The following is a 141,845-nucleotide window of genomic DNA, read 5'->3' on the forward strand; positions in this document are numbered from 1 at the left end:
ATCTAGATTCCAAGTTTGAAGCTTGTTCCCAATAACAGCACAGCTCTGTCAGGGATGAAACATCTAGATGTTATTTCAGCAACAGTTCCGAGCAAGGCTCTATGTCTGTGTGATTTGTAATTGTTAGGTATAGGGATATTGAGTATAGATTTAATTAAGAATATATCTTCTATCTATTAAAATATCTAGATTCCAAGTTTGAAGCTTGTTCCCAATAACAGCACAGCTCTGTCAGGGATGAAACATCTAGATGTTATTTCAGCAACAGTTCCGAGCAAGGCTCTATGTCTGTGTGATTTGTAATTGTTAGGTATAGGGATATTGAGTATAGATTTAATTAAGGATGTATCTTCTATCTATTAAAATATCTAGATTCCAAAACTCTGTATCTGTGTAGGATTTGAAGATTGTTCCCAATAACAGCACAGCTCTGTCAGGGATGAAACATCTAGATGTTATTTCAGCAACAGTTCCGAGCAAGGCTCTGTGTCTGTGTGATTTGTAATTGTTAGGGATAGGGATATTAAGTATAGATTTAAGTATGTATCTTTTATCTATTAAAATATCTAGATTCCAAAACTTGTTCTCAATAACAGCACAGCTCTGTCAGGGATGAAGCATCTAGATGTTATTTCAGCAACAGTTCCAAGCAAGGCTCTGTATCTGTGTGATTTGTAATTGTTAGGATAGGGATATTGAGTATAGATTTAATTAAGTATGTATCTTCTATCTATTAAAATATCTAGATTCCAAGGCTCTGTATCTGTGTGGGAGAAGCTTGTTCCCAATAACAGCATCACTGTTATGTATAGAAACTATTGAAACATCCAGATGTTATGTTCCGAAATATCAGCAAGGCTCTGTGTTTGTGTGAGATTTGAAGCTTGTTTGTATCAATATATGGCTTCAACCATCTTGAGTGCCTGAACCTCAAAACTTGTTCCCAATAACAGCATCACTGTTATGTATAGAAATTATGGAAACATCTAGATGTTATTTCACGGCAACAGTTCCGAAATATCAGCAAGGCTCTGTGTTTGTGTGAGATTTGAAGCTTGTTCCCAATAACAGCACAGTTCTGTTATGTTTAGGAAACATCTAGATGTTATTTCACGGCAATAGTTCCGTGCTTGTAGCAATATCGGCAAGGTTCTGGGTAGGATTTGTAATTGTTAGGGATAGGGATATGGATATTGAATATAGATTTAATTAAGTATGTATCTCCTATCTATTAAAATATCTATTATAATAATTCTAAACTCAACAAGGCTCTGTGTATGTGTGGAATTTGGAGCTTGTTCCTAATAACAGCACAGTTCTGTTATTTTCAGTTTCATGCTTGTAGCAATATCGGCAAGATTCTGGGTGGGATTTGTAATTGTTAGGGATAGGGATATTGAATATAGATTTAATTAAGTATGTATCTTCTATCTATTAAAATATCTAGATAATCACGTGTAATTGAATCTTGTACCTAATAACAGCACTCACAGCTAAAGCGGGTGTTAAGAATATATTTATCTTCTGTGTTTGTGTCTGGATAATTCACAGGACATAGCACACTTTTGTACAGGAATATGGAGTATAGATTTCTGGAAAAATATTATTCAAAATCTGTTACCTATTCATAATAGTATCTGTGTTGGGATATGAAACCTGTTCCCAATAACAACACATCTCTGTCATGTATAGAGATATGGCAATTCTTCCCCACTAACAACACAGCTCTGTCAGGTATGATGATATTAAGTATTTAGGGTATCTGTGTGTGATTTAAAGCCTATTCCAATAACAGTAACACAACTCTGCTATAAAAAGATCAGAAAATTATACCCAGGCAGATTTCAAACAAATATCTTGCCTCTTCCTGCATACAGACCCGAGCCTGGCTGTGATGGGCAGGGATTTACACTTGCAGCAAATATTTATTTACCTTGATTGCTGTCTCTGCTGAAATAATCAGGGCTGCCTGCTGCTTGTTGATTCCCAACTGCCAGATTCCTGTGCCTGAAATCACACTGAGAGGCTGGACAAAACTCTCCCACAATTGCATATATCATGCAAATTATTCTGCCCCAGTGCCTCAACAATACAATCATAAGTGCAATCTCTAAATTTTTGCCTTATAAAATACATGACAAGCTCATTCAAATATATATAGTTGGAATTTGATACAAACTCTGGATTGAAATCTTCACCAATGTACAAATTCCCATTATCAGTTGTAACAAATTCAATCTTCTTATATTTAGATATCCTGTTAATAATTTTATTTGAATATTTATAATGTCTCCAATTTAAACTCTGAGATGCAATCATGGGCATCCTATACTCAAAACAATGCTCATAGCAATTGTTGAACCAATAATTGTCAAACAATTTCAACCTTAAATCATAATGGCACCTGTCTGTATAAAAATTAACAAACAATCCAACAATTCTCTTGTACTTGCTGTATACAAGCCTTTCAAACTTGCTGATAAAATTGAGAAATAGGCATTGGAATAGCCTATCACTGGCAAGCACCCACTGCATTTCAGTTTCATTCTGTACAGCAAACAGGTCATACTCGGACAGGCCCAAGAATCTAAGCTTTAAATCATCAACAAGTGACTTAGATTTTATGTATTTTGAAATACATCTTCTCTCAAAAAAATCCTGTGTCAAGATTATCCATGCAATTAGAGAAAATACACACTGGCATCTATAAGTTAATTGCTTGCTGCTGCTGCTGCCTTGTATTCCTCAGAAACTGCTTATGTGCTCAAAACTTGTTGTACCTGTTAAACAAAAATAAATATTAGAATTTTGTTATGTTTATTATATAAAATTTCTTGGGGTTCAAATCAAAATTCTATGCTTAATAAAAAAATATCAGTTGGGTTCAGCAGTGTGTTTTGTATATTTAGTGTGTGTGTGTGTGTGTATGTGTGTGAATATTTTTGGCTTTGGTATTTATATAAAATTTCTTGGGGTTCAAATCAAAACTCTATACTTAATAAAAAATATCAGTTGGGTTCAACAATGTGCTTTGTGTGTGTGTGTGTGTGTGGGTGTGTGTGTGTGTGTGTGTGTGTGTGTGTGTGTGTGTGTGTGTGTGTGGTTGTGTAGGTGTGTATCTTGGCTTAGTTTTAGGTGTGGGCAAAAAAAATATCAAAAGCGACATATTTTTGACAGGTTTATGGACAACAATCTCACAGAAGTGCCTTTTATAAGTGTAGGCAAATCAATCTGAGGGGGGTCATACTTTCTCAGGAACTTCCCGAGGGCATTTTTACAAAAATCTTGGATTAGACAGGGTTCCACACTTGAGCAAAAAGCTCATATGGGCATGTTGAGCAAGTTTTAAGTGTAGGCAAATCTGCCAGAGGGGGTTCATACTTTCTCGTCCTGGTTGTATGGGTTTTTATACTACTCATGTGTGATTATTTGGTAAAAGTATTTGCCTGGTAATATGAATTGCTCGTCGCGGCGAAGTGTTTAAGTCCCGCCTGCTAGAGAGTATATGTTTGCGTCACTCAACGGAGGTTATTTGTTATGTTTGAACCACGTGAGGTCTTGTAAAAGGAAAACGTCCGCCCACGTGAATGTAATTGCCGTTGAGACGCCTTTGTTTATGCTGATCAAATAATGTATTGTCACCGCGCCGACTAGTTTCTTTTTAAAAAAGGTGAACTTAAGTAAGGGCTGGCTAGGATTTGAGTAGCACTGGAGCAGAATCACAAATGACCTGATTAGACAAAAAGTAAGGTAAAATTAATTGAGAATGCAATAATTAGGGCTTATCGTCATAACACCTGTACATGTCATGTATCATTCTTTGTGTCGATGACCCCGTGAGAACTGAATGTGTGAATGAAAGTGAGAGTGAAAGAGGGGGAGCTGTAGTAAATTGATTTTTGTTGATTATAAATAGAATATACTTTTTATTTTCATGTTAATTTTGGGCTATATCATTTCGTACGCATGTCGCTACCCGTGATTAGAGACCTGCACAAGACCCGGAAAAAACCCGTCTGCGAGGAGGCGCGCCTACAATAATATGCAACACGCACGTCAAGCCCAGGTGTTCGACATAGCGCAAGCGAGTTTCACGTCACAGTTGTGTACAGGCATCGATGCCTGCCAGGCTTTTCTATTACCCGGGTCTTAAGAAGACCCGTGAGACTCGATGTAGTTCTTGCAAGTAGACGCGAGCACTGCTGTCAGTGTTGCCAACGGCCATTATATATCACTACGCATGGAAATATTTGAATTTCTGCTAGGCGCAGGTGCCTTGAGATTGTATAACCATTGGCGTAGCAAGGGGTGGGTGAAGTGGGCGACCACCCTGGGCCTCGCGCATGTAGGGGCCTCGCGTCCCATGAGGTTGATACGAAAAACGTAATAAATGGAAGTGAGAAAGATAGAAAAGGCTAATTTTTGTGGGAAATAAAATTAGAACATTTTTTTATCTGGTTTTATATTCTAGTTTAACGTTTTAATTTGAATGAATACGTCAAATCAGAGGCGGGCGGGTGCTCTAAGCCTAAGGGGCCCCAAAAAGTTAAAACAATTCTCATTTCTCATGTCAAACATTAACGCAAAAATTGCTTGGACAATTTTATTCTATTATAATTTTCTTGAATGGAAAGCGCTTTGTCTTGGCTTTTCTTGTCTCGTGACCTTGCATAGCCTACTCGATTTTAATATGTTAACGGTAAAGCACCTCAAACTGCGACGGAGCAAAGTATGGGGCATTTAAATGCTTCCGGTGTTTTAAACTGAAGAAGGGTATGGATAATATTAGCAGTTCTTCCTTCGTTCCTACAACTTCAGATACAGCTATTGCCCTCTGTAACGGGCACGAAGATGATTTATCTTCAGAATATCCTGATAAAGTTTTACGTTTCAGGAATGTGCTTAAATCTGAAATCAAGTGTTTTGGCAAAGTTTCTGCTCCTTGATAGCTCTACACTAGCTTCCAGTGTTCTCTGTATCCTGTACCGCCTTCTGTTTGTTTCATACTCTTCAAGTAACAACCACGAAAAAAGAACTATCTTTCTCAAAATTGAAACTTAGGAAAAACTTCTGGAAGGTAGTGTCGAGTGGTATGATTCAGACCAAATTTACCGGACTCAGTAACCTCACTCTTGAACGAGAAAGGGCAAGATCTAATGTAAAAGTGTCATTCGCTGCCCAGAAGCCAGCTTTCTGTTAAGCAAGGTGATTTGATTTAAATCAACATTTAAATTGGGAAATTCTATTTTAAAAAAACACTTATTGAAATCACTTTAAATAAAATTACAGAATAATGTACACAAGAAATTTGTAGATATCAGAATCACTTTTTGTGAAAGTATATTAATCTCGTATTCATTTAATGGTGTTTATTATGCTCTAAGAAAGGAGATAAAGGAAACAAAATATATATCCTGATGGGGTGAAGCTGATACAAAAATAAATGTAATATGTCATCTGAAAAAAAAAAAACCTAAATTTCCCTTGATTTAAAATTCAATAATTTTTATAAGCAAAAATAGCACATTTGTTAAATACAATAATATACAAAATACTAATCATCTTAAACCGTAAATAGAGTCATTTTCATTGAACTGTAAATAAATATGACAGCTGATATTTGGCTAATTATCATTAAAACCTCTAAAATGCGGCTACAAGGACTGTAAATATTATTTTAAGTTAAAATTATAAAGTACATCCAGAATTTATATTTGCACTGTAAGAAACGTTACTCAAATTATAATAGTTTCATTAACACACTTAATAAACATTTTCGTATTAGGTTCATTATGTTCAGTTCCAGAAACAGAGAAATGCATATTTACATGTCATTTGTTATTTGCTTTAATCAAACTGTTCAAATATTTTACAGAGACGTTTATCAGAAAAAGCCTTTTTATTTAAGAAATATGTCTATGTGTACGATGCCAAAGAAAAGATCGATTTAAATAAAAAAATTTAAAAAAATTTAAAAACATTATTTTTATCCACCCAGCTGTTAAGAGGGGCGGGGGTGGGGATAAGTAAGTATTTCGATTTTCTTCTTTTGAATACATAAATGTCAAAGAAAGATATGTTGTAATATGTGAAAATTCAGAGGTAGAGCATCGATTTGTATAATTATATTAATGTAAGTGTAGCCACAACCAGCCATTCTAAGTAATTACAGACATTTCCTGGAAGAATCTGACTGAACTTGCGGGACCCAAATTTCTTTCTTGCGGACGCGTACTTTACGATTTTGTTACAAGAATATTAAGACGTAACAGCAAAAGGAGATTCCCATTTATTATTATCATCTAAGCCCTAAAATTCAAAGTAAACTAGTACAATTAATGTGCAACAAAGACAAAATTGCTAATTAAAAAAGTCAAATTAGCTGTATCAATTGATTACACCAAAGATTTCACACTTATGGTGCAAATGACTATCGTTTTAAGATTTGTTGATGTTGAAACCGATTGTGTCGAAGACCTTGAAGGTAGATACTTTGGGCCCCGAGACAGGATTGTGTTTTAGCGCAGCCCCTTCCCCCCGCTCTATCAAGCACCGACATTTTATGTGCGTCCTTCGATATTTTCTACTTAAGCCATGGTTTGTGACATTTACATCCTACAAATTTTGAAATGAGTAAACAAAGAACGACTCATTAAATAATATATAGGTTATATTTAAAGGTTCCTATTTAAGGATATTTCAGTTGTCTTACTGTCTAAAGAACATCTTACAAAACGTACTATTACTACTGCCTTGGTTAATGAAAATTCCAGCAGCGTGTTAATGTAGCTCAGCCAAGTGTAAATTTCTCTGTCGCGTACTATTAAATATAATTTTCGTCAGAAATTAATTATTATTACAGGCTATTATATAAATATAATAATTTGCTGACGTTTCCTTGATGACTGTATATCGATTCACATTGATATTTCAAACTTAAAGAACGGATGGAGCCTTGCATTCTAATCTCGCCCAGGGCCTCGCGATATGTTGCTACGCCACTGTACATAAGATTTTTGTAACTTCTCAAATTAGTTTCATTATTTTGTCAAACTAACTACCACACATTTTCAAAATTTGTTTCGAAGGTCTTGAAACAGGTTTGTGTGTCTTGTTCATTTTATGTCACTTTTCTGGTACTGAAATCGTAAATCTTTTCTCGGTTTCATTTTTACGTTGTTCGTTTGTTGGAATGTGTAACAAAACTAGCATTGCGTGCTATTTGCACCCGTATGAAGATACAAGCTAACAATAATTATATTTTGCATCTTATTGCTATCAATGCGGTCTGTAGAACTAGATAACTAGCAACAACATTTTTTTTTTGTACTGGGTACAGAGTCTGAAGAAAACCTTGCTAGAAGGTTGAAACGTTACGTTTAGTTTATGTTTTAAAATAAAATAAATTTCTGCGTTGGTCAGGATATTGAGTTTTTCATATCATGGAAACAAGGCTTACTGGTGTTACAACAACATGAGCGAACGACGATTTGTTGAAAGAGATGACAATAATGTAAATTCTGATTTCATGTTCCATTTTATGGACCATCGTGCCTTAGTGTTCAGAGGGGGGGGGGGGTCTTGAACAACTAATTCGGACATTGAATTGGCAAAATTACACCAGAGAGAAAATCTGTTTGATTGATTGATTGATTCATTTATTTGGTCAATTTATGCACAATAAGGCTAATCGGGACTGGACCTATAGTTTAAAGTGGGATCCGAACCACCATGTGTCTCCACCGGGTATCGAACCCGGTACCCCTTGATTACAAGGCGACGACACTACCACTGCGCCATAGGGGAGCACCCCCCAAAAAGTATAATGTAAAACAACCACCAGTAACACAAAGCTCCAAAATATTTACAACGGCACTTTTTGCGAAACTTGGTTCGCACTTCTTTACAGGTGTCAGCAGTGGCGGCAATTAGGGGCGGGGCCGAGAGAGTGCAGTTGCCTCCCCCCCGACTTTTTGAGGGAAATTAAACTGTCCTTGCCCCCCCCCCTACTTTTGCACCTTGGCCCCTTAGTTTTGGAACCCAATCGCCGCCACTGGGTTTGAGTGATACAAATGTTTTCTACCAAGGAATAAATGTCTGCAATTTCAAATTGATAAAAGTGATGAACATTTTGAGTGCTCCTAGAACAGTTTAGAATCTAAAAGTTGGCAACGGTGACTGCGTGACTCATGTATCTGGAGACTGTGCAAAACCGGAATGAGCGTTCGCTGAAGATAAGCGAGCTTCGTTTTGCAGGTCCTTCCAAGTACCCGTGGGCTTTCGATGCTTGACGGGTCAAAACTTAGGTCTATAGTTTTACTCGCCCCCACGACCAGCCAGGCGGGCCTAGTAAGCGATTCTGACCGATATGCAGCCCTCTGCCCGTGATTTTCAGGTATGCAGCTAGCCGCTTCCCGGCTACAGGTAAAGAGGTAGTTATTTCAAAGTACTTATGTCTTTGTTTATATTCGATATGGCTTATTACTATGCACTGTCGGTCACCGGTTCCTACACACGAACTTAACCTGGACCGTAACGCTATTTCGCTTGTCCGAGGGAGATTTTGCCGCCTCTATCTAGGTAGTGGTAGCATTTGTTTTCCCGGGCAAGGGAGGGCGTATAAGCTCAAATTGGCTAATTGTCACTTTATCTTCATTTTAATCTGTAGTCCTAACGAGTGTGTATTGGGCTTCCGCTGGGGATTGAACCCAGGATCCCTTGATTATAAGACGAGAGCGTTATGCGATCGGAGAGACGATATACAGAAATAACTCCGTCAATCATATCATTTTATCATAACATAAGATGCGTCCATTTAAGAGGTGGATTACACTATTATTATGATTGACCCATGGTCGTCCGCAGCCTTTTTTTTTACAGGGAGGGCCAAGCATGGTAACTTGTTCCAGGGGAGGCAAACGAGACACATTCCCCCTCGAAAATAGTGCTGCCCCCTAAAGAAATGACACTTATTAAAATGGAAACTATCATGTTCCTGCAGCACCCTTCCAATAATAAACAAAATGACTGTGAATGAAATGAAATATATGTGTGCAATGTATGTTTATGATAAGACCCATTTTCCATGCACCCCCTCATTCAGGACACCCATGGATTGGCCTGAGATTTAAACTATTTCTTTCACGTACGGACAAAAATATTTGAGACTTTGATAAAACCACGTTGTTGTTCGCGGAGTTATCTGTTTTGATAAAAAACGAAGCATTGTGGAGTTGAAATTACTGCCTCAACTTTCGAAGTGCTATGAACTGTTGTTACTGTAATTGTGGAAATAATCAAGATTGATTTGACTCATTGTTATATTTCAAGTCGATTTTCTGCTAGTTTTGACCAATGGTGACGGTGAGGGTGAATGGGAATTAGATGAACGTCATGATGGAACGAACACAAACACGCAAGGAGACACAAAGCACCAAGAGGATTATCTTGACTGCGGTTACAGGCGCCAGAGATTCATTTGCCTACAAGAATACAGTTTCCAGGGTATACTATGCAGGTTGACATTTGAGTGTGTTCGAAAAGGTCACACTTACAGCCCAAATGATCTGTAAAAAAGATACGATGATTCTAGGTTTGACGAATTCTTTGTGCCCAAATCGCTTTCTACACAAGTTAAGAGGGAAATTTCGAGTGAGAGATAGAGGGGCGTGGGGAGAAATACGTGTTAGTCAAACTCACCAAAATACCTTACGTTTGTACTGCCCACCCTAATTTATCAATATAGAGCTTCTGCCCACCTGGTGGAAAAATTCTGGCGCCGCCCCTGCATCTTGACGTTTTCCGTTCTGTGGATTTTAAGGTATTTTTACGCGTAAAATAATGAATGAAATTAAATAGCAAGGAAAAGAGTATATTTGGGGATTTTTGCAAATTGAAAAGAGTATAGAATATATGAACCTCCAAACGAGTATAATACTCTTAAAAAGAGTATGTCTGGTCACCCTAAAGAACAGTTTGTAAAAAGATTAAATACAGCCCTTTCGTGCGATATTGTGTGTTCCGTGTGTTCTTTTTATTTTAAATAATGTCACTCTCAAAACTTAGCACCAGTAGTACAGGCACCAAGGGTGCAAAATGTAATAATTAACCTCCAGGAGAGTGACTCGGAAATGAGTGAAATCAGTGACACGGAGACCCATAGACGTCCGGGAGGGGGGAAAGGGGGCCGTGGCCCCCCCTGGAAAATGAAAGTCAACCAAAAATTATATATTTTTCACATATAATTTCATTACAGCCACAATAATATGTGTTAATTATTGCATGAATATGATATTCAAATTTAAGCAATGTTTTTGAGGAAACAACACTATTATGGAGGAAAATGTGCCTTGTTTCCCCCCTGAAAAAAAAACACATTCCTTGACCCTCCCTGGAAAAAAATCCTGCGGACGTCCATGCGGAGACCGAGGAAGACTACGAGAGCGGTGATGAATAAATAAATACCTTCAAGCTTCTTTCAGGTATGGGTTTCTCGTATATGCTACAGTGATATGATATTATAATTCTGTGTAGAAATATTCACTATATTATTTCACTGTACTCATATATACCGTGCATTCATTATCAAAAATAATGGACACATTGCGAATTTTCTGTCCTTTCCTTGCGCTAGCAGTAAGTTTGGCAACAGCGCAGTAGCCCTGGCTGGGTATTGGCCGAACTCATGTTCCTTCTAGAAGCGTGCGCCGTTTAACATAATTCTTCTTTGTAAACGAGAGGAATTGACTCACAGGGAAGGAGCGACCGGATATAATAGGGGGTATCCGAAGAGGTCAGGCCTGCCCTCGTGGTGGAGTGGTTAGCACATCCCTCTACGACGCCAGGGGTCCCGGGTTCGAATTCATCATATCATCATTCATCCCCATCTTCGCAAAGTAGCCAAAAGTGGCATTAAAAGCGAAGCAAATCAATCAACCGAAGTGGTCAATCAGCTATAGTTATGATCGTGAAGTTTTTGTTTTAACGATAACATCGAAAAGTTGAGGAAAGCAAAATAAAGTGTTTCGGAATCGCGAATTATGCCATTTTTCAAAATAACACAGAATTTTCCACTTCAACGCGAATAACGCGAATTAATAACCATTTAATTCTTTGACTTTTAATATATCTTATAATGTCTGCACCGTTAATTAATTTTTCTAGTTCCGCATTATTCCTTATTATCCATATATCATATTCTGTCTGTACCGGGCCAAAAATCTCCCTTAAAATTTTTCTTTCAAATATAGTTACTACTGGTCTTATCATAGTAAGATATATCTTCATTTTTGTATTTAGTTTCAGAAGTTTCGATTTTAACAGTGATATATTTGCGTAATAAGCCTTATTACCTTTTTTAATTATTTCGTCTATTTCAGATTGTATTTTATTATTTTCATTAAGTGTAGATCCAGGGTATGTAAAATTACTAACACACTCAAAGGAGTAATTATGTATTAGTATTGATCTATTATTATCCATCTTTGTTCTATTAATATTCATATATTTAGTTTTATTTTCATTAATTTGGAATCCTACTATTGCAGCTTCATCTACTAGACTTATAATGTTTCTGAAAGACCTTTCTTAGTTCTTGCTATAATAGCTACGTCATCAGACTTGTTTTAGTCTATTACTGATATCTCCTCTTATATCAATTTTTTTAATTACTGAATTCAAAGCCAAATTAAACAATGTTGCTGAAAGACGATCTCCTTGGCGGACCCCTGTCATGATATAAAAAAAGTCACATTTTACATTTTCTATTTTAACTAAGGCTCTAGTGTTTTGAATTGTCATCTGGATTAATCTTAGTAATTTATTTGGTATTTTCATTTCTTGTAACCTTTGTAATATTGTTGATCTGTATACTGAATCGAAGGCTTGCTTGAAATCAATAAACAAAACATGCAAATCTATATCATATTCATAGAATTTCTCGAAAATCAAACGCATCATCAGGATGCTATCTGTAGTACTCCTGTTCTTCCTAAATCCTCTTTGATACTCTCCTATAATATCTTCAGCATAGTCAGATAGTCTGATGTTAATTATTGCTGCAAGTATTGTATATAGATTATTTAATAGTGATATACCTCTATAATTTTCACAGACTGTTCTATCCCCTTTTTTAAGTATAGGGCACACCAGTGCTATATTCCAATCATTTGGTATTTGTTCTGTATTCCATATATTAATTATAAGTTTACGTATTCTGCGATACATTTCTTTTCCGGCTGCTTGTATAAGTTCCAGGTTCATATTGTCATTTCCTGGTGCTTTCATTTTTTTCAGTTTTTAATTACTGCCTTTAATTCTTCATATGTTGGTTATAATAGAAAAATGGTAGGTTCAAATCTTAGTTTGGCATGGATGTTTGTTTACATACAACAGACCTGAAAATAAACACAACACTTGACATGTGTTCAATATCAAATACGTTATGTTATGTTTTGTTAACGGCCAGTAATTCGGCCAGCGGAGAAGGCCATTCAAGTCCTTATTCGCAGCCAAGTTCAGTAATCATTACTATTATTATTAACAAGGAAATCACACATAAAATCCGTACACATAAACAAACACTAATCCTGATGCACTTCTTAATAAACGATAAAGTTTGACTGTAGATCAGAATACCAGAATAATTATGAGAAGACATTTTAATGAATCGTCGAATACTTACACCGTCTCATCTCACAACATATTTACCAAGACAGCTGACTGTCGCAGCGAGTTCACAGGCCCATCCTGCAGTGGGTGAAGACAAGAGACGGTCGCGAGCCGCGCTTGCGAAGTTCCGTACACATAAACAAACACTAATACTGATGCACTTCTTAATAAACAATAAAGTTTGACTGTAGATCAGAGAGCACACACATAATGACTGTTCGCACTGAAGTGAATGTATCTGCCGGAGTGTTATGTTGAAGAGACTTGTCAGTCTTGTAACTTCAAGCGATAAACTGAAACTGTTGGAGCAAAGATTTTCTCTCCCGGAGGGTTGGAGCGATGTATCGGAACTGTTTTTCATGTATCTTGGTTTCACCCTTGATTCTCCGGCTACGCTGCCACCGGGGTGGAATTCCTTCTTCGTTATTGGTCAGTCTGTTATAGCTCCACCCTCACTTGACTTAAAGTTTGCACTTAGGAGTGATAATCGCGTAGCATGGATTTGTTTGCGGGGTTGATTTGGCAAAAAGTATCTCACTAATTAATTTTAGCTGCTAATAACTTTGGTACGAGTAACTCACTTCGGACAATTCGTTAAAGTTATGCGTTCTGTGGCTGTCTAAACTTCACTGAGGCGAAGAGATTTTTTCGGGAAGGGTTGTAGTTCAAATTTTCATATCCGTCACATTGACAGGGAAATGTTCAAACCATAGATTGGCTGGCGCGCTCGCGGTAGTTATATGACGTCTGCTCCAGTCTTCTATGTGCCGAGCTGTTGTTTTGGTTACGTCTGGGGCAACCGTATACCCTCATGAAGACAGAGGGAGTCATTGTTTTTTCCAGTCTGTAAGGAGGGCTCCCAATGCCTGTGAGATGTTCGGCCTGTTGGTGTAATAAAAGAACACGTACAGTTTATTCCGAGAAGTTTTATTGTGCTTCTCACTCGGACGAACACAAGTGATACAAAAAAAATATTCGAGAACCAAAACAGTAGAACATCGATAGTGCAGCTTTGCACAGACTACAACCTATGTAGTATATTAACTCTTGATCTCTCGTTTATACACTTTATATGTTTATTGACAAAAACACCTTACATATAACCCCCCTTTTTTTCAATGAATAATAAAGTGTGTATCATCATAATTACTCACTCATCATATTCATTAAGTTACAATTCCTTCTTAACTTTATACCTGTTTGTGGTTTTGTTAATGTATCTGCAATCATGTCGTCTGAAGCACAGTACTTAAATGTTACTTCACCTTTATAATACAGATCACGAACAAAATTATATTTTACATCAATATGTTTAGTTCTCAAACTAACCCTTTCATTTTTAATTAGTTTGATACAACTTTGATTATCTTCATTTATGATAATTGGATAATCACATTTTTTATCCATATCATTTAACACATATTTTATCCATTTTGCTTCCTTACATGCTTCTGCAATTGCCACATACTCAGCTTCAGTGGAAGATAATGAAACATAAGATTGTTTTCTACAAGCCCAGCTTATCATACCTCCCTTATACATAAATACATAACCACTGTTTGATTTTCTAGTTGACACATCCCCAGCCCAATCAGCATCTGCGTAACCTAACAAATAATCATTTTCAAATTCAAATTTGTTTCCTAATTTTAACTTATATGATTGAGTTCCCTTTAAATAACGAAAAATTCTTTTAACTTCAATCCAATCAGCTTTAGTAGGACAACTGACCTTCTGACTCAAAATTGACACACTTGCCGATATGTCTGGTCTAGTATTTATACTTATGTACAATAATGCTCCAATAGCTTGTCTGTATTGCTCATTACTTGGTAATGGTTCAGAAGTTTCTGCATATTTAATGTATCCAGGATCCATTGGAATTTTTGATGACTTTGCATCTTCCAATCCAAATTGTTTGATTAACTTTCCTATGTAATTACTTTGACGAAGAGCAAAAATTCCATCCTTACTTCTCTCAACTTGAATTCCCAGATAACAAATAATACCACCAAGACAATTAATCTGAAATTTCTTTGACATTAACATTGCTTCATCATTAATTAAATCAACATTTGTACATGCAATAACAAGATCATCTACATACATTAGAATATAGATCATATTCCCATCAACTGATTTTGTATAAAGACACGGATCTGCCTCACCTCTTTTGAAATTATTGTTAACCAAAAATTCATCAATTTTATTATACCATGATCTTGCAGCTTGTTTTAACCCATATATGCTTTTCTTCAATCTGCATACATATTCTTCTTTTCCAGGTTGATGATATCCCTCAGGTTGTTTCATGTATATTTCTTCATCTAAATCACCATACAAAAATGCTGTCTTTACATCAAAATGCTTGACTGCCATATTCATTTGTCCTGCAACTGTTAAAAGAACTCTGAATGTTGCTTGTTTTCCAACTGGTGCAAACACTTGATCGTAATCATCACCATAGATTTGTGAATATCCTTGAGCAACTAGTCTGGCTTTGTAACGAGTAACTTTTCCTTGTGCATCTTCTTTAATGGTATACACCCATTTACTACCAATTACATTTCTTCCATTTACTGGTTGAACTAGTTCCCAAGTTTTATTTTCTTTTAATGAGTTCATTTCTTCATTCATTGCCGTCTCCCATTTATCATTATCAGGTCCTGTAACTGCCTCTTCAAAAGATGTTGGTAACTTTCTTTCCACAATGACCTTTTGTAGATATCTAGCTGGTAATTGTCCTTTTGTTGTACGAGTAGATTTTCTGATAACATCTGGTGTCCTTTTCTTTTCTTTGATATCTGTATGTTCATCAGTTTTTGAATCATAAATTAGTTCTGAATCACTCTTCACTTCCTTTTTACCAAAATGTGAATGCATTTCTGGTTCCTCTCCAAGAATGTCCACTGATAATTCGCAATCAGTATTATGATCAGAATCAGATTTGTGGATAGGTTTCAAAGTTGAAATTACATGACTTGAGTTTTCAATAAATTTACAGTCTCTGCTTATGTAAATCTTATCAGATGTCATATCTAGTAACCTATATCCTTTATATCCTTCATATCCAACTAAGACAAGTTTCTTTCCTTTAACGTCCATCTTGTGTCGATGACTTAGAATCATAGCATATCCAACACTGCCAAACACTTTCACATGACCCATGTATGGTTGCTTTCCGTACCATTTTTCATATGGAGTAGTCTCTAATATCTTTGTGGGTAACCTGTTCTGTAAGTAATTTGCTGTATTTATAGCTTCACCCCAGTACTTCTTGTGCATGCCAGCATCAATTATCATGCAACGAGCCATTTCAACTAAGCTTCTGTTTTTCCTTTCCGCAACGCCGTTCTGTTGTGGGGTATATGGTACTGTAGTTTGATGTTCTATTCCTTCCCTTTTGAAGAAATCTTTCAATTGTAATGACATATACTCTCCTCCATTATCAGTCCTGATTACTTTAGGTTTTCTTTTAAATTTGTTTTTTACATACTGTACAAATTCCTGTAACTTATCTTCAACTTCACTCTTTTTCTTCATTAGATATACCATAGTAAACCTACTAAAATCATCTATAAATGTAAGTATATATTTGTTCCCACTAGGAGTTTCAACGTCCATCGGACCACACACATCTGAATGCACTATATCTAATAATTCCTTTGATTTTTCAGTTTTCAATTTTGGAAATGATTTACGAGAAATTTTACCTTGAATACATTCCTCGCAAACTTTAGTTACATTACATGCATCAATATCAACACCTTTAACTAAATTTCCTTTACCAAGATTTTTAACAATTGTTGCATCTCTGTGTCCTAACCTACGATGCCAAAGATGAATACATTTCCTGTCATTTTCATGACTTACCTTGTGCAATTGATTTACAGATTCTACATTTGAAATAGTATTCAACTTATATAAATTATTTGTCAGATCTGCTGATGCAACAGCTTTTCCATCTTTACTAATGATACATGTGTTATTGTGAAATTCAACATTTAAACCTTTTTCAGTAAGACATTTCACTGATAGTAAACTACCATGCAACTCTGGTACATACAACACAGATTTTACTAATACATTCTGTATACCTTTATCATGTATACATTGTATTACACCTTCACCAATTCCTTGTGATTTGAAACAACTTCCATCTGCAAGGTATATTTCATTTGTTATACTTGGATTAAATGTGGCAAAAAATTCCTTGTCACTGGTCATATGACATGTGGCTGCTGAATCAATGTACCATTTGTCTCTACCTGTACCTTTTTCACTTGCTTCAAAACACAGAAAATGAACATTATCACAATCAGAACCACTTTCATCATCTCTTTTTTCACTTTCTTCAACATTACTCACCTGGTTTGCTTTATACACAATTTTCCTTTTATGTGCCTTGTACTTAAAACAATCACGTTTAAAGTGACCTGGCTTTTTACAAAAAAAACAGACACTTTTCACATTATCGGATTTCACTTTAAGAGCACTTTCTGAATAAACACCACTGTCAGTTTTGGCTTCCTTTCTTCTCTTATATTCATGTATGAGCTTTTCACCATTTCTAAAGTTAGGTCTTCTTCCGGTCTCGTCTCCAGTGCAGTAATTAGCGTCTCGTAACTGTCCGGCAGGCTACACAACAACATTGCTACTTGCAAATGTTCCGCTAAATTTTCACCAAAAGCTGCAAGTTGATCCACAATATCCAACATTGCATTAATGTGCTGCTCCATGTCGCCATTTTCACTAAGCTGTAAGCGGCACAATTTCTTCAATAAATACACTTTAGTTGTGAGACTTGATTTTTCATGATACCGTTTCAAAGAATCCCAATATCCTTTCGCTGTTTCCTGCTTTCTTACATGAACGAGTTGATCATCTTCCAGCAAAAGTCCAATGGTGGCCCTAGCTTTTCCGTCTTTTTTCTTCCATTCCTCGTCCGGTTCTTTTGGCTGCACACCCGTCACTACATCCAACAATTCTTCCTTTAGAAGTAGTAACTCCAATTTGTACTTCCACGTTTGATAGTTCCTGTTATTTAACTTCTGTATAGTCGATTTCACCGACTCCATTTTCACAGTCCGTATTCAAACATGAACAGCCGCACTTCCTCGTTTTTCCTTATTACAACTGCATTAGACGTGTTCTGGGCGTTCTGGGCCCATAACCTATGTTGGTGTAATAAAAGAACACGTACAGTTTATTCCGAGAAGTTTTATTGTGCTTCTCACTCGGACGAACACAAGTGATACAAAAAAAATATTCGAGAACCAAAACAGTAGAACATCGATAGTGCAGCTTTGCACAGACTACAACCTATGTAGTATATTAACTCTTGATCTCTCGTTTATACACTTTATATGTTTATTGACAAAAACACCTTACACGGCCTTCAGGAAACAGAGGATTCGTTGTCTGCACTGTTGCTACGCCAGTGTACCTAAGATTTTTGTAACTTCTCAAATTAGTTTCATTATTTTGTCAAACTAACTACCACACATTTTCAAAATTTGTTTCGAAGGTCTTGAAATAGGTTTGTGTGTCTTGTTCATTTTATGTCACTTTTCTGGTACTGAATCGTAAATCTTTTCTCGGTTTCATTTTTACGTTGTTCGTTTGTTGGAATGTGTAACAAAACTAGCATTGCGTGCTATTTGCACCCGTATGAAGATACAAGCTAACAATAATTATATTTTGCATCGTATTACTATCAATGCGGTCTGTAGAACTAGATAACTAGCAACAACATTTTTTTTTTTGTACTGGGTACAGAGTCTGAAGAAAACCTTGCTAGGAGGTTGAAACGTTACGTTTAGTTTATGTTTTAAAATAAAATAAAATAAATTTCTGCGTTGGTCAGCATTTGTCCTGTGTAGTAGTTCCTCCATTCATATTGGGGGTTAGGCGTAGAGCTGACAACTCTACACTGTAAAAAACAAAAATGTCAAGAAACAGCAATATAAGGACAACGTTGAGATGGACCTAAGGGAAATCGGTAGGGATGGAAAAGAGTATATAGAACTTGCTCAAGATAGGGAAAGATGGAAGGCCTGTGTTGCTGCAGCCATGAACCTTCGGGTTTAAGAAGGCTAGGGAGTTAGTTAGTTTTGGTCAGCATATTGAGTTTTTCATATCATGGAAACAAGGCTTACTGGTGTTACAACAACATGAGCGAACGACGATTTGTTGAAAGAGATGACAATATTCAAAAACCTTTTATAATGCAAATTCTGATTTCATGTTCCATTTTATGGACCATCGTGCCTTAGTGTTCAGAGGGGGGGGGGGTCTTGAACAACTAATTCGGACATTGAATTGGCAAAATTACACCAGAGAGAAAATCTGTTTGATTGATTGATTGATTCATTTATTTGGTCAATTTATGCACAATAAGGCTAATCGGGACTGGACCTATAGTTTAAAGTGGGATCCGAACCACCATGTGTCTCCACCAGGTATCGAACCCGGTACCCCTTGATTACAAGGCGACGACACTACCACTGCGCCATAGGGGAGCACCCCCCAAAAAAGTATAATGTAAAACAACCACCAGTAACACAAAGCTCCAAAATATTTACAACGGCACTTTTTGCGAAACTTGGTTCGCACTTCTTTACAGGTGTCAGCAGTGGCGGCAATTAGGGGCGGGGCCGAGAGAGTGCAGTTGCCTCCCCCCCGACTTTTTGAGGGAAATTAAACTGTCCTTGCCCCCCCCCACTTTTGCACCTTGGTCCCTTAGTTTTGGAACCCAATCGCCGCCACTGGGTTTGAGTGATACAAATGTTTTCTACCAAGGAATAAATGTCTGCAATTTCAAATTGATAAAAGTGATGAACATTTTGAGTGCTCCTAGAACAGTTTAGAATCTAAAAGTTGGCAACGGTGACTGCGTGACTCATGTATCTGGAGACTGTGCAAAACCGGAATGAGCGTTCGCTGAAGATAAGCGAGCTTCGTTTTGCAGGTCCTTCCAGGTACCCGTGGGCTTTCGATTGTTGACGGGTCATAACTTAGGTCTATAGTTTTACTCGCCCGCCCGACCAGCCAGGTGGGCCTAGTAAGCGATACTGACCGATATGCAGCCCTCTGATAACAACATATTCCTATTTTACGCATGTTTCTCAACAAACGTACTTTCATGTCTATAATACACGCCAACCATACTATCTATTTCAAATGCACGCGATATTATGGAATTATACAATATTAGGAGGAACCAAGTGCATGTGTGCAACTCGTATAACGATTGTCTACATTACTATCATGAATATATAATTTTGTTTACTGGAATTTCACATAGCTACCAAGAGCTTCACAACAGAACAAAACAATTGATTCCATCCTTCAGTCATCGTCAGTGGTAAGGCCTTATTTGGAACGACATAATTTGAAGGAGAAGAGTTCTTTTATTTCTAAATCATGTGAGTGTAGAACTTTGCATCTCAGCTTTTAGGTGACATAGACGAGCAGTAAGGTACAATCTATTAAGGTACATTCTTCAGTTTGAAATTGTTGAAGCTTTTTATTTTTCAATTTATCGTAATATATTGTCTTTTGCAGATTTTGTATTTTAAAATATTCATTCGTAAATTTTGCTAGGAGATTGCGTACCCTTTCCTCCTTCCAAATAGTTCGCACGTACATTAAAAATCGGGTGACGTGATGCTTAAACGTTAGACGAATAGAGAAGTTATAGAACGACATGTACACATTCATACATACAATCAAACACACACGCACACATCATGATTGATTTGCTTTACTTCGCTTTGTGTGCTACTTTTGGCTGATTTGCGAAGATGGAGATGAGTGGTATGTTGAAATTCATGAATGGACACTTAATGGAGGTGATGTTAGCAGCACCACGCTCCGATAGACTTCATTTTTTAACAGCTACCCAGAGGCTAGGTGAACCCAAGAGCAGCTTCATTTCAGAACAGTTTTGGAAAATTCCTCACCTGAGCTCAGTTACCCAGGGAATCGAACCAGAATGTCCATCATGGCAGACGCCCTACCAATGTGGTCATGGCGACTCTATATGACAAGAATAAGCAAATTATCAGATGGACTCTATGCTTCGGGCCCTTATACGTTGAAGCAAGTAATCTGAACATTAGGCAAGAGAGTCATAAGAATTAAGCAGTTGTAATTGAGATGGATTTATTTGAACATAGCATCCCAGTTGAAGTTAATGTAACATTTTTTGCTTAATTAAGCTGTCGCTACACGATTCACTTATCATCGAAACTTATCAAGTCAACCGATAACAATTATTTTTGAACCTTAAGGATTCAGATTTTTTGTTTATACATTCTACCTAGCTGCTTTAATGAGCTTCAATTTGAAATGCAACATGACTGTTGTATTTGAATTTTGTATTTCTTTAAAAAAATCTCAAAAAATATATTTTTATTTTTTTAAAAAAGATATATGTTTTGAAGACATCAAATTACTACTTGTGTGCAAAATTTCATAATGGGACGGCAATGGCTTAGTATGGAAATTATTTTTTTGGTTGACTTCCATGTTAAAAGCACAACTACGTATATGCTGAGTGGTTAATTTTGAAGTCTTCATATGTGTCTATTTTATAATGTTTGGAGTACAAATAACATGAAAATACCTAAACTTTATCAGTTTTAACATCAGCTAAGCAAATTCAAACATGTACGAAGGAAAGTCATTAAATATCAGGAATTTTATTCTAAACTTCATGGAGATTTATGCACAACGAATATTGGTGTTTCGGCACTCAAAAAAGTTCACAGCGTGTTTAATGTTTAGCCGTTCCGTTTGCCTGAGCTCATTATTCGAAACGAATATTTGTGCTTATCTTTGCTGAAGAGCACTATTCTGCACATACTATTTTATTGGGTGAAGTTTTTCGTAAGTCAGGTTCTGCTGAGGCGACAATCGCGGGTCATCACATGAAAATCAATCAAGCAGTAAAGAAATCCGGAAAAGAATAATGATAGCCGTGTTCCAGGATGAAAGTAGTGACATCACGAATGGTCTCCAAAGGGGGTTGGTGGGAGTCATAAGCCCACCTTTGTCCCAGTATTTCTATAAAAGAACGTACACCCCCTTTCGAAAATCCTAGGCACGCTACTGTTTGTGATGTCTTCCTTTTTATAATGTCTGAAGGTATTGGACGTTCGAGATTAGAACTAACGTTTGAAGTACGTTTTCTGATGAATCAAGAAATACCTGCGGACAAGGAAACGATTTTGTTAAAGGACGGCTTGCGGCCTCCTATTGCACGTACGTTTAGTACAAGCCTTTGTTACTTAATAAGTGGTAAGGGATATTTTATCGTTTTCTACAATTTCATCTTCATTTAACTGTGACTCAAAAATAGAAAGGAATATTGATTAAAAAAAAGAAACAAAGAAAGGGGAAACAACTGGATGGGGGCCGCGGTCCCAGAGCTTGAAACACCGCTTGCACCTCCGCTTATATAACATAGTATAAAATGTTACAACGTTTGCTGAGCACACCAACCATTCTAAGTTGTTTAACTTCAAGAAAATAAAGACTATAACAGATGTCTCAAAAATCACATAAATTTACTTTTCTCTGCAATACATGTGACTGTTGGGAACATTGAAGGAACTTAACATATGTCTTGTCCCAACAGGCAAGACAAGCACTGTTTTTGTCACCTCTCATGGTTGCTAACTTATAAACCTATTCGTTTATGTCATAAAATGCCACAATATTTGATGTATTTCATTCCAACTTTGCAAATGTATCAATAAATTTAAAAAAAATCTGTAATGAAGGGCGCAGGAGAAGGATGTTCGCCCCCTCCAGCCTTTCATCCTCCCTTGAAGAAAGCTACCAATATTTATAGTTGTAGTTCGCCTAATTTCTTCATCGTCACCCTAGTTGCGCTTGGGGTATATGCATGGGCGTATATAGCTCACGTAAGGGGGATTCAACTTTTGGTTCACTTTGGGTTCCTATATTTCATAAGTGAAAATCCGGGACACTATTGATCGGTAGCTTGTTATGGAGCGCGGGGAGAGAGGGCAGGACCCGATAAAGTTGTATGTATGTGCACATAATTGTCATTTATATCACACATTGAGTGAAAACTGCGGACTGAACAGATAGGCACCCAAGCACTGACTCTTTATAGTAAGGAGGTTACTATACAATGGAAGAGAATCGTAACTGAAATTCAGCACCGCTAGCAGACGGCTAGCAGACGTCTGTATCCCAGTAGCTCTTGTATTATGGAGAGGGAGTGGTTCAATGTAGAGTTATATTGTTTTGTAATATGACCATTTTAAAATTACGTCCAAGCATTTACCTAGGTAAATATAAAAAAAGTTGAGGAAAGTATAGTCTTAATCATTCCTTCTGTCCCACCTGATTCCAGGACATTTGTGCATCCCGAAGAACTAATCGGAACATTGGCACACATTATGCCATTCCAGGATTGTCCCTTAAAATCCTGGATGTATAGCGTTCCTAGGTATGATCTGGCTATCAAAATCCACTCTGCCACCACATGAAAGGTCACGCATTTATTAAATTATGTCTATCTCCGAACTTCTAACTTTTCTACATAAAATGAGCATCTTGTGTCGAACAACTTGAGAATGTTACAGAACTTCCCTAGCTATCTTGCACTGCATTTTTTACAACCAAATTACTCTGAGAAGATTGATGGATTTATTTGCATTATTTTACTTCGCTTTTTGTGCCATTTTTGGCTAATTTACAAAGATCGGGATGAGTGATGACATGATGAAATTGATGAATGGACACCCTGAAACGCCCATGGCCATACCGGGTTTCGAACCCGGGACCCACCATGTGCTAACCACGGGGGACGGCTTTTTTAAGAAGACCCGAGGGAAAAATATTATAACTGATTTGACAGTCTCAATATCGCACAATATTCCACAGAAATGAGCAATAGCCAGGGTTAAAATATTTGCTGAACAATGTACAAAAATTGATTTTGGACACTTCTCTGAAATTATCTATCTATCTCACCCCCTTAATTCTAACAAACAGCCACATGACCTGCCCACCTAAGTCTTCTTGATTTAATTATTCTAATAATATCTGGACATGAATACAAATTATGTAGTTCTAAATTATGTAACCTTCTCCACTCACCTGTCTCCTCATCCCTTTTAGGTCCAAAGATTTTCCTAAGGATCTTATTTTAAAATATACTCTCAATTTATGTTCCTCTTTCAATAATACTACAGGCAAAATTACTGTTTTGTATATTTTAACTTTTAGTTTCTTAGATATTAAACGAGAAGACAAAAGTTTATGAAGAGAGAAGTAACATGCATTTCCTGAATTAAACCTACTTTTTATTTCCTCTTTAATATAATTTTCATTTGTTAATATTACTCCTAAGTATTTGAATTTAGAAACTGGTTCAAACGAGTTGTTAGATTTTGATTATTACCTAACACTTGGTTTCGGCCTGTAAGCATATATTTAGTTTTCTCTTTGTTAACTTCCAAACCTATCTCTTTAGCAGTTTTAAAAAATATTTTAGCATTATTCTTAATTGTATTCACATCATCCCCCAGTAAGTCTACATCATCTGCACATGCTAACAACTGAGTCACACCATTTAATTTTAGTCCTTCTTTAGTTTCTTTTACCTTCCTAACAGCATATTCTAAGGCAAAATTAAAGAGCAATGGAGATAATGCATCTCCTTGTTTTAACCCATCATGAATTGTAAATTTGTCAGACATATAAATACCCACACGAATTTTATTTTCTGTTTCACTAGTGCATATTTTTATCATACTAACAAGCTTCTTAGGTATTCCAAACTCTACTAATATATTATATAATTTATCTCTTTTGACTGAATCATATGCTTTTTTGAAATCAATGAATAGCTGATGGACATTTTGATTATATTCCCACTTTTTTTTCAAGTGTCTATCTAATGTGAAAAATTTGATCTGTAGTTGATCTGTTACGTTTAAATCCACATTGATAATCACCTATAATTTCATTAGCATATAGGGTTAGTCTTGTAAAAAGAATGTTAGATAATATTTTATATGTTGTTGAGAGTAGAGAAATTCCACGCTAATTATTGCAGTTCATTTTATCACCTTTTTTAAACACAGGAACAATTATGGATTCTTTCCACTGCTGAGGGATTTCTTCTTTATTCCATATTAAACAAATTAATTTATGAATTTGACATATTAATGAATTTCCACCATATTTAATTAACTCAGCTGGTATTAAATCAATTCCAGGTGCTTTGTTATTCTTTAGCCTTTTAATAGCATCTTTAACTTCATTCAAGTTAGGTTCTGGAACTAAAGGTTCTGCTGTGTGGATTTCATTTACTTCTGATTTATCTCCTACATTGACATTTAAAAGGTCATTAAAGTAGTTCTTCCATCTATTTAGAATATCGCTTGGGTCAGCTAGAAAATCACCGTCTTTATCTTTTATCAATTTTACTTTAGGTTGCCACCCCTTTCTAAACTCATTTACACCTTTATATAAATCTCTGATATTTTTATTTTTGCTGTTTGTTTCAATTTCGTTAATTTTGCTTTTCAAGTAATCTCTCTTTTTACATCTAAACGTGCGGTTAACTTCTGGCTTTATTCTATTATAATTGTTTTGATTTGTATCATCAGAGTTATTTAACCACCTAAGTCTAGCCTGATTTCTTATTTCTGTTAGATTATGACATTCATTATCAAACCATGGCTTACTTTTTCTCGGTTTATGGTATCCTATACTTTCTTCAGCTGCTGATTCTATTGCATTACGTATGTGCTCCCAATTCTTATTTACGTCTGTTTCATTTATATTTTCATCATCATTTAAATCCTGCAAAACATCAAATCTATTTGACAGTTTAATTTGGTAATCTTTCTTAATTCTTTCATCAGTAAACTTTCCTGTATCAAATTTTAGAACTTTTAGATTTTGTTGCTTATGATTTATCACTGAGAGTCTTTCTCTTAATTTAGCAATTACTAAATAATGGTCACTGGCACAGTCAGCACCTCTATGTGTACGAACGTCAATTATACTAGTATGCCTTCTCTTATCAATGAGAATATGATCTATCTGATTATGAGTTTTACCATCTGGAGAAGACCAGGTATATTTATGGATATCTTTATGTTTAAAAGTGGTACTTTTCACAATTAAATTCTTTGAGGTTGCAAAAGTAATCAATCTTATACCATTATCATTACTTAATTCATGAAGACTTTCTTTACCAATCGTGGGTTTAAATGTCTCTTCTTTGCCAATCTGTGCATTCAGTCACCTAACAGAATTTTCATATCATACTGAGAAAATTTATCAAAGACCTGTTCTAACTCTGTATAAAAATCATCTTTAGTATTATCATCTTTATCTTCCGTTGGTGCATGTATGTTTATTAAAATAATTTTACACCACCTACCCTGTAAAACTGCATATGATATCCTATCATTAATAAATTCTACTGTTTTAAGAGCAGAGGTAATTCTATTATTTATGAAAAAGCCTGTTCCAAAATTATGATTTTCAGTACAACCATAGAAAAAAGTATAATTTTTAGTTTTACAATTCCCTTCTCCTGGCCACCTAACTTCCTGGACAGCTACTACATCTAATTTATACTTAACTATCTCATTAACTGTACACTGAAATGCCCCAGGCCGGTAAAGGCTCAGAACATTCCAGGTGCCTAATTTAATATCCTCATTCCTAATGTAGATCTTATCCTTAGTCCAGGGACCTCCCAAAGTAGTCCCCACCCGGAGATCCGAACGGGGGACTATTTTACCTCCGGAATATTTTACCTTGGGAACATCCATGGCCTTATATTGCTGTTTCTTGACATGTCTTTTTACAGTGCAGAGTTGTCAGCTCTACGCCTAACCTCCAATATGAATGGAGGAACTACTACACAAGACAAACACAAACACATTAGACAGCACAATTACTACACAAGACGAACACAAACACATTAGACAGCATAACTACTACACAAGACCCACCCAAACACATCACAACTATAACACAATATAAACACAAACACACCTCAACTACTACACAATATAAACATAAACAAACTACACACCACAACTACTATACAAGACAAACACAAACAAATTAGACAGCACAACTACTACTTCTTCTCTTGATCGACCCCTGTCCCCCGTTGCCCTATAATATTTCGTCAACTCCTCTTTTTCATACTATCCGTACTTATCTTTGTTCGCCTCCTGCCTCTCGTCGCCTGCTAACTTTCGTCGCCGTCTAATCTTTAGTCGCCCCCATCCTTCGTCATTCTTATCTTTGTTCGCTCCAGTCTCACGTTGTCTTCTATCTTTCTTCGCCCCACCCCTTCGTCATCCTCATCTTTGTTCGCCCCCTATCTTTCGACGCTTCCTATCATTTGTCCGTATCTCAACTCCTTATCATTTGTCACCCTTATCTTTCATTATCCCATATGATTCATCGCTCTCTATCTTTCATCGGCATTCATTATATGTCGCCCTTATGTTTTGTCGCTTCCTAACTTTTGTCGCCCCCTTATATTTCGTCACCCTATTGTAGTCACTCGTTGCACTCGTCTTTAAGCTTCCTGCTCCCTCATAACTGCAGTTCTTCGTAAAATGACACAATATTTGCTTTATTTCATTTCGAACGTGCATACTATTGAAGACATGAAGTAAGGCTCTTGAGTATTTGTCGTTCCCCCCCCCCCTTCCTCTTCAAAATTGCGTTCTCCTCTTCGCCCCCTTTATTCCTCTCTTGTATGTTTCTTAATTGGCACTATGTGTGTTACATTTTATTCCAACGGTGTAAATTATTTATCAATATACGAAAAAATGAAACTGGTTCTGGGTGGAAGTCGCCCACGACGCCCCCTCAAGGGTTTCGGAGGGGGGAGCCCCCCTTTTAATCCGCTCTTGAGTCTGTTTGACGTTTTGGTTGAATTCTTGAAGCTCTCATTGCGTAAAACAAAAAAAATATAGTGATGGACAATTTGCTCGAAAGGGAAAAACTAAAATATTCAAAACGTAATTCCTCGGTGTTAAACTACCAACTACATCAAACAGAATGTGTAATGACTTAAATTGGAACCTCATTATAATGATAACACATTCACGTTTTACGTATATTTCTAAACAAACAAATCCTCCTGTTCATAATGTGCGCCAAACATTTTAAAGCGTTTAAAGCATTTGAAATGCAACCGATATCATGAAACTATAATTAGTTTCCTCGTAATATTAGGACAATTGAAAAGCCTTATATTAGCATAGAAATATATAATGATTAGTTATGTTATGATGAACATAAATTTAATTTATTGGCAGTTTACACCTAGGTTGTGACAACAGAACCAAACAATTGGTTTAATCCTCAACAAAGGGAAGTCCTTATGTGAAAAGGGATAGTTTGAAGGACAATAATTCCTTTACTTCAGAATCATGTGAGTGTACAAGCTTCTATCTCAGCATTGAGGTGACATAGACGATCAGTGTAGTACAATTTTAGTGTTCATTTTATTTTTGCAATGTTTGAAATATAGAAGTTGAAAAGGTCATGTTAGAGCGAAATATTGATTAAGAGAATAAATAACATATGCGAAGATGAAGAACCAAGATGGTCTTAGCAGGAGCTACGTCAAAGAATGGATGTGTTATATTTCACTCGGAAATCTATATCATTCTTCAGTTCGAAATGGTTGAAGTTGTTATTTTTCTTTGTTTTGTTTCTTGTTCAGTTTAAAGTAGAATATTGTGTTTTGCATATTTTGTATTTTAAGAATGAGTCAAATCAATAAGGTCCTCAACCTCACATTTCTTGACTCATTTGAAATTTGGCATGCTGGAAGGACCACCTGGGGTAGGAAAATATGCAAAGTTGTAGATCCATATATTTTGTATTTCCAAAATTGCAGTGGTGTAAATTGTGCGATTTTGTCAGTTTTATCAACATTTTGTTAATTTTAATTTGCAATATTTCGGCAATCAGGACGCCTATAGAAGTCATACGGACGGTGTTAGAAAGGTCTAGAAGTTCTCTTTCACACGAGATATAGCATGTCTATGTTAGGGTAAAAGAAGAATTGAAGGTGTGTCAAGAAATCATTGATAGCCGTTTTCTCAAAAATAGTTTCTTTTCTTCAAAAAATTATGTCATGAATTCGCTATTACTCAATAACTGTACAAGATTTTAAAATGGGACGCCAATGGTATAAGGGGTTATGTTAGATTTAGGTCAGAATTATTGATTGTTGTTTTAAGTCCACTTTATGGACAGAAACTGGACCTACAGTTTATCGAACCAGAGACCCATTGATTACAAGTCGACGACGCAACCACTGCGCCATCGGGGAGGCCTAGATTTAGGTTAGAGTAGGGTAGGGTAGGTTAGGTAATGTATGATAAAATATTTTGATAGACAAATTCATACAATTCAATAGTAAAAGTGTAAGAGAAGTGAAATACATTATTGTCTGAATTAACATACATGAAGCTGATGCTTACATTACAAGTTATTAGAAATACAGGGTGATTCAAATGTCCGGTCCCATAGGCAGCTCCGTTATTAGTGCACTTAGCGAATAATGAAAAGAGGAAAATGTTGGACATAGTAGGGTTGCAGTCTGAAGTGACAGTTGAGGCTGTACACTGGCACGAACCTCATTTTTAAACCAAAAATGCTACATGATTGTTCCGGAATAATGAGCCAGTGCAATAGTACAGAGTAATGGCTAATTTAAAATTTGGGGCGATAAGTAAAAATAACACGTGAATGTCTGATACGTGCAGTGTCACAGTGTGAAATACGTATTTTAGTTTGATTCTCAATTGCGCCTGTTAGCCTTTTCTAGTTGTGTATGGATGGAAGAGAGTATGCGCGTCACATGTTAGACAATTGAGTTGCGTTTTGCAAATTAAAAACGTATTAAGAAATAAAAATGTGTGTGTCAGAAATTTTTTGTTCTGTAATCAAACATCGTGGTGTCAAGTCCTCCTATTTTGCATTCCTGATGTCACAACCAAGTGTTTACATTTTCTGCAACGTTTTCTCTTCACTACAGAATTGAAATGAATAGCATTCTGTGCCTCGATGCTTTTGTTATCACAGACTTCAACAGCAAGTGTTCTGATGTCAACAGTCTGTTTTCAAATAAATTATTTAGAACCTCTAAAATAATTCTTGATCTTTCACCATGAATTCAAGGAGAAACGTGACGTGTTCTCTGACGTCACTTTCTTTTAAGGGAGGAAACCAATGTTTTCTTCGAGGCTCATTTTATCGTTTACTCTATGTAGAAAGTGACTATTTTCAAAATTGTAATTAATAAAATGTACATTTTTTTCTTTTAGATTTTGAATCAGAACTTCAACAGGAGTGAACATCTTTGAAATTAATTCATAACTGAAACAACTATGAAGCCTAAGTTGACGTTTTTCTGTGTGACAGTCCTTGCCATATCCTCCACATACTCTATGCTGTCTCACACACTGATACCTGGAGTCAAATATTCTGCAGAATACATAAACATTATGCGTAGTGTGAAACGGTGCGTCAGACATATGAACAATCACAATCATATTTCAGTCATAACATATTCTCGAAATGTAGACTGCATCTTTGAAAATGATAAAGTTATGCAGGAAAGGGCTCTTTTGCCCTTCAGAATAAGAGATATGCGACGTGATTCAGAATACGCTACCAACTTCTCAAGTTCCGTTAACGTTGGGAAAAGTTCATGCTTTTTCGTTTTGGCAGATGATCACTTGACAGTTCCCAAAATTATATCAGATGCTCAAACATTGCAATACTGGAACTCGAGAGGAAAGTTTATAATCTTAATTAGATATGTTACGAGTATGTCACAGCTGACAGAAATGTTTGAAGATTTTTGGAAAGAAAAGATTCTAGATGTGGAGGTTTTTGTTTCCAGCTACAATTGCACTATAACATCCTCTATAAAATGTTCCATCTCTATGAGTAGGTACATGTACACTCCATTTTCCAAACAAAATGCATTGAGTGAAGAACTACTGACCGTTAGCCTGATTTCTTCAACCACTACAGAAACTTCACCTTCGCTAGAAGAAAGAACACGAAACGTCAACGGATATCCTCTTCGCATAACAAATTCATCACGTCTATGGAAGGAGGATGGAACTTTAGACCTGTCAGGAGATTTTAATATATTAGCAACATTAATAAACTGCATGAATTTTACTCCTGTCACAGTGAAAAGGAATAAGGATGTTCGCATTATAAGATATCCTAACGGGACTTTGGGTGGTACTTTCAGAGATGTGGTGGAGTCGTATGCAGATATTCATCCTCATATCTTTGTTATCAGACCAGACAGTTATTCAGTTGTAAATTTCCTTCCTATATTTGGCTACAGTAATTACGTTTTTCTGGTTCCTAAAGCAGACCGCATACCTCAATGGATATGTGTTTTACTTCCATTCAATGTTTACCTCTGGATATTGATTTCATTTTCGTTTCTATTCTTCTTCACTGCTGAATGTTGCATGCAATATTTTACTTCCAAAGCCGACGAAATTCCCAGACTCAGTAGTACATGTTTATATATCTTTTCCATTTCCTTACAAGTGTCTGTACCCGAACAACCAAGAGGAAGACCTTTAAGAACCATATTTCTGCTTTCTGTCGCCTTTTTCTTGATTATAAGCACTTTGTACCAGAGCTTCTTGAAGCGCTATATGATTTTCCCAGCATATTATACCGACTTGCACACTATAGAAGACGTAGGGAAATCAGGATTGACTATAGCTGCGAACCTCGTTTATATAAATGTTCTCCAATTAAGAAATGATTCAAGATTACATGACATGGTGAGTAATGCAGAAGTGATGCATTCAAGGAATAATATATCAAGGCGAATTGCACATGAAAGAGATGCTGTGTCACTTACTCATTTTTATCATGCAATGAAAGTGGTTTCCGAGAGTGTATCAGAAACTGGATACCCTCTTCTGCATATCGTGGACGAGAAGCTGGAGGTTGTCATGGGCTCTCACGTTATTCCAAAGGGGTCTCCTTATTTTGATAATTTCCACACGATAACTCGAAGACTGATAGAGTCAGGTTTAACAAATATGTGGATACACTCATTTTTCGCTCCTAAATTGAGATATTTTGATTTAAGAAAAGATACAAAGCTTTCTTTGTATCATACTCGAATAGGGTTTTACATTTTAGCAACAGGTGTGAGTTTAGCGTTCTTTGTGTTTCTGACGGAGAGAATGTATCGGACTTGCAAGAAGAAGAATTAAGCTACTAATAATTGATATGTTGATCTTCACTATGTTTATAAGCTAATGTGTTTCAACAATTAATTTGCTATTTAAATGTGAACTGGGTCAGTTTTAACTCTATACTGCGCTACCAACAAGAGAAATCCCTCTCTCAGGCGCTAAAAAAAGGTAAAGTGTTCCCTTGTGCTTAGCACCACGCCATGAAGGCGTATAGGGGGTGTGGGGGTAACGCTCCACACTTTCTTGATCCGGTCATGAGTGAGGGTGATGTGATCAGCATCACGCCCCTGACCGCCTTTACCCCCCAGGGTTTCCCCCAGGTACCCATGTTATTCGACGCTGGGTGGGCGCCGGGGCCACTTCCATCGTTAGAAAAGTTCCCGGATTTGAACCGGCCGGGGATCGAATTTTCAAACTCTATGAAAATGAAGAGAACCAGGGGGTGTTATCAGCTGCCTGCCTCTTAATTCAGACCCTGCATTGGCAAAGTGTGTGACATTTTTCAACACATCTTGGTCTCCTTTATCCAGCGTGAGGTATTTACGTCATCATGAGGAAAAAACCGTCCACAGCGAAAGCAGAGATGTTATATTGAACGCTATTGGATTCCTTTGATGGCATCACGGGGACACTCGAGCACAAGCGAAGGGGATTTTTTCATCTACGATAACAATGAAGTGGCACAATGGTCGAACACCTTCTAGAGCAGGGGTTTCCAACTGGCGGCCCGCGATGCCTTTTTTTGCGGCCCGTGAAGCCAGTTTGCAAAATACATTAATTTTATGTATTTTTATTAAAATACGTTCAATTTTTACTAAAGGAACAGTTTCAGAGTATAGACTTCCTTAAACAACTGGCGTTTATAACAGATATCACAGGTCCTCTGAACGAACTGAACTTGAAACTGCAGGGAAGAAACCAGCTGGTGTCAGTTTTAATGGGAAACATAAATGGGTTTCTTCATAAACTGAAGATTTTCAACGTTACTTTGGAGAGGAATAATCTGGTCCATTTTCCAAGCTGTCTGCGGCTAGCAGATGATGAAGAAACATTTGACAATTTTTAATTCAGTGCAAATATTAAAGAAATAATGGATGCGTTTGACTCCAGATTAAATATTTTGAAGAACTTAAAGCAGCATCCAGCTATTTAGCAATCCTCTTGGCTTTAACATCGAAGAACAAGAAGCTTCTCTCCAACTTGATTTGTGTGATTTGCAAGGTGATGTGTTCCTTCAAACTAGCCAAGAAAAGGGGTCAGAGTTTTTCAAATACCTTTCAAAGGAACGCTTTCCAAACCTTCGTAGTTTTGGACAAAGAATGACATGGATGTTCGGCAGCACATACACGTGTGAAAGTGTTTTTTCTTCAATGAAGTTCATCAAGAACCGCTACAGAAGTCGATTGGTAGATTCTTCACTGCTTCACCTTCTGAGACTTTCAAATACAGAAATTGAAGTGGACATTCCAACTTTAATAAAAGAAGCAGATCGGTCTCAATTTTCACATTGAACACTTAGTATGAAGGATTCTTATTTGTATGGTGTGTTTTTCATTTCTTTCAATTCATCCATAAGTATTGGGTTTTTGTGAAATAAATTGTAATTATACAATTTTGATTTGTGATTCCATTGTTTTTAATGCCTCATTTTAGAAATTTAGTTCATGCGAAAGTAAGTACTACATTCTCAGTTCAGTACTTACAATTTTTGTAATTTTTAATCCCCCCCCCCACAAAAAAAAATGCGGCCCGCCAATCAACTGCTGGATATAATTTTGGCCCTCGGACCTTTTGAAGTTGGAAACCACTGTACTAGAGCAACTTTTTAAGGTAAGGATAAATGCTTTCGTTGTTAGAAAAAGCATGTTAGGACATTCACCATAAATAATACATTTTTGGTCAAACCCCGAAAAATTGCAAAGGTATTTATTCTAAGAGACTTATCCTAACAACGAAAACGTTCCCCTCTAACGTCAGAAAACGAAGGGCGGGGCTTGCCAAAAGGGTGTTTGAGATGTGTGCGATAAATAAGGCCCCAATAAGATAGTAGTAACAACAAATGACTGCGCTGTCGTTCGTGAGTTCCAGTTACAGTATTAACAACGTTCCTCTTCCTGCAATGATGCGCAGAGATCCGTTTAGATATCTCCAATTCGGAAGAATTCACATTTTCTTAACAATTACATGACGTCAACATGAAAGTGAACTAAACAACACAAGATTCACGACGAAAATGGTGTAATTGCAGTACATAAGAGGAGAGCCCATAACATTTGCGATCATTATTTAAAATATTAGGTTGTCATTTCCTCAATCCTCAGTTGTAGAAACAGTGCAACGTTTAAGGACGTATGTCGTGCGAAATGAGCGAAAAACCTTTGTGTATTTCGGAAAGTTGTGATAGGGAATATAGATTTCTAAGACACAAAACCAAATCTATGAAATACGTTTATATGAATGTTACTTTCCCGACAACAGCGGTGTGGTATGCAAAATATTTACAAGTTTTTTGATCCTGGTAAGTTGTAATTTTTAGTATAGATACTAGTTTCAAGTTTTCCGCACAACACTAATGGAGATAAGTTTTCTTCGAACCAGAATTATTATATTTCTGTAATTATGAAGAACTTATTGTGTATATGCTTAAAGAATATATATGGAAAAACAGTGGCGGTGATTGTATTCTAAAACTGGGGAGCAAGAACAGTTTAATTGCTCTTGATACATAAGGTTTAACATAGTTTGGGAGCAATAAGTGGGCACAATTTGGGGGGGAACTGCCCCCCTCGCCCCTTAATCGCCGCCACTGTCAAAATATTATTATTGTTAATAAAGTATTGAATGGAAACTTATATAATTATATTATTATATATAGGTACAAGGTGCCTCATAAGTCCCATAAGTCCTAAACCATAAAAATACCTATGGTTCCAGACTTCAGGGACACACATTATATTCACTTCATTTGTATTAAGTTATTTTGATATACAATTTCGTAATATTAATGAGAATCACTGAAATAGTGATCCTTGTAATTGAGGTGAGAATTTTTCCTCTTGCCTAATAGAAACTATTAATACGTCTCCCCCCCACACACACACATCTACCCAAATATTTTCCCCGCCTTTGCCTAGAATCTCCATATCAAATTAACTATATAATGAGGTTCCAACATTGTCATTATATTTATTTATTTCAGAGCAGAAACTAAGGACTCTAGAATACCATGGAGACGATTCGGACAGCACTAATGTAAGAATAGTTTGTACAAAATTCACACGAGAAAATTTGAACATTATAAACAAACTCATCGATAAATGTTGTAACGACCCTGTTTGGTCGCCATTTAATTATTATTAGACCTTGCGTGGTCACTATATTCTTTTTAATCTGATGAAAGAGTTAAGCGGAATGTCCCTGCGAGGCGTACGCTTTTAGTTTAAATGTATTCAGTAAACGTTAACGGTTCCACCTCTACGTTTACGAGCTTCACTCATTATTAGACCCTGCGTGGTCGCTATATTCTTTTTAATGTTATCAATTATTGTCATTTACATTGTTCAACGTGTTGTTTAGAATAGCAGAGTCCTGCGAGGCTCATTATTAATTGTATTATGTGAATGCACACAGTTTTAGTTTATATTGTCACGTGCATTTAGTGATTTTCCCACTAGTGATTTCTCAATGTCAAAACCTTGATATTCCTCAGTACGAAGTTTGCAATATGTAAAAAAATGAGTTAGCAACGCGTACTTGTAGTTAAAATTTTCACCACCCATGCGCCACCGCGAGTATAAAACCCAGCGCAGCGAGACCGGAGCTCAGTTGGCTCCCGGATGTCAACTGGCAAACATCTTGGGAAAAACCGTTGATTTCATGTGGCCGCGGTGGCTCAGTCGGTAACGCGTCTGACTACCATGCTCAAGGTCCCGGGTTCGATCCCCGGCCGGTTCAAATCCGGGAACTTTTCTAACGGTTGGAAGCGGCCCCGGCGCCCACCCAGCGTCGAATAACATGGGTACCTGGGGGAAACCCTGGGGGGTAAAGGCGGTCAGGGGCGTGGTGCTGATCACATCACCCCTACTCACGACCGGATCAAGAAAGTGTGGGGCGTTACCCCCACACCCCCTATACGCCTTCATGGCGTGGTGCTATGCACAGGGGAACACTTTACCTTTTTTCTTTTTTTACCTGGATAACCATAGTGGTATATTTCTCGCAAAACTTTGCGAACACATTCAATACAATTTGTGTCTCGCCGCTCTTCAACGGTTTCCCGCTGCAGTGTTTAACGTAGCCAACATCCATCTCGCACAAACTGAAATTCCCTCCCGCCTGCCCAGCCTTTACGCATGCGTGTTGTACCCAGAGTAAAAATTGTCACGTCTTGTGTATTTATGACAACCTGGAGTTCATTTACATACTAAATATTGGTTATGATAATTCTAGAGTACGATAATTACAATTGTGTTGAAGGAATGTTCTATTTTTACAAGTTAGAAAGTGGACTATATTTTGTTGCGCATGACAGGGTCTGTTGTTCAAGCAGACTCAACGAGAAGTGTTGCCAATCCCCCTATTCCTTTGCAAAAATTAGCTGTTTTGAACTTTTTGGCCCTGCATTGGTGACAATAATGGCTTTCCGATATTCTTTAACAGCAGTGTTAATCCTTGTGGTATTGTTGCAGATGTTCCTATTCGAACGTTCTCTACGTCGCTGTTTGCAAATATGATGCTAGATTTTCAAAATTTTGAAAAATGGAAGAAATATAGTGGCTGAGCATCCATTTCGTTGGTAATTTTCGATTCGTCATACCTCTTACGATTTTTTAGTAAATTAGTCGAAATTCTGCACACCTATTCTCTACGTCCATTGCAAGACAGGGTCTACTTCATTTTTTGATAGCATAAAAAAAGAATATCGCAGATCCACGATATTGGATTTTTTTTCAAATTCTCTTACAATTTTTGTCCAATTTGCGTGAAATTTGGAAAACTCTAAAAATGTATGCAAAACTACTCTAGTTATGTGAATATGTTTATACTACATACATATATATATATATATTTCATAAACCTACGGATATACAAAGATAACACTCGGAAGGAACTGGCCATTCAAAAAATGGCTTTTATTGTGAGGGAAGTGAGGAGGAAAATTTGTATTCTTTATTCTATGAAAACTAGCAACAAATAGGGTATGACATGTCCACATTGTAATTATGGAGATTATCCATAAAAAGCATTTCTACAATATAATGTAGAACCCTACACACTGTGAGAATTCGCTTTTCACTATATTCTGCAGTTATTGGTTGGCAACACTGTATTCATACACGTGCATTTGTTTACGGTACAGTTCCTTCTAAGCGCGGATCCAGTATAGCAGCAACCTAACTACCCGGTCTAGGTGCCAGGTCCTACCTGCCTGGCTTGTCTAGGAGCACCTAGACCTCCTTCCTAACCTGCCGCCCTTGTACAGGAGACACCGGTCGGCTTGCCGATTCCTAGCTAACGCCGGGGGTGTCGCGGCATCCTTAAATCCTTTACCCAGCGCCCGCTTGTCGGAGGTGCCGGCTGGCTACGGCCAGTTCCTAGCTGTGGTTGGGGGCACCGCGCACATACTACTTTCTCTTACAGGGGAGTCCGTGACGTCAGCAGCGAACAGCGCCCTAATAAAATTAGGTCCCTATACTCCCCCTGGCGCCTCACTGCGAGGAATAAATTGAATGGTCCCTCCCCCCCTTTTGAATCCAGAAGTGGTGAATGCACGTGTACGGTAAATGTAAATGCACTTAAGTGATAAAGGTTAAAGACTAGTGTGCTAACAGACTTTCTTACGATAAGTTTATAATAAACATATATATATATAAAACTGTTGTTCACGTTTTACCCAGCAAGCCCTGAGATATCTAGAATCTGTGTTCAACGACTGGTAAGAAGTTAGCATTTATGGGTAGACTTTTGCCGTCCTCCTAATTGAAGTGTTTAGAGTGTGGCGATTAATTGTGTGTAGGAGGGACGTTGCAATGTACACCCAAAAACCTACTTAGTAGAGTATTGAAGGAAATGGAAAAATAAACTTTTCAATACGTAATCTCCTTGGAAGATTCAAGACGTTGAAGTGCTAATTACGTAGTGTAAAGATTTTAATTAGAACATCATTATGATAATAATTGGTTGGTTGGTTGATTAATTTGGTGTTTTAAGTCCACCTTATGCACAGTAAGGGTAATCGGGATTGGATCTCCAGTTTAAAGTGGGATCTGAACTACAATGTGCCTCCACCGGGTATCGAACCCGGGACCGCTTGATTACAAGGCGATGACGCTACCACTGCGCCATCTGGAAGGCCACATTATGATGATAACATATCATACAGTGTACCTATATTTCTCAACAAACATATTCTACTGTCCATAATGTACGCCAAGCATTTTAAAAAGTGTAATTCGTTTCCAATGTAGGCTACGCGTTATAATGAAACTATCACTATGGCTCGACCACAAGGAGACAAACCTTCCATCAAAAGCGTTCGCGCATCTTCCCTGCCGGTATCCATGCTCGGGGCAGTGTTGCCAGGTCAGACTTGAAAAAATCTGGAGATTGTTCCTTGGGAAACCAAAAGATCTGCTACAAAATCCGATTATCTAATAGTAGCGGATGAACGACGTTCTCGGGGGCGGCTTAGGCGTGCGCACTAGAGGGGGGGGGGCAAGGGGACGTCTGCAGATTTTTTCTAGACATCACTTTGATCTCGATGCATTACCGATGCGTTAAACAAATTTTAAGGCATTTTTCTAACACCTCGAAAAGGAGCAAATTGGTACAAGAATTCAGTCATAACTTTTTACTGGTTAAAGATGCGTCGAAGACACCTTCACCATTACATTTCTCGTTAAATTCTAGCCTGATTTGATATATCATATCACCCCCTTCCCATTTAAAATTCTGAAGTTATATTCAAGATGACGGACATCAAAATGGCCGCCGACCACGCGGGTGGCGTCAATGTGGTTCCCCCTTGGCCTGGCAAAGATTGGTCAATACCATTTCCACGTTGCACGCTGCAGTGGCCTTGTACCGAGGGTGTTAAGTGACTTTTTGAGCCACCCTGTAGAATAATTGCACACGCTACGAAGTCAGTGTTTCTACCTAGAAAGGCAAGGACGTTGCACTGTGTCTGTGTCACTTCATTCATTTCATCAGTTTTTCATTCATCCATATTGTCATACTTACCCGTAGAGGCACAAAAGCGACGTAAAATAACTAAAATAGAAATACATTTTCAGGTGGGATAAAATACAACCATCTAAAAATAGTAATGTAGTAATAGTAATAAAATAATAATAATGTCCTAGCACAATTGAGTATCGTTTGGCATAATTTCACAGTTCAAACAGCACTTTTCATGGCTTGGTGGATTTCCACTCCACCTCTCCCCTCCATGTTCAAGTAAGATGAGCAGGAAACTTGTTTTTGAGCAGGCCGTTGGAGGTGTCATAGCAAATAGTTTATTAAGGAATTCTCCTGAGAAATCAATAGGTCTGGCAACACTGACATTGGCCGCGCCGAAGGCTCCTTCCCCCTGTCCTTTTCCCCACCCGCCAGCGCGATGAGGTTCTGCGCAGGTTTATTTCCTTGTGGTTCCACTAATGTGTCTTAGTTGTGTTAGGAGCAGTGACGGGGGGGGGGGGGGAGGGGGGCAAAGACAATATATTTCCCTTTGTAGGTTACAAAAATAGGTTTAGCATAGTGCAAAGGCAAAAGTGGCGATAAGTGCTCCCCTCGCCCTCGCAAATCGCCGCACAGTGGTTAGGAGGAATGAAAAGCCTAGAATTATATTAACGTACAAGTAATGATTGGTATGTTACTATATTGAACGTAAGTATAATTTAGTATGTTGTTGTTTTTGAATACGGAGGCCTTACAACAGAACCAGTGCGTAACTACCACGCTCTGCGCTCCCCTGCAACTTTCAGTTGTGTGCCCCTACCGCTTAAAAAAGAAGCTTTCTTTTCTAAAATATTAATTCAGTCCTACATTTGTATTGAATATATACAGAAATGTGAAAATACGAGGTGTGTTCAAGCCGAATTTAGAAAAACACACAAAGTAGCACGTGGTCAAAAAAGATTTGGTTTATTGTTCAATGTAGTCTCCATTTGGATGGCAAGATCATGATTTCAGTGTTGCAGAGAGATTCACGCAGAACTCAAAGAGGAGTTCACAGCACACACGATCTTCTTGTCGTCGTCAAATCGCTGCCTCTTTAATTGTAACTTCAAATGCCGAAACAGATAAGAATTCCGTGGGGGCCAGGTCTGGTGAATCTATAAGGTGGCTGGTTATTCTGAACTTCCGCTCATAGCAGCAGTCCTGGCAGAGTGAGACGTGTCTGGTGGTGCATTATCGTGCAACACATTCACCATGTACCTGTCGTTAGTCGCCCTTTTCTGGTAAATTGCTTGACGCAGTTCGCTCAAGGTTTTTGGATATAATCGTTGGATTTTTGGGATGGAACTTGGTAAGCAGTGAGTCTTTGCAGTCCCAGAAAAACCGTCAAGAGCAGCTTGTACGCTGTTTTTGTTTTTTTTAACTTTCGCCTTCCACACGCATGAATATCACCACCACCAGTCCAACCAGTACTGTTATCTTCAGTTGTATCATTACTGCTGCCAGGTTTTAAAAAGGAATGGATCTTAGGATATTTCATTGCCTTTTCTTACTCTTCCTAATCCCTTTTTCGAAATTCAGCACCACTTAAACATTTCTCACTTCATTAACAATAACGGGGTGTAAGGGGTGACCTTCCACGTAGTACACCCTTGTCAATCTCACTTCCACGTAGTACACCATGGACTGCATTTTGCAGTATAAGGAAACTCTGGCGTCTGGCCAGTATAATTCTGTGTGTTGTCCTGTTTCTCTTGTCCTTACGTGTGGTGAGTGCCCCTTTACAGCCTCAGCTTTTAACGAAAATCAGAATATTTTAATATTTGAGTAACACGACATTTCAATTATGCTAATAGGCTAAAACCAAAAAACGCACCCAAAATTTTAAATACAAATTCAAATTCACAATATCAACTCCAAATTATACTGAATAACATGCAGGAGCAACACAGTTTCAACAAACTTTGCGGAAACGCGGGGGGAGGGGTGAAAGTCAGCGATGCCAGCGCATTTTCTTGCCTGTCGTCTACCCTTCGCGGACGTAACCAATGACTTGAACAATTCAGCTAATGAAGGTTTTCTTCTAATACGCTAATTGGCTTTCTACGTTTCTAGTGATTTACATTTTCTGTTTGCAGTTGTAGCGGTATAAAAATATCATATGTTTGGTTGAAAACACAGGGTCGGCACAAAGTCGCTTCTTCATTTATTGGGGAAAGCGACTTTGTGTCCATCCTGGATATTTTAACGCCCAAGGGAAAAGTGCTTGCGGGGGTGTTATTTACGCCACTGAATAGAACCAAACATTTGATTCCAATCTCATCATTGATGAAGCCTTATTTGGAACGACTTAAGTAGTGTAAATTAGTATGTTCTACGCAATACTTGTAGGTATCCCCTATTTTCTATGGATTTAACCTCAGTTGTATCATATTATGAGGATTTTTTTGTGGATTTTATGGCGTTTGACGACGTTCCAGTACAATTTTCACCGCAACTCGGTTTTTTCCACCTCATACTTTGTAGGTATGCCACGATCTTACGTGATATAACTTAACCTATTCACTTTTCTACGACCTTTTACAGGCTAAGGGTTAACCTACAAGGGTTGTATTTTTTTTCTGGTTACATCCTTTTTTCTTACGACCTTTTACGATCTTACGTGATATAACTTAACCTATTCACTTTTTTTACGGTCTTTCACGAGTATATATATATATATATATATATATATATATATATATATTACAATATTTTACGGACTTATCTAACCTACATGGGAAACACCTCGAATATACGTATGCATGTCTTCTCTAATTCGCAGAAAACTCCATGTCTCTACGATCATGCCTTCGAAAGTTACGATCGATCGAAAAAATTCGGCAGTTTTCTCCATCCTTTGACCTCAGGACCACCAAATTGTGTACGCGTAAACTATGTTACCGAAATCGACAGGAGGTTCAACGGGGGGATTTTTCGAGTTATTTTCGCGATATCTCTTACAGTTTCCGAAGTATGTCCACTTCAGGTCGCCATTTTTGAATTTCGAATTTTTTTTCGGAAGGGTTGAGGAATTTTGATAGGCGAAGACTGAGCCATCTATGAGCAAAACGATGGAACTCTCTGATGTTGGAATATTGATAGGCGACGACAGAGACATCTATGAGCAAAACTCGGATGTTTGAATTTTCTACCTAGTTTTTTCAGTACGTCTACATTTTTTTCTTAAATAATTTAGTATTTTGAATTTTTGACAATTTTGTGCAAATTTCTATGATTTCTAAAATGTTGATACGTCATCTTAATTTTGAACTTTTTTCTTATTCTTGGCGTTAGAACTGTTTCGTGACCCTCTCATTTTTGACATATTTATAGCAAACGGGTATGTATTAGTGTACAAAAGATTTTTTTAAGTATAAGTCTGGTATAAGTGAAGGTTGTGGCTGTCGACTTGTTAACCACTCGTCTATATACTTAAAAAATACGATTATTCTAATTGTAATAGTCCAGTGGCAAAGTTGAAAGCAAAAGGGGGGACACAGAGAGTTGGATGTTATATATATCTTCCAATCCTCATTTTCACGTTCAGTCAATGACAGAAAAGTAACTTAAAAAAAGAAAACACTTTACATAAGGGAGTGACTCTTTCCAAAAGTCGCATTACAGAATTGTCCATAGATGTTAAAACTTTCAGTTCTCTGAATAAACGCACATATCAATGTTGCAATATTTTTGCTTCTGTACATACATCTCCACTCTCCAGATAGGACCGAGCTTTTTGGACAATGTTTTTTTGAAGAGGTGCAAAAAATACCTGCTCTTAAATTAACTGGCGTCCAGAATGAATGCATGGACTATAAATTTTTGTTCTGATTGAAATAAGAATTTAAAAAAACGGTTTTACACCACTGCTCTCTTCATCAATTTTTTTGCATTTCCTTTACCATTGTAAACAGCGTTGATGTAAACGAGGCGTCGTGTCTCACTGTATAGTCTTCTGACAACTGAACTAACTGTGCCCCGTGACGTAAATTTACTACATCTGTATGTATGCAAATTTTGGAACAGGCTTCTTCATGAATAATAGAATTATCTCGCCTCTTAAAACAATAGAATTTATTAATGACAGGATATCATATGCAGTTTTACAGGGTAGGTGGTGTAAAATTATTTGATAATAATACTAAATAATACTAAAGATGATTTTTATGCAGAGTTTGAACAGATCTTTGATCAATTTTCCCAGTATGATATGAAAATTCTGTTAGGTGAGTATAATCCACAGATTGGTAAAGATGAGACATTTAAACCCACGATTGGTAAAGAAAGTCTTCATGAATTAAGTAATGATAAAGGTATAAGATTAATTACTTTTGCAACCTCTAATAATTTAATTGTGGAAAGTACAATTTTCTTCTGGTCTTCTCCAAATGGTAAAACTCATAATCAGATAGATCATATCCTCCTCATTGATAAGAGAAGGCATACTAGTATAATTTACGTTAGTTCACATAGACTGTGCCAGTGATCATTATTTAGTAATTGCTAAATTAAGAGAAAGACTCATAAGCAACAAAATCTAAAAGTTCTAAAATATAATACAGGAAAATTTGTTGATGAAAGAATTAAGACGATTACCAAATTAAACTGTCAAATAGATTTGCAGGATTTAAATGATGATGAAAATATAAATGAAACAGACGTAAATAAGAATTGGGAGCACATACGTAATGCAATAGAATCAGCAGCTGAAGAAAGTATAGGATACCATAAACCAAGAGAAAGTAAGCCATGGTTTCATAACGAATGTCATAATCTAATAGAAATAAGAAATCAAGCTAGACTTGAGTGGTTAAATAACTCTACTGATACAAATCTAAGCAATTATAATAGAATAAAGCGAGAAGTTAACCACACGTTTAGATGTAAAAAAAGAGCAAGATTAACGAAATTGAAACAAACAGCAAAAAACAAAAATATCAGAGATTTATATAAAGGTGTAAATGAATTTAGAAACGAGTGGAAACCTAAAGTAAACTTGATAAAAGATAAAGACGTTGATTTTCTAGCTGACCCAAGCGATATTCTAAATAGATGGAAGAACTACTTTAATGACCTTTTAAATGTCCATGTAGGAGATAAATCAGAAGTGAATGAAGTACACACAGCAGAACCTTTAGTTCCAGAACCTAACTTGACTGAAGTTAAAGATGCTATTAAAAGGCTAAAGAATAACAAAGCACCTGGCATTGATTTAATACCAGCTGAGTTAATTAAATATGGTGGGAATTCGTTGATATGTCTAATTCATAAATTAATTTGTTTAATATTGAATAAAGAAGAAATCCCTCAACAGTGGAATCCATAATTTTTCGTGTGTTTAAGAAAGGTGATAAAATGAACTGCAATAATTAGCGTGGAATTTCTCTACTCTCAACAACATATAAAACATCATCTAGCATTCTATTAACAAGACTAAACCCATATGCAAATAAAATTATAGGTGATTATCAATGTGGATTTAAAAGTAACAGATCAGCTACAGATCAAATTTTTCTCATCAGACAAGACACTTGAGAAGAAGTGGAAATATAATCAAAATGTCCATCAGCTATTCATTGATTCGAAAAAAAAGCATATGATTCGGTCAAAGGAGATAAATCATATAATATATTAGTCGAGTTTGGAATACCTAAGAAGATTGTTAATATGATAAAAGTATGCACCAATGAAACAGAAAGTAAAATTCTTGTGGGTGTTAATATGTCTGACAAAATGTACAATTCATGATGGATTAAAAAAATATAAAAATATGCATTATCTCCATTGCTCTTTAATTTGGCCTTAGAATATGCTGTTACGAAGGTAAAAGAAACTAACGAAGTACTAAGATTAAACGATGTGACTCAGCTGTTAGCATATGCAGATGATGTGCGTAGACTTACTGGGGAATGATGTAAATATAATTAAGAATAATGCTAAAATATTTTCAAAGCAGCTAAAGAGATAGGTTTAAAAATTAGTAAACTAAAAATATATGCTTACAGGCCGAGACCAAGTGATAACAACTCGTTTGAACCAGTTTCCAAATTCAAATACTTAGGAGTAATACTAACAAATGAAAATGATATTAAAGAGGAAATGAAAAGAAGGCTTAATTCGGGAAATTCATGTTACTTCTCTCTTCATAAACTTTTGTCTTCTCGTTTAATATCTAAGAAACTAAAAATTGAAATATATATATATATATATATATATATATATATATATAACAAAAAATTTACCTATATTATTATATGGATGCGAAAACTTGATTCCTTAAATTGAAAGAGGAACATAAATTTAGAGTATTTGAAAATAAGATCCTTAGGAAAATATTTCGGCCTAAACAGGATGAGGGAACAGGTGAATGGAAAAGGTTACATAATTTAGAAATGCATAATTCATATTCATATCCAAATATTATTGGATTGATTAAATCACGAAAATGTAGGTGGGCAGGTCATATGGCACGAATAGGAGTGGAAAGAAAAATTTACAAGATTCTTATTGGGAAACCTGATGATAAGAAACCAATAGGAAAACCAAGACGAAGATGGAGAGATAATATTGAGATGGACCTAAAGGAAATCGATAGGGATAGAAAAGAATATATATAGTTCTTGCTCAGGATAGGGACAGATAGAAAGCCTATGTTACTGCAACCATGAACCTTCAGATTAAAAAAAACAAACTAAAGAATTGTAATAAATAGAGGAAGTAAAGTCATTAAAGTCGTTTCTACCTATAATCTGGCCCTGGAATCTCTAGTGACTGGAGAGGGTTCGACCAATGATCGTGTGAGATGGAAAGGGATAACATGGAGGAGGCAACGCGACCGTAGCTACAAGCAGTTTGCAGCAGGGTGCACTATTTTGCTCTACGTGGCGTTGCTACGCAGATTTCTGTGTAAAGTTTCCAGACCCCGATTGCTGGAAAAGAACCACAGATAGCTGCATATTTGGTCTTCTCCCGGATTTGGTCTCGTTTTCATCACAATTTCCGTAATTAAAGGCTCCAGCGTATACTGTTTTCTGCAAACGATAGACACGAGGACATTAATTAATAAGGTATCTCAGATAACATTGCAGCTTTGTCTTTCAGCTGATTTGGAGCTTAAAAAAGTCCTTGCTTTTCCGCACGAATTTGAAACCCCGAACAGGATGAGTACGTTCTACCATCATTATCCGGTTTTGACAGTGCCTCTTACACATAACGCCTGTAAAATTAAATTAATTAGCTCTATTTGATCCTTTATATCGGATGGCTGTAATTTGATACATTCAAAGACTAGGATTAAGACCCCAAGATGAAATTAATGTCTCAAGTGTTCTGCCTGTGGCATCAGACGAGCTGTCATCTCAGTTTTCGTATGTATCGATCTCGTCCGGATAAATCTCGAATGGTGTTCTCGGCTCGAATTTTGAGGCAGATCGAGATTCGTCTCGTCTAGTACCACGGGCAGCAAAGAAAAATGCGTCTTTTTCGTTAATTTTCCCCCTGTATTTAAATGGTGCGTAAATCTTGAGATGCTCATCTGTTATTTTTCAATGTCTTCGTTTGTTCCTGCTTTCTCTTAATAGACACACAGGCAGATTTGCAAGTTTTCACTAGGCTCCTTTCTAAAGTTTAATGTTAGTGAAAAATTAAAGTTTACGACTTTTCGTGTGAATAAATTAGAAATGCATAGGCACATGCTGGCCTATGCAGTAGACTATAAGTTTACTTCTACATGCGTTGTCTACACGTAATCTACGCGTAGGTTACATTGGGTTGTAGTTTACATAGACTACGTAGACAATCTAAAGTGCATTAAAATTAATTTTCAAGGATTTCATGAAAGGAAAGTGACATTTTCAACTATACTGGTTCCTAACGAAAGGAAAAGAATCCTATTTACAACAAAATTTCTCTTCTCTTCTATTATCAACTATGGAAGAAGGTAAAGAGTATGCAAGAAACAACAACAGATGGCAGTCGTGAGGTAAGAGTGGTCTTTTCCCCATAAAACACTAGAATATTTCTTATATCAGGTTTTTTCTAGGTGAGAAATTGTTCGAATTTGGAAGAAAGAGTATGAAAAGTTCTCACACATCAGCAACTGATACGCAGTATAATTTTCTTTTAATTCCACGGCGCCCTTTGCTAAGTTATCACCTTTCGCCATGTTGTTTACATAGATTACATAATCTACGTGTATAAAATAGTCTACGTGTAGAATGTAGACTATCGTTGTTTACGCGTAGACACACATCACTGATATCATCTATACTACCAGTGTTTCCAACCTATATTATAGCTAGTATCTACAAATGTAACTTTCCCCTCACTTTACAAGCTCAAAATTAACATTCCCAGTCCATTAAGTGTCCTTTATACGCTCAAAGTTTAGCTTGTATTCAACCATTTAATCTAAAGAATAAATAATTCCATGGTTTTTAAATTCCAAAAATAGAGTTTATGTGAGAGTTTACAAAACATAAATTTATAGTTAAAATTTCGCCCTAACTTTTAAAATCTTTTCTTGAACGATGTGTGTAAAAGTTAATAACGATTAGAATAGCAACATTTCAGTACTAACTGCATCAAATGTTAAAATATAATAAAATTGGTTAATTTTATTGCTTTATAATAATTTTTGGTAGTAATAATCATAATTATTGTTATTATTCCTAAGATTCAAATTTTATCACTGACCTGACTATCCTCTAAAAATTTCTTGCGACACCCATGACACTGCGATATTTCATGTTCTGAAGATATGTATCACCAGATTAATATACAAATGCCTCCCCGATGGCGTAGTGGTAACGTATTCGCCTTATAATCAAGAGTTCCCGGGTTCGATATCCGGTGGAGGCACATAGTGGTTCGGATCCAACTTTAAACTGTAGGTCAAGTCCCGAATATCCTTTCTGTGGACTTTAAACCCAAAAAACTCATTAATATACAAATATTGTTATTCATCAAATGTAATGTACATGAACTAGTGGACACATGACAAAATAATAACATATTATTTTAAAGTGACATTTAGATCACTGCGATGAGTATTAAAATGTGATATTCCCAGTCCCAGATAGTAATTGACTGCTCCTTCCACAGTGTGAATAGGACTTACGCCGGATGTGAACACACTTCCAAGATTCGAAGCTAGAGACGCCAGCGGCACTGTGAGCTACGACGTAAGGGGTTCCGGGTTCGAATCCCGGCCTGGGCATGGGTTTTTATTTGTGAGTGTCCATTCACCAAGTTCATCAGCAGTCATCCTCATCGTCGCGATTAAGACAAAAGTCGCAGAAATGTGACATTAATGACAAAAATCAAAGATACGCTAAGCACTCCATTTGTTGCAAGGAGCATGAATCTTAATCTTAAACCTCAGCTAGCTTATCTACAGGGTAGGGTTCTTTGTAGACAACGAAACCAGACAGGACGCCTTCCAATGGAGACGTTTAAACGAATATATTATTTAAACACAGGTTACATGGAGTAAGAATATTTACATGATAAGCTACTTTCTTCTATATTTCTCGTTTACAGTCAATTTTCATCTCAATATGCTTTTTATTATTTCTTTTCTCTATTTGAATATTATTCTATCTGGACTTCCTTCGCAATGGACAGATCTGGATCTGGACTTCCTTCTCAATGGACGGTCTGGATCTGGACTTCCTTCTCAATATGGATGATCTGGACTTCCTTCTCAATATGGATGATCTGGACTTCCTTCTCAATATGGAGGATCTGGATCTGGACTGCCTTCTTAATGGACGTTCTGGATCTGGACTTTCTTCTTGTTTTCTTTGTGAACTTCCCTCTGGATTTCAATTTATTTGTTTTGACGATTTAATGAATTCCTTTATCCTTTTCCAGCTTTTTCCTTTAAGCTTTGGGAATAATACTAACATCCTCCCTTGCGGCTGCGATTGGAACGCGCCAACACTAACAGGGTACAGCAGAGTGTATACTTGGTGCAAACGACTGACAAGCGTATCCAAGTAGGTGCTACGTTTGAAAAGCACAACCAAAAGTGGTGTGGCGCGTCGATTGGAACGCGCCACTACTGATGTAAATAACATTTTCATATTAACTTACATATGATCACTGATTTGATTTATCGAATATATACATTAATTTATTTCTTTTATATTTATTCTTTATCTTTTTATAGTAGATTTTATTGTTTTTCATCTTTCCTATCTGTTTTGTTCTTATTTATAAAGTTATTCACATATATTATGTTAATTCTCAATCTTTCCCGCCTGGTGCTGCCATCTCTATTCCTCTTTGGTAAACTATTTACATTACTTGGTCCTATTGGGTACGTAACAGAAGGCAGTTGTTCACCTCATATCCCTCATATTTAACACTGTAAGTTTTGGATAATAAACCTTTTCGAGCAAGGCCTCATCTTCAGGAAGCTATCAACTCGCGGCAAGCCACGGCACCTAGCGACCTGTTGAGTGAGATGAGTCAAGGCAAAATGGATAATAAACCTTTTCCTGCTCCCACAAAAATAGGCAATAATTAGGCTGGAGAGTTCAATGAACTAACCGATCTCTAACTACGCACTGGTAATGATCGCACTAACACTGCAAGTTTTCACTAGATACTTTCAATATTTCTTTCAACAATACATGATTATGTAACAACAATATGTAATATATAGTCGTGGAGCCTCGACTTGAAAGTGAAACTATACAAGCTTATGAATACCATTAATATCTTCAAACGACAGCTGTGTACAAAACAACTTGTGTAAAATGACATGTTTCAACCTCATTTTTACATTGTAGCACCACGAGAGTCATCTATCGGTTCAAGGTCAAAGCTCTGTTACGGTGAAGGGAGTGTTCTCGAACAATCCACGTGATTCTTAACCTCTTTTTTTCCCTTTCTTTTCCCCCTCGGGACTGGGAAGGGGATAAGCCATGAGCAACTGTGCTGAAGGCCGATGACGTAATGGAGATATCAGACTGCAAGTTACGTGGATTAGCTCGCAGGCAAGGTGAAAAACTTCAGTCGGAATGGAAAGGTCAGTGTGATACGCGCCGATGATCTGGAAGTTTGTGCATGTGTAGTGGTAACTGTTTGGGATTTTGCATTTGTAAATAAAGGTATGTATTTGCATTTGTTTTTACAGTTAGGTTATTTTGAGATGCTTTTTCTGCTTGTCCTAGGCGGGAGGGAACCGGTATGGACTTGTAAATTTCAGACCCTTCCTTCCTTTTTTAAGTTCATTTTTATGAAGAAATATAGCAATATTATCGTTTCATTTAATTTTCCCATTCGTAATTGCCCGTCCCCCTTTTAATTCATGGGTGCGCCTATATTTGAAAGTAAACGTCATTTAATGTAAGAATAAATGCCAATGGGTCCGTTCAATGAAACGCATATTTTCAATTGCACTGGTCTGGCCAAGCTAAAAGGGGACGAAATAATTTTACTGCTTCGGTCCTCATGCATGTTTTTATTCTATCTATTTTTCCATTACTTGCTTCTGTAACTTCGCTCTCATGTACCTCTTTCCTCTCTCTTCTCTTCTATTTCTCTCCTTCTTATTTCTCTATCTGTGGATCTTTCTTTTTTGTTTATCTCTATCACTTTTCCCTTCTTTCTTTTGTCTTTCTCATTCTTAATACTTCTCTCTTTTTCTTCCTCTTCCTCCATTCTCTCTCTCTCTCTCCGTCTTCTTTCTTCCATTCTCTTTCTCTCCGTTATTTATCTCTCTCTTCTCTCGTCTGTTTCTCCTTATCGCTTCTTTCCTCTATTTTTCTCGCGTCTTCTCTCCTGTCTTTTTTCTCTCCTCTCTTTCCATCTCTGTGGGGTTTGCTTCTCCTCTCTGTCTCTCTTCCTCTTTCTTTTCCTTCTCTTTCTCGTTCTCTTCCTCTCATGTCTTCACCCCTTCTTTCTGTCTTTTCTTTCCTTTCCCTCTCACTTTGTCTATCATCTCACCCCCTCTCTGCCTCTAATCTCTATCTACAGGGAGGTTATTGCAGCATGACACCGCAAGAGCGTCGGCCGCTTGCCGGCCCAGTCATGCAACAGGTGCCGGCAAATTGCGTAACAGATAGTCCGTAACAGAAACCGCTTGTTTTGTAATGTTTCCACTTTTCACAATTATAGTTACAATTACAACTTAAATAAGCACGTACCTTGTCGTAAGGATGCTGGAAAAGGTGTCCTCTAAAATACAAATATTTCTGGCACTTTATTTTTGACATGTAATCTTTCTTAGACACCGCGAGAGCGTCGGCCGCTTACCGGCCTTGTCATGCATCAGGTGCCGCCAAATTGCGTAACAGATAGTCCGTAATAGAAACCGCTTGTTTTGTAATGTTTCCACTTTTCACAATTACAGTTACAATTACAACCTTATTTCAGACATCTAATCTTTCTTAGACATCTCTACTTTATCCTCGGTTGACAGAAAGGGAAGACAGCATCGCGGCGCTGGCATTCAATGTCCGTTAATTGTTCAAAAAAAGGTTGTAGTATGTCTCTTCGATACCTTTCACCATTGATAGTACCTTCATAAAAAATAGGCCCTATTATTCTGTGCGCATTCAAACCACACCACACACCAATTTTTGCAGGATGGAGCGGAACTTCATGCACAAGGTCAGGTTTTTCTGCGCTCCAATAGCGATTGTTTTGTGAAATAACTCGGCCATTCAATTCGAACCAAGCTTCGTCTGAAAATATGATTAATTCTGGATTTACTCTGCCAGCAACAATATTATCCAGCATCCAGTTACAGAATCGAACTCTAGTCGCGTGATCGCGCGGTTGCAATTCATGAACCACTGTAATTTTGTAGGGTTTTAATCTAAGTAATTTAGTGGCATTTCGTGCTGAGGATTTTGAAATGCCTGTTTCCTGAGCAAGCCGACGGAGGGATTTTTTTGGAGTATGTTCAAGTCGTTCACCAATTTCGTCTAGCTTTTCTTCCGTAAGAACACGTCGTCTGGAAACACGTTTCTTAGGTTCAAGAGATCCTGTCTCTCGTAATCTTTTAACGAGGTTGTAAACAGTATGTCTGTCCGGAACAGGATTGCCAGGAAATTTTCTTGCGAATCGCCTGACTACTTATCTGCAAGAGTTCGTTTTCACGTAAGTATCGTACATAAAAACTCTTTGTTCAAGACTATATTTGTTTGGCGGCATAACTAATGAATGAATAACAATTAACACACGATAAAGCACTAGCACTGAATAGCACACAAACTCAATAACACAGTATAAACAACACGAGTACTGATAAACGCAAACCGAAGTGAACACGTCTAAACAACTGGTAGCCGACAGCTGTCGCATTCGCGTAGTATCGAGAGGCTTCTCGCGGCTTACCACTACTCCGATAAGCCGCTGACGCTCTTGCGACATCTGAGGAATTTCGCTTCTAGCGTCGGCTCTATAGACACTGGATGGACCAAATTTTGAGGGAAGCACAACAAAAGACTACTCTATGAGGATATGTAATGCTCCTGCCGCAACTTTGAAAAAAAAAATATGGAAATTACGACGTTCAGAAATTTTGCGTAATTACGGGGAAAATAGAACTTTGGGATTTGGCCCCCGTTTCCCCCTGGACTCACAATTGTCGGAATTTACATAAAATGTTGCTTTTTGTTCATTCTTACATTTAGAATTTAAATTTCTTAAAAAGATGCAGTTGTTGAGCAGTTATAGCCTTTTATATTCAGTTTATCCCATAGTAGCAAAAGGGGAAAAGTGCTTATTTCAAATGGCGCTCTCAGAAAGAAAAACGCACACAGTGTATGATCGCTACTTTACTTCAAAAATATTCACACGTTAAAATTAAGTGACACTGTTAAATAATTCGTTTATCTGCGCTTTCGTTTTGCATAATAATGTATACGTAACCTCCCCCCTCGAAAATCTTGGGCACGCCACTGACTCTAGTGTTCAAAAGGATTAATCTTGTGTTATCTGCAAAATAAGAGTCACGGTTTTGTTTATTCGAAGGCAAGACAAGAATGAAAAATTGAATCCTTTATGTTGGATGAGTCATTGCTGTCAGAAGCGATATGGGCAGAAATAAAGTGCCAGAAATATTTGTATTTTAGAGGACACCTTTTCCAGCATCCTTGCGGCAAGGTACGTGCTTATTTAAGTTGTAATTGTAACTATAATTGTGAAAAGTGGAAACATTACAAAACAAGCGGTTTGTGTAACGGGCTATCTGTTACGCAATTTACCGGCACCTGTTGCATGACTGGGCCGGCAAGCGGCCGACGCTCTTGCGGTGTCATGCTGCAATAACCTCCCTGTATTTCTCTGCCTCTTCTCCCTTACACATTAATCTCTTATTCAATTATTTGGTACTAATCTGATATTCTCCGGACAGATTTTTTCATTTTTACAGAAGAAACTACTTACGGTAATAAGTTCCTGTAGCATTGTCTAACATCTGGAAGGTATTTTGTGTGATGCGGAAATGTTTCATAGCTGAAAATCATGTTTGTTGAAAATTAATTCTCCGACCCACGAACCATTGACGTGTAGTTAGGTTAGTTTCGGTTAGGTTAGGCAAACCTTAGATTAGGCAGAGAGAGGGTGAAATGATAGACAAAGTGACAGGGAAGGGAAAGAAAAGACAGAAAGAAGGGGAGAAGACAGATGAGAGGAAGAAAACGAGAAAGAGAAGGAAAAGAAAGAGGAACAGAGACAGAGAGGAGAAGCAAAACACACAGAGATGGAAAGGTTGGGAGAAAGAGAGGAGAGAAAAAAGACACACAGAGGGAGAGAAGACGCGAGAAAAATAGAGGAAAGAAGAGATAAGAAGAAACGGACGAGAGAAGAGAGAGATAAATAACTCAGAAAGAGAATGGAATTAAACGGTGTGACTCAGTTGTTAGCATATGCAGATAATGTAGACTTATTGGGGGATGATACAAATACAATCAAGAATAATGCTAAAATGTTTTTCAAAACTGCTAAAGAGATAGGTTTGGAAGTTAACAAAGAGAAAACTAAATATATGCTTACAGGCCGAAACCAAGTGTTAGGTAATAATCAAAATATAATTATTGATAACAACTCGTTTGAACCAGTTTCCAAATTCAAATACTTAGGAGTAATATTAACAAACGAAAATTATATTAAAGAGGAAATAAAAAGTAGGCTTAATTCAGGAAATGCATGTTACTTCTCTCTTCATAAACTTTTGTCTTCTTGTTTAATATCTAAGAAACTAAAAGTTAAAATATACAAAACAGTATTTTTGCCTGTAGCATTATATGGATGTGAAACTTGGTCCCTTACATTGAAAGAGGAACATAAATTGAGAGTATTTGAAAATAAGATCCTTAGGAAAATATTTGGACCTAAAAGGGATGAGGAGACAGGTGAGTGGAGAAGGTTACATAATTTAGAACTACATAATTTGTATTCATGTCCAGATATTATTAGAATGATTAAATCAAGAAGACTTAGGTGGGCAGGTCATGTGGCACGAATGGGAGAGGAAAGAGGAGTTTACAGGATTCTTGTTGGGAAACCTGATGGTAAGAGACCTGTAGGAAGACCAATAGGAAGGCCAAGACGAAGATGGAGGGACAACGTTGAGATGGACCTAAAGGAAATTGGTAGGGATGGAAAAGAGTATAAAGATCTTGCTTAAGATAGAGACAGATGGAAGGTTTGTGCAGCCATGAAACGTCGGGTTTAAGAAGGCTAGAGAGAGAGTTAGGTTAGGCAAACATAGTTAAACTTATGTGAAAAAATGCAATTACTTTGATCAAAGAAACGTGAATACACCTTAAAGAATGTTCCGCGAAGCAGATAGGTAGGTACAAATGTCAAAAATTGACTAAATGAAAAAGTTACAGATGTCCGGGGAATATCAGATTTTTCCCAATTATTTTGCCTTAATTTGTCTTGGTTTCATTTCTAAATCCAAATACATAAAACTATTAAAAAGGAACCTTGTTATAGTCATTTATGGTTGCATGACTTCGCGCTTACTGGAAAAGAACGAATAAAAAGAAAGTAAAGAAATGTTTGGACCCACACAGAATTAAACGATACATAAATTCAATCGTTCACTAATTCATCTCTTGCAAGAATTTTGTTACACTATTAAGTCTCATATCACCACCGTCAAACAAATAATACGAATGTTCAAACTTGTTAGAGTTGACGAGCTGTATCTCTGCGGGTGACCTTGACTAATTCGCGCAGATACATGTCTGTAGAGGCTACCTACTCGCCGTTGAGTGGTCGACAGCTCTTGCAAAGTTAGAGGAGAATGACACCCATTGGCTAAGGCAGCCGGTAGCTCCTCCCTTTGCTACTGCGCAGTGGTCAATGTTCACCCGCAAAGATACAACTCTTCCACTAGTGGCGTGTCGGTGGGGATTCAGTCCACAATTTATAAAACAAAAACAGATTTCTAATCTGTCCGTCCGTCTGCCTTTGACAGGCCTGCATCAAGAAGAATTATGGATTTTTGGAAGTGAAGCTCAAAATAAAATCTCCCCATGCTTGATTGGTTTGAATCAGGTTATTTGACGTCGCCTTTCTGCGAATTTTTGGCTAATAGCGACGATGAGGATGATATGGTGAAATTGATGAGGACACTCTCGAAGAATACCAATACACAGTCCAGGATTCGAACCTGGGACCCCTTGCGTCGTAGCACTGTTATAACACTCCACGAAATTATTGTCAGGATTTATATACAGCTTCGTTCTCGTCTCCAGATATATAGATATATATGTATAAGGCAACGAATACATCACGTCGCACTTTCACATCGTGAGGCAAACAACTTTTTGTAGAAACGTTTTCTTGTTTGAGCTACGAACTCTTGCAAAACGGAATTTTATTCTGAATATATGCAATCACGAAACCTAAACTTGCAATTATTACTAATGGAATAGTTTTGTTAATTACTACAAACAAAACCTATGACTAGAGCCCGGATCTTTAGGTGCAAAAAATTGTTCAGGAAAGAAACAAGATAGGTGCATTTTTGGTGCAAAAAAAATTAAAAACCTTACGTACATTCATGTGTATCGTGTATTTTTTTTCATTTTAAACATTACAAAGAAAGTATTTTGAGAAATGAAGATATACTTTGATTACATATACACTCAGCAGTATTCTTGAGTCTTTACCTTGACTCATTCCTGCCACTTGTTTCTGAATTCAAAAGTAATGAGTTGTACCAGTAGCGGCTCGTGCCTAAAATAACAGGTGAAGAAGTATATTTATAGGCAATGAAAACAAATAGTAAGTGCCAGTAACCCCCCCCCCAATTTAAAACGTCTTTTTTGTCTTCATCCGTCCATCTGGAAAATGGTGTCTGCAACAAATTACACACTAAGTCATTTACTGGGTTCATTGTAGAAACCACAGCTCAACACATGAACACAACACACGATAGGAAACGCGAAACACACACGCGGAACAAGATCTCGCGAGAACGCGAAGATTTTGCCACAAGCACTGGATGCGATGTTTTCTCCGACGAGAGAACTGATTCACGTAGAGGGCGACACCATGTTCAAGGCCAACGCTAGGTGACGTCACCGTTGCCATGACAACCGGCTAAGTCTTCCGCAACCTGGCGAGGTTTGCTCTTCGACGAACTCACGTGCGTAGCGCAGAGCGGCGTAATTTGAGTATTATCGCGTACGTTCTGCTGAGAAATAGTTTAATTTAACAAGCAAATGAAAAATGTCAATATTAATTTGAAAATTAGGTGAAAACATCTGCACTTGTTGCACTTGGCCAGCCGCCACTGAGTTGTACTGAATTATACTGTACCTTTTTATGTTGGCGAACTCAAAGCTGATTCGTTTATCGGTCAGGAAGAATTTCCCTCCAAGAAGGCAAAAATTTCCCATTTCATCCAAAAAAGTCCCTCTATTTACAGAACGTCACGTATAAATCGTATAATTTTACTTTAATTCGCTCACTGCAACCATGTTTTAAGGGCAGAATAGGTACAAAATTCATGTTTAGGTGCAAATTAGGGAAAACAATGTACCACGGGATGGGTCTATATGGCGATATACAGGGTGTACCAAAAGTCCCATTACCCCCCCCCTTTTTGAATTGTAGACAAACCTGCACGATGTTATTTTAACAGCATGCGTATGATGAGAGGATGGTATACCATTAAATCAGACCAATGACCACTATTTTCTCCAGAGGATCTGTGTGCACACCGCCATTTTCATGGCACAGTATTATTTGCCTCCAGTTGCGATGTGAAATCCTCCGTAAAATAAGATGTCAGATCTGGATTTCGGGGTGGCCATTTTAAGAGAATTCCTCAATGATGTGTTCAGAGTGAGACAAACGAATTGGACGAGGATCGCCAAATTTACCAGAACGTTTAAAATGGCCACACCGAAGTCCAAATCTGACATCTTGTGATGATGCGCTATGGGGAGACATCAAACAGAAAGTCGCCCATAATCGTTATCAGACAACTGAGGAACTTCAAGAAGCTGTTCGCAGTGCGTTTGCTTCCTTCACGTCAGCCAAGTTACGGAGGATTTCACATCGCATCGCACCTGGAGGCGAATAATACTGTGGCATGAAAATGGCGGTGCGCACACACAGTAAATGGTGGCCATTGGTCTGATTTAATGGTATACCATCCTCTCATCATACGCATGCTGTTAAAATAACATCGTGCAGGTTTGTCTACAATTCAAAGAGGAGGTAATGGGACTTTTGGTACACCCTGTACATAAGATGTGAGACTCCATGTATGGAAGCGCCCAATATTATTATTATTTTTTTGTTGGTGCATATACTGAGGAAGTTGCACAGTAGAGTAAATTTGGATTAGGTAATATTTTTCAAAATTTCATTTTTTTTAACAGTCTCTTACGAGATCGAGGGTCAACAACACCAACTCTTGTTCTCGTCTCGACTTTACAGGTGTCTCGATGTCGTCTGGAACTTCACCCCTATCGCCCTCCTCGTGGATCCGCGCCTGCTGGACATAAACTTGTGTCTTGTAGATATGTCAATTCATGCATAGAGATGTGAACCTTCGCGGAGAAATGGTTAGTACAGCGCGCTACGACGCCAGGGACCCCGGCTTGGTAATGGATGTTCTTTGTGAGTGTCCCCATGTCAATTTCATCAAATCATCCTCATCGTCGCAAAAAGGCAGAAAAGCGATGTAAAACAACAAAAATCAGATCAAATTAATTGAAATTTCGATCCTCCTTGCAGTGACTTATCCACACACCTCCAACGCCCCAAACGTTTGAGGAAGATTTTCAGTAGATTCACCTTAACTCAATTTTTCGCCTTTCACTTTCTACCACCATTCATTTTGAGAGCATTTTGGGTTCCAAAAGCGGGAGGCAAAGACAGTATATTTCCCTTTGCAGATAAAATTTAGCATAGCGAGGGGACAAACTTGGCGAAAATTGGGGCAGCCTCCTCGCTCCTCCTAATCGCCGCCACTGGTTCACTTACTATCTTTACATCAAACTTTCTATTAATAGTACTATAGATAAAATTTAATTTCATTCATATATTTCTATTAAAGATATATTAGGAGTTATAATTACAATCTTAATATTAATACAACTTTCATTAATATTTCCCACAATATTAGGAGACCCAGAAAATTGTACCCCTGCCCAGTAGAAATTCATAATAAAACAAATACTACCAAATTCAAAAAAAGATATATAAAAACATGAATATTTTGACCAAAAAGGCAAAAATTATGCTAATATATCAAATTAAATAATTAGTATTAATATTAGTATAAATAAATATAAAATAAATAAAACAAAATATATTCTTATAAAAGTAAGGAACATAGGCCATTTTGGCTCTAAATTTACCCCTACATTCCTCCTAAATTCGAATGTACACCCCTTCACCAGATGGAAAATATTGGATACCCCTCCCCCCAATACTTGTAGAGACCCAAGATGCTGGGCTCTGGTAGAAAGCCATACATAAGAAGGCAACGAGATTCAGTGCACGCTGGCTATTGGTCACCCACACGAAACCTACTTGACAGGCCTTGACCTTCAAAAGAAATTTGATTTCGTTGAGTTTAAAATTTCAAAGTGAGGATAATTTAACTTCTTTAACAAGGTAGATTAATTTAATCAGGTTGATTTAAATCGCGATTTAAATCACTTTAAATAAATAAGTTATAGAATAATGTACATAAGGATTTTGTAAATATCAGAATCACTTTTGATGAAAGTACATTAATCTTGTAATCATTCTAAGATAGGAAAAATAAAGGAAATAAAATATATGTAGTGATCGTGTGAAGCTCATACGAAAGGAAATGTAAAAAACATTTCTCTTGATTTAAAATCCAGTAATTTTTATACGCAGAAATAGCAAACATTTTGTGCCGAATAAGTAAATAGTGCCATTATCATTAAACTGTAAACAAACGTGGCAGCTGATATTTTGCAAACTATCATTAAAAATTACCAAAATTCAGCTACAAAGACTGTAAAAATATTAAGTTGCACGTAGTAGCTACATCCACAATGTTTTATTTTCACTGGAAAATTTACTAAAATTATTATAGTTTCATTAACAAAGTCAAGAAACATTTCCGTAGTATGTTTATACATACAGTATCAAAAATAGAAAAGAATGTCTATTTACATTTTTTTTAATTTGCTTTAATCAAGCTGTTTAAATATTTTACACGGCCGTTTACCAGAAAAAGCATTTCTATAAAGAAACATATATCTACATGTATGGTGCCAAAAAGAGTACAAGCAATTTTAAGCGTGATTTTTTTTTATTTAAATAAAAAAATGATTTTAATCCACCCTGGTCTTTAATAAGATTGATTTATTGGATCGTATGCATCTTCCTTTTTCATATTTAGTATTATCAGCACAATAGTTTACTAGATTTCACCTACAGACTTTAAATACTACAGTTAAAAAGAAATGAACCTCACCGTGGCAGATGAGTTGAAGCGTTGGGAAGATTTTCATTGAGAAAAGTGGCCTTCACATCCAAACATGCCGAATTAATGTCATTGAACGGGAAAGCAGTAGAACACAGACAGGGAGCCGCCCAGGTGTCTTTCTTCCTTGGGCGGAGGCCCTGCGCTTGTAATTACACGTGGTTATGTAATGGCCACACGTGCTGTCGAAGAGCACGCAACTCAATAATAATCCACGCCTTGCGGTGCATTTCCAGTCTCGGATTCGAAGTTTTGAATTCACACTCTCCACTTACTATGCAAGAAGAAACTCTGAGGCAAAGTTTTGAATTCACACACTGCACTTTCTATGCGAGAAGAAACTCGGAGCCGGAGTTTTTAATTAACACTCTGCGCTTACTTTGCAAGAAGAAACTCGGAGCTACAGATTTTCATTTGTCCTCTGCACTTGCTAAGCAAGAAGAAACTCTGAACCAAAGTTTTGAATTCGTACTCTGCACTTCCTGTGCAAGAAGAAACTCTGAGCCAAAGTTTTCACACACTGCTCTTAACTGTGCAAGAAGAAACTAGGAGCCAGAATTTTCTAATTGGTACTCTGCACTTATTATTCAATAAGAAACTTGGTACCAAAGTTTTGGATTCGTACTGTGTACTTATTAAGCAAGAAGAAATTCTGAGCGAAAGTTTTCAATTCACACTCTGCACTTGATAACCAAGAAGAAACTCTGAGCTAAAGTTCTGAATTCACAATCTGCACTTACTATGCAAGAAGAAACTCCGAACCAACCTTTTGAATTCATACGCTGCATCAGTTATGGAAGAAGAAACTCTGAGCCATGACTACGCCATTGGAGTGTAATTGATTTAATTTTAGTAATTTAACGTCGCTTTTCTGCCACTTTTAGCTAATTACGACAATGAGGAAGTGTGATGACATGATGAAATTGATGGAAGGACACACTCAAATACCATCCACGCCCAGGTCAGGATTCTAACCCAGGAACTTTTGTGGCGAGTCCGAAAGTCAACAACTAACGCGCTCGTCCACCTAGTCGGCTGGATACAATGGTGTAGAAATGAAACAATTATCTTTAACAAGCAAGTATTGTGTTATACTCCCTTACATAATATTTATATTCATTGCGAACATGGGACCTTGGAGTACTCTAATAACTGTTTCGTGCTTGATGCGTGTATTGTTAAACGCCCGGCAGCTAGTGGCTTCAATTTAACCTTTTGACACTCACTTTGGCCTCGTCCTTATTTTCCTTTGACCTTTCCGTCCCCGACAAGACGCCAAGGGCTACAAGATTTAACTTCCACTTTCATCCGAGCAAGTCGTATAAGGTACTTCGTAACTCTCGAGACGTACAAAGCAGAAATGAATCAGTTCATGAGGATTAATTCAGATATTTCATTACCAGAATGCTTTTTTTCATTTTATTTTAGCAACTGTACTGTATATCTCTTTTCTACTTCTTGTATTAATCGTGGCAATGAAGATGAACGATGATCTCCTGTGCTTTGCACCACTCCATGAAGGCGTATAGGGTGTATGGAGTTAGGGCCCCATACTTTCTTGATCACGGCCGAAGGTGGGAGTGATGTGATCAGCACCACGCCCTTCACCGCTTTACCCCCCAGAGTTTCCTCCAGGTACCCACCTTATACGACGCTGGGTGGGTGCCGGAGCCGCTTGAACAGGTGGAAAAAAATCCCGGTTCTCTCCCGCCTGGGATCGAACCCGGGCCCTCGCATGGTAGTCAGACGCCTTAACGACTCTTTTTTTTTCAATAAAAGGAAAGCCCCCTACGCAGCAGCTTTCCCCATCAAACGTCATTCATTCATATCACATTTGACTCAATTCTCTGTTTCATTTATTTCAAGACAGACAACACAAACATCCATGTCCGAACTAGGATTCGAACCCGGGACCCATGGCGTCGCAGCGCGTTGTGCTAACCACTCTGCCACGGAGACCGACTAACGACTGAGCTACCGCGGTTCATGATGGTGTCATTGCATTCAACCATCCTCCCAATTACTCGTGATCATGTATTTTGAATAACACTTAATAAAACTATCATTCTTGAACGGTGAAGAGCCGGTCTTCGTGGCTGAGTGGTTACAACAACGCGCTACGACGGGTTCGAATCCCGTCCTGAATGTCTCTTCATCAATTTCATCATATCATGACTCATCTTCGCAATTAGCCAGAAGTAGCAGAAAAGCGATGTAAAATAAACCAAATCAATCACTCGAACGGTGAAGATTCTTTTTTTACATCATGATACGTTTTAGATAAGAGATGGAATTTTTTAAGTGAATTGGCTTATTATTTGTTAATGAAATTAACTAAGGCCACTGAAAGAACTATAGTTTGTCTAAGTATTTCATTACCTTACAAAGTTAATTACACATCTAAACCTCAATGGAAATGACTCAAAGAAATCCTAAAAATAAAACTTTTTCTGAAATTCTTCAATCGACAGAAGATAGCAGAGTAAAATCCGAAATTAAAATCCTTACAAATTCGGGGGCACCTTTTTTCTTATTCACTTCATATATCCAATATAAATTGCTCTTTCAAACTTTCTGATAAATTAAAAGCAGCTTATGAAAAAAAAATGACTCTCAATATACTTTTATACCATATTTATACGTGGGTTGGAAATTTAACACTGCTGTATATACGCCATGAAACGGAACCGGTGCTTCTCACTTATACCACATGTTAGTTGGATACCTAAGGTACCTCCCAGTAAATGGACTCTTCCATGCAACACTATGCGCATGCGCAGTGACGAGAGGAATAGAGTATCGTTGGAGTTGGCGGTCTAAAGTTGTGTATAGTCAGAGCCCCACTAATCTCAAAGTTCTGGTGATTCTCGCCGTACCTCCAGGAAAGGCCGTCAATACGCAATATTTCTGTTCATGTTTGAAACACAAGCTGCGACTTGCGTTGCGAAAGAAGAGGGGATGCTTTCTGCTGAATCCTCATCATTTTGCAGGACAATGTTCGGGCGCATGTAGCGCAACCTGTGGCTGATTTGTTAGCTCGACTCCGTTCAAACCATCAAGAGAACAGGCACTGCTACAGAAACACTACGACGTCCACATCGCTGGTAACGGTTGTACACGATGCTGGTGACTATATCGAAGGGCTGTAAATGTTTCTCAGAGGTATATCTTTTGTATCATTTGAGAATAAATAGTTGCCACTATTAAATTTCGAACCCACGTCTTCCTGAGCACTTTTTCATCTCATTTGGTACACATTTTGCGTAAATGTATACCAGAAGTGTTTGAAAATACAAGAAAACTGTACAAGAACAAAAGAATTGTGGGTGAAGAAGGGGAAAGAAAATGGCAACAAAAAAAGGGAGACACGCTGCTGTGAATGTAGCACGTTTTCAAGCTTCGGTAGTTGTCTTGTGTTTTTGTGTCTGATCGTGACGTTGGCAGCATTTCGATGCTAGCAAAACTGCGATTAAAAAGTCATAAAACCTTCCACATGCGCCGGACAAGATTTATAGCTTTCTGAAATGGCTAATAAAATGCACTAGAGTTCCTCGTATCTTCCGCAATGTGTTATTCAATTGTTCTCATTCTTATATGTTATCTTCCTCCATTATTATTGTGCTGGGTTTATCGCATTGATATGTGTGGGGGGAGGGGGGCTGCTGGCCATTTCTGGGTTGAGGAGAAAACACATGCAGAGAGAGGGAGGGGTAACTCTGTTCCACGCTGCAGGGGGCACGTCCCAGACAAAGAAAATATTTTTTACGAGTTAATAGGACGCTGGTGCTTACAATTAAGCAACTATAAATTATTTATAATCTGGTTTTTCCTGACTTAATGATTTGACATGCTTAAATATACTGAAATTATATTGTAAATAAATAAAGTGAAACGTTGCTGCTGATTGGCTAGTTCCCAAGCGGCATGTGTCGCTTCGGTCTGAAATCTCCCTAAGAAAACGGCCCAGTCCGAGCGACATATGTGGCTTGTGTCGCTTCGGTTCGAGAAACTGCATTTGTTTCTGAGACAATGTATGCATGTCGCTTCGGTCTGGAAGTTCCCTAACGCTCCCCGTTCCGGCATTTAGCCGATCAGAAAGATTACCTCAATAGATAGCGCTGGGGTATAATTCTTTACAAGATCTCGCTTGGCGTTCAGCAATGAGACACTTTTTTTTAAAAAAAATAACATTAAAATAAAAACTTAAGTTAGTGCATATTAAATAATACATGTAAACTTTCTATAAACCAGATGGCCCCTAATTTGGCATGTATGGCTAAGTTGCATAGTAAAGATATGCTGATTCACATATGTTTAGGCAAAATTTTATTAAATTAATTCGCTTGCTGGTTCCCTTCAACCGTCAATCTTAGTCTCGTTTTTACTCTCAATACCCATGTCAACTAATATTTATATCAAAACATTTAGCAAAATTCGTAGCTTTGGATTACCTGTAATGCAGGGTGAGAAATCATTGAAGACTGGTGGGGGGAGAAAGACCTTAATTTACAAACCCCTCCCCACAAATATGCATATAAATTATACGATATAAATATTTATAATATTAAAAGTAAAAATAAATTACTAAATTAAAATATATTTTTATTATTAATTACCCAAATATAAAATAAATTTGTTATTTTTAAATCAGATATTATAAAGTGGAAAACTACGTTCTTTACTAACTGTTAATAAATTATGAAAAAGTTGGTGGTTTTATTATAAGTTTTTATGAAGTTTTTGCTTTATGCTAATAATAAATCAATTAGATTTCATAGTTATTATTGTTTTGCATTCTAGTTTTACTTTTATTGTGCGTATTGATGTAGATTTGTTAATGATCTCTTGAGAGAGAAAAAGCATTGAACCCTCACAACTACACTAATTTGTGTATGTATTCGATATTATTCTTAGTACAGTATATTTGAAATTAAAAGTAATTGTTTATTTTTTGTTTGTTGTAACAAAAACTCCCCCCCCGAAATTTTTTGTTGGGGGGTAATTTTGAGGCCAAGATTGTTGGTGGGAGGAAATCTTCCCGTCCCCCTTCTGTAATGTCATTAATAATTGAATAATTATACGAGTGACCGAGTTGGGGGTAGGCATATACACTAGAGACAAGATCGTGAAAAGGCACGCTTCTTCATTCACAAAGGTTATATTCGGTGACATTTTGAGAGGCATTCTTTTCAACAAGTTACACTATAAAAACTGCGTTTTCAGGCTAACAAAGGTCTGGTACCTGGACCCACAGTCAAGATAAACCTACGTGCCATCTTGTGCAGAGTGCCTCTCTATAGCATCTTTTCTTACCAATTATTTTATTCCTTAGGTGTGTTTCACTATGTTCTTGACAAAGGAGATTTCGCTTTACTTTGTTCTTGACAGGAGAAAATCCTTTCACCTTAGCATCAAGAGAAGACACATGGTTGGAAACAGAGTTGTCAAATTTATATCTTCCCCACGTTGACAATTTAAGTGTTGTAAAGTAACAGTTACTTGTAACCAAAATGCTTCCGCCCAAAGAATGGACTTGGAAATTCTATTTTTGTCTTTTCTGTCGAAAGTCAGGGAGGGTCACGTGAACCGCTGAACCAATCGGCTTTGACCAGTTGCCTTGGCGAGGGGAAATTCTCGTGGTATTCTGCGTTGCCAAGTGTATGCCTGACATCAAAGTTCGGGGTTAGTGTACGGTTTGTTTGTGTTTGTGTTGGTTTTTTTTTTTTTTGTATCTGTGATTTTTATACTGAATTACAATGGATGAGCCTATCGCAAATACACCGGCGAAATCTGAAGAGAAAAAAGTTGTCGGGCGTGATATTTCTCTGCGTGGCCAGACCCGTGAATTAGTATGTGCATTAGTATTTAAGGATATTACTAAGCATGATGTATAGTTAGTCTTGTGAGGATATCAGTAAAACACATAATGTTCGTTCACGTCCAATCAATTTACAATTCACTATTTGATATCGCTGTGTAGACAACAATGAAATTAATATAAACTATAAAGAATGGATAATATTGAGTAACCGGAACTCGACATGCAATTTTAACTGGCGAGCAAACGAAATATGCCACGACAAGTAACTGGACCCTAAACCTTGATTGCAGTCAGATGTAATTCATACGTACAGTCTCCACAATACCCTAGAAAGAATTCTGACCTTCCACAATAACTTCGAGTTTTCAGCTCATCGTCCACCTCCCCCCCCCCTCCCACGAGAGAGTCCACCCCCAAAAAGGCCAAGCAAGGCGAAGCCGGTTGCCGCCGTGTAGCAAGCTAATGCGCGGGTCTCCGCCTCCCTGCCTCTGCCTGAAATGCGAGCGAGCGAAGGGTGCATGTTGACAGGAAAAGATGTCCTGTACGACTGGACAAAAAAAATCAGACTCTCAGACGTTTGGCAACACCGCTTTTCCCCCCTTCACACTAGCACAACTGGAGACGAAAAGTCTGGGTTTCCTCAAGTCCAAACTCTAGCCGGAGCGACTTTAGTTACTTCCAACAGCTGTGTGTGTGTGTGCACATATATGTATGTATGTATGTGTGTGTGTGTTTTGATTGATTGATTGATTGAGTTGGTGTTTTAAGTCCACTTTATGCACTGTAAGGCTAATCGGGACTGGACCTACAGTTTTAAGTGGGATCCGAACCACTATGTACCTCCACCGGGTATCGAACCCGAGATACCTTGATTACAAGGCGACAACGCTATCTCTGCGAGGTGTGTGTGTGTGTGTGTGTGTGTGTGTGTGTGTGTGTGTGTGTGTGTGTGTGTTGTATCGAGCAAGCGAACGAAAACAAGTCTCTGAGCAAGTAATGGCGCGAGACGGCTCCACGTGAGAAGGAACGGAACTAAGTAATGTTATATGGTGCCGAAACCCGGGAATTGCATGGAGGTGGAAAGCGACTGCAGTTACCAGCCTTCCCAGGAGAGAGTACTGCTTCGCTCAGCCCACTCGATCTCCCCTCCCCTCTTATCTGCCGTTATGCGCGTCCTTCCTCCAGAGATAAATAGTCCAATCAGCGAAAGAGAGAGAGTGTGCGTGTGTGTGTGTACAGTAACGGACAGTTCTGCGATGTAACGATCGAATTGAGAGTCAATCGCATTGTTACAATCCAGAACTGTACGTGACTGTACACATAAAATTTCGGAATCACGAGGTTCTTTGCGGCATGTCGAACATTAACGGTGACCCCGAATATAATTCTAACTTGTAAACCGGTAAGATGGCCTCAGTGGTTCAGTAATCAGATTGATTGAGTTGGTGTTTTAAGTCCACTTTATGCACAGTAAGGTTAATCGGGACTGGACCTACAGTTTAAAGTGGGATCCGAACCACTATGTGTCTCCACCGGGTATCGAACCCGGGACACCTTGATTACAAGGCGACGACTGCGCCATAGGACGGCCCTATCAGTAATCAGTCTTGGGATTTATACGTCACCATGATGTTTCATACGTAACACAAAGAATAGTTCCAAAACGGACAATTTCGAAGAAAACCCAACAAAATACTTAGGATTTGTACTCGCAACTGTCCCGAAAAAACAGACTAATCCTTATTTAACGTCGGAAAGAATACTCATTTCGGATTATTTCAAAGGATTCCGGGGCATTTTAAAGTCCGCTGCGCAACTCCGCCTGCTGGAATTCCATTAGTCAACATTTTTCAACCCTTCTTCTCGGAGGGTTTTGTATTTACTGCTGTTCTTGCGTTTGTATTTGAAGTCTTTCCCCCTTGCTGGTTCGCAATGTCGGATTAAAGAATTTGCGGTCATGGACTCATTCCAAGTGGAACTTTAAAACTAATCACACTCGCGGTTGCCATGCCAACGACTAAGTCTGTGGTAATCGGATATTGCAGGCGCTTATTTTTCTGAAGCCAAGCCGTACCAGTAGCACGGCGAGAGAATTTCCTTTTTCTAGTAGGCTCAAGAGGTTCGGGCGAAATATTGTCAGTTGGGATCTGCTTGGTGGTCATCAGAATCTCTCTCTCTCTCTCTCTCTCTCTCTCTCTCTCTCTCTCTCTCTCTCTCTCTCTCTCTCTCTCTCTCTGTCTCTTACTATTCATCTTTCTCTTTACTTCCTTTTGTCTGTCTTCCTTTCTTATATTGTTTATGTCCTTTCTGTAAATTTCTGTTTCTCTATTATTGTTCATCCTTCTTACTCTTTTATATTTCTGTTTCCCCCTTTTTGTTTATTCTTTCCTAATTATCTTTATTCCTGTCCCTCCCTTTTGTTTATCCTTCTTTCTCTTTCTTCCTCTATTTTATGTTCCTCTTTTCTTCAACCTTCTTCTCTTTCTTTTTCCTATTTCGGTTTCTCCTCTTGTTTATTCTTCTTTCCCTTTTTTATTTCTGTTTCTTACTTTTGTTAAACCTTCTCTTTTTTCCTTATTTCTGTTTCTCCTCTTTGTTTATCCTTCTTTTTCGCTTTCTCTTTCTATTTTACCCTTTTTCTTTATTTGCTTCTCTTTTTAGTTCATCCTTCTTTCCCTCTTTCTTTATCTATTTTCCTCTTTTTTTCCTTATTTCTATTTCTCCTTTTGTTTATTTATCCTTCTTTCCCTCTTTCTCTTTCTATCTTCCTGTTTCTTTATTTCTTTCTCTCACTTTTGTTTAACCGTCTTTTTCATTCTTCCTCTTTTTCCTTATTTCTGTTTATCCTTCTTTTCCGCTTTCTCTTTCTATTCTACCCTTTCTTCTTTGTTTCTCCTTTTAGTTTATACTTCCTTCCCTATTTCTTTTTTATTTTCCTCTTTTTTCTTTATTTCTGTTTCTCCTTTTCTTTATCCTTCTTTCCCTCTTTCTCTATATTTGTCTCTCCCTTTTGTTTAACCTTCTTTCTCTTTCTTCCTATTTTTTTACATCTGTTCCTCCCTTTTGTTCAAACTTTTTCTCTCTTTTTCTCCTTTTCGTTAATCCTTCTTTCCCTCTTTCTATTTTCCTCTTTATCTTTATTTCTGTTTCTCCCCTTTTTCTTTCTTTCTGTTTCTAACTTATCACCCTCACCTTTGTTTTACTTTTCTGCATTTCTTTCCCTTCATATTTTTCTGTCTTTCTTGCCTTTTTCTTCCTCTTTTTCTCTGTTCGCCTATTTTCTTTCTCTTCTTCTATCTTCTGTTTAAGTGCTCTGCAGTTCCTTCTTTCTCCCATTTTATTACTGTTTCTGTCATTTATTCTTTCTCATGCCTGTAAGGCGGCTTTAGATAAGTTAATATCCAGCACAAATGTTATTTCATTTTCTTTTCATGCAGTTAGTATACTGTATTTCGCAGTCATTGTACTTCGTTATTAGGTTTTTCATACCTCATTCAAGAAAAAGCTGTAAAAGTTAGCTGGAAATTTTACTCACAAGATTCATGTTGTGAGACCTAACTATATTTATTGGAATTTTGGATTAAATGTTAGAATATGGAAATACAACTTGGTTCCTGTATTTTTTTTTATTCAATATTTTCGAGCTAATGCAGTTTTTTACTTTTATTATTCTGCTCGAATAGTAACTGGTTTAATTTTCTTATTAACAATAAAAATAATGACATGAGCGATGACGATTTTCAGGAGGGTCGACGGACCTGTTCGACCCCCCTCTTCATGCCCACACATACGCGCAAACTACTTCACCAATAAATAATACATACATTTTTTTTGGAGTTATGCAACACTTTGCCTTGAGAATCAAATGCATTATGGGCGTATACGGACACAAACCGTGGGTGTAACAATTGGTATGTAATTGGGTACTGTACTGCTTACGCAACACTGTTTTCCATTCCTCCGTTTTAAATTAAAGTCTGAGCAGCCTGACCAGATGTGTAGCTGCGTTGGCGAATTGAGGATTTGCAAGTCATTTAAACAAGAGAAGGAAAGCGGTGGACTGAGGGCGTGTTCCTTTGTTTAAAAGCTCGTCTGTCAACCTATTTTTCTCATTGTACACCTATTCTCCGTCTTCTGTAAGAAGAAAATCAATGTAAGCAAATGCACATGGCTTCTGAGAAATCCTATTGGCTGTTCGAATGGCAGCTGCGCAGGAATCCTGCGCGTGAGAATATAGTGTGTGTGGATAAAGCCATAACACTCAACGTAGCTGCTAGATTGAAGCTGAGGGACTTTACATTATGAGCTGTACAGTTAAGCCAATATATTCATGGGCAAAATGACACCAGAATGAACACACAGGAAAGGGACTATTTGTCAAAAGTCACGTGGTTTTTGTTTGCATTAACTTCGTTCTTGCAGTGGATGGAGGATAGTCGTTCCAGAGAAAATACCCCTTCTCTCTCTGTCTCATAGTGTGCCGACCACCATGGTCGAGTGGTTAGCACAGCGCCTTCGACGCCAGCAGGGGAACCGGGTTCGAATCCTGGCATGGGTATTCTTTTTGAGTATCTGTCACGAGCCATTTGCTCCTGTTCACGCTCAAAATTTTATTTTATGACAAACTAAACACTGATAGTAATCATCATTTGCTGTGTCATCACTAATGTACCTTCTCATAGATATAAGGTGAAGTCTTTTCTCCAGAGTACATCCAGAAGTCATCCATAAGTGGCAAGCAGATTTCGCATCGAATTAATATTGTTCCTGAACTTTTCTTGCGAACATATTTTGTGTACAATCAACTTATTTGTGTATTCTTTTCAACATTTGAGACCTACTAACTTATCTTCGGTTCAGTGTTACCAGTGATATATTTATTCAAGTGTTTTCACAGTGTCACGTACATGTACGTCGTGCGATGAGATGCCGCTGAGACTACCTTAATTGCCCATTTTGGTTCCATCCGCTTCGGAATACATGACAGAAAAGTGTTACACTTCAATTAGTGTATTATTATTTGTTACGTTCTACAGTGCACTACATAGGCTACTTGCCTACTGCCCTACGACGAATCATGTTATATACGGGGTGTAATCATTTATTCAGGGACTGGTCTTTGTACATATTTAATTATATCTTAATATTTTTTGTCAATAAAGAAATGTGATTGTCCCCTGGCCAATCCCATTTCTTTTCAGGGGGAGGTGGCATGTCACGAGCCGGAAATAAAATGCTGTGTAATCAAAAACGCCAGCAGTCCCCGGGTGACGAGAGGTCGCCGAGGGAGTCTTGGTCGAGGGAGCGAAGCGCGAAGTGTGTTGCGAGTGACAGTGTTAAGTCGGTCCATTTAAAAGGTTTGGGCGAACCCACTGAGGACAACTTCAATGGACCGATAGAGCGCCACGTCGTGACTCAACCGAGGAACCTCGAAGGAAATCAGGTACAGTGGTGACACTTTGGGTTTATTATTGTCAGTGTTTAGATATCTTGCTGGCTCGTGCGTGATCTCCCCCCCCCTCTCACTTGTGCGATTCTATTAAATATTGGTAAAGAGCAATGAGAGTAATTTATTCCATTCTTCATACACACATCCTCTTGCAGCCAAGCAGTTTACGCCGGCGAACGGCCTAAACGTAACATATCCCTTCATCAGTTTCATATCATCATCACTCATCCTCATCCTCATCTTCGCGATTAACTAAAAGTGGGAGAAAAGCGAAATTAACCAATCAAGCAAGAAAAAAAATGCTATTACAATCTTATCCTTACCTCTATGCAAATTCAATGGAAATAAATGAACTCCATATTACTGGGTATACAACAGTAAACAAGTATTTTTCTTATTTAATTTTTGGCTTGGTAAGTCTTTCGGAGGGGGGTCACGACACCCCCATTCTGAAGAGAACGTTTGAGTTTAAAGAATGCATTTCTCTTGGTATCGCAACCCTTGCCGTTAGTGCCAGTATGTTGTGCAACGTTACGTAATGATAATGCAATGAGATTGTTTCGAAGAACACGATAAGATAAAATCTTGTGCCGCAAGTATTAACCTTTAACAAGTTATCTAATCCTATCTAATCTGCAAACTTGGAGGTTACACGAATGGTACAAAGTTTATCTTCGTGGCTCTCTTCGTCTATTTGACTTCGAGACTTGCTGCTTTCAGGGTAAGTACATAAACGTGGTGCTGTGTACGTAGGTCTTGATTTGATCACGTTTTCTCGTTATAAGATAGGTGAACCAAAGGTGACCCTAGTTAAGCTTCTAGGACAATTTACAAATCTCTAATGAGAGATAAATTTCTGAAATTAAATAGCTTCTGTAAGTAATTAACAACGTGTACCAAATTGATATTTTGTAACATTCATTGTAACTTAAAACAATACAAACAAAAAAAATACAGAACCGTTAAATATGGGCCACCTTGGAAACAGGGGCCCCAAAGATGCTTAGAAGTTGCTTAGAAAATTGTTGGTCTCAAACTTTTGATTGTTGACGCATTTTGTATAGTGACAACGAACAGCCGACCACCGTGGTGGAGTGGTTAGTACAGCCATTACGACGCCAGGGGGTCCCGGGTTCAAATCCCGGCCTGGGCATGGCTGTTCTTTGCGAATGTTTATTCATCAATTTCAGCATATCATCACTCATTCTCATCTTCGCTCATTAGCCAAAAGTGCCAGAAAAGCGAAGTTAAATAAACTTGCTTCTGGACCACGTTTTTAAACGAAAATTGGTATCGTTGCTTTGACACAAGAAACATTTTTACAATGTAACTACATGATCAAATAGATAATTAAATGAGCTTTCAAAATATGTATAATATGAACATTCGTCAATTTCAAGGATGTAGAGTGGGATCCATGAGTATTACCGTGCAAATTGTCCATGACTATTTTCATTAATTTTTCTCTTACATCCTGTGTGTTTTTAAGCGATGGATTTTTCTGTATGCTGGTGCAGAAGCTTGTCAACAGCTTGTTTTGAGTTTTCTTTTAATTATTGAAGCTCTTATTGGGTCAAATAAAGTACACGAACATGGTGATGGACAATTTGCATGGTAATACTAAAATACTGTACAAACACAAATTTCTTACTTACCTGAAAATAATAACGACATCTAATCTGCTCGCTCCCCAACACAATAGCTCCATCTAGTTCGCTGCACTTTTCGACTCCGTCCAGTTCATTACACAGTGCATCACCGACTTGTCTACTTGTTCGTTTGGTGTCTGCAACGTTCGCACTTCCTTCTGGGGTGGTGTGGCGTATGGTCAAGTGGTGAGTGCTAATTTATCAAATGACCGTTTAAAGCAGCAGACAGGCATTTGTTGAATCTTCTGAACTTGAACACCGCTAACCGTCTGCTTGGTTGAACGTCATTTCCTTGCAGCAGCCTCACACTGGGGTACACCTGCACTACACAGAGTGTCAAAATGTGCAGCGAACTAGATGGGGCTAATAACTTGCATAAAATTGGTGCTGCCAGCCCGAGACAGCTGTGTCAAAGGATGACTGGGTACATTAATGTAATGGCATTTGTTAGCTGAGTTACATGCTAATATGATTTTCGTAAAGTGGGACCTTCTTAACATGACGCTGGTGTGGTCTACCTTTCTCTGCTATCATTTTTTGCATGATGGGATCGGATTAATATCTACCAGCCGGCTAGTAGATATTTTTGGTTGCTATAAAAATAACATTTTTTTCCAATTCAGAAATACGGCCATTTTAAATTCGCAGAAATTTTATAGCAGCCAGGTACTTTCGACAACTAGAATTACGTTTGAGCGAAATAGAGCAGGGTTTCAAGAAGGAGTTTGCAAATCCTGCTTATATTTTCTGATTTGATTTTTGTTATTTAGCGTCGTTCTTCTTCCACGTTTGGCTAATCGCGACGATGAGGATATAAGTGATATGTAGAAATTGATGGAGAAACACTCGCAAAGAACCGGCACCCTTGGTGTCGTAGCGCATGTGTAACCACTCCGCCATGGGGGTCGGTGCTGATATTTTCTAATCTCTGCCTATACTACATTTTTGGAGATTAATAAACAAAACTAGCAGGAATTTATAAATGTGCTAATCTCATGAAAACGTGCAACAAAGTGTGTTCATTTTACTTGAATCCATGTTTAAAATACATGTTAAACGATCGGTGTGAAAGCAGCTATATTTTTGAAAGGTGCTGCACCTTAAAATCCCTTCCCTACACATCATAATCATCATTATCTAGTAGTGTACTCATAGAGTTTATTTTTACCATGAGATTTTACCAGCTTTGCAGGTAAGTGGATCAGTGAAATTATGGGTGAGTCATGACCCACCTCCCCCTCCGGCACTGCATCTGATTAAAATTAAAACCCGTCCAGCATAAAGTGGGGAAAACAATTATGCAGTTAATTTAGTTGAACCCATTAGTGTTTGTACGTAAATATACTCTCTGGATTTGAGAAAACCAAGTAACTTAAATTGATTCGAAATCTCGCGAGACATTGCCACTTTTCTCTGATTAAGGAATATTTTACATTGAGCCAAGTCAATCAAAGCAAATGGTCTCCACTATGAATTATTTCCTTTTAGTTTAGTTTACTTGGTCGCGAATTCAACCCCTTGTAACCTAACCTCTCAAATAATAACAGACGCAAGACCCTGCCTTTCCTCCACTCCACCGATATTAATGAACAAGGAGGATAATAACATTGGCGTACACCAAAGAAGCCGATCCCACTACCACATGGAGGAAATCAATTGTAATCTATCTAGCTGTTGTTTATTTCTAATGACAGACTGATCGAACGAAAGCAAATCAAGCGAAATCAAGAGAATAACCAATCTTAAATAAAATTACAGTACTCACTCAGTTCACACTGCCCTGCTTCGTACTTCAGAATTTTTCCTTCCCTTCCGCCGTATCTATATATTGCTGCAGTTGCTACAGACTTTGTAGCTAACTTCCCTCCAAATATTCAACAACGTTAAATATTAAATCTCTGCTTTCACTATGTACAGTTTCCCTATTCATCATGAAATCAAACAGTTTGCACTGAAACAGGTACGAGCTTTCGACAGCGCTAAACAATTTTGCAACTCGTTAACAGCCACACACAATGCAAAACAGCTGGCTGATTGATGTACGCTCGTCCAAGATGCACTAAGCAAAGGCAATATAAGGCATGTTTAAAACATCCGTCTCGCTATCAGTTGCCCTCCTCACCTTCCCCCTTTTCTTCCCCTATCATGCACGGGACACAATCGGAGGGACACTATACAATCGAAATTTCCCTTTAAAATAAAAAAATCCCTCAATTTGCAATGATGTATGGGTTGGCTCGACTCTGTCATACGATCTCTAATGAAATGGGTTTGCAACACTACATCTGCTCGCACACCGATCGCTGCGTTCACAGCTTTCGTAAAGATGCAACCTCCCCTCGCACGGCGCTCAAGCCAAAAGACCCAATCAGCGTCCGCTGCGTGACTGCTTCAACAGCGTCATAGGGAGCGAAACTTACATTGCGTTCAAACCCAAGCGCGGCTCGCGTCCGAATGGATAATAAACCTTTTTCGAGCAAGGCCTCATCTCCAGGAAGCTATCAACTCGCGGCAAGCCACGGCACCTGGCGACCTGTTGGGTGAGATGAGTTAAGGCAAAATGGATAATAAACCTTTTCCTGCTCCCACAAAAATAGGCAATATTTAGGCTCGAGAGTTCAACGAACTAACCCATCTCTAACTATGCACTGGTGATGATCAGGCTGGAAAGTTCATACGAACTAACCGATCACTATGTTCTTTCTTGGCCGCGTCCGAATCGGCAGCAGATGTCGCCTATAGAGCACCGTTCCATCCGGGGATTCGGCCAACCTCCGTTGTCCGAATTGGCGCGGCTTCAACTCGCTGTGACCCTGCGCTTGGCAGCCATATTACAACTTCCGTTTTGCGGAGACAACTTTTACTGAATAGACAATGTAAAACGCAGTGATTCTTGGATATTTTATCGATAACACTGAATGCAGAAAAATTGTATAAGAAGAAATCATATGCCACATTTTTTATATGAGCAGTAAATAGGTGGAAATCATTGTAATGTGTGGTTGGCGTCTGCTTCTGCACTGTGCGCCTGCGCCCCAGAGCGCGGTGAGTGACGTTCGGGCTGACACCTGGTGAGAAAAGTGACAACCGTACTGCAAGGGGACATGTAGACTCGGACGACTTCGACTGCACACGATAGCAACGGGAGATGACGGGACGGAGCGCTTGCCATCAGGACACGGCCTTGGTGAAGCGGATGGGATGAGTGATGATATGATTAAATTGATGAATAAACACTCACAAACATCCATGTCCAGGTCAGGATTCGAACCCGCGACCCCTAGCGGCATAGCGCGATGTGCTAACCACTCCGCCACAGGGGCCGGCAATCAATAATTTGCCTGTGTGTTCGCGATATAGTCCAACTCGTATGTACCAGTGGAGGCGGTGACCTTAAATGTAGCTCATCTGTGAAGCAGATGCCAAACTACTTGTACCCGAGGAGGGGTATGCTTCATGTCATCTTCTGAGCCAGGTGACAGATCGCCTCTGCTTTTAGATCCAGGTGAGTGGACGTCAGTTTTAAACAGTTCCGGATTTGATTCAATCATTCATAAGGACCCTATTTGCATCATAAATCATGATTACCCAATTAATGGTGATAATTTACACTTTTCGCCTGGACATTATAAGCTTGTTATGCAAAATGGGGAAACGGTCGACAGAAGGTGGTTGGTGTACTCGAAGAGGAAAGATAAGATTTTCTGTTTTCTTTTGGTAAGCTGTTTGGGAAGAAGGGTGCTGGCAAATTAAGGCTGCGATGATTGAAGGCATTTAAGCTATCGACTACAAAACCATGAAATATAAGAAAGTCAAATTCAATGCCTTAAAAAATGGACCGATTGTGAATTTAGACTGCAGAAAAACATAACTATTGATTTCACAGGAAAAGCAGGACTAGCGTGAGATCTTCAAACGAATACTGTATGTATGGGGCATAAAATATTTGCGGGAATTATATATATATATTTTTTTTCAATATTTGTTCCTTAGTCTGAAGTATAGGTGTCCTACAAATTCATAATTTAAAAACACTATTACATGTTCATTTAGTTTTCATTCTGATGTACGCCGTTGCCTTATAATCAAGGAGTCCCGGGTTTGATACCAGGTAGAGGCAAATGGCACAGTGATTATGATCCCACCACTTTAAACTGTAGGTCCAGTTCCGATTAGCCTATTTGGGCATAAAGTGAACTTAAAACAACAAATCGATAACTCAATCAATCTCATGTACCCCTAGTACATATTTAAATGCAAAATAGGAAGTTCAATATCATATTGTTACTTTAACTAAAAAAAAGTAGCAATATTTATTCATATCCAATAACATAATTGTTTTCTTTACTCTTCATTGAATTTTGACACTAGTGAATTTACATTGTTTCCATAAAATAATATTTTCATATCATATTTAATTCTATAAGTAAACAAACAATATATGTTAAGTATTTCTGATACAAACATTTGGAACACTATCTTTATGTAGTAGCTATTTTGTTTATGATTTCAGTAATTTTGGATATATTTGAGTATGTCAAAATAACATACGAATGCAGGCTCTATCAGATTAGTTACTTAATTGGAAACACCAGCATCCTATAAACTCATAAAAAAAAACTCACACAAGCTATTATTCTTATCAAGCGCGGTGTCCCTTGGAGCGCGGGGCCTCGGGTGAGCGCCCGAGTTGCCACACCCCTGGGGCCGGCTCTTGCTGTCATGATCCCCTTTCCGTACTTAGTGCGTTTTCTGGCAGAAAAAATACATATCAACAAAAAGGGTAAATTTACAATACGTGGCTGCGAACACACAGTATAACATTTTTTTTTCTAGGGCTTCTATCGCTAAAACAAGGTCTCAAACATCAGTCATTAAGAAAAGCTGGTTGCCAAATCTTAAATTTTATTAGTGCTAAACGGCGATACTGCGAACGCGCGCTCGTGCTTAACAATAGGTAATAATTACACCATTCTGATAACCAGGTTGTCCTCCTCCGTAGCCGAGCGGGTTAAGGCGTTCACTCGTCTTGAGATCGTTCGCTGCGGGACGGCGTAGGTTCGAATCTGGCTCTGGTCGGAATTTATTCGGCCTACGTATAGGGCCGGTGGCAACCCACCATCGTGAGGAAATTGGGGAGCTCCGAATGAGTGAGCGGTAACCCGGTCGAGAAGACCTACAACGGCTGGGGGTTCGACGGGCTGAATCCACGACTTTTGCGACACCGTCGTATGCGACACTAGCATTTCTGCTGTCATATGCGACACTGTATGGAAAATATATTCCATGACAGTTGCGACACCGTCATCTGCGACACAAAGTGTAAATAACTTCCCGTCACACTTTATCCAGGCTTAGGACTGGCAGCATCATGGAAACTTGCGTGGTTTTTAAAAACCTTTATTAGTTTTCCTTCATACTGGCATCATGGAAGCTGGGTGTTTAAAAGCTGGATGTATTTATCCTTTGTCAATGACGGATTGTTTAGATCCCTTGTCAGTATAGGAGCAGAATGCAATCCCTTGTCAATGTAGAAATGTAGAATGCGTCGTTTCTCTTGTAGTTGAACCAACATCTTACTATTTTCATTCTAACTTCTGAACGTTCCCCGTTCTCCTCAAATAGCGCTTAAGATCTGTATGCATTTCATAGTCGGCAAACGTTCTTTGTATTCTCTCATCTAATGTAATGTACTGACGTCGCCTACGTTTCCCTTTAAGGTTCAAAGCCCTCCTCTTACATAAGTAGTCGTTGTACACAGCTTCTAATCTTAAAGTCTTCACTAATTGGTACACGTTAGGACTTGACTTTTCCGTCAATACATTAACTGTATGGTTCCATCCCTCGACTGCATTGTTAGTCCTGTGCCGCTGTTGGCAGCAGTTCCACATGGAAATGTCGAAAACAGAGTTGCTCATCCACTGTTCAACGAGAGAATCCAAAAGTTTTCTCTATGTCGTGATTTGGCGCATCTTCCATCACACACAGCCATCCATCATCGACGTCAGCCACAGAAAGGTAAGCCAGAGCTGAACACATTCTTATACATAGCCGCACGTCTGGATCTGTTTTGTAATCGTTTGTCAGTCCCAACTCCTGCATCTTTCGCCACAAACATTGGTTAAAGTGATAATTACAACCACTGATCTGAGCCTCGGGAAATAATTTCTTCAGAGACGCTATTGCTGCTGCACGTACGCAAATGTCGCTAATTCTGGTAAACAAATTAGAAATCGTAGGGGAAAATCCAAGCAGTGTCGCTTATGACGGGGAAAAAACAGTTTTTGCCTTAGTGTCGCAAATGACGGTGTCGGAAATGTCGGAACTCCCGACGGGCTGACCACCCGTCACCCCAATACTGGTCTAAGATCTCCACGCTATAACAGGTGACGGAGGAACAGTGTGGGAGGGAGACCAGCAGTCGGTAGGTAAGCCAAGGCTCTCAAGGGCTGTCGCGCTATGGGTTATTATTATTATAATAACCAGGTTGGCGCTAGAGAAAAATTTTACGAGAAACGGTTGTTATCGATATTTTAACATTACATAACACAAAGGCCTCGCGGATATAGTTCCCACAGGGCCTCGCGTTCCCTAACGGCGGCCCTTGTTACGTGCCAGAACGGCAGTAGTTCGCGGGAGCGACAATAGATGTCAGCGCGCTGCAGGACGAAGGCAGAAACAGATTGTAGAGATAAGAAGAGAAGAAAGATGATTGTATATATAATAATAATTAGGAAACAAATGAATGAATAATACAAAATTATGTATCTTAAAGAATAGACAGATTGTAAATGATAAACTATTAAGATAAAGTAAATATTAACATGAATGAAATTGAGGAAAGTTGATAACCGAGGAAACGATTATGAAAATTTATGCTTTTCTGATTTGAGAATCAGAATCGTTTTACTTACCTCTGGCAAGGAGAAAGTTGTCTGTCCCCGAAGCACTTTCCGGCTGCGCTTTCTGTTAGTAGCACTGGGCCAGTGTGAGCGCTTCATGTTAGCGATCCGTGGTATATTCCCTTTGGTTTGTCCTAGGAGGCGGCGCTAGTTCTAAGGATTAGACGCCTCTAAAATTTTCCTTTTCGAGTATAGTTCTTTGACTAGGTCGTTATGCCAAAGAAAGGAGGGAAGAGAGCTGGCAAAAGAGTACGTGAATTCATCTTGGAACGTCGACGACAAGAAGGCGGAGAGACGATTCAACCTCCCGTTATTAGCAGAGATCCGCTAGGTCTCCAATATGACATATCAAGGAGAGAGAAGGAGTTTAAGCTTGTAGCTATAGAAGAATCGACGTCAGCACAGAGCATTTATGACAATAGTAAAGGAAGCGATGATTAAGACCCAAAAAGAAAAGAAAGGGAAGAGACTCATCTTTAGGAGATAGTATAAAGATGACATGATTGCAAGTTATATGCCCATAACAGAAATTTTCCAATGATTGATTGTAAATAGAAAGAAGATTTCAATGATTGATTGTAAATAGAAATTAAGAAGAAGTTTCCAATGATTGATTGAAAGAAGAAGAAGCCTTTCAACACAATAGAAGAAGTTTCCAAATATTGATTGAAAGAAGAAGAAGCCTTTCACAATGGAAGAATATGTTTCCAATGATTGATTGAAAGAAGAAGCCTTTCAGAATCGTAAAAATCCTAAAGTAGAAGCCTGTGGAATGTGAGAAGCAGTCGCATAATACATAGAATCATTACAACATAGAAGGAAGGATAAACTTATTAATAAAAAGAATACTTTTCAGCATATAAATTGTATAGATGTTTTTCCAGAATATATTTTCGGTTTAGACCTTCCGTAGTGGGCAAACCTTGTGTTTTCTTTCAAGTACAAACGTTATTACTCAATCCTAATAGCCCTAAGTATCTTTTGTCTCTACCCTGAGCTAAGCTGGCTCGTGTCAAATAAAACGTGGCACCCTGCATGATTTAATGTGGCTGTCGGAATTATTCCATGTATAACAAGCATTATAGTTTACTCTTGAATAAAATGTTGGAAAACTCGCACGTTCTATGTACACAAACATGGCCTAGAAAATACAAGAATGTTGGATTTCATGGAATTTTTCCTTGTTTTAGGAGATTTTTTTTTTTAAAAAAAAATCGCCAACAATTCTCATTTTATGCCAAATTCGCATTAGTTCGATATTTCGAAAGGGTGAAAAATGTGTCCAGACATCACTGCACATTCATAAACACAACTTGGCAGCAATTGCCATTTTTCACGGATTTTGCGTTTGCGAAAAATTAATGTCCCTACTAATTGGAAATTATTTTCTGGCCACCCCTCGTATATATCAGGAGATGGAACGTAAACATTTAGCAGGGCTGGCAGAGAAAAGTCAATTCTTGAAGAAAGTTATTTGCTTTTATGATTGAATGACTCGAGTAAATACATTAAAATATTTACGTATTTATTATTAGTATTTTATTTCATAACATTGGACATTAACTTCACTCAGTGAGAGATTAATGACTAGGGCTAGAATTTTGATGACCTTAAAATTGCCAAAAAATGCATTTATGACCTAATTAATACATGTAAGAAAATGCCCTATAAACTTAGAAAAATGGTCTAAAAATTCTGAAAGATTTGTAAAACAAATTTATAAACTACTAAGAGAAATTCAAATTACAAATCAACGTTACAGTATCTATCACATGCTCATTGCGTATGGTGGTAGTACAAGTAAGAAAGTTTACTTTTTGTCATCTTTTACACTTTAAGTACCGACTTGCAGTGCACAACGAAAATCATATGCATATTTTCAAAAGTGAATGGTTGTCGGTTTTCGGACAAGAGAGCCTTGTACACGGAAAAAATTCCACTTGAAATGAACAATAGCATTTACTGTTAAGTCACTTTCAATTCCATAGAGTGCAAATTGCTTCCCTGACAACATGTCCGATACATAGCACGAAACTTTGTATCCCTTGATTTTTAACAATAATCCGTCTGGCGACAATATATTTACTGATAGAGGGGGAAATCACATTGAGCTGAATTGTTGCACAACAGCTTGTGCTAACAATACTGCACAGAATTTCTATGTTTCTTCAGAACTGCGCTCAAGGCAATGAGACGAGAGTCGGGAACATCTCTCCGTCAAAGGGTTACATTTGCATGTACCAAAATGTAGAAAAATGCATAAAATGACTTTTAAAAGGCCGAAAAAATGACAAACTATTTAAAAAATGGCCTTTACTCTAAAAAGGATCAAAAACATGCCATAACAAAGGCATTTACGTGTAAAACACATTTCTATCTACTTATGTAATGTTTCTGCCTTACCAAAAGAAAGATGCATTTGCATCAACATCCTAGCCCTATTAATGACCACCTCTCACGAGTTTAAACAGACAGGACAGAGAGAGGCGTTAATTTCATTGCAATACTAGTGTTGCAGTAAATTTGATGTTGGGAGCATGCACTTGCCAATTTTTATAACGTTCACCAATGCAGGTTTATGTCTCACTTTTTCGTGATAGTATTATATATAAACCCGATTTGTTGGATTCTTCTTGATATCTAAGAATAATGCAATGTCATTGTAAACGTATGTTAACTTGTGCGAAACCAGTAATGCGTCAGGATGATGAAGGAAAACCTTCGTAAGCACTGCTACAATCAATAAGGTGAAGTGAGCCAGAAGAGTAATAAAATTCCAGCAGCATATTGCGGTCTAAAGGTCTTCTTGTTTATTCATGCGATGTTTGTTGGATGTTGCAGTCCGAAGACATCCAACAAAAATCAATTCCATACGAGTGCCATGCATGCAATTTCTGTCGCATGTTTTAGTGAGATACTTTGTCGGGTGGCGATATTCGACAAAAATCGTATGTATCAATGGAGCCTATTTGTTTCCATGTTCCCTCGGTTTGTTCAACAAAATGCCTTACTACGACGTCCGACAACTATTGGACGGCGCCACCCGCCCCCCCCCCCCCAATCTGTCGACAGTTCTCTCCCCTTTCTGCTCCCATACGGACAAGAAAAAATGATAATACAATGCACTTTCCACGTAATGTTTAGAGGCTTAACACATTTTCTGCCCCTCCGGAAATTTCTCTCTCTGACATTTCCCTAACTTTTTTTGACACCTCAAATTCCCTGACTTTTCCCGGTTTTCCAGATCTGTCGCCACCCTGTTTATTTCATTTCTGGTAACACTGCTTAACCCAAGCTAATTCTAGTTGTTGCAAAATTCTAAGCGGTGCTCTTTCAATGTAATCTCTGTTCCTCGAAAGTTCGGTTTGGGATCTGAAACTAAGTCCTCCTGATGATTTGGGGATTACTTGAATAAATCGCTCCATAAATCATCTTCTGAGAGAGGTCGTGTTTTGTTACTACCGCGCGTTGCCTATCTTCAGAGTATTGCCATGCAAGTTGTCCATCACTAGTTTCATTAATTTTTCTCTTACATTCTATGCATTTTTAAGCGATGAATTTTTATGTATGCTGGTGCAGAAGTTGTCAACAGCTTGCTTTGAGTTTTCTTTAATAAAGTGCACGAACATGGTGATGGACAATTTGCAAGGTAATACTCATGGATCCCACTGTACACACTATGACACTTCGTACCGACAAAACGGGGTGGCAGATAAACAATTCTCTTAGTTCCAGTAGGGGATGTCTCGAAATGTACCTGCTCTCCGTCCCATTAAGCATATGTGTTATACCACCGCACCCAGTAAGTCACAAAAGTAATAGTACTTCACATATAAGTTTTAGTGGTAAAAAATATTTTTAAAAAAACGTTTTTATTGAAATGACATCATACCGCTGTATGGTAATTGCCATAAAAATAAAAGTAAAAATTTTCAATTTTGTAGGAATTACGTGTTTGGGTGTGGGGAGGGGTTCATTAAAGCTACATTTATGTGGGAGTAGGAGAAACATATCGAATATTATAGCGCTGACTACGTATATTGTTATACTCCAGTATTCTATCAGTATGAAGATTTTGGACATACTGATGTAAACGTCTTTGAGATTACTGGATAAGGGAAATCTTCATGTTTGAAAAACGTCTTACGTTGCAATAGAAATATACAGCTCGCCACATATGATGACTGTGCAGGTGGAGAAACACTGTTGGAGACAGGCCAATGGCGTTGCTACAATTCCTTGCGACTACGCCTTCGCTAGAAGGAGCTTCAGTACAGTGGTCGCGCATTGGCTGTCGGGGTCACGTGACTCTCCGCTGTTCACCGCGCATAGGGTTCATCGGCCATCGTATATGACAAGGTGTATAGGCTATGGGGTCGGTACGTCGCTCGGGTTACTGCCAGTCGGTTCCAGTTTGATAGAAACCTTTCCTGCTTTTAGCCCCAGGGAAAAATATATTTTTATTGATGCACAGCTGAGGAATCGTATCTTGTTACCATCTCATTTCGTGTCATGTTACAGCATGAAATGAACTAGTTCTTGCTACATATGGCATATATTTTTCTTGTTAGCATCGTCGAACGAAATACAATCCACAAAGTATCAATGACACGAGATCGAAAAAGAAAAAGTTGAATGCAGAAAGTGTCAGGTGTCTACACGAATTTGAAGAAATCTTTTAAAGAATCGAAAAATGCTTTAGAAATATATTACACACCGCGTTGTTGATGTCATTTTCCTAAAAACGATTAGCGAAATGGCAGAATGGTGCACTCGACCAGTAGCGGTACTGGAGCGCTATAAGAGGGGTGGAAAGGAGACTTGTGAGCTAGGCAGGGAGCTTCGTCGGTCGCGTTCGCGCAGTGATAAATCTCTCGTCCTCTGATTTCTAAATAACAGTGCAGTGGGGTATTGTAGTAATGTCGGAAGAAACAGGAGGTGGTTACTTGAAAAGTCTGACAATTAAGTAATGAGACTGGTTTTATGTTGACCCACATATGCATTCTCTCTGTGAAGTAACGTGTTCATGGCGCAGTGTGGTCAATAATGGACAATCGTGGCAACATCTCACGAACTTGCGATGGGAATGCATCCACGTCGTGAGGATGTCGTCACGTATACCGCGTTTGGTAGATCCTGTCCCGTTTCCCGCGCTTGCCGGTCGTTGACATTTCTAGCAGACATCACGCGGCGTTGCCGCTGTAGACCGAGTGAATCCCGCGTTGGGTAAAGCTGAAGCCAGGCTGCGCATAAGATACGCGGGATTGCACAAATGAAACATCACACTAATCAGCACCACGCTTACAAACCAAGCTTCTTGCACACACAAACAAAACAAGACCTCAACGTGACAACAACGATTGCGTAAGCCCCTCTATTCTTCCTTCCATTCGCTCCTCGCTGCTCAGCAGACGACTTTTTCCTCGTTTCTCATTGGCACAGAAACTGTTGAGCGATCGCTAGCGCGGGAAAGCTGACAGGTTGTAACAAACGCGGTATAGCTATTCGCCATGGAGAAGCGATTGAACATCAAGTTTCATGAAAGATATTCCGAAAGCTGTTTCCAGGAATAAACATTTCTTGAATTTCATTTATGTGGAGGACGATCCTCATGCAATTGATCGATTGATTGATTTAAATTTTTGGGTGCGTTGGCACGCATGACCATTATGCACGCTTCAGTGTATCCGGGGAAAATCCCTTATCTGAAACCCTTGACTCAAAATTAAAAAGGGGGTGGGAAAAAACTCTTGGAAAGATTAAAAATGCAAAATTAAAAACACAACACATTTAAAAAAAGATAAGAATAATTTAAAAACTACCTCAGAAACAGTGGAAAAGGCTTGCTCTTCTCAAAAAGCTAAAAACGTGTATTTGATATAGCTCTAAGAGGAAGCTAATCTGACGAGTATCTGGTTTCGAGCCAGCATCTGTTTTTCTAAGAAGCACTGTTGTAACCTTTACCTGCAGTGTTTTGAAATCCAACCCGAACTGCGATGACATTACACTCCCAAGGTCTCCACTTTGTATAAAAAGTAGCACAACACAATAACACAACCTAGCAAATATAACCGCAACCTCACGCTATGAAACCTCGGGAGATGCGGCGATGACCAAGCAAAATAATAAAAATATTATATTTTATATATTTTGGAGAAGAAGTAAAAGAAATAAGTCAGAATACTCGCATATTCGTGCGAAATAAGCCAAGCGAAAGCATGAAACAGCTCGGCCTCTGCCGGTACCGAAAACAACCGAACGCTTCCGAACAGGCAGACACCTACAAGGTCCAACCAACGACCTGTACTTTCCCCCACTCTTGAAGGTCTGGGTCTTAACAGGCCCTTTTTTCAGCCCCATCCCCATGTTTACAGCCACGGCAGGGTTTGTCTGGAGTTATCAAGATTCTTCCGAGTGTCCAGTGGCGTGCTCAAGGAGGGGTTGGTGAGGGTCATAATCCCTGCTTAGGCTCAATATTCTCTTTTTAAAAAAAAGAGGAAGAAAGAAAAGGCAGGAAAGATGGCAAAATGAGGAATTCAGGAATGACTACTAAAAACTGCACGTAACCCCTTCCCCTTCGAAAATCCTGGGCACACCACTCGAAGTCTCGAATGTCTGCTATGTTCACTTGTTAAGAGGAAGAGCACACATTGAACGATATGAAATCTGCTTTCCATTATCAAAACAATTGGCGGCGAACCATGGTTCGCGTGGACCTCAGCTTCGAGGTGAGGTAAACGTCACCGCGCTCCAGTCGCGTCGGGTGTGAAAAAACGGGACACTCACCACTACGCTTGCCATCACCTGCCGGGGAGCTTAAACAAGTCCCAGACGCATGGCACGTTGACAGTAAATGAAGCAGAGCTCGGTGACGCTTACCTCACCTCGACGCTGAGGTCCAAGCGATTCGCGTGGCCCATAGCTTCAAGGTGAAGTAAGCGTCGTCGCGCTCCAGTCGCGTTCGGTATGAAAGAAAACGAAAAATGGCCTAAAAAGCTGATTCTCCTTACCTTGAAACGCGACAATTTAGGTGTTTGCATTTTAGTTTCCATCATATTTAATAATTCTCGTCGTGTGGGATGGAATTATGTGTCTTTTGTAGTCGTAAGGTCTGTGGTCAAGGACGTATTTAGGGGGGGTACAGAGGGTCCGGACCCCCCCGAAAGATTTATCAAGTACTAAAATTAAATAATGAAAAATATATTCGTTTAGCCGTTGTTGTATAATTTCCTCTGAACCTATTGGAAGACAAGGATTATATTGGAATCATAGGGCTCTGAAGGTCACGAAGGACGTATTTACGGGGTCCGGACCCCCTCCCTACCCAAAAGACTTAATAAGTACGAAAATTAAATAATGAAATATACTCGCTTAGCATTTGTTGTGTAATTTCCTCTGAACTTATTGTAAGACAAGGATTATATTGGGATCATACTGTTTGAAGGACACGAAGGACGTATTTAGGTGGTCCGGACCCCACCCCCCAACACACACCCGAAAGACTTATTAAGTACGAAAATTTAATAATGAAAATATACCATACTCGTTTAGCATTTGTTATAATTTCCTCAACTTATTGGAAGACAATATTAGGATCATACGGCTTTCAAGGACAGGAAGGACGTATTTAAGGGGGGTCAGTGGGGGCGATTGGGTTTCAAAACCCGGGGGGGGGCAAAGACAGTATATTTCCCTTTGCGAAAGTGGCGAAAAATAAGGGGGTAATTGCCGCCCCCCCCCCGCTGCCACTGGGGGGTCCATGGGTCCGGACCACCCGTAAGACTCACCAAGTACTAAAATTAAGTAATGAAAATATTAGCATTTGTTGCATAATCGATGGTTATTAATTTCCTCTGAACTTTTTACAAGGCAAGGATTATATTGGGATCATACGGCTTTCAATGACATTACAGAGATGATTTATGTACACTATTACTCAAAATAATTTGCATAAAATTTTAATCAGAAACTTACTTTTCTCCAACTGCATGTAACATCATTTTTATTCGATAAATATTCAATTATTCATCTATTTGATATTAATTTCATTGCCAGAGCACTTGTTTTTATTTAAATTATTCCGATCTTAACTACAGGTAAGCTACGTAATGAATATGCGCTGTTATATCTCTATTCATATACAGTCTTTTTACCTAATTGTGTAATAATAATATATTAATTTATATATTGTAATTAGTATTAATTTGATTTATAATTATTATTATATAAACATTATTATTATTATTCCTGAGACACTTGTTTCAGACCCCCCCTCCCCCGAAACATATTTCTAACGTGCCTGTCTTGGGTATGAATTGACAATGACCTTGGCGTTTATCACATAGAAATATTGTGACCCCTCCCCCTCCGTTGAAAGATCGACCCTGACGTTTGGCAAATCTTCCGATGACTACGTAAAAATGTCACGCTTCGCCACTGCTCTAGAGACTGAATTGGCAACATCGCATTTACTCCACGTGGACTTGACAAGTACTGTCAGTTCCTAAAACGGACGCTATTGGTGGGAAAGGTTTGAGGGGAGGATACACTGGGCTCAACGATGACTTGACATGTGGTTGTCAGAGGGGAAACGATCTTTCGGAACTTCCTTTGAAGTAAAGTGGCATTCGAATCAGGACTTCAACTTTACCAGCCTTTGCAACAGCGTGTACTGCTTCGCTCCGCCCACACGCTCCCTTCCCTTCATGTGCGGCCTTGCTCCACAGAATCCTGGGATAGAGTATAGCAACTTTCTTTAAGTACAGTCTAGTTTCTTGACTGAAGCTTCGTTTTGACGCTACGAATCCTCAAAAAACATCATTTTCTATCCTGTACCCCTCTCTCCCACTCACAAACACGCACGCGATATTTAATGAGAGTAGATGGGTGGATGGATGTTTTTCGTAGCTTCCGACTCCCCTTTCTAAGGTGGGTCCGCCACTGACCTCACCTTCCCTAAAAAATTTCTCTAGATGTGTGAAACGATATTGAGAGAAAATATTGTTTGCATTGTCATCGGTCAAAATAATTACATTGAGGCAAACGGTAAACAACTTTCCGATATAACTAAGAAAAATAAAATACTATGTTTTCTTCTCAACTCCCCAACGGGAACATTTGAAACAAGGTTTCAATTCCGATAATTTCATGAAATGCTTTTCCCGTGGGCATGGCTGTCGTGCCTTTCCTTTCACAATAATTGAAAAAAAAGTCAGGTGGGCGCTTCAAGCATGTCTGTAACGTTCACACCAAGACCTTGATGTACGAAGGCCTCCTCAATCTTTTCAGCCGTATGAGCTACGTCACAAGCCGTAGGTTGTAGCCTTTACTGTTTCATGGAACATTAGTTGGACGAAGTTTTTCTGTCCTATATCGCGAGAGAGGTGTTTTGGAACATTGGCGTATGCAGAGTGGCGAAATTTTGATAAAATGAACATTTTCGAACAGAAACATTGATGAACTCGGGCAAAAACAGAGTTAAATGCAAACTTGCGTTAAAATGAGCCCCATTCCCATTGACCTTGTCTACCTGGAAAAAGTCAACTGCCCTTGCTCTCCCCAAATTTTGGCACCTACTCTCTCTTAGAATATATTTCCACTTATCAAACCTACTACTAGAATACTGTAAAAATTGAATAAATTCGATATATTCTTTTAAAGGTAGAATATATTCAAATCCAATTCCAGATAGCACGTAAGTTAACTGCAAGTTAAATCGACATTCGATTTAGCTTGCAGTTAACTTACGTGGTGTTGGCCTACCCGATGGCGTAGTGGAAACGTCGTCGCCTTGTAATCAAGAGCTCCCGGGTTCGATACCTGGTGGAGACAATGTGGTTCGATCTCACTTTAAACTATAGGTCCAGTCCCGATTAGCCTTTCTGTGCATAAAGTGGACTTAAGACAACAATTCAATCAAATCGAATGTGATAATCAAGTACCAGGTTTTATAACATCAATTTTAATGGTTAAAAAGAGTAAAACTGGACAGGACCGAAGCTATATAAATAGAAAAATCCCTGCTAATAATTTCTTAGGCGATATTGTTTTTACGTTTACTTCTTGTCAAACATTAATAAATTTAAATAGTTTCCACGTCAGTTCTTTCCTTACATTAGTGTTCAGTATTTAAACTAGTCTTCATCCATGTGCATACATTTTCCCTGCATTATGCAAGGTCTTCCCTAGTGTGTTATACCTTATTTTTGAAAACTGTTGTTGTGACAATATTCAACAGAGATAAATATAATCAATTTTGCAATTTAAGTATTAATTTACAACACATTGCCTATGTAATATCAGATGTTTCTCTTTTGTTTTTTTCAGGTGATACAAAATGAGTACAGAACTTGTAAGGCATACAGGTAGCTGCCATTGTGGGGTGGTGAAATTCCAAGTCATTGCTCCTGCTACACTTCAAGTCATTGACTGCAGGTGAGAGACTTGTGCAATATTTTAAATTTGTATTGCTTAAAAATTTTTATGCCTAATTGGTACAGGTGCACTGAATTTGGCCTGGGCGTAGATGTTCTTTGTGAGTATTTCTTCATAAATTTCAGCATACTCACCCTCATCTTTGTGGTGTGTGGAAGAAAAGCGAAGTAATAAACCAAATCCATAATTCAATCAATTCAACACACCGGACTCATCATTAAGCAGCACTTTACATGGAAAATAGTAGATGGGAGCAGGGGGGGAAGATGTTTGGTCGAGTCTTGGGTCTAGTTTGGGGGATGCTCCATGGTGACAATGAGATGCTTTGCGGAAATTTCGCTAACTGAACAACGCCATCTCCTGCATACACTCCATGCTTCGAGCCCAGATTATAATAGGTTCCATTTTCCTATCCATAACTATTTTTTTCTCTTACTTCATATTTCCACTTTTTTGAGTGTATGCCTATATGTATGCACATTTCTACTTTATGTACATCTTCAGTTAACCCATAAGGATGCACATATGGGTAAAAATTATGCAGCCGATTTTGAAATATATTTTTTGATCACTTCCGATGAGAGATTGATGCCACCCTTCTTGGTACCTTTCCAGTGAACCCTTCCAACCCTTCGGCTATTAGTTAGTTCATTGGTTTTGCTTGCAGGGCCATAGAAAAACTGCCTGGGTAAATTTCACCCAATTTCAGTTTGGTATTTCAACGTGTTCTTTTCACTTTTATCAATTGTATGATTCAATGCAAATGTTCAAAATTAATAAAGTTTGAAAAATCAATGAAGGTATTACTATTTACATGTTTTAAAACAATTAAAATTCTGACTTCACGCAATCTTGTTTGTGGGTATTTTTTTTACCCAGGATGCATCCTGATGTCCTAGCAGAGAGTGCACATCCTGCAACGTTAACCATAGGGTGACCAATTTTCAGTCATGAATTTAAGGGAGATTTCCAGCTTTGGGTATTGAATTTAAGGGAGATTTAGTCGAGCTACTGCAGACTGAACCACTTTTTTTTAGCTTCTTGTACAAATTTCAAAAACTCTTTCCAACTATACTCACAACTAATTGTTACCATTATTTCTGGCTTAATCGTTCTAAGCTGCTTTGATCAGTGTGCATTTATTGCTCATTGAGTGTGGACATTTGAGCCTGGGATGCTCAAAACTAAGCCTAAGATCTTACTAAAGTTTGTCACATCAGTTACTTTTTTTTCCTTAAATAATTGAAAATATTGACCCACCTTTGTTCTACACATCCTGATTTTACCATATTCACAATCACATCATATTTGCACTAGAAAATTCTTTGCTAAACTTATATTATATCGAAGTAGTAGACTTAGTGGCCCGGTTCAACGCCCGAAAATGGCGCTCGGTGGCGCTCGCAGTGTTACCAACTTCTTATTCGAAAAAATCACCAAGGTTTTTGGTCTAACCTAACCTAAAAAAGCAAGGAGTTGGCAACTTTGCTTGAGAGTTCAGAAACCGGAAGTGGGGCTCGGTGGCGCTCGCAGTGTTGCCAACATCTTACTCGAAAAAAAATCACCAAGGTTTTTGGTCTAACCTAACCTAAAAAAGCAAGGAGTTGGCAACTTTGCTTGAGAGTTCTGCAACCGAAAGTGGGACTCGCAGTGTTGCCAACATCTTACTCGAAAAAATCACCAAGGTTCTTGGTCTAACCTAACCTAAAGCAAGGAGCTGGCAATTTTGCTTGAGGCTTGTCTTACAGTGCATAAAGCAAGGAGCTGGCAACCTTGCTTGAGGCTTGCCTTACAGGTTGCCAACCTACTGGTACTTTTACCATAGCTTTTTACAAAAGAGAGAGAGAGAGGGAAGAGTTAAACAACCGACGGCCTACCTACAGCTTTTTTGGTCTAACCCAGCCTAAAGCAAGGAGCTGGCAACCTTGCTTTATGCACTGTAAGGCAAGCCTCAAGCGAGGTTGCCAACCTACTGGTACTTTTACCATAGTTTTTTACAAAAGAGAGAGAAGAGAGAGGGAAGAGTTAAACAACCGACAACCCACCTACCTACAGCTTTTTCTGGTCTAACCTGGCCTAAAACAAGGAGCCGGCAACACTGTTTTATGCACTGTAAGGCAAGCCTCAAGCGAGGTTGCTAACTTACTGGCACTTTTACCATGGCTTTTTACAAAAGAGAGAGGAGAGAGAGGGAAGAGTTAAACAACCGACAACCTACCTACCTACAGCTTTTTCTGCTCTAACCTAGCCTAAAGCAAGGAGCTGGCAACTTTGCTTGAGGCTTAGCCAATTTATATACTGGCGTAACATACACACACTAAACAAGGAGAGCCGGCAACAAATATATACTGTCGTAAAAGAGAGAGAGATTTATGGCTGGCAACAGTAATGAGCGAATGCGCCCTATCGTAATTTTCCAACTCCGTATATCGTGATCTTTGTAAACCTCTCTCGGGGGAACGATGTGCCACACGCACACACACACACACACACGCACACGCGCGCGCATGTATTGTGACGCAAACAAACAAACAAAATAATAATTGTTGTTTTTTAGGATACCTGGCCCCTATAACCTCGCCAGGGTGCGTGGTGCCCAACCAAAAAAAGTAAAAGTTTTCCCGTACGGCCTTCGAACGTAAAATTGATTGACGTGGGGGGCGAATCTCTTCGGGGATGTTTTTTAATTTGTATATTTGCCTGTACATGCTATTTATTATTAATTTAGCTGTGTTCTATTTGGCGTCTATTTCGAGCAATTTGCCCGGCGGTAAAGTTTTATTGTTCTTAAATTTTTTGATTTTTTTACGCAAGGCCATAATTTTACGTATGCACGTGACATTAAACGTGTCCTATGAGAAATACACGTGAAGATCAGCTTCTGTGCAGCAGGTGTGGGATTCGTGACGCTGCGATAAACATCAACTTCCGTGCCAGGTGGGAAACACGAACATCGCTTGTTCTGCAATGCTTTGCTGAAATAATAATACGAGAAATACAAATTGAATTTGTGCCCTCGAACCTGGTCCGCGCGCAACACGCTCTGGCAGTATGTTGAGACGATTGTTTGCACGAGTCTGTTTTTCAGAAACACACGTCTCTCACAAGCATCGAATCTTGGACGCTGTACTGCAACAGATCGTCTATCTTGTTTTTCTCGTAGAGCGTCTGTACGGTTTTGCTCTCGGGCATTATCTTCTCTCCTAGGTTGAAGTAGACCCAAATAGAGAGTTCACAAACCGAAAGTAAAGCTCGGTGGGACTTGCCTTAATGGTTTGTTTTTGTAAGGCATAAGCCCTATTTTCTTGCAGTGTTGCCAACATTTTACTCGAAAAAATCACCAAGGTTTTTCTTGTCTAACCTAGCCTAAAGCAAGGAGCTGGCAACCTTGCTTGAGGCTTGCTTTACAGTGCATAAAGCAAGGTTGCCAACCTACTGGTACTTTTGCCATAGTTTTTTACAAAAGAGAGAGAGGAGAGAGAGAGAGAGGGGGAAGAGTTAAACAACCGACAGCCTACCTACAGCTTTTTTTTGGTCTAAGGCCGCGTCCGAATCGGCAGCAGATGTTACCTAGAGCACCGTTCCATCGGGGGATCCAGCCAACCTTTGTTGTCCGAATTTGCGGCAGACGTGGAGTCTGAGGGAAGAGCAGAGAGGTGCGACAGATGCATGCTTGAACTCGCTGTGACGCTGCGCTTGGCAGCTATATTCTAATTTTTATTTTGTCCAGACAATATTTACTGATTAGACGATGTAAAACTCAGTTATATTTTAATATTTTATCAATAATACTGAATGTAGAAAAATTGTAAATGATAAAATAGCGTGTTATATTTTTAACTAGGTGGAAATTATTGTTATGTTTGTTTGGCGTCTGCCTTCTGCTTCCGTGAGATGTGCCTGCGCCCCAGAGCGCGGTTGGTGAAGTTTGGGCTGATACCTGGCGGGAAAAGTGACAACCGTACTACAAGGGGACATGTAGATTCGGACGATTTGGACGCGACTTCTACGGCACTCAAGAGCAACAGTAGAGAACAGAACGAAGTGCTTGCCAATCTGGACACGGCCTAACCTAACCTAAAGCAAGGAGCTGGCAACTTTGCTTGAGGCTTGCCTTACAGTGCAAAAAACAATTTTTGCCAACCTATACACACTAAACAAGGATAGCCGGCAACAAATATGTACTGCCGTAAAAGAGAGATGGGTGGATGGCAACACAGTATGCTCCGTATGGAACGATGTGCCACACACACACATGTGCGTGCTTCTTATTATTTCTGTATTGTAACGCAAACAAACAAATAATAATTGTTATTTTTTAGGATACCTGGCTTCTATAACCTTACCAGGAGTGCGTGGTACCCAACCAAAAAAAAGTAAAGGTTCTAACGGCCGCGGTTAGATAACCACATACCTCTGTAGAGTTTCACGTGTTTTTTTTTCTCAAAAAATCCTATGGGACACCTCTGTTTATCAAAAATTTCGAGATATATTTGCAATTTAATGCTGTGGACTTGGAAAATTTTCGATTGACGAAAAAAATTGGTTCTATGACGACCTATGTTTATTTTGGTATGGGAGGACAGAGGACACCGAGATTCGACCGACGCACTAAACCCGACCTCTCTACGCGTACTCTACGTCACCAAAAAAAATATCTCTTCTTGTCGATAAGTCGTCACATTTTAATCAAAGGGTTTTGGGTTCGATACCTACTGGATTCCGATTCTACTTTAAACTGTACGCCCAGCCCTCCGATTAACTTATCTGTGCATAGAGTAAACTTAAAAAGTCGGTCAATTATTGTTGCGATTAAGGATTAAAAAAAAAGAGGGGTGGGTGAAGTCAGATTCAAAGAGAATGCCACGTGATTATTTTGATTCAATAGCTCCGTCTAGTTCGCTGCATTTTTTGACTGCACTCATGCGTCTAGTTGGTTACACGGTGCAACCTACTTTGTTGATTTGCTGTCATGTAGTGTATTTGGTGTCTGCACCACGTCTTGGAGAGGTGTAATATGTGGTGTGGTGTATGACCACGTGGTGAGTGGTTAACTAATCAAATGAACGTTTAAAGCAGCAGACAGACATTTGTTGAATCTTCTGAACTTGAACACCGCTATTCGTCTACTTGGTTGAACGTTATTTTCTTTTACCAGCCTGACACAGGGATACACCTGCACTGCATCTAATGTCAAAGAAGTGCAGCGTACTAGACGAGGATATTAAATTGCTCTGTTGTAAATGAGATGCATGATGTTCTCTCGTAAGTTGTTAATATGAATTGATGTTACTGTGAAGAAACTGAAGGCGGAATAATGCCAACGCTATCTGGACTCGCTTAGTTAATTCAAGATAGTCGCGACAAACGTAAACGGGCTGTGCAGGACTTGCTAGCGCATGTCTCTACGATGATCCTATCGAAAAGAAATTGACAATTGGCCCACCCTTGACCTCCAAATTTCGTACACGTACTCTACATCACCAAAATCGACAAGGGGGTCGACCCTATCTTCTGCACAACTCTGACGTGTACGTCCTGTTTCGCGAAGAGTCGACAACCTTCCACAGCTGTTTGTATTATATTACATCAGATATTATATTGCATGAGTGAGTTGGCTGTGTGTATAAAGACTAGTTAGAGACATGGACGCGAATATAATTATAGTTGATAATTAGCTGCTGTCCAAAGTTATTGCATAACTTAAAATATTTATATATATAAAAAAGAATATTTATTGTATTGTGCTTTCTAGCAAAGGTATTATTGTAAATGATATTGTTTGTAAATGTGGAAAGTTCCCGGTCTATCAATGATAAAAAATTTCATCACGGACAACAACAAAAAAAAAGGGTGTGCACGTCACAAAAGCATTGTCATATGGGCTGACGATTATTATTTTTTTAAAAAAACAGACCTAGTTACGATGGGTTATAACCTGTGCTGTCTTGCAATTGTTTTTGCTTATTTCAATGTCAGCGAGCGTGATATGAAACATGCATGCGAAGAAGGGAGGGAGATCATAACAAAATAATTCACACTTCGATTTCATTACTTTCGCTAGTCATGTTTCACCTCCTATCTAGAAGGATACTGGACGCTACTTTATTTGAAGATGGCTAAAAGCGAGGGAAGGAGAGAAATGTTACTTTTTACTTTTTTGCCTGTGTGTGACGAAAATAGTTTTACATGCATACGGCTGTATCGTGATCTACTTGAATCATCATCACGTCTGTGAGTTTTCAGTATTACTGAATATATTTACATATCAACCAACGGTTATGAATTGCGTAGAAATTGACTTTTGTTAACGGTCCAGTGACAAAGTTGGAAACAGAGAGCGGTCACATCAGACAGGTGCTCCTGGTATCTAAATAATGCCCCCTCTTACAGAAAAAAAATGGAGTGTTAGAAAGAAAAGATGTTATACCCGAATGAACGGGGAGTCTCGAGCATCTTCCAATTTTTATTTTCGCGTTCAGCTAACGAGGAAAAAAAGAAACTTTACATATGGGGGACTCAACAGCTGCTGTACGGTATTGTCCATGGATGTTAAAACTTTTGTTTTTTTTGAATAGACGGACATATCAGTGTTGCAATCTCCAGATGAGACCGGAGCTTATTATTATTATTATTATTATTATTATTATTATTTTGGACAAGGGGGATCATATCAATGTGTGGACTAAAACTTTTCTTTACATCAAAATAAAACAGAGGATTTTTTACTCTACTGCTTACTTATTATTGTAAAGAATGAGGTGCCGTGTCTTATTGTATAGTCTTCCAACAGCACACCTCGGGGCGTAAATTTCTGCTTCTTCATGTATGCAAAATGCACTTAACTTCTGTTGTGAAGCGAATGGAGAGTTTGTTTTGCTGCTGTGATTAAATACTAAACCAAAATCTTATTACATAACTTTGAAGTATATTTGTTAATACGATCTATATTATATCATCGCTATAGGTGGTTCATATTATACACAGGAGAATTTTTAAAAAATGTCTTGTTTCTCGAACTTAAGACCTACAGATTTGCTTTTACTCGCAACAGAAACAGAAAATGGCACTATGTTATTCTATACGGATTCAGGTGTACTGTAATCATAACAATTTTCTAGTAACAAAACAACAATTATGTCGGAAAGAAATGGTGGGAGGCTTGTCTGTGTGGGGTCTTATTAACTACTTCACATCTGTACCCGCACAACTCATCGACTACAAAGCAACAATGTTAGGAAGTGTGTGCATGATCCCAAAAATACAAATTTAAAATTACTAATGAGACATGAACTCCCTTCACTGGTGTGTATTTGAATATGCGAAAATGAGGTACTTTGAATAACCACAAAAAAGCTTGCAACGGTATAGAGAAGGGTTACAACTTCAAACTTTAGACGATTTTTTGTTAATCTGCAAAGGGCCAGGGCGTACGGTAAATTGATTTTATTGAAAAGTATGCAGAAGCAGTGTTGGAAGCAGTTTGAAGACTGAAACGGCTATGGAAGGACACTTATTATAATGTTAATATTTCAGTATAATGTTTTCAGAATTGCTTTTTGATAATGTTCGGTACTTAATTTAATCAATTGTTAGACAAAACACACATTCGAATTCAAGGACGGAAAATATGAACAGCGAATGAATGCTTTAGAGTAGATGTGATATTTAAAGGAGGTGATTATTTTTTTATTTTCTCAATTCAAAACAAAAATTCATGAATATTATTATCATTGAATGGTTGGTTAGGTGCTCGGTTTACCTTGTCCCTCCGAACGAAAGATGGAATGTATACAAGCCTGTGCCTCCTAAGTTTATCGCGGCTATGAGGATGAATCGCGAAATGAAACGAACTGGAAACTTTCAATATATATATATTTTTTATAACATGCTTCACTAAGGAGGTCAAATGACAAGTTGGATTGCTATCTTTTTTATAATTTGTTAAATTTTATTACGAACGAGGAAAGAATGCATGGCACTTAATGCTGTAATGTTATTGATTAGATCATTGTTTATCTTGTCCGCATCGATTAATCTCCTTATGTTTTTTTTTGTTTTTCGTTGCGTCCATCTCTTCTGTTATCACAATCGAGACTTCTAGATTATCATTTCTTCTCCCTGCAATTTTAGAAATGTAATTTTTCATGATCATCCAGCGAGCGCCTGAGACATTTCAGCAAAATGTCGATTATTCAATGGATGTTGTAAGGTTCCATGTTTTTTTTTTCACTATCTCTTGTTTGGTCGATTTGAATTTGGGAGTTATTTTTTTTATTTTGCCTTTCGCGACATGTTCGACTAATCGTGACAATACGTTTCAACCTTTCTGCATAAACGTTTCAACGTTTCAACGAACGTTGTTATATAAATAAACGTTGTTTCTCACAACGTTGCAACGTTTAGAAAGTCGTTGATTTTGTATTTTCCGTCGTTGGGTTTCCTCGTCATGTCGATCGTCGCGAATCCGAAATCGTCACCGTTCCAGCAAGTAGAGCAGCGTTCCGAAAATTGATTGTAGTTCATGTCTCCGCCTACGTAGTCATCGTACGCGTGCTTGAGGTTGGTGTGATCTTGACGAAACAAACATATGAAATTAGCGTTGTCGCGTACTAACTGTTTTGGAATTTTGGAAAACGTTTGGAAAATCACGACATCGCTTACAACACCACGCAGACGGATCTGGATGCACGTCACTAAGCAGACAGAAAGTTAGAGCACGCAGCTTTCGAAAGGTTCGTGAGCAGAGACGCATCGCTGGGTGAACGGGTCGCCGCACTGGGTACCACCATCGCCATGAACACGAAACAAAAATTGGGGTGGGGTATATAAATAACATACAGTGAAAAATAATAATACTAACAACATGTCTCGTATAACTGATTTGCCGCCCGAGCTACTATGTAAAATATTTAAACACGCAGTAAACAGAGATTGTGAGGATGTAGGGAAACTTGTAATCATAGCAAGAACGACGCCGGAATTTCGCATCCCTTGTGAAATGGTTCTCAAGGACCATCTTCGGGAGATCGGCGGCCTGAGGTGCGGTGATCTCAACATTCTGCTTTCGGCTGCAGGGGAAAAATTGAACGAGAGGTTGGAAGAACTGCACGAGGCGAGGCAGGGAAGAAGACAGTACACAGTAGATTGGCGCAAGTCTATGCAGGAGACGGAAGATATCATTACGCACATCATCGCGTTTTCCGAAGCACGGACTTTCTTCCTCTGTTAAAAAAAATAATAATATATATACGTGTCAAAAAAAAAACTTGAAGTTGGCAATAGTAATATTTTTTTCCACACTTAGAGCACAGTTTGGTTGCACATATTCGCTTTCCCGGCACACAAGTACGACAGTGCCTTTGAAAAGTTTTACTTGACACAGCAATTTGGCACGTAGGGCAATTTTTTACAGAACGCATAATGCAGAGATTTTTTGGGGTATGTTATTTAATACCTAATGCTGTGCAATGCAAAATATAATTGTTCACTTTTTTAACTATTTTCTATGACCTTATTTGGTTGTTTTTTTTCGCCAAATTATATGCTTCTAGTCTCCTATATATATAATGTCAACAGTATCATATTTGAGCAAGTCGTTTGTCACTTAAACACTACAGCTCACAGGTTGGTAAAATCTGACATGAAAGCAGATAATACGCTTAAGTCTTATTTATATATAATTTTCACGGACGTACAATATTGTCAACAGTATCATATTTGAGCAGGTCGCTTGTCACCTAAACACTACAGCTTACAGGTTGGCAAAATCTGACATGAAAGCAGATAATACGCTTAAGTCTTAAGTTCGAGAAACAAGACATTTTTTAAAAATTCTCCTGTGCATAATATGGACCACCTATAGCGATGATATAATATAGACCGTATATAGTAAAAAATCCTCTGTTTTATTTTGATGTAAAGAAAAGTTTTAGTCCACACATTGATCTGATCCCCCTTGTCCAAAATAATAATAATAATAATAATAATAATAAGCTCCGGTCTCATCTGGAGATTGCAACACTGATATGTCCGTCTATTCAAAAAAAACAAAAGTTTTAACATCCATGGACAATACCGTACAGCAGCTGTTGAGCCCCCCATATGTAAAGTTTCTTTTTTTCCTCGTTAGCTGAACGCGAAAATAAAAATTGGAAGATGCTCGAGACTCCCCGTTCATTCGGGTATAACATCTTTCCTTTCTAACACTCCATTTTTTTCTGTAAGAGGGGGGCATTATTTAGATACCAGGAGTACCTGTCTGATGTGACCGCTCTCTGTTTCCAACTTCGCCACTGGACCGTTAACAAAAGCCAATTTCTACGCAATTCATAACCGTTGGTTGATATGTAAATATATTCAGCAATACTGAAAACTCACAGACGTGATGATGATTCAAGCAGATCACGATACAGCCGTATGCATGTAAAACTATTTTCGTCACACACAGGCAAAAAAGTAAAAAGTAACATTTCTCTCCTTCCCTCGCTTTTAGCCATCTTCAAATAAAGTAGCGTCCAGTATCCTTCTAGATAGGAGGTGAAACATGACTAGCGAAAGTAATGAAATCGAAGTGTGAATTATTTTGTTATGATCTCCCTCCCTTCTTCGCATGCATGTTTCATATCACGCTCGCTGACATTGAAATAAGCAAAAACAATTGCAAGACAGCACAGGTTATAACCCATCGTAACTAGGTCTGTTTTTTTAAAAAAATAATAATCGTCAGCCCATATGACAATGCTTTTGTGACGTGCACACCCTTTTTTTTTTGTTGTTGTCCGTGATGAAATTTTTTATCATTGATAGACCGGGAACTTTCCACATTTACAAACAATATCATTTACAATAATACCTTTGCTAGAAAGCACAATACAATAAATATTCTTTTTTATATATATAAATATTTTAAGTTATGCAATAACTTTGGACAGCAGCTAATTATCAACTATAATTATATTCGCGTCCATGTCTCTAACTAGTCTTTATACACACAGCCAACTCACTCATGCAATATAATATCTGATGTAATATAATACAAACAGCTGTGGAAGGTTGTCGACTCTTCGCGAAACAGGACGTACACGTCAGAGTTGTGCAGAAGATAGGGTCGACCCCCTTGTCGATTTTGGTGATGTAGAGTACGTGTACGAAATTTGGAGGTCAAGGGTGGGCCAATTGTCAATTTCTTTTCGATAGGATCATCGTAGAGACATGCGCTAGCAAGTCCTGCACAGCCCGTTTACGTTTGTCGCGACTATCTTGAATTAACTAAGCGAGTCCAGATAGCGTTGGCATTATTCCGCCTTCAGTTTCTTCACAGTAACATCAATTCATATTAACAACTTACGAGAGAACATCATGCATCTCATTTACAACAGAGCAATTTAATATCCTCGTCTAGTACGCTGCACTTCTTTGACATTAGATGCAGTGCAGGTGTATCCCTGTGTCAGGCTGGTAAAAGAAAATAACGTTCAACCAAGTAGACGAATAGCGGTGTTCAAGTTCAGAAGATTCAACAAATGTCTGTCTGCTGCTTTAAACGTTCATTTGATTAGTTAACCACTCACCACGTGGTCATACACCACACCACATATTACACCTCTCCAAGACGTGGTGCAGACACCAAATACACTACATGACACCAAATCAACAAAGTAGGTTGCACCGTGTAACCAACTAGACGCGTGAGTGCAGTCAAAAAATGCAGCGAACTAGACGGAGCTATTGAATCAAAATAATCACGTGGCATTCTCTTTGAATCTGACTTCACCCACCCCTCTTTTTTTTTAATCCTTAATCGCAACAATAATTGACCGACTTTTTAAGTTTACTCTATGCACAGATAAGTTAATCGGAGGGCTGGGCGTACAGTTTAAAGTAGAATCGGAATCCAGTAGGTATCGAACCCAAAACCCTTTGATTAAAATGTGACGACTTATCGACAAGAAGAGATATTTTTTTTGGTGACGTAGAGTACGCGTAGAGAGGTCGGGTTTAGTGTGTCGGTCGAATCTCGGTGTCCTCTGTCCTCCCATACCAAAATAAACATAGGTCGTCATAGAACCAATTTTTTTCGTCAATCGAAAATTTTCCAAGTCCACAGCATTAAATTGCAAATATATCTCGAAATTTTTGATAAACAGAGGTGTCCCATAGGATTTTTTGAGAAAAAAAAACACGTGAAACTCTACAGAGGTATGTGGTTATCTAACCGCGGCCGTTAGAACCTTTACTTTTTTTTGGTTGGGTACCACGCACTCCTGGCAAGGTTATAGAAGCCAGGTATCCTAAAAAATAACAATTATTATTTGTTTGTTTGCGTTACAATACAGAAATAATAAGAAGCACGCACATGTGTGTGTGTGGCACATCGTTCCATACGGAGCATACTGTGTTGCCATCCACCCATCTCTCTTTTACGGCAGTACATATTTGTTGCCGGCTATCCTTGTTTAGTGTGTATAGGTTGGCAAAAATTGTTTTTTGCACTGTAAGGCAAGCCTCAAGCAAAGTTGCCAGCTCCTTGCTTTAGGTTAGGTTAGGCCGTGTCCAGATTGGCAAGCACTTCGTTCTGTTCTCTACTGTTGCTCTTGAGTGCCGTAGAAGTCGCGTCCAAATCGTCCGAATCTACATGTCCCCTTGTAGTACGGTTGTCACTTTTCCCGCCAGGTATCAGCCCAAACTTCACCAACCGCGCTCTGGGGCGCAGGCACATCTCACGGAAGCAGAAGGCAGACGCCAAACAAACATAACAATAATTTCCACCTAGTTAAAAATATAACACGCTATTTTATCATTTACAATTTTTCTACATTCAGTATTATTGATAAAATATTAAAATATAACTGAGTTTTACATCGTCTAATCAGTAAATATTGTCTGGACAAAATAAAAATTAGAATATAGCTGCCAAGCGCAGCGTCACAGCGAGTTCAAGCATGCATCTGTCGCACCTCTCTGCTCTTCCCTCAGACTCCACGTCTGCCGCAAATTCGGACAACAAAGGTTGGCTGGATCCCCCGATGGAACGGTGCTCTAGGTAACATCTGCTGCCGATTCGGACGCGGCCTTAGACCAAAAAAAAGCTGTAGGTAGGCTGTCGGTTGTTTAACTCTTCCCCCTCTCTCTCTCTCTCCTCTCTCTCTTTTGTAAAAAACTATGGCAAAAGTACCAGTAGGTTGGCAACCTTGCTTTATGCACTGTAAAGCAAGCCTCAAGCAAGGTTGCCAGCTCCTTGCTTTAGGCTAGGTTAGACAAGAAAAACCTTGGTGATTTTTTCGAGTAAAATGTTGGCAACACTGCAAGAAAATAGGGCTTATGCCTTACAAAAACAAACCATTAAGGCAAGTCCCACCGAGCTTTACTTTCGGTTTGTGAACTCTCTATTTGGGTCTACTTCAACCTAGGAGAGAAGATAATGCCCGAGAGCAAAACCGTACAGACGCTCTACGAGAAAAACAAGATAGACGATCTGTTGCAGTACAGCGTCCAAGATTCGATGCTTGTGAGAGACGTGTGTTTCTGAAAAACAGACTCGTGCAAACAATCGTCTCAACATACTGCCAGAGCGTGTTGCGCGCGGACCAGGTTCGAGGGCACAAATTCAATTTGTATTTCTCGTATTATTATTTCAGCAAAGCATTGCAGAACAAGCGATGTTCGTGTTTCCCACCTGGCACGGAAGTTGATGTTTATCGCAGCGTCACGAATCCCACACCTGCTGCACAGAAGCTGATCTTCACGTGTATTTCTCATAGGACACGTTTAATGTCACGTGCATACGTAAAATTATGGCCTTGCGTAAAAAAATCAAAAAATTTAAGAACAATAAAACTTTACCGCCGGGCAAATTGCTCGAAATAGACGCCAAATAGAACACAGCTAAATTAATAATAAATAGCATGTACAGGCAAATATACAAATTAAAAAACATCCCCGAAGAGATTCGCCCCCCACGTCAATCAATTTTACGTTCGAAGGCCGTACGGGAAAACTTTTACTTTTTTTGGTTGGGCACCACGCACCCTGGCGAGGTTATAGGGGCCAGGTATCCTAAAAAACAACAATTATTATTTTGTTTGTTTGTTTGCGTCACAATACATGCGCGCGCGTGTGCGTGTGTGTGTGTGTGTGTGTGTGTGGTATATTGTTTCCCCGAGAGAGGTTTACAAAGGTCACGATATACGGAGTTGGAAAATTACGATATGGCGCATTCGCTCATTACTGTTGCCAGCCATAAATCTCTCTCTCTTTTACGGCAGTATATATTTGTTGCCGGCTCTCCTTGTTTAGTGTGTGTATGTTACGCCAGTATATAAATTGGCTAAGCCTCAAGCAAAGTTGCCAGCTCCTTGCTTTAGGCTAGGTTAGAGCAGAAAAAGCTGTAGGTAGGTAGGTTGTCGGTTGTTTAACTCTTCCCTCTCTCTCCTCTCTCTTTTGTAAAAAGCCATGGTAAAAGTGCCAGTAAGTTAGCAACCTCGCTTGAGGCTTGCCTTACAGTGCATAAAACAGTGTTGCCGGCTCCTTGTTTTAGGCCAGGTTAGACCAGAAAAAGCTGTAGGTAGGTGGGTTGTCGGTTGTTTAACTCTTCCCTCTCTCTTCTCTCTCTTTTGTAAAAAACTATGGTAAAAGTACCAGTAGGTTGGCAACCTCGCTTGAGGCTTGCCTTACAGTGCATAAAGCAAGGTTGCCAGCTCCTTGCTTTAGGCTGGGTTAGACCAAAAAAGCTGTAGGTAGGCCGTCGGTTGTTTAACTCTTCCCTCTCTCTCTCTCTTTTGTAAAAAGCTATGGTAAAAGTACCAGTAGGTTGGCAACCTGTAAGGCAAGCCTCAAGCAAGGTTGCCAGCTCCTTGCTTTATGCACTGTAAGACAAGCCTCAAGCAAAATTGCCAGCTCCTTGCTTTAGGTTAGGTTAGACCAAGAACCTTGGTGATTTTTTCGAGTAAGATGTTGGCAACACTGCGAGTCCCACTTTCGGTTGCAGAACTCTCAAGCAAAATTGCCAACTCCTTGCTTTTTTAGGTTAGGTTAGACCAAAAACCTTGGTGATTTTTTTTTCGAGTAAGATGTTGGCAACACTGCGAGCGCCACCGAGCCCCACTTCCGGTTTCTGAACTCTCAAGCAAAGTTGCCAACTCCTTGCTTTTTTAGGTTAGGTTAGACCAAAAACCTTGGTGATTTTTCGAATAAGAAGTTGGCAACACTGCGAGCGCCACCGAGCGCCATTTTCGGGCGTTGAACCGGGCTGATTATACTACTCGAAAAGCATTTAAATTTTGTGATCTTGATTGTTAATTAAAATTTACGGAAGAAATAGAATGTCAATACAGGAGCCAGGAGGACAAAAAAAGAAATTAACTTTAATGCAGGAGTTCTCAGGAGAGTCGGTCACCCTAGTTAATAGTTATAAGGATGAAAATGTTTGGACTGAATAGAACAAACACAATTGTTCAATGTCTGACCAGGATTCAAACTTGGGACATCTTGCCCAGTAGCAATAATGCTGGCTAATGTGATTCATTTGTTCAACATTTTTTTTATGTACACGAACACAGTGGCATGCCTAAGATGTATACTTTTTTTTGGCAGTCAGTCCTTATTTAGCCATCTTTTCCTGCTTTTGACATTATTATTATTATTATTTTAGGAATACTGGGCCAAAGGGGGGGGGCATGCCACTGTATGAACATGAGCCAGTGAAACTACTTATATTTATTATTATTTTATGATTTATTTACGTGAAGGGAAACATTAGTCAAAAAGGAAAATTATGTCATCAGATTGTGACAACGTTGTTGCCAGACAGATGTGGAAGTATTAATATCTTGACAGGGCTACTCCTTCTTTGTTTTAACTTGGCTAATTTTACCTATTTTAACCTTTCACTCTATGTTTGTTAGTTCTTAAATCTTGCCTATCCTCCTCATGAAGCCACTTGATGTGGTGAAAGCTAGAGGGAAAATATAAGCATATACGGTATTGCATTTAATTTATTTTTATGTATCACTTTTCAGCCACTTTTGGCTAATTGCAATAATGAGGATTATTATATGTAGAGCCCGGATTTATAAGCACAATCAAACAGTAAAATAAGCAAGTTAATAAGCCCAAAAAATGAAAAAAAATAAGCACCAAAATAAGCATAAACAAATACAGGAAAATCTGAAAAAAATATTTGTTTATTAGATCTATTACCTTACTGAAAGCTGTTACAGTATGTAAGGAAGGTCATCCTGAGATTTTATTGTGTGAAGCTCCTTCGTCTGTCAGTGAAGAATGATTTGTACAATGAAAATGTTCTTTCCACATCGCATGACATCACAGGTGCATGTGAAAAACACCACAGTTCTTCTTCGGTGAATTCCTCTTCAATGTCTGTTTCTTCACCAGAAATCTTTTTAAAAATTTGGCACAGTTTTTTGTTCAGACACAATTTTAGCAACACTGAGTATCTGAAGACAACGTTACTGAAATTTCATCAATCAGAGAAAGTGTATGTTGCAATGCATTATTTTCAGCTTTCAACTGTGTTATAACAACAGGTAATTTGGAAAAATGATTATGGATGTACTGTATCTTTTCTTGGATGCCGTTTCTCTCATGTGGCTATTTAGAAGCATTGATCTCGTCATCCCGATGCCATCGTGTGATTGAAATAGGATTGAAATATGGCAGATTTGGGTAAAATATGCTATTTTAAACCAAAATCATAAAATAAGCAAGCATAACCGTTTCCTGCAGAAATAAGCATTAATAAGCACTTTGAACCTTAGTTAAATAGCTCATCAAGGGATGTAGTACGAAGTATAACCTTTCTTCTTACCATTAGAAGTCTGGAAAAGAATATGTATTTCGCTTACAAATCCGGGCTCTAATTATATGATAATGGTGAGTGAACATGTGGAAAAGAGACAGTATACGTGCAGAGCCCCTGGGTCCAGGCACCAGAGCCTCGTTAGCCTTCGTGCATGTGGGTTTTCAGAGTATATTATATGGGAGAGATGTTGGCATGTTAATATCTTCCATAAAATCACTCCTTAACCCATAAAGAAGGTATTATCTTGGCAAATGGATGGTATTTAAGAAACGTAACTTATAAAATGTCTAAATGAAATATCATGAGTTCTAACATGCTTGAACAGATATAATAAAGTTTCCAACTTAAATTCAAATATATGGAAATATATTAATATATTGCTCTTAGTATTTTGTATGTTAGTTATATATAATTCTATATTTTCCATTTGATCAGTGCTGTATTAGATCCATGCTGTACTTGGTACTTAAAAATAAATATTATTAATATTAACATCGTTAAATTTCAGCTGCAGCGTTTGTGCAAAGAAGCAACTACAGCATTTTATTGTCCCAGCAGAAAGGTTCAAGCTCTTAAACGGGCATGATTCGCTGACAACATACACATTCAACACACATCAAGCCAAGCACACATTCTGTCGAGTGTGTGGTGCAGAGAGTTTCTTCATTCCCCGCTCCAATCCAGATGGTGTTGGTGAGTTACTCTCTACAGTCATTTGTTTCTTAAAGTGCCACAGAGATTATCAGCAGGGAACGGATTTATATGTAAATACATATTAATGTATGAAGCTGAAATCAGTTATATTTTATATTATCTTTCCATATCTTTGGCATGTAGACCTGAAAAATTAAGTTTTTATTTTCCATATTTGTACACATAATAGGTTTTGGCTCATATCTTACATATTTTAGGTATTTTTACATACAGTAAAAACTGCATATCCCGGAACCTCTATAAGAAGGAAACCCGTAAATACGGGGAAAAAAAGTCCCCAGAACGGACCGATTTTATACCTGAAAATGACCTGCTTAAGGCGGAAACCTCCGTAACGTGGAAACGGAACACCATTTAAAGACCAACGAGATGTTTTTATTCTCAGTAAGGCGGAAATTTCTTCCTTTATTTTTTTCGCTCGCAAGAAAACATTGCAATAATGTAAGTGGAACATGCCTCTGTTGCCACTCGCTTATCGGTAACATTGTCGATATGAAAGAATGGCCTACAATACTCAATAGCTGTTACGATTCCATTTCTTTCATCTCTTGCCCTCTTTCTCCACCTTTCTTTGTCTATTTCTCCTCTATTCTTTCGTCATCTTTCTATTTTTCTTGTTATCTCTCTTTGTTTCTTTCTTTTTTCTTCACTTTTATCTCAATCTTTCTTCACCTCTCTTATTCCATCTTTCATCACGCTACGACGCCAGGGGTCCCGGGTTCGAAATGATACATAAGTACGTACTGTACGTTCTTACAATACTGTAAAAAAGTGTACCAATATGTTGTGTAGTTACATAATTGTAATCTCTGCTATGCTTATTGTGACTGTATCACATTTTTATTTATGTACGTACATGCATTAATACTCTACATTATAAGTAAAATGTAAAATTTAAATCTGTCTTTCCATTATTTGCTGCAGCGCTCTATACTGTATTTAAAGTCAACCCTGTATAAGAAGGAAAACTGTTAAGACGGAAAATTTTGCTCGGAACCATCATCTTCCAGGATAGACAGGATTTACTGTATTTCCATATTTCTGAAAGTTCCTCAACATATACTCCGAATTTGCACAATCCCCATGTGACTGAAAGAGTTGGGTCAATTCCTTGCGTTTCTGACAAAGTCCGCTTTTCTATACCCTCCAATTGCATTAATTACAAGTTTTATGTCATCCGAACAATAATGTTTTTTTTTGTTTTGTTTTCTTTTACACCTCTCAACTGTTTACTTTTACAATTGAAAAACACTTGAAATTCCTGTTTATTTACAATTGTTGTCAACAATAGAGAATGAGGGCTCAAGCATCGGCTCCGGATTGTTAAAAACATTATTTTGGCAATGTTGGAAAACAGTCCCAAGTCGAGCAACCCTCTAACAGCACTAACCCCACTCTCACTTGTAGTTGCGTTGCCGGCAGCAGTGCCAGAAGCAAGAATTTTGTGGCACACATACGGGATTCGTTTCTGGTTTCTCTTCAAGACAGTCACGGCAATAGTTACAATGCAGAGACAGTATTTTGTTTAGCTCGTGTAGCATCTTATATTATTAAAAAGTTATTTTTTTACAATTTTGAGTCCATATTTAACTCCACATTTTGGTGAAAATAACTAATTATGTATTTTGTAACGCTATACTTAGTACAAGGAGTTGGTACTAGGGGCAGCACAAACAGAGCTATGTAAGTATGTAAGGTTAGTGAATACATAATATTCGCAAACATTACAATTTACATATTTAGTATATTTTTACTAAATGTAAATCCGTTTCCTGGTGAGTGATTACTGATTTGATTAGGTACACCTATGCCACTTAAAACAGCCTGTGATTAGCCAAAAGTGGCAGAAAAGCAAACAAAATAAACCAAATCAACCAATTAATGAATCAAGCAAAATGGACAGTCTGAAAGCAAGTTTCCTGTGAAGGTACTTTGTTAGTTAGTAAAATTATGGAACAGCCTTGCCAGAATGTCTTACGTTGTACTGCACGACCAATAGCAGTAGGGTTACCAGACATCTGTTTTTTCCTGGACATGTCCTACATTTTAGCCTTACGTCCGGCATCCGGGAAAAAATTGAATAAAATATCATAAATGTCCTAAATTTTCAGCACCACATAATATTAATTAGGGAAATATGTGTTTCAGTTGAACAAAGAGAAATCATGCAAGTTACAAGTCTATGGACTACATTCCCAAACTCAATTATGAAATTTATTTTGATTCAGTCATTGCCCAAAAAGAAAATACAAGTGTGTCCTGCTAGAAAAAAAGGAAGCAATTTATGAACAAAGTTTTGGGACCACTTTCTGATGATGTCACTGTTCAGTGCCTGAGTGGAATTTCTCCGTGGGGTTTATGCTGATGGAACAAGGTGTTTCCCATTCTTATTCAATATTTTGATTGTAAAGCAGAGGGTATAGAAAGCAAAGTTATTGAACTAGAAACCTTCAAATTACGGGAATTGCTGAATATTTGTTTGCCAATAAAGGTCATAATGCAAATGTTGAGACAGTACTTTCATTATCATCAGCACAACGGACTCATTAGAGAAATAGTTTTTTCATAAAGTCGGTAAAAATTTGGTACCGGTCTTTATAATTTCAAAGAGTTTGACTCTCCAGTCTTTCATAAATATACATACTTGTGACTAAACCTGAAATTTTGATAAAAAATGGCTCCTCTGAGAAGTACCAGTTAGAACATGTAATAAGAGGTGCATTGTTTAGTATGATTACAAGTTTGAGAATTTTGCATTTAAGAATTCATTAAGATATCTTTTCTTTTAACTGAAAAGTATCAATTTTAAATTACTTTCTAACATGTTCTAGAAATATCTATTATTTATTACAAATGTCTTGTGTCCTACATTTTAACTTAAAGTGTTGTTCAAATTTATATTTTACAGAAAAAAATAGTACAAAATTTATATTTGTCTTCACAATAAATTAATATTATTGTGTGACAACCAGAACGTAACTCCCATTAATGCAATTTACAAGAGAGGGGAAATAATGTATTCTTAGGAATACTTGCGACACTTAAAAAGAGTCTATAAATAGAAAAAATGTGACTGCACCTTACTGCTAAGGGTTAGAAGTTGGGTTACGTTCCTCTGGTTCTCATAAAACAATATCACAATACAAACATATCTCTATTTAAGTTTTCTGTACGTTGGCCTAGCATAAAAAGCCACCTATTAGCCCTGCTTTGACAAAATGGCCAAAACCACCAGTCAAACTGTATATTCTTACATTTGGCCAACTACTTTTAGTGTGGTTGGCTAACATTCGGCCAACTTGGTTACTTGGATAGGTTTCTACTACTTGGCATAATGACAGATTTGATGCTACACCTTTCATTATATTTCAGCTATTGTTGCCAGCTACATAGACTCCTCAACAATCAAGAAAGTCCAGATGATGAAATTTGATGGCAAAAACTGGGAGGAAGCCATGAAGAAAAATCCAAAAATTTCCGACATGTCTAAAATCAAATAATCATCAAGGATATTCATGTATAAGCTAAAAGCACAATATTGGTACCAATGAAAATAATAAATTTGTGATAAACATATATCAAGAATAATAATGTTATATAAGATGTAAGCAAGTTACTAAACATATATCCGCGAAACTTACTTCTAAATGTTCTATTAATTTCGGTGGCCTCTGAAATTAACAGAACATTTACAAGTAACTTTCGTGGATAGATCTTTAGTAACTCGCTTACGTCTTACCTTATCAACCGCATTGTTTATTCCCCTCAACATGAATAATGTTCTAGTTTTGAAAAAGTAGCAATGTGTAATATTTTTATATTTCTTGATACAAACTGCACTGACTATTTTTAGCTACTTCAAAGAAATTATCCTATGATTTGTCTTTATTATATTTATACCTTAAAAGGTCAAGAAAATGTGTAAAAATATATTTTATTCTTGTATAAAATTCTTGTTTTTTTTGTCATACTTGTGTTTGTATATATTTATGTTACACTGTTTTTCAGCTTCTTTTAACTAATTGAGACGATAAATACAAAATGATGATTTGATAACATTGATGAAGGGACTTGCACAAAAGCTGTCCTGGCCAGAGCTCAAACCTAGAACCTTCCGTGTCAAGATTGTAGGTTGATCACTCATTGCACTTATCCATCAAAGCAGCATGTGCTAGATAGGCAAAAAGACTCCCCGATGGCGTAGTGGTAGCATCGTCGTCTTGTAATCAAGGGGTCCCAGGTTCGATTCCTGGTGGAGAGACACAGTGGTTCGGATCCCACTTTAAACTGTTGGTCCAGTCCCAATTAGCCTTACTGAATCAATCAATCAATAGATAGGCAAAAACCATTGCAGTCACCTGGTTGAAGAGGTGAATTAAACTTTTAGGTTCTTCAAGAAACATAAGCAATGTTATCAATATTGGTAAATTCTATGTTGGTACTTTCTTGGTGCCACCAGAAATTTCTTATTCCTCACACAGTGGAACCTTAACTTTACATGGGAATGTAAAATGATGGTTCCAAAATTGTGAATGTATGTGCGCATGCATGCATGCACAAATATGAATGAAATATTTGAAAATTTATTTCAAACAAGTTGCGAACAGATAAACACACATTTGAGCAATACATAAATTTTATTTTATTGAATAATTATTGTTTTGAGTAACAATATTTCTCAGTAATGACTAATTAATACTTTTTGCTAAAGAATGACATATGCATCTTGAAGAATTAAAGAAAAACTTGGACTTTCTTATTCCTACTTAGTACAATTTCCCAGGCTAGATGGAAATTTGTCGAAGCCAAATGCGTAGTGCTGGTATGTTAATGTCAGAGTAATTGTTACTAATGTGCATATAACCATGGGAAAGAATCCAGCCTTTATCTGAAATATACAAAGACAAAAGGTAGCATATCTCAATGTACTACTCTTTATAACTAAGGACCTTTATTTTTTGGTGTTTTTTTTTTTCAAAATTTACATTTTTATTTTAGCACACTTTTTTGCCAAATATACCTAAAAATTATATCTTAAATGTACTTTCAAACTAGTATTTTAATTTGTAAGTCACATGGCCTACACATGTTCTTCATTCGTGCATTGAAAACTATTTTTGAGAAATTTATTTTCCATTTCTCGCACACCAAATACCATTGTCGCAGCTCCCATGGGAAGGTAGGTGTTCACTTATCTTCAGCAAAAACCCCGATGAATTACTCAGTGAAGCAAAATTTTCCAATAGCAGATAAAAATTTATGGAGAACACTCCAGTTTTATGAAGCTTTCGGAATTATTCCATGAATAGCACACACCATAGGTTTTTTTTTATATGTAAAATTTTGGAACATATGAATGTCATTTGGACATATTTAAAGTCTAATACACAAGAAATTAGATTTTTCACGGTATTCTTCATTTTTAAGCATAAAATGTATTGAAATTCATTAAAAGACCACAATTCACATTTTATGCCAAATTTGCGTTTAAAGGAGATTTAAAGTGCATGAGAAATGTGTTTAATACATGTCCTTCACATACATAAATACATTTTTGCAACAATTAACATTTTTCGGTGTTATAGCATTTGTGAAAAATCAAATTTCCTATTTAGAACATGTTGCATTTAATAACCAGGCTTTGATAGTAGAGTGTTAGTTTGGTTGTTCCTTTTGAATTTAATTTATTATAAATGTGTAAATACATATAAATGGTATTTATTTTTTGTCTTACTGCAAAGTTCTGTATGTACTATGAAAGTACTACTGTCCTGCAAGTTCTAAATTTTGTACGTGATTATATGAAAACACCAAGGTGAGTGGAATTCACCCTACCCTTGTCCAGAAGTGCCTTGAAATTTTAAATAGGATGATATGAACCTCACGGCTCATATCCATGTGCCGTTAATTATTCTGGGTTATTTTATATTAGTTAGTTCTTATTATTTGATATTTAATATTTCATAATTCATAATTTTTGATAAATAGAAAGATTATTACTAGACTTATATAATCCACTAATATTTTCTTTATTGTAACAATAAGTGTAAACGCAGCCTAATGTAATAATCTATATGTTAATTTTCTGACCGAATCTTTAATATTGGATATGTAAATCTGTGTTCTTTCACGGCAGAAAAATGTTTATGATTTAGATTGACATAGATTTCGTTTAGCAACAATGGGAAGATCGAATCTGTTCTTTTAAGTTTAATGTATTCAATAAGGTTCAAGTTGCAACGGGGAATGATTAGAGTTTAGTCCTTATTAACAGAGATGAATCGTTCCCCTTATACAATTTTATTTGGTTTTGCTGCAACGTGGAAATTAGTTCAACTTTGATATTGAGATTGTGAATATAGACATTGATGAGTATTTAGTTTTTGGAAATGTCGCAAGTCGCGCTGTGCAAATTACGTAATGCTTAACAAGTGAGCATCGATTGGAAAGGTATATAAGTAAATGAGGAGCTTAGTTTGCACGCATTCCATCAGCGTCGGCTCTACGATATAAACATCTAATGACACTTGGGAATAAATATACCTGTATTTCGCCAAGCACAATTTATATTTCGAAATTTATAATGTTATGGGACGACAGGTTAGGATAGGCCGAAATCCTTTGAGGTTAATGACGCCTGCCTATTGGACATGTATTTGTCACTGTTGACCCATATACTCTCATTCTTACGGATAAATGATAGAATTTCAGATCTCCGAACTTTATTTTGGCCTTCTTCAAAATTTATTCAACGTAGACTTATTTGGGCAAGGAAGCAAAACTAGACATGTAATGCAATATGTCTCGTTTTTCAATGGAAATGTCATCATTGGCGTGTATCTTGTTGCAAGCTCTGCCTATTAACGTTTCTCGATCCCAAGTACTCAGTGGAGCCCGTAGATTCTATCTGCTTAAAATCCTGCCCGTATTAACATCGACACTCGTGACACATTTTGGTCGCAATACTGTAGGAAGGGGCATGTACGAAAGTTTTTGTCTGCTACTGAATGGTAGGCCGTAAGCTTCGTCTACGGTTGCAAAAACGACAGGGTTCTCTTCCCTGGTACGGCTTCCTCCTAGCGACGCACATACACAAGTAACTATTCCCTACACATATACATATTTGGATTTTCCCCGTGGAGACATGCAACAAATTAGAATTCTGGATTCATCGAATCGAATATTAACGAACAGGGGATTCTGTATTTCTTTTAAGTTTAAGGATATTCATGGACTGTAAATTGTAACTTGAGTGTAATATAAGCTTTCGTATGTATTGGAAATAAACCATCTCCTGGATAAAAATGAATGAAAGGAAAGGTCAAAGTAACCTCCCAGAAGATGCAGTTGCCAATCTTAAAATTTGAGAATAGTCGTTCATTTATTTCATGATTGAGAAAAAGATTGGTGAAGGCTCGATTGAGAAAAAGATTGGTGAAGGCTCGATTGAGAAAAAGATTGGTGAAAGCTAGATTGAGACGGATGGAAGATAAACATTTTAATTGAATCCAGAGATGCAGTCCTTTAAGATAAAACACTCAACGTCCTTTGGATGTTCATCAGTTGTGTCAGAGGCGCAATTATATAACAAGGATCCACTAAAGCTAATGTCTTACGTCCGACCGGAAGTAAATCCAGAAGAAGGGAAGAAAAGGATGGAGTATCAGCGTAAGCTACATGAAATAAATTCAAGAAAATACGTCGAGTGGCAGAGAGAATTCGAAAAGACAGAACAAGATATGTACAGAGAAATACAAACAGAGAAACTAATTTCAGAAGTTGTGTCCGAGCAGATCCAACCTTTGGAGGATTCGCTGCGTGAACACGTGACAAAAGAAATTGCCGACTTGAAGAAATATCTGAAAGAAGAGATGTCTTTGCAGTTTTCCCTGTTGGGGAAGTCGTTAACCGCAGAACTCTCTGGGACAAACGTAAAAGAAGTTGAGGAAATTGCTGGCACTAAAGACTTCAAGAATTCTATAGGAATTCAAGATGGTGGTCGAGATCCGTTGCTCTCTACGATGATGCAAGACGCCGTGCATGTGCAGAGAAATGTAATGGATGTGGCGGTACAAACTGAAGAAGAAATCGAGAAGTGTAACCTTTGCGGTTGTCGCAAAGAATCCCGAATGGACTTAATTATAAAGACTATGAAAATGCAAGTGCCTGTAGAAGAAAAACCGGAATGTTCCCGAAGAATAAGTGAAGATGATGGTTTAAGTGAGATTAGTCTGGACGATGAAATGTTGGTGGATCTAACCATATCGCCAAGACTTTATGACGAACTTAGTGCCCTTGGTGAAGAGTCAGTTTGGAGTGAAATGGAAGAAATCAGTGAGGTAGACTCGAAAGGAAATTTTCCTTTAGTGTGTGAAATCGATCAAGGTTCTAATCAGAATCTTAAGGAGAAGATTTCCGAGCAAATCGCTGGAAAGCAACTGAAGTTTGAAGAACTTGTTAGCCGTTTGGTTGCAGAACTTAAGTATGTGGGCAGCCGTAGCAAATTAAAGAAAAGGCTGATGAAACATGTTTGTGTCAATAAGGGCATTGTTTGCATGAAAGTTCCTTGAAATTTAAAGGAAATATTATGACTAACACTCCAGGTGTTTGGTGTATATAATATGTTTGTAATACCCCTAGATATTTAATGGTTTTAGTGAATGACTGTACCTGTAAATATTAATTTGTATTATTATTACGTATTATTTAGTGTCTTTGTGAAAAAAGGGTAATTCGTATAGTGCATATTCTCTGTAAATCGTTCTTCTCCTTCATTTATATATGTATATATGTACTTCGTCCAAGAAACGATTTTCAAAGTGGGGGCCATATGATATGAACCTCACGGCTCATATCCATGTGCCGTTAATTATTCTGGGTTATTTTATATTAGTTAGTTCTTATTATTTGATATTTAATATTTCATAATTCATAATTTTTGATAAATAGAAAGATTATTACTAGACTTATATAATCCACTAATATTTTCTTTATTGTAACAATAAGTGTAAACGCAGCCTAATGTAATAATCTATATGTTAATTTTCTGACCGAATCTTTAATATTGGATATGTAAATCTGTGTTCTTTCACGGCAGAAAAATGTTTATGATTTAGATTGACATAGATTTCGTTTAGCAACAATGGGAAGATCGAATCTGTTCTTTTAAGTTTAATGTATTCAATAAGGTTCAAGTTGCAACGGGGAATGATTAGAGTTTAGTCCTTATTAACAGAGATGAATCGTTCCCCTTATACAATTTTATTTGGTTTTGCTGCAACGTGGAAATTAGTTCAACTTTGATATTGAGATTGTGAATATAGACATTGATGAGTATTTAGTTTTTGGAAATGTCGCAAGTCGCGCTGTGCAAATTACGTAATGCTTAACAAGTGAGCATCGATTGGAAAGGTATATAAGTAAATGAGGAGCTTAGTTTGCACGCATTCCATCAGCGTCGGCTCTACGATATAAACATCTAATGACACTTGGGAATAAATATACCTGTATTTCGCCAAGCACAATTTATATTTCGAAATTTATAATGTTATGGGACGACAGGTTAGGATAGGCCGAAATCCTTTGAGGTTAATGACGCCTGCCTATTGGACATGTATTTGTCACTGTTGACCCATATACTCTCATTCTTACGGATAAATGATAGAATTTCAGATCTCCGAACTTTATTTTGGCCTTCTTCAAAATTTATTCAACGTAGACTTATTTGGGCAAGGAAGCAAAACTAGACATGTAATGCAATATGTCTCGTTTTTCAATGGAAATGTCATCATTGGCGTGTATCTTGTTGCAAGCTCTGCCTATTAACGTTTCTCGATCCCAAGTACTCAGTGGAGCCCGTAGATTCTATCTGCTTAAAATCCTGCCCGTATTAACATCGACACTCGTGACACATTTTGGTCGCAATACTGTAGGAAGGGGCATGTACGAAAGTTTTTGTCTGCTACTGAATGGTAGGCCGTAAGCTTCGTCTACGGTTGCAAAAACGACAGGGTTCTCTTCCCTGGTACGGCTTCCTCCTAGCGACGCACATACACAAGTAACTATTCCCTACACATATACATATTTGGATTTTCCCCGTGGAGACATGCAACAAATTAGAATTCTGGATTCATCGAATCGAATATTAACGAACAGGGGATTCTGTATTTCTTTTAAGTTTAAGGATATTCATGGACTGTAAATTGTAACTTGAGTGTAATGTAAGCTTTCGTATGTATTGGAAATAAACCATCTCCTGGATAAAAATGAATGAAAAGAAAGGTCAAAGTAACCTCCCAGAAGATGCAGTTGCCAATCTTAAAATTTGAGAATAGTCGTTCATTTATTTCATGATTCACCAACAACACCCTTAAGTTCTCAATGCTTTATTCACCAAGCCCGTACCTGAGAGGGGTCAGAGTATCCCATTTAGCCGTCTGAGTTTTAGCCGAGGTGAAATTAGAACATAAGGTATTTGGAAGATTGAGGCAGGCTAGGATTACCATAACTTGCAGCTCTGTGTGTGTGTGTTACTGAAAGGTTATCTATAGTGGAGAGTGAAATAACACACAGTTATAGTTATATGAACATACATATATATATGTTACGCAGATGAATTGCGTCTTACATTAAGCTAAGGTCAACCCTCATGCGTGAATAAGCGCGCGTAACGGCCATAGTAAGTCTCGCAGGTAGGTAAGACGAGCAGAGCCGCGCTCGCTGTGAAAGAGGTTGAGTTGACAGTAGCGTCGAGACGTTCGTCGCGTCCAGTTTAGCAGCTGCCGTGCGACCGATCAGTGGTTGTACGTTTTTCTTCGCCTGTGCCTCATTTTGTCTACAGTATATTTGGATATACAACTTTACGTCCGACTAGGGAAGTCACGTCGTCCTTTGGCAAGTAGTGGCACAGCTGCCATTGCGTGCGTCCGTGACAAGGAATGGGGGTTGAATGACACCTTGTTGGATAAGGGTCTTAAGGCCAAGCTAATTTTATAGGAAACATTCTTTGATATAGAATGCAGTGTTTATGAATATGTTCTCCTAAACAGATTTATTTGCATTATAGAAACTTGCCCATTAAAAGTCACTTTTGTATGTTGCTTCCATTTATCATGCAGAAGAATAAGGAAATTTTTCCCTCCTGTTGCATACAGCTGATCCAGTATTTTTAACATCTTAACTACCAAGCTGAATTTTGCATTTTCTTGTGAGAGGCCAGAGCTATTTTGATGGTGTGTATAATCATTAATGCACAACGCCTGTACTAATACACTTCTTTAAAATTTCATCTTACTTATGCCATTTGTATAAGATAAGGTAAGATAAGATTTATTTCCATTCACTTGATCATATGAGTACAAATAGCACTATGATATGAGATAGGTCAATTACATGTATAATTTTGTACAAAGAAATTAACACATACTTAAGCATATTAAAAAGTATAAAGAGTATAAAATAAAATTACATGTATGATTTTGAGTACAAAGGAATTAACACATACTTATGCATATTAAAAAGTATAAGAGAGTATGGAATAACAGAAAATAGAAGAAAAATCAAAGGTTATGACTATTAGTGAACATAAAAATACAAGAAAAGTCAAAGGTTATGTCTATTAATGAAAAATATGATCTAAGTACTCCTCTGTGCTATAAAACAAATACTTCATAAGCAAGCTTTTTACTGTTATTTTAAATTTGGTTGGATTATGATTCTTGAATTCCTCTGGCAGCTTGTTATAGAGTTTTACACCTTGAAATCCTAGACCACTATGTGTTTTGGATGTGCGGACAGTAGAAAGGTGGAGGGAGTTATGCATACGAGTGCTGTACTTGTGTATGTCCAGATTTTTTGAGAAGATTTTAGAATTTGTATGAATAAAGTACAACGTTTCTAATATGTACAAACATGGAAGAGGTAATATTTGAAATTCATTGAAAATTTGTTTTGTTGGGTTTAAGAGGGATACATTCTTCATAATTTTTAATATGCGTTTTTGCCAAATAAAAATTTTCTGCATTTTGGGTGAACTGCCCCAGAAAGAGATACCATATGTGAGTACAGGTTGAATCTGTCCAAAATATACTGTCCTTAAATCATTCAAAGTTAAAACATTTCTCAGAATTCTCATCATGTAGCAGAGCCTGCTTAACTTTTGAGTTAAATTAGTAATATGCATGTCCCAAGACAGGTTTGTGTCTATCCATACTCCTAAGAATTTTATTGCATTGCATTCTTTGACAACTTCATTGTTAATAATCACATTTAAGTTTTTTATTTCTTTTGCTGGATTAAAATTTATTAGAAATGTTTTATTAACATTTTATTAACATTATACACACCTTGTTGTAACAAAATAGTTTCATACGTACATTTGTTTTCAAAGAAGTTGTGTATGAGAAAAAACTATACTTGCTGAGTGCAAGTTGTGTATCAATCTGATACATATGGCCTGCGACAAGAGACATTCTGTGTATATATTTTATACACACGGCAGTTAATGTATTAAGACACTTTTGTGAGTTTTTAATTACCATAAATTCGTGTATGGTAAATTTTATATCAGTAAGTTGTCAGTATCGATAACAAATTCAGATCAGCCTTAATAAAGCTGTTGACAACTTTATTATTTTTACAACAAGTTGGTGCAGCTATAGAGGTTACATTCTAGCTTGATACTGAAATTATTGCTAGATCTAAGATTCCACGTATGCTATGTAAATATTATTCCTACTGCTGATTGTGATTGAAACACCTATTATTGTAGTTCCTTCAATCTTGCATAGATCATTTTGAAGTTGTGAGGTGGCAACATTTTTTTTCTTTTGCACATGACCATGTTTCTGAACTATCAGAAGCTTGTTGATGAAGAATAGAGGAAATAATTTTCCTTAATTCAATGCCAACAATTAGCTATCAGAGTGCCTATTTGTCTATGTTAGGTATGAAACTTACCATCTCCTGGGTGGGTATATTTCCTGCATCAGCTACCAGAGCATTTGGCGGCGTTCCCACAGGCAGAATAAATGCATAGGAGCATGATAGGATGGCAGGACACATCAGCTCCATTGGATGAATACATACCATGGAAGCCTACAGGACACAGATTAACAGTTATCACTGCATGTGTAAAACATATACGAGAGATACCCATCAACATAGGGTGACCAGACGTCCTCTTTTATCCGGACATGTCCTCCTTTTTTTGGAAAGAGTATACAGCATCGGCCGTAGCGAATGTGCCATAGCGAATGTGCTGCACAGAGAATGTATTCATGCATAAGGATCATCATTTGTTATTTTACATCTAAAACATATCGCTTGGAGCACATTAAATATTTGAGCAATGCTCGCTGAACATCTGGGAGCTCATCTACCATCACTTTATCCAAACATGTCATCAGTATTATAAGAGAGTATAATATCATACAGTCTCTGCTTTCCCGTTACGGGTCATATGTACGCGATATAGAAATGCGTAGTGAGAATTTTAATTATTGAGTTATATTTACCCCCTCCAGGGAACACCACCTTAAAGTAGCACTGACCGTGCGGGCGGAGGGGTTTGTGTGCTTTGATGAGGCTGAGAGCTATGCCAGCGGTAGAATCTACCGGCAGGGTCACCCATGCTGGACAGGTCTCAGAAGAGAAGCCAGACTAAGGTGTTCTACAATGTCCCATCTTTACCATATCCTATCCTAATATTCCTTCCTAGTCCCAAATACTGCTGCCTTGTAGTCATAGAGGGATCTATAAAGGCTAAGGGAAGAAAACCCTAACAAAAAATTACCTGGTCCTCCAGGTTGGGGGTTGGCGTGAGGCTGACAACCTTATCCGGAAAAATCAATCATTCAGAAACCACAACTTGTGCCTCGGAAAGTGGATAAACATGATGACGGACCAGCTAAAAGGATAACGGACATGAATATGGCCACGTGGAATATAAAGACAATGCTAGCCCCAGGAAAGATGCAGGAGGTAGCGCAAGAAATAGAAAAAAATGGTATACAGATAGCAGCAGTACAGGAAATTAGATGGGTTGGAACGGGTAGAGTAGACAAAAAAGACTTCACAATGTTTTATAATGGAACAGAACAAAGGACAGAGCAGAGAGGTACAGGCTTCATAATAACTAAGGAAGCAAGAAAAAGTATACTGCAGTTTGTGTCAGTATGGGATAGAATAAGCAAGCTCAGAGTTAAAGGATCATTCAGAAACATAACAATTATAACAGTATTTGCACCTACAGAAGACAAAGGTGATCAAGAGAGAGAAGAATTTTATGATAAGATGGAGGAAACATTAGAAGAAACACCTAGATATGATTCAATTATTATCATGGGAGATTTTAATGCACAAATTGGCAAGGAGGATAGGAGAAAAGGAATAAGTGGAGTCTATACATTACATAGAGAAAGCAATAATAATGGCAATCTACTCTATCAGTTTGCAATTACAAACAAAATTATAATAAAAAGCACGTGTTTCCCACATAAAGATATACATTTGGGGACCTGGAGATCCCCAGATGGAACAACAACAAACCAAATCGACCATGTTTTGGTAGGTCACAGATATTCCTCCTCAATCACAGATATTAGAAGTTGCAGAGGACCTAACTGTGACTCTGACCACTTTCTTTTGAAAGTAAAAGTTCGAGAGAGAATAAGAACAACACAACAGACAGAATAACTAAAAAGAATAAAATGGAATATGCAGAAATGGAAAAAAGAAGAAATCAGACAAAGATAAAGGTAAAGTGCTCCCCTGTGCATAGCACCACGCCATGAAGGCATATAGGGGGTGTGGGGGTAATCAGACAAAGATACCAAGATGAAATAGCTCAAAAAACACAAAGTTGGACAGCAGAAGAGAGGAGCTCAACCGAAAAACACTGGGAGAAAATACAAGGAACTCTAAAAGAAGTAGCAGAAGAAATAATAGGAGAAGATAAACAAGTAGGGGAAAAAATGTGGTTCGATGAGGATTGTGAGAAAGTAATAAAGGAAAAGAACGAAGCTAGACAAAAAATGATACAAAGAAGAACGAGAGGAAATGTTGAAAGGTATCGAGAAAAAAGGAATATAGCTAATAAAACATGCAAACAGAAAAAGAAGGAGATAATGAAGAAACATCTGATGGAGATAGATGACTTGAGTAGACAAAATGAAACAAGAAAAATATATACCCCAATCAAAAAAGTAAATAAAGGATACCAACCAAAGGAAATTGGCTATAAGGATAAAAACAGAGTAGTGATAGGAGATCAGCATAGAAAATTAGAGAGATGGGCAGAATATTATCAAGAACAACTAGGAAAAGAAGAGGAACTAGTGGGAACAACAGGAATAGATTAATACAATGAGGGAAGCATTGAAGACCCACCAACAATGGAGGAGATAGATATAGCAATTAGAAAAGCGAAAAATAACAAAGCACCAGGAGAAGACGGTATAATAATAGGAATGCTAAAGATGGCAGGATTGACAATGAAAATTGAAATCCATAAACTCCTGGAACGGTCTGGAAAGAAGAACAAATGCCGGAAGGATGGAAAGTTGGAATAATATGCCCAATACACAAAAAAGGGGATCGAACGGAATGTAGTAACTATAGACCAATAATGCTGCTAAATGTGGTGTACAAAGTCCTTACCAGGATTATTAATGAAAGACTGAAGAAATATACTGAAGCTATAGTAGGAGAATATCAATGTGGATTTAGACCAGGTAGGGGTACAACAGATCAATTATTCATTATACAACAGATAATTGAAAAACACTATGAATATGCAATAGACCTCCTAATTCTATTCATTGACTACAAAAGAGCATTTGATAGTATAAAGAGACTCGAACTGAGTAGAGCTATGCAAGAATTAAAAATCCCCATCAAGTTAATAAATTTAATAGAAATGACAATGAAACAGACCGAGCAAAAGTGAAAATAGGGAGTGAAACAAGTAGAGAATTTCCATATTACAGAGGAGTCAAACAAGGAGATGGACTGTCAACCACACTCTTCATACTAGCATTACACGTGGCCGTTCAAAAGGTAGATAAGAGAGGATCAATTTTTACAAAGAGCACTCAAATATGCGCATATGCAGATGACATTGCAATAATAGCACGAACAAGAAACGATTTAAAGAAAACATACCAGAGATTAGAAGAAACTGCAAATAGGTTAGGACTAGAAACAAATGTCAATAAAACAAAGTACATGATTGTTACCCAAAAACCTGACAAATATAGAGAGGAAAGAATAGAAATAAATGGGAAGGAATTTGAAAGAGTCAGGTCATTCCAATACTTAGGGCTGATCATAAATGAACAAAATAAAAAACATAGCATGATAAAGGAAAGGATATACATGGGGAATAGAGCACATTATGCAAAAATGCAATTATTAAAGTGCAAACTAATAAACAGGAATCTCAAAATTACCATATATAAAACGTTAATAAGACCTATAATAACATATGGTTCAGAGACATGGGTAATGAATAAGACAGAAGAGGAAGCATTGCGCAGATTTGAGAGGAGGGTGATACGCAAAATATATGGACTGGTTAATGAAAATAATTTCTGGAGAATAAGAACTAATGAAGAAATTAACCATATACTAGGGAAAGAGGATATTGTGAGATTTATTAAATCACAAAGAATGCGGTGACTGGGTCACGTACAGAGAATGGGAAAGGATAGAATGCAAAGGAAAGTGATGCAAGAAAAAATCTATTCAACAAGAAGAAGAGGAAGACCAATGACAAGATGGCTAGATGGTGTCCTGGAAGATTTGCGTCACATGAAGGTGAAAAGATGGTGGGAGATTGCAGAGGACAGGAATAGATGGAGGCACATAGTTGAGGAGGCCAAAGCCCATGAGGAGCTGTAGCGCCATGTGGTAAGGTAAGGAGTTATATTTACTTTTATGAACTACCGAAGCAAAAGTGTAAATTCAACAATGAAAGCAAGAAAATGTTAAGGTTTTAAGGATAGGAGAAACTAATATGAGGCAGGGTGTAAGGTAGTCAGTCTCTTTCACCTGTTGATGAAAGAATGCCAGAAATGTTCACGGCAATAAAATTATATTTCTTGTCTCAACCTAAACTACATAAAATACGTATTAATTCAGTTTTGGAAATAGGTTAAACAGAAAAAAAAATTTTGTACCAAAGAATTCCAAATGGACATTTTAAAAAGTGATAATTCTTGATGTTTTCTGGATTGTAAGTGTTGGAATTTATTATTTTTATTTCAGAAGTACACGAAGTTTCATGTGAATACTCTAGAAGAAATTCTAAGAATTTCAGAATTTGAAATAACACAGTGTTTTTAAAAAAGTGAGGAAAATGCGAAAACAGCTGCCCTGGCATCTGCCAAAGGTCCAGCCGAACCTTAAGTTAGGCAACCTGAATGTCACATAGGCAATGGCCTATTTCATACCACACAAGACTCACTGTTCTGATTGGTAAAGGCAATGGACAGATTAAGGGCGAGGGCAGTGCGGAGATAGCCCCCGATGACATAGGTTTTTTAGGGCTGGTATTTTAATCAAAAACTATGGGTATTTAAACATAGATATTGGCTAATATTGTTCCGGACTCCGGGTATCTTATGGGGTCCATAAAAATGACACAAAGCACTTTCCATGAGTCTGAATATCCTAGAAATTATACAAAAACTATGTGGAGAAAAATTGATTTTATGACTGAATAGTTTTCTAATGTGGAGTTATGAATATTTTTACAATACTCTTGTAGATTGATGCAGCAAAATTAAAATGGATAAAATAATATCTCAAAATTTGTAAATATTCTGCACTACTTTGAATTTTTATACTTCTCAAGTATCGGTACCGGTGGGTATCGGTAAAAGCATTAGCATTGGTATTGATATCAGTTCAAAGTGGTAAGAAGGAAGGAGACGCAAGATCACATCAACATCATGAAAATATCAAAAGGAAGCAAAAATTAAATTTAAGAAATAAAAAATGTAAACAACAAATATTGTTTCTGTTATATTTAATTAACCTTGCTTTTCTGCATCTGTAGGCAGTAGTGTCAACTTCAAATGAATTTGGAAGAGGGCACATAAAATAAATTATATCTGCTCGTGTTGAGGAAGTTTGGGACATAAAGTGCCGTGCCACCCTAAAGTTGGTTAATCATGATGAGTAGAGTGCGGATTTTGCATATTTGCATATTTTATTCCAGTCCTCTAATTAATATGCAACCGGGTTCTAAAGTTGTTTCAGAGCATTCCGAACCGAAGTGGGGGGGTTTTAAAGTGCATATAAATGCATATTTAAGGTGTTCATGCATATTTACTGTGTAAGTGCATATAAATGCATATTACGTGAAAAAATCATTAAATTGATAGTTTTTTTTAAAATATATTTGTTTACTTGGTTAATGTTTCGTCTGTGGAGTGTTTCTGAGAGTAAAAGTTTCAAGCACAGGTGTTCGAAAACCTTTGTTTATGCGCTGCAGGGCAGACGGTCCCCCCTCCCTCGCGCATACCTGGCAGACACAGAGAACACGTGCATTCCCTCCCCCGGCCATCTTCCTTGGCCTATATAAGGCAAGGGAGATGTTTGCTCGTAAACAGTCTGTACTCCGTTGAATTAATGTAGTTTGCATTGTGTGAAGATGCCGAAGGAAAAATCATCGAATATTGTTTTACTGAAACAGTGGATTATAGGAGAGCCTACTTTACAAATGGACGGGAGAGCGATTTTCTGCACTATGCTGTAAGGAAGTAAGTATATTTTTTTCTTTTTTTACACTCAACTTGGTCTCTTTGTTTTTAGTGAACCGCAACAGTGTGAATCCAGAAGTTATTAAAATATTTTGTATTGTTTCAGATACCATGTGACAAAAAATATCAAGTAGTTCAGCACACGAAGACTGCCATCCACCTAAGAAATTCTAGCAAGACCTGCAAACAGCAAACAACAGAAACGCCAGAGGACATAGCTGCATTGAAATATTGTCAAGTGATAAGTTGTAGTGTGGATCGCACCTTTTCTTCATACAAGGATATACTAACTGATAAACGGAAAAATTTCACTCTAACCAATTTAGAGAGATATGTTGTAGTGCACTCCAATTTACATAAATTCAAAACTACTTAACGATTTTCGTTATATTGTGTTTAACAACTGGAAATAGTAAATTCAATTTAATACAAGATTTTGCAACCTTACTTGACATGGAAGCTGTTGTTACTTCGTCTTTACCTTCAATGGTCACTATGTGTGTGTAGTTCTTTAAAAAATAAATGTATTTCGAGGAATTTTTTTGTGCCTATATTTTTCCTTTAGTGCATAATTTGCATATTTGAGTGAATATTTTACTTGTTTTTAGTGCATAGATGCATGCATATTTTCCACTTTTTTTAGTGCATATTGATCCGCACTTTAATGATGAGGATAAATGATGATTACATGAAACTACAAAATAAAGTGAAACAATGTTGTCGAATGAGGATTCAAATCCATTGCAATCGGCATCAAGATCGTGAACTGAATACTAAAATAAAAATACAGATACAAAATCACTGATCACCATGCTGAAGCAGACAAGAAATATCTCACCCATCCTCAAGGCTTAACCAAGGGCACACCTAGAAATGTACACTTTGAACCCTGCACTGCCTGACAAATGTTTGTAACTAAGGCTGTGACAAATGGTGATACTTAATCGACCAGTGTACGTACAAGGTACTGCTATTAAGAGTATGGGAAGTAAGCTCTGGAGAATGACATCTTTGAATTCCAGAAAGTTGCTCAAGGCAGCTTTCGGCTTGCTCTCAGACTTCTTCCTCTCTTCCTGTTGTTCTGTTCCTACTTCATCCTCCATGCTTTACTCTACTCTCTCGCTTTTCAACTACTAACATGCCATAATGCAAATGCCCAAAATTGAAAAAAGAATAGAAAAATTATTTCAATAAAATTGTGGATTCAATTTTGCTACAATTTCAGTAAAGTTGGAAAATTTCCTAAAAAAAGAAACATTACAATTTCACTAGGACATATCTTCTTATGCGTCATGCTGGATAGAGCATGCTCCTTCCCATAGCTGCATATAAGGGGAGGGTCTCTGCCACCTCTATTTGTGCAAGGTACTAACTAACTAACTCTCTAGCCTTCTTAAACCCGAAGGTTCATGGCTGCAGCAACACAGGCCTTCCATCTGTCCCTATCTTGAGCAAGATCTATATACTCTTTTCCATCCCTACCGATTTCCTTTAGGTCCATCTCAACGTTGTCCCTCCATCTTCGTCTTGGCCTTCCTACAGGTCTCTTACCATCTGGTTTCCCAACAAGAATCCTGTAAACTCCTCTTTCCTCTCCCATTCGTGCCACATGGCCTGCCCACCTAAGTCTTCTTGATTTAATTATTCTAATAATATCTGGACATGAATACAAATTATGTAGTTCTATATTATGTAACCTTCTCCACTCACCTGTCTCCTCATCCCTTTTAGGTCCAAAGATTTTCCTAAGGATCTTATTTTCAAATACTCTCAATTTATGTTCCTCTTTCAATGTAAGGGACCAAGTTTCACATCCATATAATACTACAGGCAAAATTACTGTTTGGTATATTTTAACTTTTAGTTTCTTAGATATTAAACGAGAAGACAAAAGTTTATGAAGAGAGAAGTAACATGCATTTCCTGAATTAAGCCTACTTTTTATTTCCTCTTTAATATCATTTTCATTTGTTAATATTACTCCTAAGTATTTGAATTTGGAAACTGGTTCAAACGAGTTGTTATCAATAATTAGATTTTGATTATTACCTAACACTTGGTTTCGGCCTGTAAGCATATATTTAGTTTTCTCTTTGTTAACTTCCAGACCTATCTCTTTAGCAGTTTTGAAAAATATTTTAGCATTATTCTTAATCGTATTTATATCATCCCCCAGTATGTCTACATCATCTGCATATGCTAACAACTGAGTCACACCATTTAATTTTAGTCCTTCTTTAGTTTCTTTTACCTTCCTTACAGCATATTCTAAGGCAAAATTAAAGAGCAATGGAGATAATGCATCTCCTTGTTTTAACCCATCGTGAATTATAAATTTGTCAGACATATTTTTACCCACACGAATTTTACTTTCTGTTTCCCTGGTGCATATTTTTATCATACTAACAAGCTTCTTAGGTATTCCAAACTCTACTAATATATTATATAATTTATCTCTTTTGACCGAATCATATGCTTTTTTGAAATCAATGAATAGCTGATGGACATTTTGATTATATTCCCACTTTTTTTCAAGTGTCTGTCTGATGTGAAAAATTTGATCTGTAGTTGATCTGTTACGTTTAAATCCACATTGATAATCACCTATAATTTCATTAGCATATGGGGTTAGTCTTGTTAAAAGAATGTTAGACAATATTTTGTATGTTGTTGAGAGTAGAGAAATTCCACGGTAATTATTGCAGTTCATTTTATCACCTTTTTTAAACACAGGAACAATTATGGATTCTTTCCACTGTTGAGGGATTTCTTCTTTATTCCATATTAAACAAATTAATTTATGAATTTGACATATTAATGAATTTCCACCATATTTAATTAACTCAGCTGGTATTAAATCAATGCCAGGTGCTTTGTTATTCTTAAGCCTTTTAATAGCATCTTTAACTTCAGTCAAGTTAGGTTCTGGAACTAAAGGTTCTGCTGTGTGTACTTCATTTACTTCTGATTTATCTCCTACATGGACATTTAAAAGGTCATTAAAGTAGTTCTTCCATCTATTTAGAATATCGCTTGGGTCAGCTAGAAAATCACCGTCTTTATCTTTTATCAAGTTTACTTTAGGTTGCCACCCCTTTCTAAATTCATTTACACCTTTATATAAATCTCTGATATTTTTATTTTTGCTGTTTGTTTCAATTTCGTTAATTTTGCTTTTCAAGTAATCTCTTTTTTTACTTCTAAACGTGCGGTTAACTTCTCGCTTTATTGTATTATAATTGCTTAGATTTGTATCATCCGAGTTATTTAACCACCTAAGTCTAGCCTGATTTCTTATTTCTATTAGATTATGACATTCATTATCAAACCATGGCTTACTTATTCTCGGTTTATGGTATCCTATAGTTTCTTTAGCTGCTGATTCTATTGCATTACGTATGTGCTCCCAATTCTTATTTACGTCTGTTTCATTTATATTTTCATCATCATTTAAATCCTGCAAAACATCAAATCTATTTGACAGTTTAATTTGGTAATCTTTCTTAATTCTTTCATCAGCAAACTTTCCTGTATCAAATTTTATAACTTTTAGATTTTGTTGCTTATGATTTATCACTGAGAGTCTCTCTCTTAATTTAGCAATTACTAAATAATGGTCACTGGCACAGTCAGCACCTCTATGTGTACGAACGTCAATTATACTAGTATGTCTTCTCTTATCAATGAGAATATGATCTATCTGATTATGAGTTTTACCATCTGGAGAAGACCAGGTATATTTATGGATATCTTTATGTTTAAAAGTGGTACTTTTCACAATTAAATTCTTTGAGGTTGCAAAAGTAATCAATCTTATACCATTATCATTACTTAATTCATGAAGACTTTCTTTACCAATCGTGGGTTTAAATGTATCTTCTTTGCCAATCTGTGCATTACAGTCACCTAACAGAATTTTCATATCATACTGAGAAAATTTATCAAAGACCTGTTCTAACTCTGTATAAAAATCATCTTTAGTATTATCATCTTTATCTTCCGTTGGTGCATGTATGTTTATTAAAATAATTTTACACCACCTACCCTGTAAAACTACATATGATATCCTATCATTAATAAATTCTACTGTTTTAAAAGCCGAGATAATTCTATTATTTATGAAAAAGCCTGTTCCAAAATTATGATTTTCAGTACCACCATAGAAAAAAGTATAATTTTTAGTTTTACAATTTCCTTCTCCTGGCCACCTAACTTCCTGGACAGCTACTACATCTAATTTATACTTCACTATCTCATTAACTGTACACTGAAATGCCCCAGGCCGGTAAAGGCTCAGAACATTCCAGGTGCCTAATTTAATATCCTTATTCCTAACGTAGATCTTATCCTTAGTCCAGGGACCTCCCAAAGTAGTCCCCACCCGGAGATCCGAACGGGGGACTATTTTACCTCCGGATTTGTGCAAGGTACATAAATCTTAATATTAAACCACGGCTAATGTATCTTCAGGGTAGGGTTCTTTTTTTAAAACGAAACCAGACAGGATGCCTCCCAATGGAGATGCTTAAATGATTATATTATCTCAACAAGGATACATGGATGTATATATTTACATAATGAGATATGTATTTCTCTGATTCTTATTTACATTCAATTTGTATGCTTCATGAATTTATTTCTTCTTTCTATTGCATAATCTTCTTTAGTATATGCTTCCTTCTATACTTCTTTCTGGACTTCCCTCTTGGTGGGAAATCTGGAAATGAACTTCCTTCTTTGTGGGAATTCGGATCTGGACTTCCTTCTTTGTGGGAAACCTGGATCTGGACTTCCTTCTTTGTGGGAAATCTGTATCTGGACTTCCTTCTTTGTGGGAAACCTGGATCTGGACTTCCTTCTGGACTCTTATATAATCCCTGGAACGTGTCTCCTTTATGCCAATTGCTTTGGTATTTTAATGTTTTAGGTTTTCCCTCTTCACTAAGTCCTTTTTTCACAAGCTGGTAACACCTCACTTTTTCTTCATTCGCACCAAGTCCTAGAGGGTTACGAATTCGAGGGTAAGGGTCGATATCTACGTTGCCTATTTCTATTCTCCTCCCTTGAGGCAACGGCTGGAATGCGCCAACACTAAAATAAATACAACAAGGTGTATACTTGGTGCTGGACAACTGAAACGCACATCCAAGTAGGTGCTAGGACTGAGAAGCGCAACCATATGTATTGTGGTTCGCGACTGGAATGTGCCGCCACTGGTGCAATCAAAATTTCTACTATGGGGATGGTAAATCAAGCTAACAAATTTGTATCAGTGTTTTCACTTCTTTAGATTTCTGATCTATTTGTATATGAGCATCAATTTAAATTATTAAGTATTTTCATTAATTTATTGTTCCTATATATATTTTCTTCCTTGTTTCATAGCTTATTCTATTATTTTACATCTTTTCAATCTACTTTGCGCTTATTTACAATGCCATTCACGTGTATTGTGTAAATCTTTAATCTTGCATGCCTGGTACTGCCATCTATATTTCACTTTGACAAACTATTTACATGAGTTGGTCCTATTGGGTACGCAACATCTCACATTGGTTTAGTAAATATTTTGTATTAATTACATAATGAAATCAGCAATTAATCATTTCATTACATTAGAATAATTTTGAAAAAATATTTATGGTTTATTTATAGTGTATGGTTACATATTCATCAATTACAATACAAATTACAATTTGTTACAAATTGCTATTCCTAATTGCATGCAAAGATTTGTTTTATTAAGTTTTGATTGATTGATGTGTTGTTTTAAGTCCACTTTATGCACAGGAAGGCTAATCGGGACTGAACTTACAGTTTAACGTGGGATCCGAATCACTGCCATGTGCCTCCACCGGGTATCAAACCTGGGACCCCTTGATTACAAGGCGATGATGTTACCACTATGCCATCCGGGAGGCCTTATTAAGTTTTGAATCTAGAAGTATGCACCTGTATAAAACTTGTTGGAACAAGTGCAGAATGGGGTCAGTTAGTACATTTTTTATATTCTAACTTCTTTTTACCAAAAACTGTTGTATTATAAGTGACTAGCATTGAAAAGAGCAAATTTGAACAGAAGACAGTAATTGTGATCATTGTTAGGGGCAATGAATTTTTATGATGCACGAAAAGTAAAAAAAAAAACATTGTAATTTTTAGGATCCTGCACCTTGATGGTAATCCCACTTCATAACAAGTTAACTCCTTAAGTGTGGATGACATATTTGTATATCCCATCTGCAATGTGCTGTTGCAGTGTGGAACCTCGATTCTAAGTTCCTGGATTTGACATTTTCCCGCATTATACATTCAATCTTGATGGCCCCAACATAGCAAAATGTTATAAAATCTTCCTCTATTTTACATTTTCCGACATTTTAAGTGTTTTCAGTCTGGTCCCCTGTAAAACACAAAATCGAGATTCCCCTGTATATGCTTTGTGACTAGATTTGACTGCAGATGGCATATGTATACGCCCAGATGTTGAGAATATAATCACCTTAGGTGAGATTATACTAGATGTAATAAAAACAATAACCATAGCAGAAGAGGAAGAAGAAAATAAAGAGAAAGAATGTAAGTTAGACGTGTAGTGTAGTTCGGGCATTTTAGAAAACCAAAATATGGCTAAAAAATCAAATTTGCATGATCCGACATTGAGTTGCACTTGTTTGAAGTTTTGTTTAAAGTTCACATTATGCTCACATAGGCTAATCGGGACTGGATGTATGGTTTAACGTGATTCAAACCACTGTGCAATGTGCCTTCAGTGGGCACCCAACCCAGGACCCATTGAAACGACATTACCACTATGCCACCAAGAAGCACGAGTTGCACTTCTTACTGACATCTAATAGTAGTGACAGTGAATCTAAATCAGAAAATGAAGAAGAAGAGAGTGACGAAACAGAATTTTGCTAAAAAAAAACTAAAAAAAACTCCAGTATTGACTTGTTCAGAAAATTCCACATTTAAGAGGTTAAAGTTCCCTGAAAAGCTTCTTCACAATTAATTATTAGAATGTAATATATTGTGATACAATCCATCAAGAAGGATAAAAATTATGTAAATACATAATATGTGTACACAAACGCAGTAACCACCACAAATCTAACTTAAGTATTATATATCTGCTTTACATTTATTTTCTAGTCTTTTACTTGATAATTTAATTGTTAATTCTACATGACATGGTGTTTTCAGTTATTTATTTCAAGAAGTATCAATCCAGATTATGAACCTCATGCTGGGGTTTGGTTAAATATATTGCTCGTTCATTGAAGAACATGCATAAAGAACCTCAGTGTCACAGCAATTTGTAAAATCATATACCTGTTATGTAAGGTTGATCAAACTTTTCACATCATCAAGTTTACAAACTATAACACCATTCTGTTTCAATACAGACTCAACTCAACTAAGCTTTATTGGACTTACAGCTTACAGGTGGCTGTTTATGCCCAGCATACATTATAAGTACATAAGATACATTTTTAATATAAATTTTACACACAAAATTCATAAACGCTCTTAAACACAATTTTATATAACTACATTAACTCATTCAGTAACAAAAATATATTATAATTTTATATCAGCTTTTCTCAAAAAAGCAAGTATAACATATCCAATTCTAATATCTGGAGCATACAACATTGAAGTCATATTAATAGGGAAAGGAACATTAATTTTTGACAATGTTTTGTATAAAGTCTTTCTTCTCTCTGAGTGAATTGGACATTCCAAAATAATATGATGAGCATCACCCCTTAAATCACCACAGTCACAATTCAGAGATTTTAAAATGTGTATTTTAAATAAATGATGATATGTTCTCGCGTGACCACTTCTTAGTCTATTTATTAAAACAATTGCATTTCTTGAACCTTTACAATTATAAAACCAAGGTTTTTTCCTAGTGTAATCAACATAAGGACGATAACTTTCACCAACGCTTTCTAATGCATTATTACACCATAAGTTCCATTCTTCAAAAATTTTCTTCTTAACCCTCGGCAGAAGATCTGTGTAATGCAATGGTAACTGGATTGTTTCATTCATCTGAGCAGCTTGTTTTGCATATCTGTCTGCTTGTTCATTTCCGTAAATATTAATGTGTGATTTTACCCACACATAATGAACTACCTTTCCATTGCTAATTAAGCTATTAGTTGCACGAATACAATTGATGACATATGGTGATATTTTAAATAAATTTTTATAATTAGATTGTATTGCTTGTAAAACACTTTGCGAATCAACCAGTATTAGAAATTTCTGTTCAGGAACTGTACCAATATAAATCAAAGCTTGATATACCGCATATATTTCTGCTGTAAATATGGATGCCTCCACTGGTAACCTAAACATTTTTGATATATTTCTTTCAGTATCATAAAGAGCTGCTCCTACTCCACTTTCAGTTTTAGACCCATCTGTATATATATGATAAAAGTCTTCCCAAGATTCTCTAAACTCAGCTGAATGATTATATTTCGGGAAATATATATTTTGAATTGGTTGTGTGGGAAATTCTAACGAGTACACTGGCAATGTTCTTGCTATGAGTACTTGACTACATTCATGATGATATTTACTAAATAGTTGTACCCAAAGCGTGGCTGATTTATCATTGGTTATTCCTGAATCATGCAGCTCTAAAAGATTTAATAAAACATCATTGAAAGGATGCCATGGTGAATGTTGAATTTTAAATAACATTTTTATAGCAATTAACTTTATCCTCACAGAAACCGAACATTCTACTGACTCCATATATACCACTACATTAGGAGTACTGTTCATTAATCCCAAACATCTTTTTAGAATTTTTCGTTGCTGGACTTCTAGTGGAGAAAGTTTTGTTACTGGAAGATTACACAAGACCATTAATCCATAATCTAATACTGCTCGATAATAATTCTTATAAAACATAAGCATGCTGGTAGGATGTGCTCCCCATTTGGTATTCGCCATAGCTTTAAATAAATTAAATATTTTATCGGATCTATTTTTCATCATATTTATTTGATACTGCCATGATAATGAAGCATCAAAGTATACACCTAGATATTTTACTTGTGAAACAATTGGAATTTGTAATCTCCTAGGAATAATGTTGAAAATATTTTGAAGACCCTTATGCTTAAATACTACTATTTTGGACTTTTCTAAAGATATTGATAATTTTTTCTGCTTTAACCATTCGTTAAATTCTATTAATTTATATTCAAACATTGAAAAATCTTTTAAGTGATTGTTTGAGTCTAAATATATACATACATCATCAGCATATTGTAGAAACTGAAATGGGGAATCTATTATTGTTTTAATATCTGATAAATAAACATTAAATAATAATGGGCTAAGAGGACTTCCCTGTGGTAGTCCTTGTCCAATATATATTGGACCTACCATTTCTGAACCAAAATGAAAATAAAGTTGTCTTTTAGATAACAATTTCCATGTCATTATGAGTATACAATGTGGCACTTTTAGTAATTGTAGTTGTCTCAATAGAACAGTAATATCTACGTTGTCATATGCACTTTGAATATCAATAAAGGCTGAAAGTACTGATTGGTTTCTTTTAATAACGCTATAAATATGAGAAGATAATGTTACTAATGCATCCTGGGTTCCATAACCTTTACGAAATCCCATTTGTCTGGGCGAAAATACCTTTTGACCTTCCATAAACCACTCTAATCTTTTTAATAAAAGCTTCTCGAAAATTTTTGCCAGTACGGAACTTAGAGCTATTGGGCGATATGACTGACCCAACGAAGGGTTTTTCCCTGATTTTAGAATTGGTATAATAATTTGAGAGGTCCATGCAACGGGAATTTTACCCGATAGGAATATTTGATTGAAAATTTTACATAACATGCTTAGTGCATTCTGTGGAAGATTTCGTACCATAGAATACGTAATTCCATCAATGCCAGAGCAGAATCTTTAGACCCTTGAAGAATTTCATGAATTTCATTTACAGTGATAGAGGATGTGAACCCCTTTGAGTATTTTGATGTAGATGAGAACGTGTAGAATATATTAGGAGGTTCACAGGCTGATGTAAAGGGTGTAGGAATGACTTTATTAATAAAATCGGTTTTCCATTCAGTGGACAAAGGTAAAGTCCGACTTACATGTGCTTTTCTAAGTGATCTGAACTTGCGCCATATGACGTCTAATTTTGTGTTAGGGTTAATTTCTTCGCAATATTTTTGCCATGAAAATCTCTTAGCCTTTATATATACTTTTCTAGATTTTGCAGTAGTTCGTTTCAAATTTATCAAAGTTGCAGGTGAAGGAGGACTTACAAATTGTTTCAATGCTTGTATTCGCTTCCTTTTTGCTTGAAAACATTCTTCATTCCACCAATCTATTTTAGGAAAATTTCGATCATATTGCGGTTTTAGTCGGGGACAGGCATAATCCATAACTTGAGTTATTATATCCACAAATTTTTCAAATTGTACAGTATATTGGTTTTGATATTCTTTAGCTGAAAATTTTAAGTCTAAAACTGAATTATATTTCATCCAATCTGCCCTCTTTACGCTCCACTTACGAATTGTTTTTTGTTTTATTAATTTTGGAAATTTTTGAGATAATGTTAGCGTGATGAAACATGGAAAATGATCACTAGTTCGTAAATCAAAGTCTATTTCCCACACAAAATCAAAACACTGATTATCAGATATTAAAGTTAGATCAATAGAGGACATATTATTTCCATTTGGTGGAACATGTGTTGGAGATCCATCATTTATAACTGTCAAGTTATTATAATCCATCCAATCTTCAACTGTCTTTCCCAAAGTATCAATTCTATGATCACCCCACAATGTATTATGACAATTAAAATCTCCTGTTATGATAAAGGGATGTTGAAAGCCAGATATAAGAGAATTTAGATGAGAGCTCTGTATTTGTTGCGAAGTATAATGAGATGGAATATACAAGCTAATAATATTATAAAGTAAGTTGTTTAACTGAATTTTTATACCGAGCACTTCTACATTATATTTGGAAAATAAATCATGTGTTGAATTAAACTGAATTTGTTGAAATGGTACACTTTCATGAACAAAAATTCCCACACCCTTATTTCGCACATTATAATCATTTAATATACTATGATAGTGAGCAATATGAATATTTTCTGATTTTAAACCCCATACCTCACTAACGCAAATAATTAACGGGTGACACTCATCTATTAATTTAATTAATTGAAGTTTCCTTGCAGAGAAGGATCTTAAATTCCATTGTATTATTAATGGCAAGTATTTTCTTAGCTGGTAACACATTGTTGTTTTAAATTAAGGGGTGTCCCCGAAATCTTGTAAGTCTTGAATTAGTTTTAAAATTTGTGCAGAAATTTCATTACATTTTAAGATTATTTTCCTAATATATAATAAATCATCACTCACTGAAATTGTTGTGGTAAGTTCAGCTATTAGATGTAGCAGATTTACTAGCGATTCTTTCTGAGAAGGACTCTCCGCTGTTGTCCGGCGTCCAATCGAATCTGATTTTCTATCCTGTTCCTTAGAGGAACACGTTGTGCTCACAGGTTCACTTGTATTAGCCACTGCTGATGATGTTGACGCAATTTGTGGATCATTGTGTTTATTTTTGTCCTTTATCAAAACAGGTTTAATTGTTTTCCTCAATTGTGAAGCAGAATGCAGTCTAAAATTTTCCCCGTGTTGTTTTTTAAAACTTTCATAAGACCGGTCAGATTCTGGTGGCACTTTCTTCCAACAGAGGTTACTCAGATATGTGTCATTTCTTCTATTTTCCCAATCTGTAACAGAATTTAATCTGATCGTAGTAGGACTTTCTGATGTGCAAGGGCTTTCCTTGTTTATTGATTCCTTTCTTATCTCTAGCAATTTAGGAAAGTCTTTAGCAGAGGTCGCATATGTTAGCTGTTCATTTCGTGGATCAATTCCAAAAAGTACTTGTTTCCTTGCATCTTGATAGGAGATGTTGTTATAAGCAATCAGCCTTTGTATTTCTCTCTCTTGCTCCCATCTTACACATGACTTATCGGTAGATAAGTGGTTTACTTTGCAATTAATACATTTAGGACTGGCATTGCAGATTCCATGTTCCGCTTGACCGCATCTATAACACATGGGAGAGGATTTACACTGTGTTTGTGTGTGTGAGAAACGGAAACATTTCTTGCATAAAATCACAGATCTTACTTTTGGCTTCACTTCAAATATTTGTCTCCACAACTTCACTTCTTTTGGTAACTGTTGAGATTGAAATGTTACACTAATCAGTTTAGTAGGTTCTTGCCTTACTTCCCCCTCTTCATTGAAAAAAGTTTTCTTCATCCTTATTACATCTATTATTGGAACTTCAGCTCTAATGTCTTCGATTATCTCGTCTACTGGGATGTCGGTAGGTACACCATATATTAATCCTTCTCTCACTAAAAGACCTTTAGGAATTCTGGCTTCTAAATGGTATTTTTCCTTGATGAATTCATTTTTAGCAAATTTATTTGCATCATATGCTGTGCGACATGTCAATTTTGCCTGCTTCAAACCACTTTGTTTAACGAATTCAACATCAACCTTCTCCTTACACAAATTATAACCTAATTTTACCGTATTCAAGCTCTGTGATCCAGGTAATGTACTGTCCACCAACACGATATATGGGCCTTGATGTCCCTCATAATATAAAGACATATCATATGCCTCATTTCTATATTTAGCAACACCAACCTTTGTACTTGCACTTACTTTCGGATTTTTTGGGTTTTTCTCCACTTCAGGTTCCGTGCATTCTTCATTAGATCGACCTCTTTTGAAAGAAGTCTTATCACTAACTTCCATTTCCGCTAACTGTTCAGGTACAATCACATTCATATCACTCTGGATTGCTTGCATTAAATTTTCCTCATTAATCTTCACATCCTGAGCCATCTTGGGAAATCACAAGCGATTTTATTTCGCTTTTCTCTTTCACATATCAAATGTAAAATGTATAGAGAGATTTAATCTTGTAACTCTAGAACTATTATTCTCAAATCAAACTTCAATTAATTAGATCTCAAACTAGAAAAACAAACAATTCAACACGCTATTCACACAGAATCCAAACGATCATAATAAATGCTCGTTGTCTTCTCTTCAATACAGATATTGTTGACTAACAGTAAAGGTGCAATATGAAGGTTTGTCTATTATTTATCTAAGGTGCACAGATCTAGGATATTTCATAAATACTTCATGGACACCCCATTATCAAGCAAATTGTCCATCACCATGTTTATTCTCTTTGTTTCATGCCATTCTTCTTCTCCTTCATTCACATGACCCTGTCAACAATCTTGTCAACTTTGGACATCATTACTGTTATTGTATTTGTTTTAATGTTTTTCTTCTGAAATTGATAGTCACTCAAATTCACCAGTATCACATCATAAAATCATAAAACGATAATATGAATAATTTACTTTTATCCTTTTGCTGTTTCTTTAGATATATATATAAATCCCTTTATATTTCGAGCATATGCATACAGAATCCATATTAGTGGAGTGATATTTTTTTATTATTATTGTTTCATGCAATGAGAATGTCAGGAATTGAAACAAAATGTCAAACAAGCTGCTGACAACCTCTGTACCAGCATACATAAATATCCATTACTAAAAACACATAGGATGAAATAATGAAAATAGTCATGGACAATTTGCCAAGCAATGCTTATGTATACTACTTATGAGGTTGGATCAAATGAAAACAGAACAGTATATATGAAAGTATATACATCCACCCTTATACTTCGTCGGTTTCCTAAGTTTATCATGTGTTTTATTTTTTATTTCCTATTTTAAAAATAATAAAATAACAACTTGTAATTCTTGTTTCTTTTAATATTTTTAATTGTTTAATTAACCCATTAATGCCCAAATAATTTTTTCCTCATTTATTACGTGTTTCTTTTTTTGTTCACATAAAAACTCTTTACTTGAATAAAATATGATATTTTTTTTTGATACTTAGAGTTTTCTAGAATATTGTCCCAAATGAGGACACTGGGCAGATATGGTATATATTTGACATACAGAAGAATTATTACAATCTGTTTCCTTACATTTTTTTTTCCAAATAGTTCATTTGGAGTTTTCTTTTGTTTGTTTCAGTTGTCTTTAAATCCACTTTATGCACAGAAAGGCTAATCGGGACTGCACCTACAGTTTGAAGTAGGAATGATTGATTGATTTGGTCTATTTTGCTACACTTTCCTGCCACTTTTGACTAATTGCAAAGATGAGGATGAGTATGCCCAGGCCAGGATTCGAACCCAGGATCCCTGGAATCATAGCAAGCTGTGCTAACCTTGAAGTAGGATCCAAAACACTGTGTGCCTCAACCAGGCATTGAACCCAGGAGCCATTGATTGCAAGGCATACGTTTGGTTTTCATTTCTTCTGCACATAAACATGCTTCATTCTCATGTGATGTTATTTGGTATGGTCAATAAATAACTGGAATGAATGTTGTACGGACTTACCTTTTAATACTGGTCGGCATACTACCCTGCGTTGTTGAGGCAGGCATCACACTGCTTCAGCAGATTTTTGATGTTCCTGTTCCAGAAGTTCTGTGGCTGCTGTGAACACCAATGGAAGACCGCCTCCTGCAGTTGTGCGTCCGAGGCAAAGGGGATTCCACGTAGGGTGCCTTTCAGTGGGCTAAACACATGAAAGTCACATGGGGATAGGTCAGGGCTGTAGGGGAGATGATCTAAGCATTCTCAATCCATTTGTGCGATGATGTTCATAGTGTGTCCAGCAACTTGGGGACGTGCATTGTCTTGCAGTAGGATGCCACCTCGTGACAAGAAGCTGCGCTGCTTGCGACTGATTGCAGGTCTCACCTAGTTTTGTAAGATGTCAGAGTACAGAGCAGTGTTCATTTTCTCACCCTGCCAGAGGAAGTGACTGAGAAGTGGACCACGATGATCAAAGAAAAACACGAACATCACTTTGCAAACGAAGTTGAATTGTCTGCTTTTCTTGGGTTGCGTGGACAAGGGGTGTTTCCACTCCTTGCTGTCGCGTTTACTCTTTGACGTATACCGACTGAGTAAGATCTTGTCCATTGCCACAATGCGCT

At 37.4% G+C, this 141,845-nt stretch overlaps 1 protein-coding gene across 2 annotated transcripts; it reads left to right on the forward strand.

Annotated features, from left to right (window-relative positions):
- The first annotated feature begins 50,126 nt into the window (after window positions 1–50,126).
- Window positions 50,127–111,499, forward strand: LOC146001857 (centromere protein V-like). 2 transcript variants are annotated; one of them, XM_083139563.1, is made up of 4 exons: window positions 50,127–50,293; window positions 90,280–90,387; window positions 107,718–107,902; window positions 111,296–111,499. In XM_083139563.1, exons 2-4 carry the CDS (start codon window positions 90,290–90,292, stop codon window positions 111,421–111,423), a joined length of 411 nt encoding a protein of 136 aa, XP_082995689.1. In that variant the 5' UTR covers window positions 50,127–50,293; window positions 90,280–90,289; the 3' UTR covers window positions 111,424–111,499. The 2 variants fall into 2 exon arrangements, with proteins under 2 accessions (XP_082995689.1, XP_082995690.1); XM_083139564.1 differs by lacking the exon at window positions 50,127–50,293 and adding an exon at window positions 72,083–72,123.
- The last annotated feature ends 30,346 nt before the right edge of the window (window positions 111,500–141,845 follow it).

The sequence above is a fragment of the Lepisma saccharinum genome, chromosome 18 (assembly GCF_977018435.1).
Source record: "Lepisma saccharinum chromosome 18, izLepSacc3.1, whole genome shotgun sequence".
Classification (NCBI taxonomy): domain Eukaryota; kingdom Metazoa; phylum Arthropoda; class Insecta; order Zygentoma; family Lepismatidae; genus Lepisma; species Lepisma saccharinum.

What these genes read in the sequence shown, in the direction of transcription:
- LOC146001857 (XM_083139563.1), top strand. Translation starts at nt 90,290, where the DNA reads ATGAGTACAGAACTTGTAAGGCATACAGGTAGCTGCCATTGTGGGGTG. An exon ending in CTTCAAGTCATTGACTGCAG is followed by an intron (nt 90,388 to 107,717) that starts GTGAGAGACTTG and finishes GTTAAATTTCAG; the next exon opens with CTGCAGCGTTTGTGCAAAGA. An exon ending in CTCCAATCCAGATGGTGTTG is followed by an intron (nt 107,903 to 111,295) that starts GTGAGTTACTCT and finishes ATTATATTTCAG; the next exon opens with CTATTGTTGCCAGCTACATA.